General features: G+C 42.1%; 2 protein-coding genes across 2 annotated transcripts; both read right to left on the bottom strand.

Moving 5' to 3' along the window:
* Positions 1 to 63,688: 63,688 nt before the first annotated feature.
* On the bottom strand, positions 63,689 to 72,464 carry MCIDAS (multiciliate differentiation and DNA synthesis associated cell cycle protein). Its single transcript, XM_063456897.1, has 7 exons — positions 72,324 to 72,464; positions 72,033 to 72,114; positions 71,837 to 71,922; positions 67,791 to 67,863; positions 67,140 to 67,333; positions 66,646 to 66,756; positions 63,689 to 65,602 (listed from the first exon to the last, which is right to left on the bottom strand). Exons 1-7 carry the CDS (start codon positions 72,420 to 72,422, stop codon positions 65,138 to 65,140), a joined length of 1,110 nt encoding a protein of 369 aa, XP_063312967.1. The 5' UTR covers positions 72,423 to 72,464; the 3' UTR covers positions 63,689 to 65,137.
* A 37,792-nt stretch (positions 72,465 to 110,256) lies between these two features.
* CCNO (cyclin O) lies at positions 110,257 to 112,896 on the bottom strand. Its single transcript, XM_063456898.1, has 3 exons — positions 112,449 to 112,896; positions 111,770 to 111,955; positions 110,257 to 110,896 (listed from the first exon to the last, which is right to left on the bottom strand). Exons 1-3 carry the CDS (start codon positions 112,851 to 112,853, stop codon positions 110,414 to 110,416), a joined length of 1,074 nt encoding a protein of 357 aa, XP_063312968.1. The 5' UTR covers positions 112,854 to 112,896; the 3' UTR covers positions 110,257 to 110,413.
* Between the last annotated feature and the right edge of the window lie 9,000 nt (positions 112,897 to 121,896).

Below are 121,896 nucleotides of genomic sequence, written 5' to 3' on the forward strand. Positions count from 1 at the left end.
CGATAGAGAAGGTAGGGACTTCGTAGGATTGGCTGACACGGTCATGGAGGACTATTGATACCGACCGGGCTCCATCCCCCTTGGTCGAGCGGAGCCTATGGTCGATGTATCAATAGGGGGGAAAAGGAGTGCGTTCATGATCGACACTGGTGCTGAACATTCAGTGGTGACTAATCTGGTTGCTCCTCCATCCGGAAGGACTATTACTGTGATAGGAGCAACTGGAAGAAGTGCTGAAAAACCGGTTCTTAAAAGTCGACTCTGTACATTGGGAGGCCACGTAGTAAAACACCAATTCCTCTATATGCCTGAATGTCCAGTCCAATTGCTGGGACGTGATATGCTATCCAAATTACAAGCGCAGATTACGTTCCTACCAGATGGAACAACATCTTTAAAGTTTAATGGACCTTCAGGTATTATGACTTTATCCATACCAAAGGAAGAAGAGTGGCGACTTTATACAGTGTTGACTAGCCAAAACCCTAGGAGTGATGAGACATTATTTAACATACCAGGAGTTTGGGCAGAGAACAACCCACCAGGACTGGCCCGCAATATTCCACCTATAAAAATTGAACTTAAACATGGGGTTTATCCAGTGAGCCTGAGACAATACCACATTCCGCAGAAGGCTAAGAAGAACATCCAATCCTATCTGGATAAGTTCATACGGTATGGTATCCTAAAATTCTGTACTTCCCCCTGGAACACCCCATTGCTGCCTGTTCAAAAGCCCGGCACAGATGAGTATCGACCTGTGCAGGACTTAAGAGCAGTCAATGATGCGGTTGTTAGTATACATCCAGTTGTACCCAATCCATATAACCTGCTTGCTTTAATTCCGGGCGGGGCTACTTACTTCACAGTTTTAGACCTCAAAGATGCCTTCTTTTGCCTCCGAATTGCCGCAGAAAGTCAATGTATTTTCGCTTTCCAATGGGAGAACGCTGTAACGGGCTCAAAACGCCAAATGACTTGGACAAGACTACCTCAAGGGTTTAAAAATTCACCTACCCTATTTGGTTCAGCCCTAAGTCAAGATCTATTGGATTTCGAGTCCATCCCAGGAGAGTGTGTATTGTTACAATATGTAGATGACTTGTTGATAGCAGCAGTTACAAAAGAAATCTGTCAGCAAGCAACGCACGATCTACTACACATTCTCTGGAAGGCAGGATACAAGGTGTCTAGAAAGAAGGCTCAGTTGTGTTTGCCAACTGTCAAGTATCTGGGATTCCATATCTCTGAAGGTCAAAGAATTATGGGGCCAGAGAGAAAAGAGGCTGTCTGCCAAATACCAGTACCCAAGAATAGAAGACAAGTGCGAGAATTCTTGGGGGCAGCAGGCTTCTGTAGGATATGGATTCCCAGCTATGCGATACTGGCAAAACCTCTGTACGTAGCTATCAAAGGTACAGAGCACGACCCCTTCCTATGGACCCAAGAACAGCAAACGGCATTTGAAGATGTGAAGAAGGCTTTGATGAGTGCCCCAGCATTAGGTCTACCTGATCACACACGACCATTCTACCTGTATGTACACGAGCAAAGAAGAATGGCTGTGGGAGTATTGACACAGTACTTGGGATCATGGCAAAGACCTGTTGCCTATATGTCTAAGCAACTGGATGCAGTGGCCAGCGGACTTCCACCTTGTCTAAGAGCCGTAGCTGCAGCCGCCCTGCTAGTAGCTGAGGCCGATAAACTCACCCTGGGTCAAGAACTTTATGTACGAGTCCCACATGCAGTACAGACGTTGTTGGATTACAAAGGAAATCATTGGTTTAGTAATAGCCGTATGACCAAGTATCAAGCAATGTTGTGTGAAAACCCAAGAGTGCATTTAGAGACTGTAAACACCTTAAATCCAGCTACCCTTTTGCCACAACCTACTGAAAGTCAACATGATTGTTTGGAAGTAATGGATGAAGTATTCTCAAGTAGACCAGATCTTCGTGATTTTCCCATCCAGAACCCCGATGTTCAATATTATACCGACGGCAGTAGTTATGTGAAAGAAGGGATCCGCTATGCAGGATATGCAGTAACAACAATAGACAAGGTGATAGAAGCTCGGCCACTGGCAAAAGGAACATCAGCACAAAAGGCAGAACTGATAGCACTGACACGAGCGTTACAATTGGCTGAAGGTTTAAGAGTGAATATCTATACGGACTCTAAGTATGCGTTTTTAACCACTCATGCCCACGGAGCTTTGTATAAAGAAAGAGGACTACTGAATTCAGAAGGCAAAGAAATCAAGTACGCAGCTGAAATCCTACAACTATTGGAAGCAGTGTGGGAGCCGAAAGAAGTCGGTATCATACATTGTCGAGCGCATCTAAGAGGAGATGGTGATGTAACCAAGGGAAATCGGATGGCAGATAGTGCAGCTAAGCGTGCTGCTGAATCAGGAAGACAGGAGTATGTAGGGCATATAGCTGCTCTTATACCAACTCCACTGTCCCAATGGACTCCAGTTTATACAGCTCAAGAAGAGGAGTGGTTAAAGACTGAACCGGGAAAGTATCTGGAGAACAAGTGGTATCAGCTAGAAGATGGAAGAATAGTTATACCAGCATCACTAGCAGTAGAAATTGTCCAAAACTATCATAACGGGACACATTCTGGGAGAGACAGTACTGAAGAATCTCTCAGAAAACATTTCTACATACCAAGATTGTCCAACTTGACTCAGGCCATTGTACGTAGATGTGTAACGTGTGCTAAAAATAATGCAAGGCAAGGACCAGTAAAGCCACCAGGAGTCCAGTTTATGGGGGGACTCCCCATGTCCGATCTACAAATAGACTTTACAGTGATGCCTAAATCGGGTGGACATCGTTACCTGTTGGTAATTGTGTGCACCTATTCAGGCTGGGTAGAAGCATGTCCTACTCGTACAGAGAAAGCAGGAGAAGTTGTGAGATTCCTGCTACGAGAAATAATACCCCGATATGGACTACCCTGTTCTATAGGATCGGACAATGGTCCAGCTTTTGTTCACCAGTGCCTACAACAACTGACTCATATGCTTGGTATAAAGTGGAGGCTTCATACTGCATATAGACCCCAGAGTTCTGGTAAGGTAGAGAGAATGAACAGAACGATAAAGAACCAGTTGGCTAAAATGTGTCAGGAAACCCAACTTAAGTGGAACGTTCTCTTACCTATAGCTCTATTGCGAATCCGCAGTACCCCTACCAGAAGGATGGGCCTCTCTCCTTTTGAAATTATGTATGGGCGACCACCTCCCGTACTTGGTAACTTAAGGGGGGACTTGAGTCAGTTGGGAGAAGGAATTACTCGGCAGCAGGTTGTAGAGTTGGGTAAGACTATGGAGGAGGTACAGAAATGGGTACAAGATAGATTACCTGTGAATATTTATCCCCCTGTTCATAGTTATCATCCAGGAGATCAAGTGTGGATTAAAGAGTGGAATAATGTACCGTTAGGGCCCAAGTGGAGAGGTCCTTATGTTGTTCTTTTGTCTACCCCTACAGCGATAAAAGTAGCAGAAGTGACTCCGTGGATACATCACTCCAGGGTTAAGCCAGCAGCAGTCGATTCTTGGCAAGTTACAGCAGATCCAGAGAATCCCTGCAAGATCCGGTTGAAACGCACTACTCAGTCGGAGTAACGAGGAATCGTGTGGATTACAAATCTTATTGTTACAGGTAGTGAGTGTTTAGACGGCCATAATAAAGCTGTCCGCTCACCAACATATAGTGTATAAGCCAGGAAAGTCTCGAAGGGACACCTGTGAAGATGAGCAGAACTCCATTCCCTGCAGCCCCTCACATCCTGGAAGCTGAGGCGCCATCGCACGGACGAAGACTGAGGATGACGGCGAAAGATGTGCTATTGATAGTGTTTATTTATATGTGTTTTTATATTCAGGAAGGTAGAGGTACCGACACTCCTAGCTGTGAGGTATGCATTAAGACTACGAGAACAGGTAACCATATTTCCCAAACCCTAATCTGGCATTCACAATACGAGTGTAAAGGAGATGTATCGAGATGTAGATACTTAAATATAGACTATAGTGTGTGCCATTTAGGAATAGGAGAACCTAAGTGCTTCAGTCCGGAGTATCAACCTCGTACAATTTGGTTGACTCTCAGGAATGGAGATCCTCAGGGAACCCTAATTAATAAGACGGTGTTAGAATCCGTACATTCTTCGGGTGTTCTGCTATTTGATGCGTGTAAAGCGATATCGAGTGGTAGAAAGCCGTGGAATGTATGTGGGGATCTTAGATGGGAGAGGACGTATGGGTCTAATGATAAATATATTTGTCCCAGTAGTAAAAATAAATATGTAAGTCCTAGATGCCCAAATAAAGACTATAACTTTTGTCCATATTGGTCTTGTGTGGGGTGGGCGACTTGGGGACAGACAGTAGACAAAGACATGATAGTGACTAAGTTGCCGACTAGCCCATATTGTAAGTCTATGGAATGTAATCCCATCCATATACTTATTAATAACCCCGACAAGTTCTTAGACAAATATGGCAATTTATTTGGGTTTCAAATATACGGGACGGGTTTAGATCCTGGGACATTATTGTTTATAGGGATAGAGACTGATACGGTATCCTCCCAGACTCATCAAGTATACCATTCCTTTTATGAAGAGATGAGTATAGATAACAAGATCCCCCATAACGCTAAGAACCTGTTCATCGATTTAGCTGAAAGTATTGCCGGTAGTCTTAATGTTACCAACTGCTATGTGTGTGGAGGTACTAACATGGGAGACCAATGGCCTTGGGAAGCAAAGGAGGTAATGTCCGGTTCTGAGGCAGTTGACCAACTAATATCTACACAAGCCGATTACCATATGAGTGTTAGAGGTAAATCTGAGTGGAGATTAAAGACCTCCATCATAGGTTATGTATGCATAGCAAGGAAAGGAATAATGTATAACACTTCTGTAGGAGAGTTAACTTGTCTAGGGCAAAAAGCTTATGATGATGATACAAAGAATACAACTTGGTGGTCGGCTTCAAATGTCTCAGAACCATCTAACCCGTTTGCTAGATATGCCAATTTAAAGGACGTATGGTTTGATCTATCCATCACATCTACCTGGAGAGCCCCAGCAAATTTGTACTGGATCTGTGGTAAGAAAGCCTATTCGGAGTTGCCACAGGACTGGGAAGGGGCATGTGTGTTGGGTATGCTCAAACCATCCTTCTTCTTGTTACCAATTGAAACAGGTGAGACTTTAGGTGTTAAAGTGTATGATGTGAATCATAGGAAGAAAAGGGGACCCATAGAGATAGGCACCTGGGAAGATAATGAATGGCCTCCCCAGCGTATCATAGATTATTATGGGCCAGCCACGTGGGCTGAGGATGGTACCTTTGGTTACAGAACCCCTATTTATATGCTCAACCGCATTATAAGGTTACAGGCGGTGGTTGAGATTATCACTAATGAAACATCCCAGGCGCTCAATCTTCTAGCGAAGCATAACACCAGGATGAGGACCGCAGTCTACCAAAATAGATTAGCCTTGGATTACCTTTTGGCAGTAGAGGGAGGTGTATGTGGGAAGTTTAACCTAAGCAATTGCTGTCTTCAAATAGATGACGAAGGGCAAGCAATAGCTGAGCTTACTAGCCATATGGTTAAACTAGCGCATGTGCCTACTCAGGTATGGAAAGGGTACAATCCAAGTAGTTGGTTTGGTAGCTGGTATGAGTGGTTCGGAGGGCTTAAGGCAGTGGTAGGTGGAGTCCTACTGATTTTAATGTTGTGTCTACTCCTGCCGTGTCTTATACCCTTAGTAGTTAGGTCTGTGCAAAGCCTGATAGGAACTATAGCAGAGAGGAAGGCTGCTGCACAGATAATGGCCATATATAAGTATAAGGCTCTAGATCAGGGAGAAACTGTGCAGGAAGATGAGTGTTGAAAAGATTCACATCATAAGATAAGTCTGGTCTGGTTCAAGGTAACTTGTGGTGTAAGCAAACCAAGGTTATGTGATGCCTCAAGTAATTGTAAAATATCAAGAGGCATCAAAGGGGGGAATGTGGTGGAATCTCGGTAAAAATAAATTTAGTAGGCCGAGATTACCACGTGGCATGTGTACGTGCATATGCTGACGTATCGATCAGTTGGTTGCACGAGGCAAGATACGATCAGTAGTGTACGGAGCATGTGCAAGAATACAGGATATAGTATCCCCCCTCCTCCATTGTGCTGGACAAGCCATGCGGTCAAACAGGAAGTTAATTCTTATTTGTGTTGATTGGTCAAGGGAATGTGCGGGTGGAGCTTAATATGGGAGGAGTTATATGCCTATATAAGGAGCCTGCACTATTGTCCGGGGCTCAGAACTTGCTGTATTTTGGTGACATTAGTCCCTCTGAGTCCCGATCGGTGATCCAATAAAGAATCTCTTCCTTCCTGAAGAAACCTGTGTCCATCTCTCTGTGCTTGGCTTCCGTCAGTTTCTCCGGTATCATAACCATTTAGGAAACAATCCAAGCACCATAACTACTACAGAACGCTGCAGTAGTTATAGTACCACAAATACCCTTATGTCCCCCAATGTAACTAGTCAATCTGTTTTATAACATACCTAAAGGCACAACTCCTCACCTCCAATAAATCCAAAAGAGAGCAGTAAGCTGCTACTAAGCCCTTCAGTGCAGCTCTAGTATAAAAACTATGAATGTTAGCTGATCACTCTCACCAATGAGCTAAGTCCTGTATTGCTGGCAATCTAGGGAGCAGTGGAATCTCTCTGATAGTCTACAAGTATGTGTAAAACATGTCAAATAATTTTATGGGATATAAAGATGCACAACAAATATATAAGTGGACGCCCTGCATGTAGGGAATTTAATTAATGATTGTAGAAAGCTCTCTCTGACAAGGTTATTCACTAAGGTGTGAATTGTGGATTATTGAATAACCCTGTCAATGGTACTTGCACCAACAGATGAAAAAAATGCACCTAATTGTATTCTCCTCAAGATGAAAAATAAATAAATACAAAACAAAATGACAATGGTGTAATGCAGCTCTGGTGTAATTTTTCATAAAAATAAAATCTTTGTGAAACTCTCAAAAATGTATTGTCTTTGGGGGGTGGGGCCTGACTGCTCCTCAGAGAAATCGTAATTTCGCCACTTTTTAATGACAAAGTGAGCACTTTAAGCCTTTAACTTGCTAAATATGCTGGGGAAGACGTAGTCCATCGCTTGCTTGAATTGAGCTCTAATTTATATACCAGCGTTCAGGTTGCCTGTGTATCTGCGGCCTGCTGGCGCACTCAGGAGAGCAGAGACCGCCAATCCTTTGTCCCTTACTACTGCTAAGCCTAAACCACTTCACTGGCCCACACCCAACTGGTCCGCATTAATCAAATGTTTCTGCCTTAAGCCTTAACCCCTGTGGGCATCCTGTTCTGAGCTCCTTTGGAATTTAGTTGACCACACACAGGCTAGCTTATAATGTTTTCAGTGCCATGATACTGCATGAAGCACTTATTTTTTGTTTACTCATGTTTACCTATGTTTTATTCACTGAAATTCCAACACATTTAAAATATATCATAAGACAATATATTTCCTCTGCTTGATAAAATGTGACAAAAGGGAGAGACAAAACTCATTGTGAGACAACATTTTTGGAGACTATGTTTGCACATCTGCGATAGTACATCAGTGACCTCGTCTCCTGGCGGATGAAGTGATAGGTACAGAAGAAATAAGATGGTGAAACCCATGAGGGCAGCACCAGGTAAATATATCTAACCTTCGCTGCACTCCTGGGCCACCATTCACCAAGATAGATTACCATCTGAACATGCACATGCAAGAAAATGGAATCGCATAACCCTTTGTAACTTCCTCTAATAATGAGCACACATTTGACAGTTACAGTCCTTGTGTCTCTTATTATCAGTTCAGTAATTGGTAAGTAAATCTATTGGTGTGTTTGAGTTTGTGTGTATTTGTAACATAAACTCCATGCATCTTGTCATTGGTATGAAAAGAGATCCTGTATAAGTCTGTGTTGTAAAATTAAACTTTGGGGGGTTGTTTGTTTCTTTGTTTCCTGTAGTCTTGTCGCTGTCTGAATGGTGTAAACAACTGTGCAAGTTTGCAAAAACTTTGTTTTACACTTACTACTCCCCACTTCCATCTAACAGCTGACCAAAGTGAAGGATGGTGTTGACAGCATATTGTTGTCAAGTTTTGTTTTTTAATCTTTCAGATGCTTTGTATATAATATAATTATGCCATCCTCTGTTTATATATGATTCTGTGTTACATATCTCCTTATAATAAAACATTATTTAAAATGTAAAAAGATGACAAGGTATTTAAAAACCTTAATCTCAAACCAATCACTATTTCTCCACTGTGAAATGAGGACTCAAGTGAGGACTTTTCCATTTCACCTTGTTACATAGGAAGGTGTTTTGAAACAAATTAAAATGACAGGCTTGAGGAAACCCTAGTTAGTAACCACTTATGGAAACACTTAGTATTAGATATATGAGGCTCCTTTGGTCCAAAATGTGGACCAGGGGGCGGAGCCTAGCATCCAGGCAGAGTGGTTGTGCTGAACCTCAGCTCCAGCTTCACTCTGCACTTTTCGGGGGTAATCCCCCAACAAATCGGCGCAATCGCACACTGGAGAGGAGCTACCATGAAGGGGACACCCGGGGGTATCACCTGATACCAAAATCAAGCCTGTAACCCCCTGGGAACCCGACAATCTGCACTGAGGCCTACCGGAGATCGGGCAGCGGGGAGACGGCCGCTCCCCATGCTGACTGACCTGGACATGGACCCCTCGAGATTGTCACCTCCTACCCCCACCCCTCCCTCTGAACCGATGGGGGTCATCTCGGTCCACATCAAGCTACTGGAGTGGCAGTAATGAGCCAACCATACAACTCGACGAACCGCAACGCCAGAGCAGCCGCTCTTTCTCCGCTCCCCGTGGGCACGGTCTAGCTTGCACTTATCTGGCAGGGAGTGCAGGTTCGCTTGAGTTGCTTGCAGCCGTTTTCCTAGCCTGTGCCAGAATCGGGCAAAAGCAGCATCTATTCGCCGCTGGATGTTGCTGTGATCCTCCGTCTCAGGTAGGCATTTTGGCTCGCTTGGTGTGCGTGTCGCCACCATTTTGGGTGCGCCATGTGCTCACTGTGTGCCAGACATGCCATTACTTCCTTTTGCACAATTGAGTACAGGTTTGGGATTGCCTTTTGTGCAAAGAAATTTTTGGCCGGGTACCTTCCACTGCGGTATCCCAATAGCCACAAATTTTTTGAACGCCTCAGACTCCACCAGCTTGTATGGTAAAAGCTGGCGGGCTAATAGTTCAGACAAGCCAGCTGTCAGACGCTGGGCAAGGGGGTGACTTTCTGACATTAGCTTCTTACGCTCAAAAATGTCCTTGACAGACACCTGACTGTGGGCAGATGAGCGGGAACTGCTCAAGGCGAGAGACGGAGTGGCGGATGGTTGAGAGGGGGCAAGGAGGACAGCAGTGGTTGACGTGGCTGAAGATGCTGGACCAGGAGGAGGATGGCGGCTTTGAGTTTGTGTGCTGCTTGTACTCATGTGTTGATCCCATAGGTGTTTGTGATGTGCGATCATGTGCCTACGCAAAGCAGTTGTACCTAGGTGGGTGTTGGACTTCCCACGACTCAGTTTCTTTTGGCACAGGTTGCAAATGGCATCACTGTTGTCAGAGGCAGACACACAAAAAAAAATGCCACACTGCTGAGCTCTGCAATGACGGCATTCTGGTGGTGGACACAGCATGCGTTGATTGGCGTGCTGTCGGGCTGACCCCGGGTGCCGATGCATGATGTCTGACTGTGCCACTAGCTCCTTGCGACGACCTCCCCCTGCTTCCAACTCGTCTCCTCCTCCTCCTCTCTGTCTCTCCATCTGAACTTTCGCCCTGTTCTTCTTCTTGCCGAGCGGGCACCCACGTTACATCCATGAACGCATCGTCATCATCAACCGCTTCACTTGTATCTGACAACTCAGCAAAGGAAGCAGCAGCGGGTACAACATCATCATCATCACACCGTACGTCCATGTGTGTAATGCTGCCTGCCTGAGACATATCCCTGTTATCTACATCCTCTGGCAATAATGGTTGCGCATCACTCATTTCGGATGTGTAAATAACTCCTCTGACATACCAAGTGAAGCGGCTGTGGTGCTAGTGTTGGTGGTGGCGGCAGGCGGGTGAGTGGTATCTTGAGAGGTGCCCGAAGCTAAGCGGAAGGAGGATGGTGCGTCAAGGTTCCGAGCGGAAGCTGTAGAAGATTGGGTGTCCTGTGTTAGCCAGTCAACTATGTCCTCAGAACTTTTCAAGTTCAGGGTACGTGGCCTCTGAAAACTGGGCATTATTCTAGGGCAAAAGGGAATCACAGCACCACGACCACGATGGCCCCTGGGGGGTGGCCTGCCTCTTCCTGTCATTTTTTTTTGGATTAGTGGTACTATGCGTGCAAGCTACTGTGAGACCAGATATGAGTGGCAATGTGCACTGGCAGAGGTTGGCAGAGTACACGCTGTAGGCCTGACACCCGCTTGAAGACAACTAACTGCTATTCAATCTATAACAGTGGAAAAAGTTGTTTCTTTTTAAAGGCACACTATTGTGACACCAGATATGAGTGGCAAAGTGCACTTGCAGAGGTTGGCATGGTACAAGCTGAAGGCCTGACACCCAGACGCTTGCAGACAACTAACTGCTATTCAATCTATTACAGTGAAAAAAAACGTTTTGTTTTTAAATGCAAGCTTAAGCTATTGTGACACCAGATATGAGTGGTGGCACTGGGCAAGTGGGCACAGTATCCACTGTGAGCCTGACACAGAAGCTGGCAGGCAGGCAACTGCAATTACATTACACAGAAAGAAAAAAAAGCAGACTGATGTTCTAGCCCTAAAAAGGGCTTTTTGGGGTGCTGTCCTTACAGCAGAGATCAGATAAGTCCTTCAGGACTGTAGTGGACACTGAATACCCTAGCCTAGCTATCAATTTCCCTATCAAATGAGCAGCAGCTACACTTTCCCTCCTCTATCTTAGAATGCAGATTCAGAATGAATCTAAAATGGATGCTGTACAGGAGGTGGGAGGGTCTGGAAGGGAGGGTCTGCTGCTAATTTGCTGGAATGTGTCTGCTGACCGTGAGGCACAGGGTCAAAGTTTACTCAATGATGACGAATAGGGGGCGGATCGAACCGTGCATGTGTTCGCCCGCCATGGCGAATGCGAACACGCTATGTTCGCCAGGAACTATTCGCTAGCGAACAGTTCGGTACATCACTATTCAGGAAATGTAATTTCTCCAAGTTAACGAAGTACTGACCCTATACTGTAAAATGTTCTTGCATTTCCCTCTTTTATTTTGTATCCCATCTCGTATGTCTCAATAAAAGAAAGATTGACAAAAAAAAAAAACATGGACCAGTGATTGGGCAAGTGACCTGCACACATTATCTTTTTCCCTCCATCCCACTAAATCAAAGGATGCCAAGAATGGATATATAGTATAATTTTCCACAAATTCTCTTTAAAACAACTGGGTGTCTGGTCCTAAACTTGACTACCTTTTAATACAGGGGACATATATACTATGGCTAACTGCTAGAAGGAGATTTGAAATACACAACAAGGGGGCGGACAAGCAGAGCAGACGTGTATGTCCTGAGCTCCTGCAAATTGGGCTGAATTTAAGTCTTTAACCCCGGTAAACAAGTGACTTTAACACAATAACGAGAACCACAATACTGAGGGGGATCCAGCAAAGCGACCTAAAGCCTAAGCAAAGCCTAATACCCACCGGGAACCGGCGATCCACTACTGCAACCTGCTATAACGGAGCAGAGGAGAGGCGGACGATCTCCCTGCTCACAAGCAACACAAACGTTTGGAACTGCTTCTACCCTCCCCCCCCCCTTGGACCAGCGGGGGTTATCCCGGTCCCCACTGGACTATTTAAGGGGCCACCACTGCACTTACCTTATAATCCACACTGAGGCCCAGATCTACAGGCCTCACCGCTAACACACTCGGAGCAAAGCAACCTGAATTAAGATGGAGGTGGCGACTTACCCTCAAAACGATACCAGCGTGCAATCAGAACTGTTCCCTTGTTGCCACATAGAGCGACTCCTACAACGAATTGATGAGCACTTTAGGCACTTCTGGAGAGCTCTGGGGCACCAGGTAGAACAGCTGCAGCCCCAACCACGTGCGAAGGCGCGGAGGGGTGCAAACCAGGGAGCGCAGGAGACCCCCTTGGGCCTAGTTGCTCCGGCCACTGGCCTACCTGGGCTGAGGGCCACCAAGGGCTCGACCCTAAGACATCGCCCACATAGACGGAGGGTTCACCGCCATTGGCGTCGACGCACCATCGGAACCCACCTGGGAGGGACCCGGCCCATCCGGACTGCCGGGTCCATGGCAAGAAGATGTCGGCCTCATCACCGGCCCGGGGCTGGAGGGCATGGTTGCCTCGCTCCCAACGGGCCGCTACCTCTGCGCACTACCTCACTGCAGCTATCACCGACTCGGAAAGGGGCTGGAGGTGGAGATATGCAGCACACTCGAATTGCAGCAGAGCTTCCCCAGTTAGATCCCGCAACCAGTCCCGAGCAGAGCCCAGACAGGGTATTGGGTGAAGAGCCGCTACACAAGGGACAGCCTGATTCATAGGTGCCGACCGCTAACTACTTCAGCCGATGACCAGTACCCGCACTTGAGCCCAAATCTGCAAAATAATGACCTAGGAGCTCCTGGGCACGCACACTGGACTTCCACAATAGTGAGAGCCTCGTATGAACTAACTAATTACCTGCAGCCTCATGCCTAAATGCTAGAATGTACAAGGGCCTTGATAACTGGGTCCCAGTGGTTACAGCGCCCGCTGGCTTTAATCTGCGCAATATCTACGCGTAAACAGTTCCAGCCTTAAGATTACATGCATGTTTATTGTATTCCATTGCAGTACCGCATCCCTTAAACACTTGTTTTTGACCCATTCATATTGCGGGTATGATATTTTGCCTAATACATAATCCCAATGGAAATGCACGGTATATAAGATTTCGTGTTTAACATGTATGTTTATATCCAGCATGTTGACCTAGCCTATTATTTAGCACCTACTATATTCGATCAGCATGTCTAGATTTATATGTTGCATGTTAACCTGGCAAGAACAGGAACAATTCTAATTGACTGCACTGCTTTGGTTCAACTAACATCACTCAATCCTGAACCTCTTTCCTGATATGCATCTAACTTATTGTACCTACCAGCTATGCATGCCTGCATAGCCTGTTGTCATTTTTTTTTTTTGTTATTATTATCATTATCTACATGAAAACTGTGCAGACTCACTAAATGCCATGCTAGTGTAAAAAAGGGGAAGGAGAAAGAGAAAAGAAAATGCAAAACGATTGGTAGGTTGTGGCTATAAAAAATTGTGACTAGTAAATCTCAACACTCTATATCACGGTTCTTCTGATTTAGCAAAGCTGCTGATTTAGCGCAGATTAAGATAGTCACTTTAACTGGAAAAGGCAACCGATGTTAACTCCTGTTATGTTTCTACATTTATATACAAAAAATGTGCATTGCTCAAACGCCATTATTGTAAGATCAATGTGCTATGTTGATGCTTGCGAATGCTATTGTGGCAGAGTGAGCTGTTTTGTCTACTTATGCACTCAAAAATAAAGAATTAAAAAAAAAAAAGAAATACACAACAACCCTTGAAATATACAGTTTGAGTTCAATTAATATTCACTGACTTACATGTTGGGATTTTTGTTTGGAATCAATTGTATTTCTAGGTAAACATATAGAACAGTTATGCTTTATTTTGTATCTAGTGTAGGTGAAAAAAGATTTGTAGCCCTTACACTGAGAGACCAGGATAAGCAACACAATATTAAAATCCTGATAACTGACCTGTTTGTTTTTAGGTCACTTTGTTAATTGCACTTTTTATGTGATGTGATGACTATACGTCATGTGAATAAAACCTATTTTTTGCATAAACTGGTGTGCTATGGGTCTCTTGTCTTAGGTAAATAGTCCCTATTACGAAGATGGAAGCTCCAATCACATACAGGTGATACTCGAAAAATTAGAATAACTTGCAAAAGTTAATTTATTTCAGTAATGCAACGTAAAAGGGGAAACTAATATATGAGATAGACGCATTACATGCAAGATAGTTCAAGCCGTGATTTATCATAAGTGCAATGATTATGGCTTACAGCTCATGAAAACCCCAAATCCACAATCTAAGTAAATTAGAATATTACATGCAATCAGTAAAACAAGGAGTGTACATAGAACAATATCGGACCTCTGAAAAGTATAAGCATGCATATGGACTCAGTACTTGGTTTGGGCCCCTTTTGCAGCAATTACTGCCTCAATGCGGCGTGGCATGGAAGTTATCAGCCTGTGTTATGGAAGACCAGGATGCTTCAATAGCGGCCTTCAGCTCTTCTGTATTGTTCGTTCTCATGTCTCTCATCTTTCTCTTGGCAACGCCCCATAGATTCTCTATGGGGTTCAGGTCAGGCGAGTTTGCTGGCCAATCATGCACAGTAATCCCACGGTCATTGAACCAAGCTTTGGTGCTTTTGGCAGTGTTGGCAGGTGCCAAGTCCTGCTGGAAAATGAAGTCAGCATCCCCATAAAGCTCGTCTGTGGAAGGAAGCATGAAGTGCTCCAAAATCTCCTGGTAGACGGCTGCGTTGACCCTGGACTTAATGAAGCACAGTGGACCAACACCAGCAGATGACATGGCTCCCCAAATCAACACAGACTGTGGAAACTTCACACTGGACTTCAAGCATCTTGCAGTGTGTGCCTCTCCATTCTTTCTCTAGACTCTGGGTCCTTGGTTTCCAAATGAGATGCAAAAGTTGCTCTCATCCGAAAATAGGACTTTGGACCACTGAGCAACAGACCTGGTCTGTTTTTATTTAGCCCAAGACGCTTCTGACGTTGTTTGTTGTTCAGGAGCGGCTAGACAAGAGGAATACGACATCTGCAGCCCATGTCCTGGATCCGTCTCTGTGTGGTGGCTCTTGATGCACTGACTCCAGCCTCAGTCCACTCCTTGTGAAAGTCCCCAACACTTTTGAATGGCAATTGGGTGCATCCCTCTTGGGTCAGCTGTCAGTCATTGTTCTAAACTCTTTCCTTTGCACCAAGTAGTCAGCATATTGAAAGTGTACAGAGAAGGTAAATGAGAAAGTAAATATTGTTTCTATTTATTCTCTTCATTTGCAATGTTTGCATTGACTTGGCCTGTGTGAACTGGTTTATGGTGACACATGCTAAATATTTAAAACACATTTAAAAAACATGGAGAATGGGGTTTGCCTCACTTTTAGTACTATAAACCACTTTTATTAGTTTTATAAATTTCCCCCACAATTTCAATAATCTTCTTCTGTGTATGATTTCTCTCTTTTAAACTACCAGTTACAAAACACAGAGCTTATAACAATGATTGACATAGAACCAAAATGGAGACAATAGGATAAAAAACTGTGAAATTCTAATTTTATTTTAAGCAAATTTCATTTATATCACTTTTTCCAGGTGCATTTGTCTATATAGAGGTTTAGCGAGCTTCCCCTTTGCATAGATTTGGACACAATATGTTGGACCTGGTGTCCATAATTTTGATACCGATTATTACCTTTTTCCTTCCTATGTGCTTCCATAGGAGGCTTGCGTATAAGCTCCCAGCAGTGAGCTATTGCTGTGTCTATATCTATGCAGGACAGCATACTTACCTTGGTGAGTCTTGAAAAAGTGCTAAGAGAGCAAATAACGTTTAGCCTGTGTAACTGTGTTGTAGCAACTCACCTGGAGTGTTTTTACACTGCATTTGGATGGAAAACATTTTTTAGTATTGATTAATAAAACTTAAAAAAGAAATTCTTTTATGAGACATCAGCAGTGTAGTAATTTGTCTGCAGTAACCAAAGCCAGTACCTGTATTGTTGTTGTATTGTGACTAAGTTATCCTTTTCACCAGAATTGGCTGATATTTTTGCAAGGATGTCTGTCACTTACATGGTATACCTATGGAAATAATATCTGACAGGGATTCCCAATTTGTTTGCTGATTCTGGAGGGCTATTTGAACACAGATTGGTATTAAACTTCATTTCTCGTCAGCTAATCATCATCACTCTCATAGAGCAGCAGAATGTTCTAATCAGAAAGTGGACACTATTGAAGATGTTTCATATATGCGCATCAGGACAATTGGGTTGGCTTGATTCCCTGGGTTGAGTTTGCATATAAACAACATGGTTTGTAATGCCACGCGACATAGTCCTTTTTTTTAAATTACGTTTTTTACTGTTTTTGCATCCACATTTCCTTTATGGGGAATGCCAATGGTTGATGAACACACTGATAGTCTGAAAATACTTGGGAACATGCTCAACACATCCTGACACACAAGTCCAGTCTATACAAGGAATATGATGATAAACATAGGCGTGCTGCTCCTGTTTACCAACCAGGTGATAAGGTCTGGCTAAGCACCAAATATATTTGTTTACAAGATCCTTCCATTAAATTTGATTTGTGGGTCCTTACCTAATTAAACACGGTAATCCTGTAGCGTATCGTTTTCCTCTACCTTCTGCCTTAAGTATTTCCAATATGTTCTATATCCTTGTTAAAACCTCCAACATGTAATAGGTTCACCAGTCATATCTTGCCTCCATCATCTGTTGAGGTTGAGAGCAAAAAAGAATATGAAATACAGTCTTTTCTTGATTGTCGTGTTTTATGAAGTTGGCTGCAATACCTAGTTGATTAAAGGGGTATGGTTCTAAGAAAAGGTACTGGGTTGATTATTCATATGTCGATGCTCCTTGTCTTCCTTCTCGCCCTGTCCCATCAGCCAATTCCGCTGTTCCTTAAGGAATGGTCCTGTCAGGGTACCTGTTGTTTTTATCCCAAGCTAGGACAGAGCTTAGAGACATCCTGCGAGTGGAGGGGGCCTTCTCCATGGTCCCTCTCCTCAGTGATTCCGACACCGGTCGCTGTACCTCCACCCCCTATTATAATGCACGCCTCATTGATGACACTGATTGCGTCTCGGCCTGCCAAAATGTTAGAATATGACAGTAATATGAGCCACACTTTAAAAAGCCGCACTATGAAGTATTACTCTACTGAGAAGGTAGTGGATGCATGGAGTGGTAGAGGTTAACACAGTGAAGGAGTTTAAGCATGCGTAGGATAAGCATAAGGCTACCCTAACTATAAGATAAGGCTAGGGACTAATGAAAGTATTTCGAAAATTGGGCAGACTAGATGGACAGAATGGTTCTTATCTGCCGTCACATTCTATGTTTCTATGTTGCCAGAGCATAGGTAATTGTCCTGTTGTGGTTCTAATTTTGAACCCAATAGCACCTTATATATTTCTTGTGTATTATATCTTGGCATTAACCCACAATTCTACTTTTTATAATCCTTTGACTTGGCTATTGTTAATTTGTTATTCCTGATATCTTGCTTTCCTGACTATGGCTTGCCCTGACTATTCTCTATCCTGGTATACGTTAAGCCCAGCACTCAAAGGTCCATTTGTCCTTGCTATATTACTAAACTTTGCGTGTTGGGTCTCTCGGAATTCCTGACAGAGAGGACCACCCGCTCAGCTACGTGGACTGAGATTGAAATATCTCAGCAGCAGTGTGAATCTGTCAGTGAGTATCATTTTTTTGCAAATTATTTTAGTTACTGATTTGGACTTTATTATAAGAAGTATTGATATTAAATAGCCTTACAGCTTCTGTTGTTTTTTTTATGGGGCTCTCTTCCAGTGGCTGTAGTTTCCTTTTCATTGCAAAGTCTCTACTTGATGCTATATAAAATAATTTTGTACTAAACAAGCAGTGCCACTACCCTAAACAAACAGGTATTTTTACAATATCAAATGTTGTTTGCATGGAATTGGATTTGCTTTGGAAGTGACATTTTAACTTTTGATATTTTCCATTTGAACAGTAGAATTCCATATGACTCTTATCAATATCCATGAAACAATTGTAACACATAATTATAATTATAAGCAGCAACATGCCACTGAAATAGTTATTAAGCGATTATTCACCTGCACTGACCCTGTTAATCACACAAGTACATTCACTAAATGGGTTAATCTAATGGGGACCTAAAAAATAACCTGAAATAATCTTGCAAGTAGTTTGAATAACAATTGGTATAATACTGAATGTGTGCAGTGTACATGTGACCTTAAACTTGCAGTTATCGCAAGGAGGTCTCAATATTTACATTCTCTGTGTCGATAACTGGGTATTGTGCTATCCCTTCACTTATCTGCAGAGTGTGACAAGGATAGATTGCTTTACTATTGCCTTGTTTTATATGGTTTATTGTAACCAATGTTTCAGCTATAAAAAAAAAAATCTTAATATCAGTTTTGCATCTTCCATGTATAATAAGACAAATATGTCTTTAAATAATTTGACAAGTAAGCCACCAATTGTTACACAGATATAATTGTGGATTACTCTAGAATTAGTGATGAAATAATCGTAATTTTAATAATGACTAGAGGCAAATATACTATTCAATGCACCTCCAATAGCAGCAACAATGAACCAATCAAAAAACAGATGCATTTCATAAATAATAAAAAACACTAGTAAGCATAAGCACCTCTTCTTTCTTTGTGCCAAGACAAACAGATTATATTAAAAATAATAAACATCTCAAGAAAAGATGATATAGGAACAAGAGACGCAGGATTTCGGTCAGGAAACAAATAGCAAATAGCATTCATAGAAAAAAAAATCAGTAGATGAATTTCACACTGGAAGAAAAAGAAAAGATATGATAGGACCATGAAAAATCAGAGATGAATCAATCATAAACAAATAGCACGGGAAAAGCAACTCACACCAGTTTCTTTGGAATAAAACAATATAGAAATGCCAATCATGAAAATAGTATGTAAGCTGGTACATCAGATATATTACAATTTATTAAGTCAAATCAAAAGGGTTACATAGTTACATAGTTACATAGCTGAAAAGAGACTTGCGTCCATCAAGTTCAGCCTTCCTCACATTTGTTTTTTGCTGTTGATCCAAAAGAAGACAAAAAAACCCAGTCTGAAGCGCTTCCAATTTTGCAACAAAAATTCTTCTTGACCCCAAAATAGCAGTCAGATGTCAACTTGGATCAAGCAGCTATTACTGCACTAATTAGAAATTATATCCCTGTTAGTGATGTTGCGAACATAACATTTTCGCAAATGTTCACGAACGGGCGAACCGCCATAGACTTCAATGGGCAGGCAAATTTTAAAACCCACAGGGACTCTTTCTGGCCACAATAGTGATGGAAAAGTTGTTTCAAGGGGACTAACACCTGGACGGTGGCATGCCGGAGGAGGATCCATGGCAAAACTCCAATGGAAAATTACATAGTTGATGCAGAGTCTGGTTTTAATCCATAAAGGGCATAAATCACCTAATATTCCTAAATTGTTTGGAATAACGTGCTTTAAAACATCAGGTATGATGTTGTATCGATCAGGTAGTGTAAGGGTTACTCCAGATAGGAATAGTACTACTTAACACACCACTCCTATCAGTTTAATCCCTGTTACGTCCCCTATAAGGGGACGTGTATATAAGGCATCGATTTTAGGAAGCGGGAGATGGAAAAAGATGCTTGGTCGGTCCTCCTACTTCAAATTTGGGGCACTGCGCGTGCAATCTAATGTGCCACCAGATAGGAGTAGTGTGTTAAGTAGTACTATTCCTATTAGTTTAATCCCTGTTACGTCCCCTATCAGGGGACGTGTATATAAGGCATCGATTTTAGGAAGCGGGAGATGGAAAAAGATGCTTGGTCGGTCCTCCCACTTCAAATTTAGGGCACTGCGCATGCAATCTAATGTGCCAGCAGATAAAAGTAGTGTGTTAAGTAGTACTATTCCTATTAGTTTAATCCCTGTTACGTCCCCTATCAGGGGACGTGTATATAAGGCATCGATTTTAGGAAGCGGGAGATGGAAAAAGATGCTTGGTCGGTCCTCCTACTTCAAATTTGGGGCACTGCGCATGCAATCTAATGTGCCACCAGATAGGAGTGGTGTGTTAAGTAGTCCCCCTCATCAGGCCTTTTTTAGTTGAATGTATCACCAACTGTCAGTCCCTTCGGGATCCATCCCTCATTCATCTTAATAAAGGTGAGGTAATCTAGACTTTTTTGACCTAGGCGAGTTCTCTTCTCAGAGACAATACCTCCTGCTGCACTGCAGGTCCTTTCTGACAGGACACTTGAAGCGGGGCAGGCCAGAAGTTCTATCGCAAATTGGGATAGCTCAGGCCACAGGTCAAGCCTGCACACCCAGTAGTCAAGGGGTTCATCGCTCCTCAGAGTGTCGATATCTGCAGTTAAGGCGAGGTAGTCTGCTACCTGTCGGTCGAGTCGTTCTCTGAGGGTGGACCCCGAAGGGCTGTGGCGATGCGTAGGACTTAAAAAGCTCCGCATGTCCTCCATCAACAACACGTCTGTAAAGCGTCCTGTCTTTGCCGGCGTGGTCGTGGGAGTAGGAGGATTACTTTCACCTCTTCCCCTGTTAGATTCCCGTTGTGCTGTGACATCACCCTTATACGCTGTGTAAAGCATACTTTTTAATTGATTTTGGAACTGCTGCATCCTTTCCGACTTGCTGTAATTCGGTAACATTTCAGGCACTTTCTGCTTATACCGGGGGTTTAGTAGCGTGGACACCCTGTACAGGTTGTTCTCCTTCAGCCTTTTTATACGAGGATCCCTCAACAGGCACAACAGCATGAAAGACCCCATTTGCACAAGGTTGGATGCCGAGCTACTCATGTCCTGTTCTTCGTCCTCAGTGATCTCTCTGAAGGTATGTTCTTCCCCCCAGCCACGTACAACACCACGGGTACCAGATAGGTGACAACGAGCACCCTGGGATGCCTGTTGTGGTTGGTCTTCCTCCTCCTCCTCAAAGCCACATTCCTCCTCTGACTCCTCTTCCTCACAATCCTCTTCCAGCGTTGCCGCAGGTCCAGCAAGCGATGCTGATAAGGCTGTTTCTGGTGGTGATGGTGACCACAACTCTTCCTCTTCACGCTCATCTACGGCCTGATCCAGCACTCTTCGCAGGCTCCAGGAAGAAAACAAATGGTATGATGTCGCTGATGGTGCCTTCGGTGCGACTGAGTAGGTTTGTCACCTCCTCAAAAGGACGCATGAGCCTACAGGCATTGCGCATGAGCGTCCAGTAACGTGGCAAAAAAATTCCCAGCTCCGCAGAGGCTGTCCTAGCACCCCGGTCATACAAATACTCGTTAACTGCTTTTTCTTGTTGGAGCAGGCGGTCGAACATTAGGAGTGTTGAATTCCAACGTGTCGGGCTGTCGCAAATCAAGCGCCTCACTGGCATGTTGTTTCGCCGCTGGATATCGGAAAAGTGTGCCATGGCCGTGTAGGAACGCCTGAAATGGCCACACACCTTCCTGGCCTGCTTAAGGACGTCCTGTAAGCCTGGGTACTTATGCACAAAGCGTTGTACGATCAGATTACACACATGTGCCATGCACGGCACATGTGTCAACTTGCCCAAATGCAATGCCGCCAACAAATTTCTTCCGTTGTCACAAACCACTTTGCCGATCTCCAGTTGGTGCGGAGTTAGCCACTGATCCACCTGTGCGTTCAGGGCGGACAGGAGTGCTTGTCCGGTGTGACTCTCTGCTTTCAGGCAAGTCAACCCCAAGACGACGTGACACTGCCATATCCGGGATGTGGAACAGTAACTGGGGAGCTGGGGGGTGCCGTTGATGTGGAGAAAGACGCAGCAGCAGAAGAGGACTCAGCCGAGGAGGTTATGGAAGAGGATGGAGTAGGAGGAGTAGAGGAGGTGGCAGCAGACCTGCCTGCAAGTCGTGGCGGTGTCACCAACTCCTCTGCAGAGCCACGCATTCCATGCTTGGCAGCCGTCAGCAGGTTTACCAAATGCGCAGTTTAGGTGATATACCCCCAGGTTGGGGATTGCCTTTTGTGCAAAGAAATTTCATCCGGGTAACTTCCACTGCGGTGTCCCAATAGCTACAAATTTTTTGAACGCCTCAGACTCCACCAGCTTGTATGGTAAAAGCTGGCAGGCTAAGAGTTTTGTCGAGCCAGCTGTCAGACGCCGGGCAAGGGGGTGACTTTGTGACATTGGCTTCTTACGCTGAAATATGTCCTTGACAGACACCTGACTGTGGGCAGATGAGCAGGAACTGCTCAAGGCGAGAGACGGAGGGGCGGATGGTTGATAGGGGGCAAGGAGGACAGCAGTGGTTAACGTGGCTGAAGATGCTGGACCAGGAGGAGGATGGTGGCTTTGAATTTGTGTGCTGCTTGTACTCATGTGTTGATCCCATAGGCGTTTGTGATGTGCGATCATGTGCCTACGCAAAGCAGTTGTACCTAGGTGGGTGTTGGACTTCCGACGACTCAGTTTCTTTTGGCACAGGTTGCAAATGGCATCACTGTTGTCAGAGGCAGACACACAAAAAAAAATGCCACACTGCTCAGCTCTGCAATGACGGCATTCTGGTGGTGGCAACAGCATGCGTTGATTGGCGTGCTGTCTGGCTGACCCCGGGTGCCGATGCATGCTGTCTGACTGTGCCCCTAGCTCCTTGTGACGACCTCCCCCTGCTTCCAACTCGTCTCCTCCTCCTCCTCTCTGTCTCCCCATCTGAACTTTCCCCCTGTTCTTCTTCTCTTCTAGCGGGCACCCACGTGACATCCACGGACGCATCGTTATCATCAACCGCTTCACTTGTATCTGACAACTCCGTAAAGGAAGCAGCAGCGGGTACAACATCATCATCATCACACCGTACGTGTGTAATGCTGCCTGACTGAGACATATCCCTGTTATCTACATCCTCTGGCAATAATGGTTGCGCATCACTCATTTCTTCCAACTGATGTGTAAATCACTCCTCTGACTGATCAAGTGAAGCGGCTGTGGTGCTAGTGTTGGTGGTGGCGGCAGGCGGGTGAGTGGTATCTTGAGAGGTGCCTGAAGCTAAGCGGAAGGAGGATGGTGCGTCAAGGTTCCGAGCGGAAGCTGTAGAAGATTGGGTGTCCTGTGTTAGCCAGTCAACTATGTCCTAAGAACTTTTCAAGTTCAGGGTACGTGGCCTCTGAACACTGGGCATTATTCTAGGGCCAAAGGGAATCACAGCACCACGACCACGATGGCCCCTGCGGGGTGGCCTGCCTCTGCCTGTCATTTTTTTTTCGATTAGTGGTACTATGCGTGCAAGCTACTGTGACAACAGATATGAGTGGCACTGGTGTGACACTGTGCCCTGGCAGGCCCTGAAACGCACACTTGTGAAGGAAACTGACTGCTATTATATTACAGTCCAAAAAGTTTAGTTTTTTTTTAAATGCAAGCTATTGGGACATGAGATATGAGTGAGTGGTAGCACTGGGCAGGCCCTGAAATGCACACTAGTGAAGGAAACTGACTGCTATTATATTACAGTCCAAAAAGTTTAGTTTTTTTTAAATGCAAGCTATTGGGACACCAGTGAGTGAGTGGTGGCACTGGGCAAGTGGGTACAGTATACACTGTGAGCAGGGCCGGATTAAGAGCACACTGGGCCTGGTGCTGACAATTATGATGGGCCTAATTACGGAATCTTATCGACCAAAAACATTAAAATAATCATACCTCCCAAGCGTCATGTATCTGATGGACATGGTGCTGGAGGGAAACTCATCGGATGCAGCTATAAGAAAACACATACTCTATGCCAATCTCTCTCTAATTTATATCTTTCATCTTTCAATTAAATCCATAACCCTTAACAGCAGTGTCCAGTGAAGCAGGCAGTCAATGGGCGGGGTAAAAGGGTGGCCACTGGTGCGAATCACGTGACCAGACCTGCCAAAAGGGGAGAACATGCCCAAAAAGGGGGCATGTCTGTCCAAAGAATTTGAAGGACAGCCTGGCATGAATGCATGTCAGGCTGCCTGCCAATAATGCAGGCTGTCCAACCAAGGGCATACTATGCAGGCAGCACCCTGAGCTTAACATAAATGCGTCTAATGATGCGCTCACTCAGTGCTTTCTAAGGACTGTCCCCTAGCACTCGCTGGTCCACTTGTCTCCTTACCTTCTTACTAGCAGGCAGAAGTTCCTGGTATATAGTCTGAGACAGATGAAAGGTGTATGTAGTGAGTGTAGATGAATTGGGACATGCCACAGTGTTAGAGAGACCAACGTCTGCATTACCTAAACTAATTTTATTGTCAGCCAGTCCACACAAGTTGTGTTCCCATACATCCCTCTTAAGCTTCCAAACTTAAAGGGACACTATAGTCACCAGAACAACTACAGCTTATTGTATTTGTTCTGGTTAGTAGAATCATTCCATTCAGGCCTTTTGCAGTAAACACTGTCTTTTCAGAGAAAATAACTCCACTGGCCACTCCTTAGATGGCTGCTAGAGGTGCTTCCTGGGGCAGTACTGCCTAGTGTGCAGCACTGCCATTCAGTGTCTCCACCCTCGGCAGGCAGACACTGAACTTTCCTCATAGAGATGCATTGATTCAATGTATCTTTATGTGGAGATGCTGATTGGCCAGGGCTATGATTGTGCTGGCTCTGCCCCTGATCTGCCTAGTTGACAGTCTCAGACAATCCTATGGGGAAGTATTGTAATTTGCTCAGACCACCACTTCTGATGATGTCAGTAGACAGTCAGTTCAGAGGCAGAGCCAGCAGCTGCAGACTTGAATACACGTTTTTACTTTATTTTACTACACTTAGGGAGGCAAGAAGGGGGCAGGGTGGTGGTTTTAACATAATATGGTCAGAAATACATGATATGTGTTCCTGACCCTATAGTGCTACTTTAAGCAAGAGTATGTGAAGAGTAGTTAAGGTTGCCACCTTTCTTGGAACAAAATACCAGCTTTAATCCTTTGTATAATCACAAGGAGTGACATCAGAGAAAATTCTGTAAAATCACCAACAAACTACTCACAGTTTGATTCTGCTGTATAGATGGATTGCTCCCAGTGTCTCAGTCTCGCAAGTCACCCAGTGTCTCAGTGTCCCTATGTATCACAGTGTCAGTGTCCCAATGTGGCCCAGTCCCCTAGTCTCCCAGTGTCTCAGTGTCCCCATTTCTCTCAGTGTCTCAGTGTGTCCCCATGTCACTAGGACACTGAGAGACCTGGGGACACTGAGACCTGGGGACACTGAGAGACACGGGGACACAGACATTTAGGGAAACTGGGAGAAATGGGGACACAGACACTAGGGACACAGACACTGGGAGACATGGGGACATTGAAACATTTGGGGACACTAAGACACGAGGGACACAGAGACATGGGAACACAGACACTGGGAGACTAGGGGACACTGGCTGGGAGACAGACACTTGGGGACACTGGGAGACATGGGGACAGTTGTGGACATAGACATGGTGACACTAGGCACACAGAGACATGGGACACAGACACTGGGAGACTTGGGGACACTGAGACACTAGATGGGGGACACTGGGAGAAACAGCGTCCCCATGTGTCTCAGCATGTGTCCTAGTGTCTGTGTCCCCATGTGTCTCCTAGTGTCTGTGTTCCCATGTGTCCCCTAGTGTCTCAGTGTCCCCATATGTCCCCTATTGTCTCAGTGTCCCCTAGTGTCTCAGTGTCCCTATGTTGCTTTTCCCCCATCCCTCACTTACCTGAGCTGTAGAGCTGCTGTCTTCACTCTGTGCTGTGTTGCTGCTCCCCACGGATCAGTGAGTAGTAGAGAGAGGCAGGGATATGCATAGACATATAATACCTAGACGCCGCATTGACCGCTACTTCCTATTGGCGCTGAGGAGCCGCGGGGCCACCATCTTGGATCGGTCACAGTGTGATCTGCAGCATAGACATATATAGAATATATATGTCTATGATCTGCAGAGCAAGGTCCTCAAAGAAAACATGGTTAGTCTTAAAATCCACTCGGAGGATGTATAGATCCAGTAGCATGATGTTTAATCCTGGGATATTAAATAAAATTAACTGACATTTGCTGCGTTAAGACCTCTGTGGTTATTTACGTTATCGACTAAGTTTACTCAATAGATTGAAATTATTTGAATTTCCAGATTGAAACCATGCGTTGCGTTTGGATTTAGGTTTGCTAAAATTCTAAGTTTAGTGAACTAACCCCACAATCTATCATCTTAATATACATGTTTTAAAGTGGGACTGGATCTTTGCCTGATTTGTAATGTATTTACTTTTCCCCTTTTTTTAACTAATATGGATTTTGGAACTGTGCAAAATAAAATGTAGATATCTACAACTCTTTATTATTGTGAGCTCTGTCTTTTGCACTTTGAAGTCCGCATGGAGATAGCATAGAGAATAGGAGAAATCAAGCAATCACATCACTATTTACTAAAGTGAGATTTGTCACTAAGGCAAAGTAAATAAAAAAAAAATTAGGGACAGAAGTCCTAATATATAGACATATAATACCACACCGGGTGACAGGCCCAAAATGGCGCCCGCATTTCATGGCCCCCCCGAGGTCAATGCGGCGTCTAGGTATTATATGTCTATGGGGATATGCTGTAACTTCCTATCCCTGCCTCTCTCCACACACAGGGACCCCTACTGGACGGTGCTGGTATTGCAGAGTAATCTCCACTTATTCTGAGAAAAATACCTGCATTTGTATTGCCAGTATTACTGCAATACCGGCACAGCCAGGCAGTCTCAAATACCGGCTGTGCCAGTAAAATACCAGTCAGGTGGCAAACCTAAGAGTAGTGTGTGTGTAAAAAAAAAAAAATGTAAAAAAAAAAAAAAAAATTCATTTTTTTTTTCAATGGGCCTATTCCATGGGCCTGGGCCTATTCCATGGGCCTGGGCCTGGAGCTGCAGCTCCATCAGCCCCTATGTTAATCCGGCCCTGGCTGTGAGCCTGACACACACCCTGGCAGACAACTAACTGCTATTCAATCTATTACAGTCAAAATTGTATTTGTTTAAAAAAAATGTACACTACTGTTACACCAGATATGAGTTGCACTGGTGTGACACTGTGCCCTGGCAGGCCCTGAAACGCACACTAGTGAAGGAAACTGACTGCTATTATATTACAGTCCAAAAAGTTTTTTTTTTGTTAAAAGCAAGCTATTGTGACACCAGATATGAGTGGTGGCACTGGGCAAGTGGGCACAGTATATGCTGTGAGCCTGACACACAGGCTGGCAGGCAGGCAACTGCAATTATATTACACAGAAAATAAAAATAAATTAAAAAAAAGCAGACTGATGTTCTAGCCCTAAAAAGGGCTTTTTGGGGTGCTGTCCTTACAGCAGAGATCAGATGAGTCCTTTAGGACTGTAGTGGACACTGAATACACTAGCCTAGCTATCAATTTCCCTATCAAATCAGCAGCAGCTACACTGTCCCTACTCTCACTAAGAATGCAGCTTCACAATGAATGTAAAATGGATGCTGTCCAGGAGGTGGGAGGGTCTGGGAGGGAGGGTCTGCTGCTGATTGGCTGGAATGTGTCTGCTGACTGTGAGGTACAGGCAGGGTCAAAGTTTACTCAATGATGACGAATAGGGGGCGGACCGAACAGCGCATGTATCCGCCATCCGTGGCGAACGCGAACAAGCGATGTTCGCCAGGAACTATTCGCCAGCGAACAGTTCGGGACATCACTAATCCCTGTATGTTATGTTTTTGCAAGTATTTATCCAATTGCAGTTTAAACATCTGTATAGACTCTGACAAAACCACCTCTTCAGGCAAAGAACTCTTACTGTAAAAAAAACTTTTCTTTGCCTTAGATGAAATCTCCTTTCTTCAAGCCTAAATGTGTGACCTTGTGTCCTATGTATAGCCCTGTTTATGAATAGATTTCCAGATAATGGTTTGTACTGGCCCCGAATATATTTGTATAATGTTATCATATCCCCTCTCAGGAGCCGTGTTTCCAAACTAAAGAGATTTAAATTTTTTAACCTTTCTTCATAACTAAAATGCTCCATTCCTTTTATCAATTTTGTAGCTTATCTCTGCACTTTTTCTAGTGCCATGATATCTTTCTTTAGAACAGGTGCCCACAAACACCCAACAAGCGGCAACACACCTAGTATTGAGCCCACCTGGGCCGAGAGCCGCCGGGGTTAATCCCCCTACGCATCACCCTCGGAGGCAGAAGACTCGCCGCAAGCAGCGGCCCACCAAGCGTCATGGCCTCAACTGTGAGTACCCAGGCCCGTGGGACACTGATGCAGGCCCTCCCCACAGCCCGGGGCTGGAGGGTTGTCACATTTAACCCCCTCCAGGATCTGTCCTCCGGATATGCCAGCGAGCCCCACTTTTATCCTGCACCTGCCTCCAGCTACTCACCGGCTGGTCCCAGCAGCCTCCCTTTGCGGGGCATCGGATGAGGAGGACTATTGTGGACTCATGCCAGCCACCCAGGGAGACGTGTCCTTGGTGCACAGCGCTGGATACTCCACCAGGGTGCTTTTTGCGTATGCTGGGCTATCTTGCACCCCTCTTTTTGGCCATACTACTTAAAGCGTGTTTGGCTCCCTAGATGATACTCGGTACTAGTGGTTGCACTGTTTTTGTCCTACCTGTTACAGTCAGCTAGCCTAACAAAGCTATTTAAATTTGTATATCTTGTATTCTATGAAACACTTGTTTAATTTTAATATTGTTTAATAAGAGAGTCCAGCATGTTTTCACTACCAATTAGCCTCAGGCTTTACTTACTTTCATAGCTTTAACAACATGTCTACGACCATGCAAAGCTTAGCCACTAATGATTCCAGACATATGCTGTTTAACCTATACCCTATGCGTACTATAAAACTTTTAAAAAATGTGCCACTTATGCGAATGCCACAACACTGTTTTGAATGTCTTGTTCGCTTTCTGTTTGCGGAAGCTGTTGTGGCTTACCAAACCTTGTGTTATCTCCTTGCACTCTATAAATAAAGAATTAAAAAAAAAAAAAAAAAAGAACAGGTGCCCAAAATTGCACAGCATATTCAAGGTGTGGTCTTACCAGCGATTTATAAAGAGGCAAAATTATATTTCCATCTCGAGAATTTATGCCCCTATTTATACATGACAAAACCTTACTGGCCTTAGCAACGGCAGATTGACATTGCATATTACTACCTAATTTGTTGTCTATAACAATTCCCAAATCCTTCTCTTGTTGAGAGAGGGTATATCTTCCCACTGTCATTATTGCAATTAAGGCCCTGGGGAGATAGCGCAGCTAAGCGGACAAGGGCACATGTAGGAGTGTGGGGATAGATGCATGGGATTGGTTGGGAAGAATCTGTGGGTGTGATTATGTTCTGTGTAAGACAGTGTGGGGGAGGTCTTACCTCAGTGCCACTTGGGATTCGGGCCAGCAAACAGCTTCCCTCCCGCCCACCCTATACTATATTTTGTCGCAGCTAGCCGGGGGTATGTCCTTGCCAATTGAGTTTGAGGTTACGTTTAAGTAGATGGAATGAGATGAACAAGTTTTTTAAGGTCTCAAACCTCCCCTGCTCTAAAGGTTTAACTTTAGGTTGCCTGAGGTCTCGTGCCCATCGAGCGTGGATAAGGTCGGCTGATGGCAGGCATTGGAAGGATTTTTATGACGAGGGGGGAGGTGAGAGGGAGTGGTGATTAGGAACCACTCCATGTTTTTATTGGCAAGGACGGTTGGGTCACTGTATAACACTATGGGTGGAGTTATATATGTATATATGTTAATTTATGCTTATTTATGTATAATGTTTTGGTTACAGAAAAGAAGAGATTTAATAAATAAAGTTATGGATGTGTTATGCAGTAATTTAGTAATAAATGCTGTGGCCTGTTTCATCCATACTAAGTGGTCTGTCGTTATTGGGGGGTTTAATGGGGTTAGATTTTGTTCTAGGCTGCATCGCGATTCCCCACTACGTACATACAGGATTATTTCTTCACTGTAGCTAGAATAATTTGCAATTTTACTACACCACAGGAGACTTCATATTTACATTTTTATCATTCAAGAAAAAAGAAAAAGACAGGGGACGAAAGGACGAGGAGCAGTAACTGTAGCATATCGAAGAACAGAAGCAACCGCACAAAGTTTTGGTTTGAAAAAAAGGATAGAAAATAGCAGAAGAATTCATCTTGGTTCGATGGCAAATAATAAAAGTAACCCCGTCATTGAGGGAGGTTTGGTAATCCATGTCGAAAAGGCAAATATCCGAGACCCAAGAAACTGTAGAACAGCTCTTTAGAAAAACACCTCTTGGTGAGATAATTTAAGAAACCTTTCTCAGTGATGTTTACACTTTATTTAAAGATGTGAATAGGTTTATGTTCTTTTGTACCTGTTTTATGAAAGAGTCCAAATAGTATACCCTAATACCATTTCAGACATCTTTATCCTGTGGTTTCCACAACCAAAAAATGCATAAACTTTGCTACATGCCCAAGCAGTGTCTACTCTGCAAAACATGGGTACCTAATGTTCCTGGGATTAAATAGATTGTTTCCAACATAACCGCATCATCTGTTGGAGCATCTAAACACTTGCCCTCCATGGAATTTATTTTGTGGAGTTTGGTCACATAAGATTTGCAAACAAACAGGCATACCTAAGATGATCTAAGTGCTGCAAAGACCTTACAAAATGGTGGTCACAGATTTCTTGAGATCCAAGATGGCTGCTGCAAGCATCCAGCAGGGCAAGAGCCTAAAAGAACACGCAGCCAAAAGGGTTCCAACTCCTTCCCGAGTCAACAGATAGGTGCTTAAGCCCCCAGTGCTGTGGAAGACCCACAAGAACAGGGACTGAGGGGAGTTGACTCAAATTTACTTTGAGCGATTAAACACACCGAAAACAGCCATGAGATAAAGCACAGAAAGAATTGGAAAAGCAGCTGAAGGGTCAGAAATGCAGAGTAATGCACCTACCAAAATAGAATTGGTAATAAATAATAAAAGGTGAGAAAGGGAAAAAACTATTAATTAATCCAATGTAGAGGTAAGCAATTACTCTGACCTTGCAATGAAGGCTTGGAGCAGCAAAGAAAGACGATTTGCTTGCTACCGTGTCTCATTAAATATAGAATGCATCTGTTTTTTTATTTGTTGATTGTTGTCATTGTTTTTGCTGCATTTGGAGGTGTAGTAAAGAGAGCAATGCAAACATAAAGCCTTCTGCTATGTAGTAAAATTTGAAATGATTTTTTAAGGTAAGTCACTAAAATGCGAACTGTTGTGAATTTCCAAGATGATTTTAAATTTTAGTCTAAAATAATCATACTGAAAATAAAGGTGACTTGTAAGATTTTTGTTTCAGCTATTGTGGCCATATTTATCAGCCATAGAAGAGAGCTGGCAATTAGCTCTTTCATTTTTGAGTTTTCAATACAATAGGAAGCAAGGGAGATACAGAGAAATATCAGCTCATGGTTCGCAAATATTGCAATGCTATCTTATATGTCGAGAGGAATAGCTTCAAATACAAGGAAAGAACATGTCAGCTGACATGCTCAGGCCTCTCAGTGTCATCTAAATATGGCATTAATGACACTTTATCTTTAGCAATGCAGCAAGGGTAATCAGGCCACACATGCCTTAGAGACACCTGGTTCATGGCAAATCCCCGAAAACACGTTTGACACAAAGCCGAGGCAAGAAGCCTACAGCTAACTAGCACCATAATACCATAATCGATATTACTGAAAGTAGTGCTTAATTTGCTTAGACTATCACAATTACTTAAAAATGTAGACCACTTGAATGAATGCATTCTCCACTTCCTTATGTATTCTATAAGCATGACAGATCCTGGAGGGTTTATTGTGGGTTTTTTTTTTGGGGGGGGGGGTTAGCTTCTTATCCTTGACCTTTTTTGGAATATTTATAAATACACTAAACAATATTATAAACACAACACTTTTGTTTTTGCCCCCATTTTTCATGAGCTGAACCCAAAGATCTAAGACTTTTTCTATGTACACAAAAGGCCAATTTCTCTCAAATATTGTTCACAAATCTGTCTAAATCTGTGTTAGTGAGCCCTTCTCCTTTGTCAAGATAATCCATCCAGCTCACAGGTGTGGCATATCAAGTTGCTGATTAGACAGCATAATTATTGCACAGGTGTGCCTTAGGCTGGCTACAATAAAAGGCAACTCTAAAATGTGCAGTTTTATCACACATAGCAATGTCACAGATGTCGCAAGTTTAGAGTTTTGAGGGAGCGTGCAATTGGCATGCTGACTTCTGGAATGTCCACCAGAGCTGTTGCCCGTGAATTGAATGTTCATTTCTCTACTATAAGCCCTTTCCAAAAGTGTTTCAGAGAATTTGGCAGTACATCCAACCGGCCTCACAAGCGCAGACCACGTGTAACCACACTAGCCCAGGACCTCCACATCCAGCATCTTCACCTCCAAGATCGTCTGAGACCAGCCACCAGCTGCTGCAACAATCGGTTTGCATAACCAAAGGATTTCTGCACAAACTGTCAGAAGCTGTCTCAGGGGAGCTCATCTGCATGAGATATCATGACGAGATCCTGAGGCCCATTGTTGTGCCATTTATCCATGACCCCCAAGTTGCAAGGTTCTGTACACAATTCCTGGAAGCTGAAACATCCCAGTTCTTGCATGGCCAGCATACTCACCGGACATGTTACTCATTGAGCATGTTTGGGATGCTCTGGATCGGCGTATATGACAGCGTGTTCCAGGTCCTGCCAATATCCATCTGCCAAGAAACTATTTCTTCTTTTCTTTTGTATTCAAGCACAGTTCTTATTCCATTTTATGTTTCTTGTATTTTCTAATTAGTTCAGTGGTTTTCAATAATGTGGGGGTAGGTTTAAGCTTTTAGCTTACCTTGTACGTCGCCTGTCACTAAGTGCATTAGTAAAGAGTACAGAGGGCAGCACCAATCATTAAGGTTAAATGTGGGGGTGGAAGGCTATGAGGTGAGTTATTCGGTGGTGAATTTGAGGAGTTCCCATACTTATTTGTAAATTTATTATAGTCGAAATGACAACATATACATTTCAGATTTCAAAGATCCATTTAATCATATTATTCTAAAGTAACTATAGATTTTCACTGATTTCAGTTGGATTTTCTACTTTTGTTTTGTGCACGTGCTGCAATATCAAAATTATCATTTAATGCAGCCTGCTGTTTTACAGATATGCAGCTGAATTCATTTACTGGGTTACACAGTTTTTCATGGATTCTAAAGAAACTATTTTAAAAAACTATTTGACAGCGGCTGTTTTGAAGATGTTATAAAGTATAAACTTTTAAAGGTTTGTCTGAGTTATAGCACTAGCACTGACATTTACAAGTCTTAAAAATATAACAACATTCTTGCGTCTCTCTGCAAGTCTTTATGAGTCCTCACAAAGAATCCCTAATATTGTAACTGATGTCTGTAGAACATCAGATAGCCACTTACTTTGAAATTGTTTTATTGTATTTTGATCATGTATTGTTTTACATCTATTGTATCAATTTTGTTGGTCCTCTATGGTTAGTGAGTTATAAATAATATCATCTTCCTTTAACAACCTGCTGGGGGCTTGTTTGGTCCTGGAACTCAAGTGCAGTAACAGCTCTCTCCCTTACAAGCACGATCCACAGAGATCTTTTTATTATTTATTTTTTTATTTGCAGGTATCAGACAACTCTTACAGAAATCTCTCAGATATTCATTTAATTAAAATGAATTAAAAGAAATCAGAACCAAATTAAAAGAAATCAGAACCAAAAACACCTATAAGCCTCAATACCTATTATAGACAAACAACCTTCCCTACTTTGATGCAGCCCCCGTCTATATCCATCAGTCCGTCAGTTGGTCCCCCGGCAAGGGAGCCAGAAATCTAATTCCAATCCCCGTCTCAGCTGAGAATTCTTCTGGGAACCTAGTGTACCAAGGTTGCCAAATCTTAAAGAATCCCTCTAAATTTAACTGAAGGATGGAGAAATCTTTTCCCATCGTAGCAACATGGTCGATCTGTTTTTTAACCTCACCCCAACTTATATACATAGTTACATAGCTGAAAAGAGACTTGCGTCCATCAAGTTCAGCCTTCCTCACATTTGTTTTTTGCTGTCGATCCAAAAGAAGAAAAAACCCAGTTTGAAGCACAATTTTGCAGCAAGCTAGGAAAAAAATTCCTTCTTGACCCCAGAATGGCAGTCAGATTTATCCTTGGATCAAACAGTTATTACCCTACATTGAAAGATTATATCCTTGAATATTCTGTTTTTGCAAGTATGCATCCAGTAGCTGTTTGAACATCTGTATGGACTCTGATAAAACCACCTCTTCAGGCAGAGAATTCCACATCCTGATTGTTCTTACAGTAAAAAAAACCTTTCCTTTGCCTTAGACGAAATCTTCTTTCTTCCAGTCTAAACGCATGGCCTCGTGTCCTATGTAAAGTTCGGTTTGTGAATAGAAGTCCGGTTTGTGAATAGAAATAGATATAGCTTTGGCTTTTCCAATTACGGGCATTTATAAGCTACATGGCCATAAAGACATGAGCAACCAGATTCCTCATTGCTAATGGTAAAATATTTAAGCCGTAATGCAGTATTGCTATTTCTGGATGGGGAGTAAGTACCGTGAAGGAACTAACAAGCAATAACCCCAAAAATCCCATCCCAGGTTGGTTTTCACAAGTTTACACTCCCACCACATATGAAGATTACTTCCGATGCTTTCTTCCCATCACCAACAAGCCTCAGACATTAACGAGTTAAACTTATGTATTGTCTGAGGGACGATATGCCATCTGAACATTATCTTAAATTGAAGTTCCTGTATATTTATACAATGTGTAGTTCTTTTTGTAAAACTCTAAATTTCAGACCATATTTTCCACTCGCATTCAATGCCAACCTCTCGAGACCATTTGCTCCAAGCTTTAGGGAACCACTTGGTCACCATTTGTCCTAACATAAGGTACCAACTTTTTAAACTGCCTGTTAGATGCGCTTTACTAAGTACTCTGCCGGTCTGCCTGTATATTCTCCTATTACTGCGTTCGAATTTTTCATGTGAACGCTGCATTCACCTGTTTGATGTGAACCGGTCTGCCTGCCTATTCTCCTATTGCTGCATTCGAATTTTTTATTCGAACGCTGGATTCACCTGTTCTATGTGTTCCCCTGTGACTCTATATGCATTCGCCTTTTTCTGGCGAACGTTCAGCTCTTTCACCCTTTTCTCTTGGTATTCCGCCGCGAATCTCGCGAGATTGCCGGCGGCCATTTTCTATCAGTCACTTTGGCGCTCTTTTTCCCTCCGTTCTCCTTATCTGCCGGTCTGGACCCTGGTGAGCTCCCTCCTTTTTCCTCTGTTTACACTGCCTAGCCTGGGGTGATTAACTCTGGCTGACCCTATCTTTGCCAGCTCTGCCCCCCCCCCCCTTCTTCTGCGGGCGACCCTATGTCGGTGCCGGATGATGCCCAGGCCTTAGCACTGCAACGTTCAGTTACAGACGCCATTATGGTCGCCATGGGCTCAATGTCCGCAACCCTGTCTCAGACTATTTCTCAGGCTTTATTGGCACAACCTGTACCCGCAGAAGCATCTGCCATACCTACACGCTTAGCGCATTCCTCTGTAAACTGCCCAGGGGGCGACTCTAGAAAGGCTAAGGCCAAATCTAAACACCTGATCCCTCCCGCCTCCAGAACCACCAAGACTGGTGTGAAAATAGCCACCCAAGATAGCTTGCCTGTGTCACGCAAAAGAGCCTTTCCGCGCCAGGCAGAACGGGCGCGGCACTGGAAATGTGCCAGAGCACTTACAGAGAGCGACTCCGACTCAGAAATCGGGTCTTGTGAGGAGGCTATTGATGAGTCCGGGGATGACTCTAAGAACGAGTCGGACGGGCAGGACACTGACCCATTTGCCCCTACCCTACCAGGTTTGGTAATTAGTGACTCTCGCAGTGACTCTCCCGCTACCGCGGGTTAGACTCTCATGGACCCGGCTGGAGAACCTATGTTTGACCCGGATGCTCTCCATCACCCAAGGTCGGCAGAATGGCTCCCAGCCGACCATGTAGCAAAATATCTTGAGAACTGGGTTAGGCGCCCTCTTAGCAAGACGCAACAAGCTCAGAGCAGAATGCCCTAGACCCCTTATCCCTAATAAAGTCTGCGAGACACCTATTGTAGACCCTAAAATGACGCAGTTTCTTGCAAAGATGGGTTGGAATCCCCGTAAGGGTCTGGAATCTGCATTAAAGTCATGCCAGGACAAACACCTGGACATTTTTGGTCCCTTAGCAAAATTATTTGACCTGGCCGAGATGGCCAGAACTGAGAATAGACAGGTTGACCCGGAAGAACTCCGTGGTTGGGTGCAGAGGGCAATCTGCATAGCCGGTAGTGTGAACACTTCCCTGTCTATAGAACGGCATAAAGCCATCCTCTTTAAAATCAAGCCCAAACTGGCCAACCTCGCCCTCACTGAGGCGGGCAAAGACGCTCAGGGCCAGCTGTTTGGAGACTCCTTTATCAAGGATCTGGGGCGCTTTGTAGGTGCTTTCACAGCCTTAGACAAGGCCCAGTCCTCCATGAGGAGAGTGTTTCAGGGACGGGTCTCTTCCAGGGCCGGCAGATTTAGGAGCCGTCTGTCCGGCCGATCTAATTTTAACTCCCGAGGATCGGGACGAGGCTCTTATAACCAGAGGCCACCTTATCAGGACACGAGACACCAGTCTCCCTTCTTCCCATCTCGTGGAAGACCATGGCGCTCCAGAAGCTTCAGAGAGAACCCCGGTTCCAGACGCCCTTACGGTAAGACCACACCTAATTCATGCTTTTTCCAATATCTGTGTAGGGGGCAGACTCTGTAATTTTTTACATGCCTGGTTAGAGATCACCTCAGATGCCTGGGTTGTGAACACGGTAAAGGGGTTCCACATAGAATTAGTAGACTCCCCGGGTCGCATTCCTCCCCCTCACCCTATGGTAATGTCAAAGGCAAACCGCGCCTTAATAGACAAGGAACTATTGTAACTCCACATGAAAGGAGCGATAGAACGGGCACCACTGAACTATGCTGGGGTTATCAGCAACATTTTCCTGGTGGAAAAGAAAGGCAGCCAGATGCGCCCAGTTATAAACCTTCGGGCCCTAAACTCCATAGTGTGCTACCGACACTTCAAAATGGAGGGAATCCACCTCCTTCGGGACTTACTCCTACGTGGAGACTGGATGGCAAAGTTAGACCTCAAAGATGCCTACCTAACGGTCCCGGTGACCGAGTCATCCAGGAACCTACTGAGGTTCCTCTGGAAAGGCGGAACATGGCGATTTACATGCCTCCCGTTCGGACTCTTGTCTGCTCCGTGGTGCTTCACCAAATTGATGCGACTGGCCATGGCTTGGCTGCGCAGTCGCGGGGTAAGGCTGATAGTCTATCTGGACGATATCCTCTTCATGGCACAAGATCGGGGAGTCCTCTTAGAACACCTTCAATGGACAATGGATCTCCTACGTCGCCTGGGTTTCTTGCTCAACGGGGAGAAGTCCTGCCTATCCCCGACCCGACACATGGAGTTCCTGGGGTTCACGGTCGACTCGGAAGCGGAGTCTCTCAGTCTCCCTCCAACCAAAATACGCTTAATCCGCAAGGAACTACGACGTGCCCTCACGAGACACCAGCTGTCGTTGCGACACCTGGCACAACTCATTGGACTACTGACCTCGTCCATCCAGGCGGTGTTCCCGGCTCCACTCCACTACCGAGCTCTTCAACGCCTGAAGATAGCACACCTTCGCAAAGGGGCCTCGTATGCAGATTTGGTCCCCCTGGACTCGGAATCCCGAGACGAGATGACCTGGTGGATCCACAGCCTATCCGCCTGGAATGGCAAGGCCATCTTCGGCTCTCAGCCAGAGTTCACGGTGGACTCAGATGCGAGTCTCAACGGCTGGGGCGCACACTGCAACGGGGTGACCACTGGGGGTCGATGGACAGACGCAGAGTCCCGACTCCACATCAATGCCCTAGAACTATTGGCTGGTTCCTTCACGATCAAGAACTTTGCGAACGGCACGGCCAGTGCATGCATCAGACTGCGTATGGACAACATCTCAGTGGTCCGGTATGTCAACCACCTGGGCGGCACACGCTCAGCGATGTTGGCCCGCTTAGCAAAAGATTTCTGGACCTATTGTCTAGCCAGGAACCTGACGGTCCAGGCGGAATACCTTCCTGGCCTTCACAATACCCATGCGGATTGGAGCTCACGCTATCTCGCAGACACCAGCGATTGGAAATTGGATACAGAGGTGTTCTCCACTATCTCGTCCCTTTGGGGGCCTTTCTCTATAGACCTCTTCGCTTCCAGACTCAACGCCCAACTACCCAGGTTCTACAGCTGGCGCCCGGCCGCGGAGGCAGTGGACGCGTTCCTACAGGAATGGCCCGACTCACACCTTTACGCTTTCCCGCCATTTGCCATGCTCCCCCGAGTGCTACTCCAGGTACGGCACCAGATGGCGGATATGGTCCTGCTAACCCCATTCTGGGGTACCCAGTCGTGGTTCCCTCAACTCCTGGAACTGGCAATAGATGTTCCCGCTCTTCTGCCGCCCAACCGGGACCTTCTGCTGAACCCAATGGGCCAACAACACCCCCTCCTACTGGACGGATCATTACGGTTACTGGCATGGAGAATTTCGGGGGACCCTGTGAAGTCCCAGGAGTTTCGGACACAACTCGACGCCTCTTGGCTGACGCTTGGGCTGGTTGGTGCCTGGCTAGGGACCTGGATCCCGTGGCGGCTCCTGTGACGGCGATACTCCAGTTCCTCCTTATTTGAAGCGGGTCGTGCATATCGCACGATCAACCTATACAGATCGGCCATCTCCTCAGCTCATCATGGTTTCAACGGCTGCCCAGCGGGCCAGCACCCACTGGTATGCCGCTTACTCAAAGGTTCTCGCCTCTCGCGTCCCCCCAGACCTCGATACTCAGCCACATGGGACGTCACCTGCGTCCTATCACTGTTTTCCTCCTGGCCAGCCAACTCGGACCTCACCTTGCAACAACTCTCTGCCAAATTGGTATGCCTGTTCTGCCTCATTTCATGTAAATGATTCTCGGAGGTACGTGCCCTGGACCATGATGCGAGATCCTTCACCCCGGATGGGGTGACATTCAATATCTCCAGAAGGACGAAGACGGCCATACGCTCAGTCTCGTACCCGAGTTTTCCGTCTAACCCACTGTTGTGCCCAGTGACCTGTTTGAAGGAATACGAACTTCGGACGAAGGCCCATAGGTCGGACCCAACGCCTCAACTTTTCCTCGCGACCCGTCGACCATTTATCCCTGTATCCAGCATGACTCTGGCTCGTTGGGTGAAGTTGATTATGTCGCAAGCGGGGGTGGATACATCCATCTTTAGTGCCCACTCCACACGTGGGGCATCAGCCACGTCCATGGCCTCTTCGGGGGCACGCCTGGAAGACCTTATGAGGATGGCGGACTGGTCCAGAGAATCCACCTTGAGGGAATTCTACTTCCGACCTCAACCACACGTTTTCTCGTCGGTCATTGCTCAGCTTTAAACTAGCAATATGAGCCTCCGTGTCTTGACATAAAATTACATGATTTTGCTATTTCATGACGAAAAGTCATGATTTTATAAAAGACACGGAGGCGAGTATTGCCCCTCCCTATTACTTATTTATATAATTTCCCCCCCCCTGTCATTTCTCGCTTCGGGCGGTAAGTATAACATTGCCTTCCATGAATGTATGACTTATATATACATCTGACTCATGACACTTCACATACATGGGGACTCTTGACTCAGGTACGAATGGGGGTACACTAGCGGGTGGCTTGGTTTCCAATGTATCGTATCTTGACATGGGCAAATAGTGTTAGTACCGATTTAACCTTTGGGCTCCTGTCATTATGTCTTCACAGGTTGATCCACTTCTAAACGCATCGCATGAAGGACGTCTCTATGCTCAGGACTTCCACAAGTTAGCTGAAGTTCAAGAGTTTAAAAAGAGATGGACTCCCTATGGTTAAAACGTCACCATTTGTTCCCGGTTTTGCCTATGTTCGAGGGCATCCGCTGTTCCTGCATCAACAAGGACTCAGGGCCGTGGCCCTTCTAGTGCTGGACTGTTTCCTGACTTCCGGTTAGCTGTTGGCGGGTAGCATCTCCAAAGAAAGAGGAATTGGAGGAGGAGGTGCTGCCTATTATACTGGGACTGGATATGGGAGTGTCCTATCTCTATGGTTACTGTTTTTTCTTACTGTTAATATACTTTGCTGCTATTGGTGGACAGTAAAGAAAGGGTTAAGCAATACTCGCCTCCGTGTCTTTTATAAAATCATGACTTTTCGTCATGAAATAGCAAAATCATGTAATTATCTGCATTCCTAAATGTTTGTCCTGGTCCATCCATAAAAAACTTGTCAGGTTGTTCACCCCAATTAAGTATTGTTCGATCCAATACCAGTCCTCCAATTTGGAGGAGGGGGTTTGGATCTTACCTACATGAGTGAGCATACATGCCTGAGTGTGGGCAATCGAGCGCCTCCTCGATCTTTGTGTCTATATAGTGCCTCGACTTCAATTCAAGGTTTTTTATTTCCCCAAATAAATGTACTCACTGCTTTTTGAAAATTTTTACTCCATACCAAGGATATTGGGATGGGTATCATTTTTAGGCAGTAAAGCCATCTCGGAATTATGTAGGCTTTACCAAATTCTATTTACTCAACAGAGACAGATTTCAATTATTCCATTCACTAGTCTGCTTTATAAGGTCCCTGGGGTGTAATTTAAATCAAGTATTTGCCCCAAGTCTTTGGGTATGTTTATGCCCAAATATCTCAAGGAGTCACTAGTCCACGAAAATGAGTATTTATTCGTTAACCCCTTAACGACTGGTGACGGTTCGGGACCGTCATCGGAAAAATCCTCTTGAGGACCGATGACGGTCCTGAACCGTCATAATGGTAATTTGTACTTACCCGATCGCTGTCGTTCCCCCGGCAGCGATCGGCGTTGCTCCCGGTGTGGCGAGAATGTCTGACAGCCCAGTCAGTCTCCCCGCGGCAAATTAGGACCCCGTGGCCATGTGATCGCTCAACAGAGCAGTCACATGGTCACAATAGGTGTCCAAGTGTCTGCCTGCAGGGGGCAGTCTCCCTGGATGTGTAAAATAAAAATAAAAAAATGTTAATGTTAATAAAAATATAATTATATATATATATATACACACACACATACATACAAACAGTGTTTCTTGGCACTCACCTTTTCATGTGTATAGTTCAATTGCACCCAGGCTATCCCACGTTGAAAATATATAAACAGAAATAAAGAGATGCACTCCAAGGACTTGGTAGATGAAAAAAGGGGTAGTTTATTCCAATAGGTATAGCATTTAAAAAATAGCCGACGTTTCGACCCGTTCGGGTCTTTCTCAAGGTCCTATTTTTTAAATGCTATACCTATTGGAATAAACTACCCCTTTTTTCATCTACCAAGTCCTTGGAGTCCATCTCTTTATTTCTGTATATATATATATATATATATATATATATATATATATATATATATATATATATATATATATATATATAGACATATATTATATCTTTATACTATATGTCTATATATCTTATATATAATGTCATGCTAAGTGTATTTTTTATATTCATTTATACATATATTAATATAAAAATACACTTTTAATTAAATTACACACATATATATAATATATATAATAACTATATATATTGTATATATATATATATATATATATATATATATATATTATTATAAAATACAAATAAGTACATTAAAATAAATAAAAAAAACATAAAAATAATAAAAAAATTAAAAAAAAATTATATATATATATATGAAATTTTATTCTAACTGTATTTTGATATTAATATATATATGTATATATATATTTATATCAAAATACACTTAGAATGAAATTATATATACATCTATGTATATATAAATAAATCAAAATAATATAAAATATATATATATATCTATATACAAAATTACACGAATAATTTCATAAATATACACTAGACTTCAAATAAATATGCATATATATTTAAATTCTACATGCATATTTATGTAATATTTTTACATAATTAAGTCATTTTATTGATTGCAATTTGAGGGACCTGCCTGACAACCCAGGCCAAAAGTCCAGAGAATTTTATTTGCTAGCACTAATTTTTTAACCCTATAACTTTCTATGACACCCTAAAACTTGTACATGAGGGGTACTGTTTTACTCGGGAGACGTCGCTGAACACAAATATTAGTATTTCAAAACAGTCAAACAAATCACAGTGATGATATTGTCAGTGAAAGTGATTTTTTTTTATTTTTCACACACAAACGGCACTTTCACCGATGATATAATTGTTGTGATATGTTTTACTGTTTTGAAACACTAATATTTGTGTTCAGCAAAGTCTCCCGAGTATAACAGTACCCCTCATGTACATGCTTTATAGCATTTTTGAAAGTTACAGGGTCAAATATAAGGGTCAAATATTTTTACATTGAAAATTTCCGGGTTGATTACGTATGTTGCCTTTGAGAGCATATGGTAGCCCAGGAATGAAAATTACCCCCATAATGGCATACCAATTGCAAAAGAAGACAACCCAAGGTATTGCAAATGGGGTATGTACAGACTTTTTTAGTAGCCACTTAGTCACAAACACTGGCCAAAATTAGCGTTCAATTTAGTTTTTTTACTTTTTTCACACACAAACAAATATGAACGCTAACTTTGGCCAGTGTTTGTGACTAAGTGGCTACTAAAAAAGATTGTACATACCCCTGTCAGGGTGGCGGTCCGGTGTCCAGGCGGCGGAGCAGGACCGGGACCCAGTATGCCTGATGTTCAGAGTAGGAGTCACAGTGTGGAGGTGGATTAGCAGGGTCTGGTGCAGGGTAACCGCGCGTCCCCTGGTGTTGAGCACCAGCGTTTGTGCAGCCACATACCAAGACCCTGAATCAGCTTCAGCGGATACCAGGAACTAGGAGCTTGGAAATTAAGCAGACCTCCCAGGAGCTGAATAGGGAGGCTCTGCAGCAAGATTGTATCCAGTACTAGAAATAAAGCAAGACTAGAGATAGACATCAAACATGAAAACAAGACAGAACTAATAGAACCCAGAACCAGAGAAGGATAGAAAGCTAAACCTAGAACATATACACAAGACATGAGGAAAACATGAACATAACATGGGCATGACTGGACAGGACTATACATGGACTGGGTATACAAACTAAAACAAAGCAAGATAAGATAGGCAAAACAAGAGGAGAAATAACTAAGTACTACATATGGAAATTATGGGGATTTAGTCACACTATATGATCATACATTGCATAAGCCTGCCAACAACGCCAATGTACCCCATATCTGGCAGGTCCTACAATGCCTAATGTATGCTAACTTCTGTTAGTTCTCGTCATAGCTGATAATTCTTGAAAAAAATTTAAGTTACAGAATTTAACGAAATAAGATGAAATCCTAACAATTATATCTCCAGGGAGATCATCTTTTATATTGCTTGGCTTAAAGGTTCTATGCGCCCGCTCTATGATTGCTTCCTCTTGGGCTTCGGGGATCCCCATCGCTTTAAATAATTCAAGGAGACAGCTTTGCAGATCTGTTTGTTTGATTTTTTCAGATACGCTGAATATTTTTCCTACGTGCTCTATCCTCACTGTCAGTTATTTTTGACTCGAGAGTTACGACTTTCCCCTTTAAATCTTGAATCTGAGTATTAGCCACTTTAAGTTCGAATTCTAGGTGATCTAAGCGTTCCTTGTTTGGTTTTGTCCTACCCTCAAGTGACTCTAGCCTTGCATTAAATTAATCGAAATGGTGATTCAATATCTTTTTAAATTGAGTCAACTGGGCTTCCATACAAAGCTGGAGATATTCCTGTGTTAATTGAGTACCACTGACCAGTTCCCCCTCTACTTGAGTGGGTATACCCTCAGATTCCAGACTCAGTTCCTGTGAAGGGGATTTGCATAAATTCTCCTGTTTTTAAATTGTTTGAGGCTATTTTCTTTTCTTTATCTTTGCCATAATCAGAGTCTCTCTTTTTATCTTTTTTTTTAGGCAGTTTTAACATCTTTTGCCTCTTTGGCTTCCTTTACCTCTTGGCTCCTTTTAGATGCCACTGTTACAACTAGAACTTGCTGCAGAGAATAGTGACCTTTAAGACCTTTTAAACTTGTCTCCAATATACTTAGCTGTGCTTAATAGACAGTTAAATTTGATTACTATATACTAGCTAGGGCCTAACCAGCACCTTTGTTAGATGTTTTTCAACAGGCAAAAAGAACAAATACTGGCTAGAGCCTAAAACAGCACCTTTGAAGATGCTTTCAGCAGACAGAAAGAACAACTACAAGCTAGGGTCTAAACAGTACCTATAAAGAGATATCAGCAGGCAAAAAGAACAAAGGAACTTTAAAATTATATAACAGACGTTTTCCTCCTGTGATTCCAATTAGAGGGGAGGCCGGGAATATTTTAAGGAAAGCTTGTGGACTTCCCAATTCTGACCAGAATTGTCAGTCCCTCTTTCAGGGGAAATATCGCAAGGTAATGTTTTGCTTAGTGTTTTCTGCTGTTTTCAGCTCTTTTCAGCTTTTCCTTGCAGACACCACAAATTTTCTTCCCCCAATACAGCCTCACACTTCGGGGTCAGTCTGCTTACTCTGGCCTACTAAGGCTGCATTACACACGGTGTGCAGAAGACGCCGACATTGCTTGTTACACCCGGGTTTCTCCGGCGCTCTGCTCAGTCAGCGTCGTTACGTAATCACGTCCCAATCCACAGAGATTTTGAGGGCGAGAACAGGATTTTGTCGGATTGATTATGGCACGGGTGCACTAATCAAGTAAAAGAAAATCCAAGGTAAAGGTATCTGAAAAAATGTAAGGAGAAATCAGAATGAGACAATCCAGTCGTCAGGGCAGGCAGCAATCAGCAAGAATCGGAGAACAGGCAAAGACAGGAAACATAGGGTAGCAAATGCTAGGAGTTCTGAGGCAGACAACAAAACAACCAAGCACTGACTGAAAGATGTGCTCTGCTTATAAAGGAGTGACTCAAATGGAGGAGGGGTTACCTGAGGTCAGTATGACTGACTGTGGAACTCAGCACCGTCTTGAATACATCATCATCCTGGCTCTGACCCCAGCCATGCCACCTCCAACATTTGACCTGCAGACCAGTCTCCTCATGCAGAGGCCATCAGTTCCCCAGCTGTGTTTTGAGAATCAGAAGATGCCGACAAGGGTGCAGCAGCCACAGGCACTATTACCACTCTCCAGAGCATCGCAGCCGCCCCTCAACGGGTGAGTACCATCAGCGAATGTGACACCTCCTTTCAGTTCCATAGAGAAAGTGCATTTCCAGGATTAAAGATTGAACAGGAAACACATTGTGCTGTAATGTAATACTTCTCTGGAAAAATGTATTTGGAACTCAACCACAGGTGAATAAATAAATTTAAAGCTGACACTTTAAGAAAATATAATTTATTTATTTAACTTTGGCAGTCTTCTGCAGCAATACGGATTTGAAATAAAAGTGCATGAATGTTTGTAAACCTTTTTCAGAATTGCATCACAGGAATATAGCATTTATAAAAATAAAGAAATGCTTAATTAACAATACAGTCCACAGACTTCAATATAACAATGGACAGAGCAGGCGAGTTGATTCCTGTTGTATGAAATAATACCGTTTTTTGGAAAAGGACAACAACATTTGGAAATTAGGTAGATCCTGGTTACACAGTGGTTATAGTCCTTTACACTCCAAATAATAATGAATAAGACAATTGAAGAGTGAGTTATTGGCTTACGAGACCTTCAATTAGAATCTGTAAATGGAATGCCAGAAACAGATTTAGTAATTCCTAGTTTATAAAAACCTATTGTTAATCCCAATAACTGGAGAATTTATCTCACGTTAGGTGATGAGCGTGTGAGTCCTTCCAGGATAGAGTGGATTATGGTTCCTTGTGGTATATGGAGAAAGGCAGGAATCAGAAGTGAAGTCTTGTTCCAAGTCAGGGAGTTGAGAGTAAAGCGTAGTCCGGATCAAGCCAAGAGGTTCGGTACACAGGAAATCAATTTAAAAACTCAGTTGGTAAATCGGCAACTAGTAGCAAGTATGCGAGAGTATCAAACACAAATAAACATTGATTGAGCAATTTGGATGCAGTCGCGGCTTCCTTTTGAAGGGAAGCGCGTGACGTCAGACGCATGGGCAGAGAGACATCGGCGAAGCCCGGAAGTCATACTGGTAGTATCGATCTGGCTGAAATCCAACATGGAGGAATTCCAAGACAACATGGAGGAATCCTAACATGTAATGCTTGCATAGCGGGTAGCATGTCCGATGTGCTAACTCGTAGGAATTGTGGAAATTGCTGGCTGAGGGACTCATGTCCGATTGTTCAACTCGAGGACAGATTAAGGCTCATTGGAAACTGCTCTCTACAAAATGCAATTTCTATATGCCCTATACACAATGCAATCCACTTTTCACTTGCCCTCTGTTAACCATCTCCCTGCTGTGCAAATAGAGAACAAGATCGAAGCTCACATTGAAAGTCATTTCTTTACATAATGCATTCTCTGCATGCCTGTTACTCACAGAGTAAAGCGTAGAACATGCTTAGATTTACTGTACCCCCTCCAACGTTTTGCACAGGTCAAACTGCAATTATCGTGAATTAAATAATGTTTCCATCTATGAAGTAGAACACACATGAACATACAATTGTAATCGAAATTATCAAAATTGCTTTTGTTTGATTAGTTCATTGCAAACAGCTGGAAGTCTGTAAATCTTGACAATAAATTTGATTTTCAAGGGGGGTTGAATCATTTTGATTACAACTGTATGAGTCAAATTCAGTGGTGACATTTACAGATAGCTGCACATTTTTATAAGGGCACGTGCACTCTTTGATTATTTGTAAATGTTACACACAATGGAAACCACCTGTCTGCTTTCTACAAATTAAAATTGCTTGTATGACTTCTTACATTTCAATACCATGTTAATAATAATATCAAAGTATTTTACCTGGAATAAAAAAGATTGTATTTCATTTTTAAGTACATCCAGTGAACAGATGTTATTAATGCCCAACGTATCTTGATTCTCTCTATCCAAGTGAATAGAAGTAATCCATGCCCATCTTATCTTGATTCTAATGTTTTCTGATACTCAAATCTCTTATGATGAAATTAACATTGAGCAAACAGTATTATAATTAATGTAATTCCAGAATGTCATTGATGTCATCACTATCCATACTAGGAGAGCTTTGGAGAAAAAGAAACAATATATTTATCAGGACAATGGGTTATTAAACCCTGTCATGAGTCATTTTCCAGTTGAATTTTATGAAAAAGAAAGATGTATATTTATTTTCTGTCTTTTCTGTTGTGCTTTGCTTGTTTTTAATAAAGAGCCAGATATTTATCAAATTGTTATTTCAATTACAAAAGACAAGCCTCAATCCCACACAGAGGCTTTTACCTGCAATACTGATACAAACCATGAGCGTGTGTGTCCTGAAGGTGACATATGGGAAATATATGAGATACCTGCTCCATGTGGGTGATTAGTGTTGTTTGGAATTGTCTCTAATGCAACTGTACATGGTTTCTACATTTATAGACTATACACTCTGCTAACAACTGGAGTATTTACTAAAGTGAGAACTCAAAGTCAATTTCAAACTTAAAGGGACACTGTAGGCACCCAGACCAGTTAATCTCATAATAAACTTTTTTATTCCTAACACTATAGTGTTCCTTTAAGGCTAAAATGTTGCATTTGTAAAACACACTTCTTTGGATTAAACTTGAAGTTCACTTTGAATTGTCGCTTTAGTAAGTAACCATGTGTGTTTAAAAAAAAAAATGTTTGTGTTGCTACTCAGTATGGCGTTGTATTAACCTAAAGGATGGGAGGTACAGGACATAAATGGGATTGGGAAAACATCTGAACTGAGACAATAGACGTCACCCCTGGTATTAACTACTGGGATTGGGAAAACATCTGAACTGAGACAATAGACGTCACCCCTGGTATTAACTACTGGGATTGGGAAAACTTCTGCACAGAGAGAATAGACGTCAGCCCTGGTATTAACTACTGGGATTGGTAAAACTTCTGAACAGAGAGAATAGACGTCACCCCTGGTATTAACTACTGGGATTGGGGAAACTTCTGCACAGAGAGAATAGACGTCACCCCTGGTATTAACTACTGGGATTGGGAAAACTTCTGAACAGAGAGAATAGACGTCATCCCTGGTATTAACTACTGGGATTGGGAAAACGTCTGAACAGAGAGAATAGACGTCACCCCTGGTATTAACTACTGGGATTGGGAAAACTTCGGAACAGAGAGAATAGACGTCACCCCTGGTATTAACTACTGGGATTGGGAAAACATCTGAACAGAGAGAATAGACGTCCCCCCTGGTATTAACTACTGGGATTGGGGAAACATCTGAACAGAGAGAATAGACGTCACCCCTGGTATTAACTACTGGGATTGGGAAAACATCTGACCAGAGAGAATAGACGTCACCCCTGGTATTAACTACTGGGATTGGGAAAACGTCTGCACAGAGAGAATAGACGTCACCCCTGGTATTAACTACTGGGATTGGGAAAACATCTGAACAGAGAGAATAGACGTCACCCCTGGTATAAACTACTAAGATTGGGAAAACGTCTGCACAGAGAGAATAGACGTCACCCCTGGTATTAACTACTGGGATTGAAAGAACTTCTGAACAGAAAGAATAGACGTCACCCTTGGTATTAATTTCTGGGATTGGGAAAACTTCTGAACAGAGAGAATAGACGTCACCCCTGGTATTAACTACTGGGATTGGTAAAACTTCTGAACAGAGAGAATAGACGTCATCCCTGGTATTAACTACTGGGATTGGGAAAACTTCTGCACAGAGAGAATAGACGTCACCCCTGGTATTAACTACTGGGATTGGGAAAACTTCTGCACAGAGAGAATAGACGTCACCCCTGGTATTAACTACTGGGATTGGTAAAACTTCTGAACAGAGAGAATAGACGTCATCCCTGGTATTAACTACTGGGATTGGGAAAACTTCTGAACAGAGAGAATAGACGTCACCCCTGGTATTAACTACTGGGATTGGGAAAACATCTGCACAGAGAGAATAGACGTCACCCCTGGTATTAACTACTGGGATTGGGAAAACTTCTGAACAGAGAGAATAGACGTCACCCCTGGTACTAACTACTGGGATTGGTAAAACTTCTGAACAGAGAGAATAGACGTCATCCCTGGTATTAACTACTGGGATTGGCAAAACCTCTGCACAGAGAGAATAGACGTCATCCCTGGTATTGACTACTGGGATTGGGAAAACATCTGAACAGAGAGAATAGACGTCACCCCTGGTATTAACTACTGGGATTGGTAAAACTTCTGAACAGAAAGAATAGACGTCACCCTTGGTATTAATTTCTGGGATTGGGAAAACTTCTGAACAGAGAGAATAGACGTCACCCCTGGTATTAACTACTGGGATTGGTAAAACTTCTGAACAGAGAGAATAGACGTCATCCCTGGTATTAACTACTGGGATTGGCAAAACCTCTGCACAGAGAGAATAGACGTCATCCCTGGTATTGACTACTGGGATTGGGAAAACATCTGAACAGAGAGAATAGACGTCACCCCTGGTATTAACTACTGGGATTGGTAAAACTTCTGAACAGAGAGAATAGACGTCATCCCTGGTATTAACTACTGGGATTGGGAAAACGTCTGAACAGAGAGAATAGACGTCATCTCTGGTATTGACTACTGGGATTGGGAAAACATCTGAACAGAGAGAATAGACGTCACCCCTGGTATTAACTACTGGGATTGGTAAAACTTCTGAACAGAGAGAATAGACGTCATCCCTGGTATTAACTACTGGGATTGGGAAAACGTCTGAACAGAGAGAATAGACGTCACCCCTGGTATTAACTACAGGGATTGGGAAAACATCTGAACAGAGAGAATAGACGTCACCCCTGGTATTAACTACTGGGATTGGGAAAACGTCTGCACAGAGAGAATAGACGTCACCCCTGGTATTAACTACTGGGATTGGTAAAACTTCTGAACAGAGAGAATAGACGTCATCCCTGGTATTAACTACTGGGATTGGGAAAACGTCTGAACAGAGAGAATAGACGTCATCCCTGGTATTGACTACTGGGATTGGGAAAACTTCTGAACAGAGAGAATAGATGTCACCCCTGGTATTAACTACTGGGATTGGGAAAACGTCTGCACAGAGAGAATAGATGTCACCCCTGGTATTAACTACTGGGATTGGGAAAACGTCTGCACAGAGAGAATAGACGTCACCCCTGGTATTAACTACTGGGATTGGGGAAACTTCTGAACAGAGATATAAGACGTCACCCCTGGTATTAACTACTGGGATTGGGAAAACGTCTGAACTGAGAGAATAGACATCACCCCTGGTAAACTTATTTTTGTTACATAAATTGATATTAGTTATTATGAATTCCTGGGGTCCATTTGCGTAAAGGGTTGCTCCAACCACCATAACCACTTTAATGATTTGAAGTAGTCATGGTGGTAAGAGTATGTGTGTGCGGTGTTTTGGCTTGAAACACTGCACACACTGAGTTATTTTTAATTGTGTGCCTTGACACATGACTTAGGCAGCCTAGACCTCCATTCCGACTGCCTAATGTCAATTCTGTGCATATTCTACATCTGTCATCAGCACGCACAGCACACTTGCAACAAATGTAAAAAATTTCCCCTTAAGCTCCCAACTCTCCCCTCCCACCCTCCCTCCTTCCCTATGGGCACTTCCTTCCGCCTGCTTTGGTTCTAAAACTGAGAGAAATCCTCCCTGCCTCCTCCTCCTCCCTCTCTACCCCCACTGGCATGTACCGCACATATTGGTCCAATTGCTCCCTGTCATGCCTGCCTCCCCGAGGTCATAGCGTCAATGGCATTATGGCAGACCCTGGCCTGGCTATAGAAAACAAAATGTAAAAATGTAAGCTCAAAATAGCCAAAATGTGACAATAGTAGAGTTTGATAACTTTTGTAAAACCTCATATATCGGCCAAATCTTCCAGTTTCTTTGTCAAATTACTACAATTCACTGTTTAGTTGGTAAACCCATGTATGTTGAAATCTAACCCAAATTACTGTTGGAATCTAAGCCCTCCAGCACATACATGTTATGTAATGGATAATGCTGAAGCACTGGCAATTTTTTATTTCACCCAGTGCTTGGTTGAACAGTATAAAGCAAATATTGAAAATAAACAATCATTAGCTATTGAAGTTTGAACAGGTGCTTAATACAGGGATGGTCCTGCAGCTCCTTCTGGTACAACTATGAAATAGTTAAGCCAAAGTAAACTTCTGCCTTCTTCAAACTTACTTTTGCTTTTTTTGTTAAGATTATAAATTGCATAATGTATGTAACAGCCACTGACCAGGAGTATGTCAATGTTTGGAGGACATGAAAGGCACTTTTGAGAGCTTTCACATTAAATCACGCTTGATGCATATATTTTTATTTGTTTTTCAAAGGCAGTGGTTCTCGGAAACATACAAATCCTTTCCATACTGGAAAGGGCTACAGCATGTTACCAAATAAGGTACTACAAGCCCTTATTTTGGATTTCACTGTTTATTGTTATTTTTTATTTTTTTTTCTGTTCCACAGAATAAACACAGTGTGTCCTTTAACTTGTGTGTAAACAGGATGAGAAATTTACTGCATTCTTATATAACGCTCCATCTGGTGCTCAAACGGTTAAATTAGCTATCGTTTTTTATTATCGAAGTTACTGGTCTTGAATATATTTAGACTAAAAAAGTAAATATGGTTCTCTATTTGCTGGCATAATGCTCAGCTTGTATACTAACTTATTGTGTCTAATGTTCTGTCATTAGTAATTTAACAACAATATGTATTAAAACTCACTTCATATTCAATACAGGGCGCCACAATCACAAGTGTAATAGTATATTTACCACTTTGTAGAGATATATTATCACATGTAAAGGAGAAAGGGAGAAAGATAATATTTATATAAAATTCAAAAAAAGTATAACAAACAAACAGTGCAGTGCCTTATGCCCAACAACCCCCCCCCCACACCCCTCTCTCCTTCCCCCTCCAGCCCCCACCCCAGACCAATGGGGAATATCTCAGTCCCCACTGGGGAAAGCCACCTACTCCTCTTGTGGCTGGCTCTTGTGGCTTAGCATGCTTTTTGGTATTCTTTGCACAACATAAATAAAGATTGCCAAAAAAAAATAGCTTGAATTTTTTATCATCGAAGTTACTGGTCTTGAATGTATGTATACTAAAAAAGTATATATGTTTCTCCCATTTGCTGCCATAATGCTTGGCTTGTATAACGATAGAGTTAATTTCTGTTTGGCTAAATCATAAGACTAACACGCTTGTACATTGCAAGAACATCACATACATAGTTTTGCACATGGCCATGCCAGAACGTCACATATTTAGCCTTGACACACGACCATCTTTGTTCTCTATTCTAAGAAGACACTACCCATACACCCTCCTATTCTAAGAAGTCTTCTCCACTTAGTAATGCCCCCTAGATAGGTTTTATATCAATGATTTGTTACATACCACAATGTATGCATGAGCTGTCCATTCTGTTACTTAATAGTTGTCAATATTTGATTGGTAATTAATGATACTCCTGTAGACTTCCCTTTATTGCGTGTTATTATAAAAGCGTTGTTCTGTTTGATAAGGAGCAGACATTTTCCTGAACTGACTCCCATGTATGTCTTTCAATGGAGTGTCTCCCAGTACTGTAAGGGTGTGGCTAAGTCTGGATAGAACCAGTGTTCATTTTAATTTAGTTTTAGTTTAGTTTAGTCTTTTGACTAAATAGCCATTTTAGTTTTAGTTGTATTTTAGTCATCTGAATTGTTTTAGTTTTAGTCTATTTTTAGTGTACTAAAATCTGACTAAAATTGTTAGTCAGCAAAATTAACACTGGATACAACTGTAAGACCATGGCAGGTAATTCTGGGTATGTTCTAACATATACTAACTTCTTGTGTCTATTGTTCTGTCATAATTATTTGTCTGTACAATGAGAATGAGAATGAGAATAAAAAAGTATTTAAAAAAAGACGGTAGGTCTGCCAACTACAGTTTTATGTCTATTTTTCAAGTTTCTTGTACTTCTTTACATTTCATTAAGTGTTACTGTTTATGAGATAGTTTAAAAGTACTTTCTGTCCATATAATTATTTTAAAGGAACACTGAAGGCATGCACTATAACTGCTTCATCTCATTGAAGTGTTCGTTGTGTTTGGAGTCCCTCTGGGAAAGCATTTCTGACAGCCTGAGTAGCAAAGAGCGCCAGTGAGTGGCGTCAGCTGACCACTTTAATTCTATCATACCACCATTGCAGGTATGAATTGGTATGGCTAGAAGGAGTTGTGTAATCTCTGTCTTAACAATACATACCCCCTTTAGGTGGCCACATACCCTTATTTAGTGTTAAACTACTCAAAAATGGTTTACCACTGAACGGAATGACAGGGACAGAGCCTGAGGCACCCAGGCACTGAATGGATTGAATAACAGCACTATCCAGCCACTCTTAGTATGAGACCTAAACCCCTCAATCTCTACTGTAGATAAAATATCAGTTATTGTGCAAAATATGACAGACCCACTTGACCCACCCAAATGGGCTGTAATGTTACCAGGTCACCTCTTTCAGGCCGTGGGTTTAATCTTTTTGGGAAATCAAGTAACAAGTGTGAACTTATCAGTTCTGTATCAGTTCATTCTTTTATTTCTAGCATTCGCATTGAACACTTATCTGATTGTGATTTAAGTTTCTCCTGACACTGCAGTGTTCCGTTCAGTCTGCTGTTTCTGTTTAACTATCGTACGTTCGTAAATCTTGCCTTTGTGTTAAATGCTTAAAAAAGATTGTTGTCACATGTGCGTGCCTTACAGTTCCTCCACCCTGATGTATAGTAAGTACAGTTTCTACAAAAGAAACAAATTGGAAGAGACAAGAAAATAACTTCCTGCAAGCAGGGATGGAATGGTCTCAGTGCATTACACGTCATCAGGGCCCATAAGTCAACCTTAACCCTCTGTTTTACCTGCACAGGGGTATCATTAACAGTGTTTAAATGTCAACAATTTTGGAAAGTCATTAAAATGTTATGTCTAAAGAGATACACACAATTAAGAAACCTGTCTGTCAGTTAAATGAACACTCTAAGCACCAACACAATAATTATGCATTTTATACCCTTTCTCCTAAATACGAATATGTTTGTTTGCATTGGGTGATTTTGTATAGTTTTTGTAAAAAAAATGAATATGCAGCTTTCAGTATCTGAACCATACCTTCTCTGACCCCTTCCTCCATTTGAAAATTCTTCCATCTTGATGGTTATTACACATGTTTACAATGCAGAGCCAATAGTTACAAATAGTCCTTTTTTATCTCTCCTTCCTAACATACACAGGGTCATTTACTAAAGTGAGAATACAAAGGAAAGTACTAATTTAAAGGAACACTATAGGGTCACGAACACAAACGTGTATTCCTGACCCTATAGTGTTAAAAGCACTATTAGGTTGCTGGCCACCCTTAAAAAGCTAGAAAACTTACCCTTTTCCAGTGCCAAATAGGTCTGTCGGCACCCCCAATCTGCTTTCTTGGCTAACGTAATCAGAATTGGATAAAAAGAAAGGAGGTTTTGCGCACACAATGGACGTATAGTAAATTCTGAAAGATAAACAACTTTCATAGGGCAATATATAAAATCCCAATAATAATAAATAGAGTAATATGAAGCACTCACACTTTAGAGAGCCATATAAGTCGGCTCTCTACTTTGAAGACACATAAAGTATTTCCAGTAAAGTGCTCTTGTGCAGATTGGTCCCACCATCAGATTTCGTCTGGATATAATCAGGAACCAGGATAAGTTGAAAGTAAAATACTTTATTCACAATAAAAGATAAAAAAACAACTAGCACAACGCGTTTCGACCACTCTCTTGGTCTTCCTCAGGTGCAATGATAATACATCAGACAATTTCTGTTTATATACTGCATATTTAGTTAGAAAATTAATTAATTAGAAAACACATACATATAATCACAAAAACCCCACCCTCTATGTCCATATATGGTAATTCCGGTGCACTTGCCCTCCCAAAATGGTGTCTTTTCATCCTCCACGCTGTGAGGAATGACCTCCTCATCATGGCCGTGCGTTCCAAATACTAACGTGCGCACACTATCGTGCGCACACGCAATCAGAATTGATTATCTCAGCCAATAGCTATGCTTTTCCATAGGAAAACATTGAATTGGCTGAGATCATTGTGACAGAGCTCCAGTACTCCGACCAAGTACCTCCACCCAGTCTACTAAGAGCCACCTGATGGCAATGTATGATGTCACAATGCTGGGAGGAGGTCACTGCCTCACAGCATTCACTGAGCGCTGCACAGGAGAAGAAGGAGGGAGGAGGGAGTCAGAGCTCACACTCATCAGCCTGAGGCAGCCACTGCACCCCAGCGGAGTCACCCTGCTGCACTTAAAAGGTAGAACGCAGGAGGGTGACTAAAAAATTTACATTTTGCATGTTTGTATATGTCTGTGTATCTATTTGTATGTGTGTCTGTATGTGTATCTGTGTATCTGTTTGTATGTGTGTCTGTTTCTGTGTGTCTGTGTATCTGTTTGTATGTGTGTATGTATATGTATCTGCATGTGCGTCTGTATCTGTGTTTCTCTGTTTGTGTGTCCATTTGTGTATCTGTATGTCTTTCTGTGTGTCCGTATATGTATCTGTGTGCCTATCTGTGTGTCTGTATGTCTGTATGTGTATCTGTGTCTGTATGTGTATCTGTGTGTCTGTATGTGTATCTGTGTCTGTATGTGTATCTATGTGTCCGTATGCCTATCTGTGTCTCTGTATCTGTTTGTACATGTGTAACTGTGTGTCTGTATGCGTATCTGTTTGTCTGTATGTTTATCTGTGTTTGTGTGTATTTGTATGTGTATCTGTGTGTTTGTATGTGTATCTGTGCATGTAAATGTTTGCCGGTATGTGTGTCAGTGTGTGTATCTAAATGTGTATCATTCTGTGTGTCTGTGTATCTGCATGTGTGTCAGTGTGTGTGTCTGTGTGTCTGTGTATCTGTATCTGTATATGTATGTGTGTTATTGTGTGTCGGTGTATCTGCATGTGGGTCTGTGTATGTATCTGTATGTTATTGTGTGTATCTGCATGTTTGTCAGTGTATTTGTCTGTTTATCTGTATGTGTGCTACTGTGTCTGTTTATCTGCATGTTTGTCAGTGAGTGTATCTGGATGTGAGTAAATGTGTATCTGCAAGTGTGTTTGTGTATGCACTTGTGTGTATGTGTATCTGTCTTTGTATGTCTGTACCTGTGTATGTGTGTATCTCTATGTATGTCAGTGTCTGCATCTGTATGTGTGTCAGTGTGTGTATTTTGTCTCAGTAAAAATGAGTGCAGCTAAGTGTGTGTTTATTTGATTGTTTTTTTGTGGGGGGGGGGGGGGTTGTGTGGGGGTGGAGTGCGTGATTGCATGCTAGGCACAAGCAAATGCCTGCCCAGGGTCCAATCAGTATTAAAGACAGCCTTGAATGGTGCATAGAGTACTATAATATAAGGAAGGGTGGGATCAGACAATAGCAAGGGCGGATGGGAGATTGAGGATGGACAAAGTAGCTAGTTTAAACTGGTCTGGTAGTGTCCCTGGGACAACACCCTACTGGGGAAACAATAGGACAGGAAAAAAGGGGAGGGGGAGAGGCACAGACAAGCAATACATTTAACATACCATGCACCAATAATGGGCGCAGGGTGACCAAAATACAAAAGGAATCTGGGTACCCACACATAGTTGGTTTGGTAAACGAACGGGGGGTGTCCGGACAGCCGAACAAAGAGGAATAAAAGTGTAGCTAGAGCATCCATTCTGCTACAATGATCAATTCTGATTATGTCAGCCAAGTGCAACAAACTGTAAGTGCAACAAATATTACTGTAAGTTGAAGTTTAGCTATCAGGGTCCACAAACATAAAGCTAAGAATTTAACTTGAAAAATAACTTGAAACCCGTGCCCTGAACCAAAATTCATAGTGAGCTTTCAAATCTACTAAACAGTGTGGCTGACCTTGTTTGATCTTCTATACTTACATGAAAGTGAATCTATTGAGTTTATCATCCTTGTTAATGCAGGAACTATAAACCTGAGCCTTTAAACCACAAGAGGAAACGTGACAATATACTTTTATAGTCTCTTTTCAGAAAGCATTGGTTCATCTCTTTCAGTTGAGACTCACGGTTCCTGGTGTCAAATACATTATTTTTCACCCTGAGAAATTGTGATACAGGCAGTGATTTCTTTAGAACTGTAGGGTAGAAACGTTTTGAAATATATTTCCGTCAGTAGGCTTTTATTTGGTTTATACAGAATATAGCCTAATAAGCTTTATTTGACAAACATCAGCAGATCATGGAATTTGGTTTGTTGGTATCTGTATTTCAACATGAAGCATACAATGATGATCATGTTTTTCAGGGCCTCAACAAGCTTGTCCAATTGTTGTACATAGACAGTGCCTGATTACACAGCGAAGATATAATTGATGAAACATAAGAAGAGAATGATTTTATCTCAGGCAGTGGTGCCCGGCAGGAAGGAAATCAGGATACAATGGTCCTAGACTCTTGAGGACCAACTCCTATCCCTATTACAACTTTAGTTTATTGGGATGGGGACATTTCGCGCATTATACAAGTTATAAAGATTATTTGCAAGGAGTACCATTCCTGTTTCTCTAATCTGCCACATAGAACTGTTATAAGCCCATCTCCGCTGTATGAAACCACACTGGAGATAAAGTACTGCATGGGCTCTCTAGAAGGCTTCTGTGCAAAAGCTGCAGATGTTGAAGCAATAAGAGAAAATTCCGATATATTCACTGGTATGGTATCAAGGAATTTCATTTAAAACTTGCTGTGTTTGAAATATAGGATAAAACAGCAATTTTGAGTAAAGATCACTGTTTTCCAGACCAGTCCTCAGGACACACCAACAATCTCGGTTTTGTCATCTCTTTAGAATAAAATTTGTAAATGCTTAACGTTTAGGCTGTTCATGTGCCTTGTGGACTGGGTTCATCATGTAAGAATGCAAATCATGTCAATATGAATTTATATAAATATATGAAAATCATACTTTTATTTTATTTATTTATCCTTTACAACAGGCTTCCCCAAACTCCGGCCCTCTAGATGCTGCTGAACTACGACTCCCATGATTCTATGAATGAAATAGATGGGCTGAGAATCATGGGAGTTGTAGTTCAGCAACATCTGGAGGGCCGGAGTTTGGGGAAGCCTGCTTTACAACAGCATTGGCAATTTGGTAAAGATATTGAGGACTATATGGTCTCCCTTACATTGCAATATTTCAGCAAGGTTTGTGTTTAACACCATTTTTAGCAAAAGGCACAACAAGGTACAGGGTTGCTCACAAATGTTCATAAATTAAATCCAAAAGGAAACGCTGAGGCAAAAATAGCTTGTCTGGGCAAATGCTCTAATTCAACTGAAGTCAAAGCTTGGCAATCTTTACCCCAGCTTTATTTTTTTTTTATTCTTTATTTTTGATATCCAAAAGTTACAAAGAGGCCCGCAATGCTACAACAGCCAAAGCAGACATAGGTCAAACATATTTAGACAGTCTAATGGCATTTGAAAAGCAGCACCATTTTTGTACTAAGGTTATTATAAAAACAAGCTGAGAAAACATGTCTACGTTTAACCAGGAGCATTACTCACATGCACATTCAAGTACACTAGGGCATTCCAGCCAGGCTGCATACTGTAGATTCACTATACTAGACCACAGGAAGCATATATACAGTCTAATGCTATAATTACACGAGTCAGTAATCAATGCTACACATCCTATAGTGCATACACAGTGATACATGCACTAGACACTGTGTTTATGCGAAAGTTAGAAATGTGAACTGCAAGCTAAGGAATTATGTCGAGGGTATAACCTCCACGACTCAAAACAGTAGTACACCACAACAAAAAGGGGAAAAAGAATAATTAGAACGAAAAATAAAACAAATTGCATGACTGTTATAGGTATATTTAAATGGCATTCCTGAGTGTTATATGGTGATATGACTCGGGCAGTGTTCTTAAGGCTATCTCAGCCGAAACCCATATGTGGCAGTGCCTCTCTATCATGAGAGTTATGACTCCAGGACAGAATCCCTCTCCAGCCCAAGGTCTCTGTGATGGCCAGCATTTGTATACCACAGACTTTGCGACTTATAGAGTCCAAGTCAGTCCCCTTCGCGGGGAGGTTGGAGGATGTAGGTGTCAGTCTCCGCTGTCTGCGGACGATCTTCCACCTGTGTGGGCGATGCTATGAGGACAAGCATCGGGCAGCTCTCGGCCCAGGTAGGTAAGTAAGGGGTTTTACAAGCTGTGTCTTGGTTTTGTTGTCCTGGGCAGGATTCTCTGTTTCTGGGCGTGCTTTTCTCTGATCTCCCTGTTGAAGCTTATCTTGTAGCCTCAGCCAGAATCTGCGGAAGGTCTCTTCGAGCCACATCATGAAGAGCGTCATGGAGTGGTGGCAGATCTTCTGCATCGAGCTCATACTGTGCGGGTCAGAGTGTAAAGTCGTCACCATCTTGGGGTGCCAGAGAGTAGGCTTGTTCGGGCAATCAGGAACAGAAAGTCTCAGGAAAGGTAGAAATCAGCTTACCCAGGGGACCCTGACCTGAATAATACTTCTTGGGCAGTGTAAAGGTAGTAGCCAGGGTTTATGCCCTAAATTCTGCCAAAATCTGGAGAGCTCAGTCACCGCACGTCTGTTTGACTTGAAGTTCAGGCTCTGCCCCCTTTACCTCAGTTTTATCAAACAAATTTTAAAGGACACTTCTCTGTTCAAATACGAAAATAAACTGTTTACTAGATATAGCCCCTTGAAAATATGAATGAATTTAATTATGCATTTCTTCATTGCGGTATAACTGAAAATAACTTGCAAAAGCAGCAGATCTCTTGTATGAAGCCTTTGAAAATCCTTGTCTTCTAACCCCGCCCAGACTTTATGTGCCTGTCCAATCACAGTCTTCTCAATACAGCTCAATGATAAGTCTTTGCAAGGCAGGTGTTCTGAGCAATTACTGCCTCTTGTGTTTAGCTCCACTGAGCTAACCAAACCAGGAGATAACCAAGACAGTTTTCTGTTTGTCAGCCAGGGGGTGTAACAAGGATAATTCATAAAACTGCCCATTTCAATTGAAATCGATACATTTTTTTTGTAAAGATAAAATACTTATGGTTCTGTAGTGCCCCTTTAATTTGTGAAAATGAAAAATATTTTTTTTAAACATGAGTTTCCCTGTTCAAGTGGTAAATTATTTTTATGGGTGAGTGCAAAGAATCTGATGGATGTTAAAGGATTTCAGCTTTCCAAAATATTACCCTGTTTTATTTGTGTTATGTGGACTTCACAACTAATGCTTGTAAGATAGATGTGAATATGCAAGGAAATAGAAAAAGAGACACAATCATTACTAATTTCTATTTTCTATTTATTTCATTCAAAAACGATTACATCCTTATGTAAACTCAACAAATCTCGCTCTTAATACATAAAGAGGATTGATGTCTATTGTATAAGTAGTTATTGTTATCAGTTGTAATAGGGTTTTCTATGAGGCTGTTGATTTTGAGTAGGTGAGTTTCGTACACCTGCAGCTTAGCATGGCAGGTGCTGTACAAACAGAGAGGCTGCAAAGCATTCCTTTATCGTAAGCATTGAACCTCCGCTTCATGAGACCTGCTTATGTGATCTTCGCTTACAGTTATCCATCCTGACATTTCATATCTACTCTATTTCGTCAGGTGTATTAGTATCAGTAGAAAACATGTTTGATGTAAGCCCTGGTGATTACAGAACTGTTTGACTATGTGAGATTGCCTGGTATTCGGGGTTATTCAATAAACTTTGAACTGTCGCAAATTACAATCCATGTAGCAAAATTTGCTATAGTCAGAGCTTGGAAATTTGAATTTAAGATTTGCCATTCAGATATCCACGTGCTTTAATTTAACTTTTAGTGAATACAAAATGTAACGTAACATGTAGTGTTAACCCCTTAAGGACCAAACTTCTGGAATAAAAGGGAATCATGACATGTCACACATGTCATGTGTCCTTAAGGGGTTAATAATTAAAAAGTCAAAATAAACCCAAAATTTATTTCAGATTTTAAACACCAATAGGCAAAGTGGAAAAATACTTCCAGTTCAGTTTTTTACTGTCGCTAATTAGTACTAAAATGTAAAATTCAAAAGTGTCGACAATCCACACTTAACTGAATAACCCAGCCATTGTTTCAGAGACTATTGGAACATCCATGGGGGTTATTCACTAAACGGGTGAGTGGGGAGGGAATTGACAACAGAATTTGACATTTTAGCCCAACATTTACCTGAATTGGTAAAAAAAAAAAAAAAATAGCTGTTTTCCCAGCTCAGTGTTATTCACTTAAAAGGGTATTGTGTGGAATTAAAAGGAGGATTTTGAATTTTAGGCCAAAGTAATTCAATTTGAAAAGTTTCAAACTCAGTTATTTTCCACTTTGACTACGTTGGTCTAAAATGTTAAATTTCTTGGTAAATTCCCAACAAGCCTCATTACAAAAAAAAAATATTTTAAGATTAATCTTTAAATTATACATTTAATTATATATTTTTCATATATATATATATCATAATTAGAAACAAATTAGTTTTGTTTTATCATTGTTCATTGTATGATACGAATGTTATATTATACTTTCATTATCATTGAAAAAATATTATCAATTAAAAATATTTGAACAGAAAAAAATAGCAGCATTCTTGATAAAGATCTTGATAAAGGCCTGAAAAGGGCAGAAACATTGATCGTCTGTAAAGACTACTTTATGATGTGATTCACCGAATAAAACCACGACAAACAGACTTGTGCGTGCTACTAATTGTTTTCTGATATACATCTTATGCAGTACTGCACCCAGACATCAGATTTTTGTATATTTTTTGATTGGGATAAGTTTTTAAATTATTTATATATTTCATAATTATATATTTTGTTCAATTCCAAGTTAAAGCAAAGCAAATGGCATACAAATTACCTTCACTTTATCAACAAGCCCTTAAAAACTGAAAAAAAGGAAATTATATTTTGTTACAAATAGAAAAAAGACTAAAAATGACTATAAATATCTATATATCAGATGTCTGTTTCTGTTTGTACTAGAATAGATTTTTGTTCTGTTTTTAATGGCTTGTTGATCAGGTAAAGACATTTTGTTTGCTATTTGCTTTGCTTTAACGTGGAATTGAACACAACTTGCAGAAGGATATTTGATTATAGAAGTATCCTTTACAACCAGTACAGTGATTCCCTGATCTGAATTATGTGAGTGAATGGAAATTGATTTTTTTTTTTTATATTTGGGAATATTAGTGTAACACTCAGGACAACAGTTTTTATTGTTTTATATTTTCCATATTGGAGTGCATGTGCTGGTGAAAAAAGTAAGTAAATATAGGTTTTGTTTTTTCTTTATTTAACTTTTGAAGTTTGCTCATTGATTGGGCATTAAAAGAGCTAATGTTATTGTTCACTTTTTTGTGTAGTTAAAGTTACATTTGCTGGTATTATTTCTTGTCAGATTCAATAGTGGATGTTTCCTTTTCTAGGGCTAACTAAAATCATTTGACTTATCTGTCTTCTATTCGTCTATTTGGCTCCAATAGGGAATGTTTCTATTTACTGAGCTAACTTAAATTACTTGGTTTATATTGTAATTGCCTACCTATCGTTCAACATAACCCATCTGGGATAAAAAGGTGCAATTATTAATTTTAGAAGAAACATGTTGGATCTTAATTCACCACAATTTGCTCTTTAGTGAATAGGTCCCAATGTGTTAAATAATCCTAAAACTATTGCAAAAGATCAATAATGTCTGTGTTTTTAAAGTTTATTTTGCACATGGAGATTTAAAAAAAAAAAAAACCTTCTTGAGTCACTCTAACCAGAATAAACCATACATTTAGTTAAAAAAAACTTTTGAACATTTATTTACAAACTTCATACAAGCATTATTTGTAATACAAACAAGTAAAAATAAATTTCCTTTAAATTATATTAACATTTATATTAAAAGTCCATAGTAAAAAATGAATGATTTTAACAAAATATTTACAATTTATATTTACAAATGAACCTGTAATCTGCAAATGGAAATATGAAAGCAGCACACGTATGCTATATAAGGTACAAATAAAATGAATTTTATTTGTTTTAGAGCAGGGGTTTAAAATGGCAAGTTAACTGTTTCAGTGCAGTGAATAACTCTCTAAAGAGTGTAAGCTTGGTCATTGGCAGAGGAGATGTATCAGGGCAGGGTGAAATAATGTATAAGGGCCATCAATAGCATTGTTTTAAAAAGTAATATTATTTTACCTTAATATTCTGAAGCTCTGTACAATGGAGCCCAGTGACCCTCATTTATACTTATCTATCCATGTGCAGTTAGAGAATTCCAACTCCATTGATGTTTTACTTTTTTTCTAAGCATTATGGGACTTGTTGATCTGCGTGGCAGAAGGCACGCCTATGGGCTCCTATAAATATGTTATATAAGAGTTCTTAAACCCTGGGTCTGATTACAAGATATATGAGAACTGGCGAGGACTGTCTCACACACAGACTACTGTAAACTTGAATATGTCTCCTTAATGAGTTTTTTTTTTAAATAGCATGAATGCTATTTGGCAGTACCAATGCTAGTTGGCAGTACCATCCCTAGAATACATTTCCAAAGTTATTCACAATAGTGAGAATAGAAAGTGAATTGCAAATTTAAGAACAAAATAGCCAACCCAGAAGCACAGCTGACTTGGAGAATCTTTCTGGTTCATCTACTTTCTGGTCTTAAGGTTTAAATACACTTTGAATTCCGGACAATTCTAATTTTATGAATAACAATATTAGGTTATCTTAATAAAGACATTTAGCTAATACTGGTGCAGGCAGGTCCCGAGTATTTTCAGTGCAGCAAGAATCCTACTTTCAAAAAAACAATAGTAAAAATAATTTATATGGCTAATCGGTAAATGTGCAACTTTGCAAGTAAATGTACTGTGTATCTCCTTAAATTAAAACAGGTCGAATGGAATGCACAATATATTCTAAGATAGTTTACCCAATGGTGCACTGATAGAATAACTTCAAAATACAAAAAAAAGGAATAATGTATAGTTGTAGCAAAATGTTTTCTTCATGTAACTGGCGAAATGCTTGGATAAGGAAATGGGTTACAATATAAATACCCCAAATGTTACGTACACTAATAAGCTGGCAGTCCATTCATAGGCACTACAGACGGCAGTTTTAGTATAATGTAGTGAGCACTTGAGTTACACCGATCTTGGACCCAAAGAATAATGTTTTATGTCACAGTACCATTAAACAATTAATATCTTACATGGTCCCATGATGACTAGTCAATTTCTTATTATTGGTGTGGAGCACTTGATGTAATATACTATATTGTATAATGATATTACCAGAGTAAGGCTTTAGCACGGCACGCCCTCTAGTGGTATACGAGTTACTATCACCACGTCCACTCTCCACTGGCAAAACTCCATTGAAGGTAGTCAGTATATCTATCTTCTCAGTTGGGGACCCATCTAAATTTGTACCCCCCTCCAAATGTCCGTATGGTGAAAGCGTTTCCCTGGGGATAGGCTAAAGTCCGAATCGTGCTGTGTTCCTTTATGGAGGTCTTGAAGGAGGTGTCTTCTTCCAGCTCAGTATCAACCAAATTCACTGAGTTCTGCCCAGTGACTGTCTTGAGTCCATTGAAAGCCCCGCACATTTTGATGTTTGGGATGCCTTCTTCCTGGAAATCCATGTGGTCGTCTGTTTGTAGTTTAGGGCGTTTAGCCTCTGTGGGTTGACTCTGGAGAACAGCATTACATTTCTTAGAGATCTCCCTCAATATCTCATCCACCTTTTTACAATCCTGCTCGTTGTCCTGAGGGTAATATTCCTGTAGATTCCTCTTCACGGGTGGCCTAGGTGACACTGTACCTGATGAAATCCTCCCACTGTCTCCTGACCTATGGTACATCAGTTTCTGGGAAGGAAACAAAATATCACAATTTAGAACTCTATTCATACGCTATGATCCTATTCCAGACATTACATGTTCTCTCATATGTCTATATCAGCAGGCTCTGGCTAAATAATCTCTAATGACTGCAATTTAGCTGTTAAACTTCAGGATAATGTGCTGCTTGGAAGTATGTATCTTACAACAAGGTCATTTAATAGTGAATAACACAAACAATTATTTTGCCTATTGTATAGATCATTTATTTTGCAGATTATCATGTTTAGTTTTTTGTTACAAGATGCATTGAAATTTTGTGATATGCATTTTATTCTTTAGATTTTAGGTTTAAAAATGTCCAAATGTTTTAAATATATTTAAGTATTAGGTGTCTGTATCATAATAAGACATTTTGATCTATCCTATAATATAATAATAAAATAATAATAATAATAATAATACCCTTTCCAAGTGTTTTGTAAGGATCTATTCAAATACTGTTGCTGATGTGAGAACAGATTTGATAAATAAATCAAAATAACCAATTTGTATTAATTTATTGCAATTCAGCATTTTATTACATTTCAACAATTGTTAATTACATTTTCAAAGTCAATTCTCACATCAAAGCAACTCACTCAATAGTCTACAAGGAAATGATACAGATTTTGTAAGCTGTACAATTACATGCTCAATTCAAATGTTAATTTCCCTTAACAGGTATTGGTTTTTCCTAGGTAAGTGGATAACCAGTTAATAATAACTCATGGGAAAAGCTGTATGTGAATGAATTTTTTTCTATTTAATTGAAAATAAAGATTTATATATAAAAAAGTAAAAAAAAATAACTTATGGGACTTGCAATCACATCATGCTTAGCCAGCTTATAAATCTCTGGCTGAGCTGACAGGCAGATGATGTATCTGTTACAACCCTGGTAACTAGTAGATCCAAGTCACCCCTGCCTTAGAACATTGATATGGAAGCCATTATGGTATCCGAGCGCCCTCTACAGGCTGCTAATGGTAAGTGGAATAAATTTGATTTAACATGATTTTAACACTTACATCGAGAACTGATGCCAGATGCTTAGCCTGGGCAGCAAGCTCATTGAGATGGACGTTTTTTTCTTTCAGAGAGGCAATCTCTTCTTGTTTTTCAGTCAATGTCACATGCAGCTATATGGAGGAGGAACGGGACATTGTAATATACAGCAAACCGTTGCAAGTACCTTCATATTTAAACAAACAGTTTAGCATTATATTGAGAAATAATGAAAATAAATTATAAGAAACCCAGGCATTGATTCAAAAATGTTTAACTGATTCATGTTAGATGTAAAGCATGCATTGCGATATTACAATTGTGCAGAAAGAAATTCATTGACATCAGCCTTAGTTCATACATGGTTAACTGTAAAAAAGGGGGATTTTTTTTAAAAAACACATTTCCAAATGGTCTACATGTTTCTCATGGAAATACATTTGTCTCACAATTTGCAGGCAGTGATCCAAGTGTCTACTACTCGTTTATTAGTAAATAGGTCGTTCATAAACCTTACCTGTGTATTCTCCACTAGAGCATTGCCCAGGGCCTGCTGGTTCTGGCCAGCGATGTCTTTCCAGTATTGCTCGGTAGTGGCTGCAGGCTGCACATTGAGGGGCATGAGATGCACTGGCTGGGGTGCGGGAATGCAAGGGTTAAACACATGGTAATCTGCAGAGCCAATCGCAGTTTGCATGAGAGAGGATTGGTCTGGGGAGAGAAATGGAATCATAAATTATAATTAGCCACAATGTTTATGTTTTTTTTATAAAAACAAACAAAAAAAACACCCTGAATATACAGCAAGGCTTACTCGTGCACGAATTAGCCACATTATAACGATTTCATTTAAAAAAAAAAAAAAAAACAATTGTGGGGATTTAGAACTATTACTCTTTAATGTATGAGATGTATCCACTGGTTTAAATTGAAGATATCTGCAAAGAGCTAATAATGTTACTCTCTAGTGGATCATCAACAGCGTGTGTTTAAATTAAACGAAATAGTAAGTACAAAGTTCCCCTTACAAGATATATTTTAAGTATCACAGTTTCTAATAAATATTACACAGAATTAATGTAACTTAAATGTATAGTTTGGCTGCTTTGGACTTTACAATCACCTTATAAGGAAATGGCATCTTCATATACACCTGCTCATAGCTCACCTGCAATGAAGTTATCCACAGCATCTCTGAACTCCTGCAGGTCAAACTGAGATCCATCTTGCAAACAGTGTCCCTAAAACAAAGACAGCCCTTAATGCATCCAATGGTAAAAAGACTCAAACATGATAATTTAATGCAATGAGACCTCTCCATTGAATCGATTCCATAATTAGTCATCTGCTACAGTGAGATATATATCCTAGAAATCTATTCAGTGAGACAGCCCTAGTAATCTCCTTCAGTGAGATCTATATACTGTATCCCTAATAATCTGTTACAGTGAGATCTATATACTGTATCTCTAATAATATGTTGCAGTGAGATCGATATATCTCTACAAAATTCCTGTTCACATACCTGGAAATCATCATATCCATAGGTTGGGTAATGGAGGTGGCATGCTTGCACTGCCATGTCCCGGACTGCAGTAATGGGAGTTACAGTATGAGGTATAGTGTTTCCAGGAGTGAGCAGAGCTATCGGCACAGTGACAGGGCTCCTGCAGTGCAGTGGGTTTATAATGATACAGGCTCTGTACAACCTGTTAGCCAGGGCAGTCCCCTGTGCATCCCGTGCCTGATCCTGATTGGTCTACTCTGGCCAATCAGGTGGCTGTGTGAGCTCTCAGTGACAAATTAACCTGGGCTGCCTGCCCCTATGAACAGAGCCTCACCTCAGGGCACCAGACAAATAACTTTATATGAAGGCTTAGCATTCACACAATGCAAGATAAGGAGCCTCCCTCTAATTGCCAGGTTCACCTACAATGAAAGTGCTGGAGCCCAGTACAAGGCCAATCAGCCCTCCAGCCACTACTGGTCAAACTGTTTGTTTTTGTATTGTGTTTGTTTATTCTGGGATACATGTGTTGCTATTGCCCCCCTTGCTAATTCTCACTGTGAAATCTTTACAGCATTAATAGCAGCAATAAAATGATAATATATTACTATAGCTAGATAAATATGCCATTTTAGTTAACGTACTTAATACTGGGTGATGGGCCAGATTTATAACATTATATCATAAGTACTATATGTTTCCTCATATTAATATTTTCCAGATTTCCATTCAGTAGCTTCAAAAAAATCAGCAGGTTACAGGCAAAACCTTACCAACCGTATCCCAAAATCCTACAGTATAAAATCTATTCTCCTCTTGTGTCTGACAACATGATTTTTGTTTTTCATTTACTTGTTAACCAACTGTATAATTGTAAAGCGCTGGGGAAAATGTTTGTGCTTTATAAAAACTAATGATAATAATAGCAATACGTACCACACTCTAGTGTATATACCACGAGAAAAGGTGGACGGTGGAATTTGTAAGAGGACATTACTTGGAATTTGGATTTTGCAACCAGTGTCATTATTTGATGTTCACTCCCCATTACTTTATTCGTTCGTTTAACCACCTAGCACACATCCATGCTATATATAGAGAATTTGGCACATGTTCCACTGGTTGCATAATGGTTGGCAATAGATTGTTTGGAAAAGGCTTATGGGCAGATTTTTAGTTTTTATATTTTATTTGTTACTGCCAGGAACACCTGCAGAAGATCTACCTTCTACCCCCATTACTCTCAGCCAAATCTGAATAATGTAAACGGTTGGTCCTACCAAGTTGGGCAATGGTTACTAACCTTACTATTTCAGTTACATTTAAATGAAGCAAGCTAGCATTCTGGTGCTGTTTATATTTATTTAATTCAAAGCTAATGGTTGATAATCATCTAAATTCTAAACGAAATATGTCTGCAATCAGTAATCCAGCGTCAAATTTTATAACTGCCAAAATATTTGGGCCGAATATTAAAATTTAACATAACCATGAACAGGTTAATATATCTGAAAAGTTGTCTCACAGCAGTTTTGAGCGACAGGTGCAGCACGTGTAAGCAGTAAGCCACGATTTCACATATATCGCTGGAATTCCTCTGTACAGACACAGTAACACTGGGATTATCTCAAATGTGGCCAACTTGCTTTCTGTTAACCATTTAAATGCCAGAGTGTTTGGCAACACACCACTGATAAACCTAGCTAAAAGTGTACGACAACGGTGTGATTAACAGCAAAACTGCACATTGTTACACTTTATAATACGGGGAAGTCTACTGTGTGTATTCACTAAGAGCTGCGATCGCTTGACACGCAACTGGTAAAATGAAGATCAGCATATTACTAATACAATACAAAGATGGAAAATGTATCCCTTATTTCAGCAAACCTGGAGATTTTGTTTCCAATCCTGCTATGTTGTCCTAATTTGGTAAGTCTATCGAATAGCCACCACAACTCGCTGCTTAGTGAATAAGCCCCATAAATACATTTTGTGCACTACATTACGCACTATTCTCAACAAGCGAAGAGGCAGAACTATTATAGAAAATGTTGATCTGTGACATCCCATTGTTCAGCGCTACGGAATTTGCTGGCGCTATATAAATAATAAAATAATAAGAATAAAAACAATAATATGTGATTCCAAACTCAGCCATTCTCTGCATGTAAATGTACCATGGTATTAATATGTAATGCAGATAGACCCCTTTGGCTTTAGTAATGCAGGTATTATTACTGCACTGGATGTTCCTGTGGGGCACAGGGTGTGTAACCTGATCTTCATTCCAAACAGTAATAACTAAGCCAGATGAGACAGTTGGTGTAGTAACCACAGACCGTAACCAAAACACACATTGACCATACACCGATAACTGTATAGGGCTTTATTCACTAAGCAGCGAATTGTAGCGTATTGACAACTGAAATGTAGAATTTAGTCAGAGGCATAGCCAATCTAGCCGAGTTTTACCGTTTTTCCAGTTCTACTATTTCTGCCTATATTTTCTAATTAGTTTTCCAGTTCACTATTGATAATGGATTTTGGAACGCATCTTTTATTACAGGATCCAACATAGGTACACTGATAGACATATCCCAACCAAAACAAGCAAAGCACATGATGGTAAGCCTGTACAGACACCAAAATATATCCACATATATGTACAGACACCAAAATATATCCACATATATGTACAGACACCAAAATATATCCACATATATGTACAGACACCAAAATATATCCACATATATGTACAGACACCAAAATATATCCACATATATGTACACACCAAAATATATCCACATATATGTACAGATACCAAAATATATCCACATATATGTACAGACACCAAAATATATCCACATATATGTACAGATACCAAAATATATCCACATATGTACAGACACCAAAATATATCCACATATATGTACACACCAAAATATATCCACATATATGTACAGACACCAAAATATATCCACATATATGTACAGATACCAAAATATATCCACATATATGTACAGACACCAAAATATATCCACATATATGTACACACCAAAATATATCCACATATATGTACAGACACCAAAATATATCCACATATATGTACACACCAAAATATTTATACATACTTGTACAGATACCAAAATATATACACGTATACAATAACAGGGAAATATTTCTGTGACATCGATATGCAATACTAGTATGCTGTATTACTGTGTATGTATTAGGGTCTGTCAGATTACAGCTAATCACTAATCACATTGTATCGTGGAAGCATTGCACCCAAAGTGTAATAACCTAAATCAGATCATTTTATTTATTTATTTCCAGGGATAACCTTTTAAACACCATGGGGCTTGTAATATTTTGCTTACTTCAATGCAGCACACATCACTGTAATAATAAAAGTGTGCTTGATTTATTTATTTTTATTGTGTGTTTTAATGGGTTTAACAGGTACGTTTGGCTCCTTCTTTACAACAATAGAGATTGTTAAATCGTGCACTTAAACTGTCTAGAATGTGTAAATCGCTCAGCCCTACTGTATTTGCTGTATTTGTGTAGTTGTTGAGTGTTTACTGACATTTAATGAACACATTTCTGGCTCTTTACAATGAAAATGACTGTGGGGAGATCATGTCAGATATAACTGATCAAAGGACTGCTGGCTTTGAAGTATCTGTGGGGTTGTCATTTACCTGCTGTGAAATGTTACCCCTAGCGGCGTCTTGTTGTATAACAGAGTCACAGTCTGCCAAGTCTTGCCAGTCGATTGTAGAAAGTGCTGTGGGCAGATAACAGTAGTTTTTAATATAATAAGATATACGTACACACATACATACACTCTCTCGATCGGTTGCTCTGAGAAAATATATTGCAGTCTGCAGATCTTACCTGCGTCCACTGCGTTTGGAGATGGATCCACATAAATGGACACAGGTCTGTTGGTAGCTGGGAAAAGTCTCCTTGTCGGCGCCTGCTTTAGAAATAGTCAGCTCAGAAATGCACTCAATCAAAATCCTAATGTGGATATTAATATAATTGTTGAAGTGGAACAATCAGACAGGAATAGTCCCGTTTTTCTCCAAGGTGATTGTTCCACTTGAAAAACTTGGTCCCACAAACGTTTTGATAACAATACCCATTGTGTTTTTTTACCAAAATAAATCGCACGTTGATAAATACCTTTTTATCAGCCTTAACGGGCTTTTTTATCGGTCTGCTTGGGACACTGCCAATGGTGTTTGGACAGATCTTGCCGAAAGCTTTCCGTCTGTTCTCCATGGTGTCAGAATGAGTGGATTGCAGAGAATACAATGTGTCAGATATGAGATTCTGTCCCCCTTCTCCCCAACTGTCACAAGTCATTTATAATACAGGGGAAGCTGCCGGAATGTTCAGCTTCCTCCAATCACAGGCTCGGAGCTTGACAGCATCTCCAAGGTAAAGCGTCCCTGGCAGCGAGAGCCGCGCATGCGCACTTTGCAGAGTTTCTTCCAGCGCTGTAGCCCGCCATTACCCGGGCAGATTAAGGGTCTGATTCAGCCCTAGGTGTGAAAGGAGAGTGTAATGCCTGTGTAATAGGAGGATTACTGGTGTAAGTGCTGATAAGGCAGGATAAGGTGTTACTTTGTATGTGATATGTCATGCTGAGTGTCATGGTTATATTCCAATCTACCCTCTGTTTAACTGGGAGAAAATTAATAACGGGATAAACTAGTGTTATACATGCAAAGGGACCATCTGGATATGTTCTGACTGTTTTAATAACTAAAACGAATTGAATGCATATAATACTCTCCTGGCTGTTACTGCAGAGCAGTGTATTGCGGCCAGTAATCCAGACTCTCTCTGTGGTTTATTCACCAAACTGGGAATTGTAGAAAATGGAAAACAGAATTAGGAATTTTAGGGCAAACTGGAAATAATCTCCAACTCCGCCATGTTTCCAGCTCAGCTAGTTCAGCTTAACTAGGACTCACATAAGCGACTTGTCGTTGGCAGGTGAGCTCACACTTTAATGGCCATTGTAGTGATTAAAAAAAATGTCTGGGGGGGCGGAGCCTAACCTTCCATGGAGTAAGACGTGTGCTCTCCTAGCTCTCTTACCCCGGGCATACAATCCGCATCCATCAGCCTCCACAAAGGTGCATCTCACCCTCAAAACTTAACGCAGACCTACAGCAACCCCATCACCACACATTCAGATGGGGGGAACGAAAAAAAGAAAAGAATCCACACCGTCAGTGGCCACGATGTTCCGCGCCAAAGAAGACAAGCAGCCATCTTGGGCCCAGAGCCAGGCAGACACAGGCTCGGACTCTGAAGAGAGTGACAGGGAATCTACAGACACATCCCCTCTTACTAAAGATGATCTCCGAAGAATGCTCAGAGAAACATCGGCTGACATCAAGGCCTACACAACGGCAGCACTCGAAAAACAAATATCAGGCCTCAAAGAAGACATAGAGGCGCTGACCTCTCGCACAGGCACCACTGAACGCCTCATAAAAGAAACCCAAATACAAACAACCACCCACGGCAGAGAACTGGAGAACCTGTCGGACAGGGTACGTTTTCTGGAGGATGGCCTAGAGGACTTAAATAATAGATCCCGCAGGCAAAACATACGCATACGGGGCCTACCGGAAACCGTCTTACCGGACGCCATACTGCCAACCATTACAGCAGTATTCCACTCCCTCCTGCCTGACACCCCAGAACACGACATATACATAGAAAGAGCACACCGAGCGCTGAGGCCGCCGACATTCAACCCCAATATCCCCAGGGATATCATCGTGAAACTCCTTCACTTCCCAATTAAAGAAAAGCTAATGAACGCAGCCAGAAACCGCCCGCCTCTATATCAAGGGCAACAGCTTCATTTCTATCAAGATCTGGCGCCCACGACACTGAGGAAACGCCGAGAACTAAAACCCCTCACCACCGCGCTAATTGAATCCGGGTGGCGCTATATGTGGGGGCACCCTTTCAAGCTGACAGCGAAAAAGGGAGACCAAACCTTCACCCTCCATCAAGTCACCGACATGCAGGATTTTGCAGCGCATCTGGGAATCCCCTTGCGGTATCCACCGGCCGACTCCAACCGTGCCTCTCCAGGAGACAACAGCCGTAAAGAAGGACCCCGCTCCAACACAAGCCGCATGCAGACCAAGAGGAAAACACCATCGGTCCCCCAGGAGCAAACCCAGACAGACACTTGAACGGTACCGTGAACAGCTGCCAGAACCACATCGGCGGACCCACAAAGAGCGGAAAGTTCCACTCCGCGAACGTGGTCCAAGGACACTGTTCCTCCGGTAGTATGCACTACGAACTGTTACACCCTAGTTAAGATTAATGTTTCTGTTTGATATGCAAGTTTATTACAATGTTATATTTATTTGCCATGCCATCACACCCCAGAGCACTATAACTGCCCCTCATTAGGCCCAGACCTGGCAGGCCTCAGTCCCAAGCCTATAATAATGTCGCACGAGTGCGAGGGACAACACACATACCCCACATACCCCGGACCCCAACCGGGTCGGGGAGCTACATAATCGCCTCCCAACCACACAAAACGACCACACCGGGGCACGACAGGCCACAAGGCAAAGTAGAAGGCCTCCCTGGCCTCCCCAAGACCCATCACCTTAGCTCAATATCTGCCCAACCCACTTAAGTGTATCTAGAGACGCGACACACCAGCGCGCAGTCTCTCTCCCCTCACCACATCACCAGCGAGATGCTGCCCTTTTTATGCCCCACTTGTGGATGTCCCCACTCCTCATCCTCCGACCCTACTCGGCAGGGGGGGGGGTGGGGGGAGAGATGGGGAGAGGGAAGGGTTGGGAAACACCACAAAGACCCAGAGGCCTCACAGTGCTTCATTCTCAGACCAGGCCGGACCGAATTAGCTAAAGAGCACCCAGGGGGGATGGCAAGGTTCGATACCCGGAACCCACACTGAAAGGCAGACACGCAGGGGGCATATTTAATATGTACAACTTCGAAACTGGGCTAAAAGTAAGGCAGAACAACAACTAAGGCCTTACCGGTGACACCCTTACAGAAGGAAAGGGCGTAGCGCCCACAGATTTAACCGGGGGGGAAAGCAAGAAAAACTAGCGGTAACATTTTAGTAACAAACCCCAGGGGAGGAACACTATTTCACAAAAAGAGGTTTGATTAATGCAGAATGTGTCCCACCCCAAGGTACTACTTATATGCTTATTTCTATTTTTTACCAGAACCGCACACCTTACCCCTCTTCTTTGTATCATATCGTTAGGGGTGTTTTGAACCGTCATTTACTTTGAAGTGCAGTTGTGTGACAAACTATAGCGCCTCACTGATATCCAAGTTATACATAGTCACCAATGTTACATAGCGCCTCTCTGCATGTGTATATGTATTTATCAGAATGTATCCCAATGCCTGACAGAAGAGACTCCCTAACCTCACTAGAAACACCCCCGCACGACGACATCACGACAACGACCCCCCCTATGCCCCACAACCATACGACTTACCTTAGAGCAATATAAGGCGAAGATGGAAGGGCGACAACCACCACCCCCTAGGGCTATGTGAGCCAATCACAACCCGACACTCTAAAATTAACTCCCTCGAGAGACCCTGAGCACACGAGACCACCCCATCAAGCTTACAAGCTTCACAGAGAGCAGAAACCCCCCCTGAGGTATACATGCAGCTCCTGCAACCCAAAAGGTACCATAACCTATTAAAAGGCCCACCAGACCCCAGACACAACTCCCCTGACACTACACCTTACCCAATCAAGTACACGACCAGAGACAAACAACTAACACCGACTGCAGCGCCCTCGCACGCGCCTTTGTCTTTCAGCAAAAACTATCCTCGATACCCGGAACATGAAGGACAGACAGAACGCCTAACCTGGACAGACACAAGCGACTGCCCACCAACGAGAAACCAGACACCAACCTTGAACCCACCGATTTCAAAACGCGAACAGGTTAGCAGAAAAACACACTTACCACAGGCACAACAATGACACATGACCGACACCGACACCTGCATTACCCACCAAAGAAATCACGACAAGCACATACGACCTAGGAACCACTCACACACATAACCAAGACAAGAACCAAGCAGACCATGGCGATTAACAACGCCCTCATGACCTCACATCACGAAACTGGCTCTCATACGTCACCACCCTCCAACACAATAACCTGAAAACAGACCCTCTAACACACCCACACTCGCACGACACGAGTCAAACCAACCAGCACAATTGAAACTCTTACTCAAACCACCCTACCCGAGATGCACCCTCGGAACTAGAACAGAAAACCCGGGGACAGAGAGGGAGAGGCGAAGCACCGACCCACCTCCACCCTCAAAACCCCAACCAAACGTATAACTCCTAGCTCACCTGACCACAAAGCATAAACAAGAACACCAAAACCTCACATTGCTTACAAACTATAAACATCCAAATAAGCAAACCCAGCCGCCCAAAAGACGCCTGGCAACCAACCAGTAAGACCAGGACCCAACCCACTCCCCTATACCCAGATCCACCTGGGACATCCCACAAACCCCCCCCCCTGCACCGCCACCCGTCACCCGACCCATTACCCCGAATCCCCACCCCTCCCCGCTAACCAATAACCCCGCTCTCCCCCCCTAACACGCACTACATAAACGAAACACCACACACAAGACACAACACAGCCACACCCAGCATGCCGGCCACTCTGACCTGCCTATCGATAAATTGTAAAGGACTAAACAATCCGACCAAACGACACCAACTAATGAGATGGGCAAACAGATCTAAGGCGGACATACTCCTCCTTCAGGAGACACACTACACTGAAGCTAAGCAATTCCCTCTCCTGAGCCGACACTACCGAATCAACCATTTCGCCAGCTCCCCTCACGGCAAGCATAACGGAGTAGCCATCATTATCCGAAAATCGTGCCCACTCGTCATCCAGCGCACAATAGCAGACCCACAAGGCCGATACCTCACAGTCACGGGCAAAATAGGCACACACTCATACGCCTTCACTTCCTTGTATGCCCCAAACACACCCTCCAGCACTTTCTGGCACACGTTACAAGCACACCTAGCTCTGTTTCCCTCCCACCACTCCATACTTGGCGGAGATTTCAATGCATCCCCTTCACCCTCAGTCGACAGACTCCGCACTCGCACGCACACTCAACATGGACCGCCGACGGCCAAAACAGACAAACTGCTCTCCTCATTCATCTCGCGTACCCACCTCCTAGACGCATGGAGATCTCAACACCCAACATCTTTAGATTACACCTTCTTCTCGCACCCACACCACTCATACTCCCGCATCGACCTTTTTCTCATCTCCCCAGCACTGGCACCAATGGTTCACTCCACATCCATAGGCCCCATTACGTGGTCCGACCACGCAGAAATAACACTCACAATTAACCTACCTTGCACAGTCCGACCATGGTCTTGGAGACTGAACCCCCACTTGCTTCATAACCCACAAATCAGACAAGAAGTAGACAGGGCCCTCACAGAATACTTCCAACTGAACAAATCCGCGGACACCTCAGAAGGGACCCTATGGGCTGCCCACAAGGCAGTGATCAGGGGAGTCCTAATAAACCAAGCAACAATACATAAAAAACAAAAGGTAGCACACCTAGAACAAACACTCAAAACCCTCCGAACCCTTGAAGCAAAGCACAAAGCAGACCCAACACAAGAGCTAACCGAACAGATAAAAAAATGCCAAACTGACATAAAAACATATATGGCAAAAGACTCAACAAAAGCCTTACTATGGACAAAGCAACTCTTTTATGACAAAGCCAACAAAGCCGATACATTACTCGCACGAAAACTCAAACAAAGAACCGAAAACAAACAGATACACAAAATACGCACCCCTGATGGAGCAATCACAGAAGCCCCAGAAGAAATTGCTAGCGTCTTCCTAAAATACTATGAGGCTTTGTACGATCACACACCAGGAGCACGCCATAACCCAACACCTATTAAAACACTAACAGAAACATATCTCAACCAAGTAGCGTTACCCTCCCTCAATGGAGAAGCAGCACAAACACTGGCCAACCCCATAACAACAATAGAACTCGCAGGGGCGATAAAAGCCCTGAAACCCAACAAAAGCCCAGGCCCGGACGGGTTCACAGGGCTCTATTACAAAACATATGCCCCCACCCTGATCCCACACCTTTGCAACCTATACAACACCATCTTACAAGGCGACCCACTACCAAAAGACATGCTACAAGCCAACGTATGCCTCCTTCCAAAACCCAACAAATCACACTTAGAACCAGGACACTACCGACCGATCTCCCTCCTCAACGTAGACTTAAAACTATTCACCAAAATCCTTGCCGACCGCCTAAACCCCCTCATACCCAAATTGATTCACCCAGACCAAGTAGGCTTTATACCGACGCGACAGGCCAGCGACAACACAAGACGGACATACGACCTCATATGGACGGCACAAACCAGACACACACCGACCCTTTTCCTATCTCTAGACGCAGAAAAGGCCTTTGACAGACTATTATGGCCCTTCTTATTCGCCACTCTAACCAAATTTGGATTCCCCCCAACATTCATTACCGCCCTACAGGTACTATACGCCACCCCACAAGCCCACCTCCTATTACCCCTAACAAATCCCCCCTCCTTCACGATACACAATGGCACACGCCAGGGATGTCCGCTGTCCCCTCTCCTCTTTGCGCTCTCCTTGGAGCCGCTCCTGCAAACACTCAGAACAAACGAAAACATACAAGGCCTAAAAATCCGCGGAGAAGAATACAAAACTGCAGCATATGCAGATGATCTACTCATCACAATAACAGAACCAACAACTTCCCTCCCACCACTCCTCCAAGCCCTGGAAACCTACGCCAACATATCCGGATATAAACTGAACATCGACAAGACTGAAGTCCTAGCCATACACATAGACGCCCCCACAAAAACAGCTATACACCAAATCTACCCCTTTGACCTCGCACCCACACATATCAAGTACTTAGGTATAGCCATCCCAGCAGACCTCTCTCGCAGCTATGACCTAAACTACACACCCACGATCCAAAAAATCAGACAAGATGTAGAGAAATGGCAAAACATGCCAATATCATGGCTGGGAAGACTGACATCGGTTAAGATGAATGTCTTACCCAGGCTCTTATACTTATTCCAATCTCTACCAATCCCAATTAAAAACACTGACATCAAGCAACTACAATCTACAATCGACAAATTCATATGGGCCAACAGACGCACCAGGATCAAAAGACAAACCCTATACGTTCCCAACAAAGCAGGGGGTTTAGGCCTCCCACACCTCACCCACTACTACCAGGCAGCTCAGCTAACACAAGCACAAAACTGGCACGCCCCTTGCGGAACCAAAAGATGGGTAGACCTAGAGCACGATATCTTTGGCAGGGACTTCCCATCATTATACATATGGCTCCCCAGAACAGCAAGACCTCCCCTACCCCGAACATCCCCCGCAATCATCAACACTATCAACATCTGGGACAAAGTAACCCAAAAAAGTGGCTTGACAACACAACCCTCACCCCTGACACCAATTCTTCGCAACACACACTTCCCACCCGGCATGACACCAAAAGACTTCGCCCGATTCGAAGAAAACGACCTCACACGACTACACCACTTCTATAGAAACCAACAACCAATACCATTCGCGGACCTCCCACAAACTACACCATACCGCACCTTCGACATGTTCCGCCACCTACAGCTTAGAAGCTTCCTCGAAACTCCGACAATAAAACAGGCCGGCACAAAAACTCTTACGCCCTTCGAAAAACAATGCATACAAACCCCTACACACAAAGGACAGATCTCAAAGCTATACACCCATTTAATTCAAAACGTTAAACACGGAGCACTTACATATGTGTCGGCTTGGGAGAGGGACATAGGTCCAGCCGAGGATCCAACAGACTGGACCGACATATGGGAAGCCACGGCATCCATATCCATATGTGTGAACCACAAGGAACAAGCATACAAGACACTACTGAGATGGTACGTCACCCCACTAAAACTCAAACAGATGGGCAGGTCGGACAATGACCTATGCTGGAAAGGCTGTGGACACAGAGGCACTTACATACACATGTGGTGGGAATGCACACACACAACACAACTATGGAACCAAATAGAAACCATGGTATCACAGATCCTCCACACTAACATACCACACGACCCATGGATATGGCTACTATCCAAACCCATGGCCAATACACCAAGATCCCAAAACAAATTGATTGCCAAAATTGCACTAGCAACCAGGAGAGCCATCGCTGAGAAATGGGGAAGCCCAGACACACCCACGCTAGACACAGTAAAAAGGAAAATTAAGGACACAATCAAAATGGACGAATTGTCCGCACTGGTTCACGACACGACCACACATTTCAATAAAATTTGGGACCCATGGTTCTATGAATACCCACCAACAGCCTAGACCGCCAGCGAGCACCCACACGGGATCACATCCCAAGTACGCGACAACCACACATATCCCACACCCATAACCCCCTCAGCCCCCCTCCCCCCGAGTCAGTAGACCGCTAGAACACCCCTACACAAACCACACTCTCCTACCAACCAAGCTACGATACACGCCGGCACCAATGGCGAACAAAAACAAAGGACACACATGACCAAACAATAGCATTACGCAGAAAACACACACTCACACTAACGATTAACAAAGCAACACAGCACCCACAACGCACACCACACCGCACCACAAATGACGCCGAAACGACCCACAAACCACACCCATACCGATGACATATAACGGACAATAACTCACTTAGAACGGAAGAGCGCAAGACACAGAGACAGACACTACAAGCTGACAATTCAGGATATCTCCCACCCCGACCTCTCTCATCCCAGAGGAGCCCGAAACCCAGCGGGACGACTTGACCACTGAAGTACGCAAACACAAAGGGTACAACAGAAAGATCACGAAAGCACAGTGTGCAAACAAAGGTACCCCACAACTGCACACCTATGATAGGACAGGGCATCCTACCCCCAACCCTTTAATCTTCTGTACCCTACCCAAACCACTAGACCAGGATGTATCACGCAAGAATAGAATAATGATATGTATCACAACGCTGAGATCCATAATCACAAGAATATTGCAACTGTCGAAATATTCGAAATACTGAAATAACTTTATGTGTAAGCAATATATGTTCCTTTTTCATGTTTACCAAATGTTTACCCCCCGCTTATTTTCTGTACCCCTTACCCCTAAACAAAACAAAAAAAATCTTTCAAAATAAAGAATTTATAAAAAAAAAAAAAAAAAAATGTCTGATATTTAATTTTATATATGGATTTGGGAGAGTGCACAAGGAACCTCTTTTTTCCCTTTTGTTCATATATTTGATCAGATATATACTTTAATCATTGCTGAGGCCCAACACCAGGAGTTTAAACGTAAGGTAATCTGTGTTATTTTATTTCTCTTGTTAATTTTGCACAAATGGGAAGGCTAATAACCCTGCAGTTTTGGGAGAGGTTTATCCTGCCGATACATATTCGTACCTGTCAGGGGGTATGATGTCCTCTAATGAGAATGGTGATCCCTCCCTCCTCTCCCTTAAAAAAACATTTACATAATTATTTACATACAATAGACTTTTTCCTAGGTGAACCCTCTTATTTACAGACTCACCAGCACATCAGTTCCCACACAGTACCGCCAGTTTTCCTCAGATCTAGGTATGGCATTCTTGGCTATTGTCCCCAAACACAATTTATGTTTGTTCAATAAAGTGTATTGTATATAATCTATTCAGGCCCTGACTGGCCATTGGACAAACTGGGCAAATGCCCATTGGGCCACGATGGCCATGGGCATAGGCCAACAGCGAGGCCAACTACCCTGCAGGCCCATGCAAAGCAGACGCTTTCCAAGTGCCCGTCTTGCTGTGTGCCATCATAGCCAGTGGGGAGATCAAAGATTGGTCCACAGGCACTTCAATGTACAGGTTTCTGCACATGGGCTGCCCTTTAACAGCATTGAACCAACGTAATGACTTTGAGAGGTGGTGTGCTTTCCATTGGTAATGACAAAACACCCATCTTTCTTCAGAGAAAAGGCAGTATTTACATTGCTGTATGGGGACTCCTCCAGTGACAGTCACTCAGACAGCCACTGGAGGTGTTTCCTGGGTCAGTGCTGTAATGTGCACGCTCTGCATGCAGACACTGAACTTTCCTCATAAAGATGCATCGATTCAATGCTTCTCCATCAGGAGCTGCTGATTGGCCAGCTTGGTGTTTGGCTCTGCACCCCCCACCCCTGCCTCCTTGGCTGAAATCATCACAATTGACAATCTCAGCCATTCCAATGCTTTCCCATAGGATCGTCAATAGTGACGCTCTCAGCAAAGGAGGTGGGGTGGGGGCAGATCAAATAGTGGCGCTGTAATAATGGAAGATGTAACACTATTTAAAGAGGTCAATGGGGGTCCGGAAACCTAAATTCTGTTTTTAAAGCTATCGGGTCTGGAATACACATTTGTATTTCGGGGCCTACAGTGTTACTTTAAATTTAAAATTCACTTTGCGTTTCTAATAATTCTCACTTTAGTAATGATCCTAGAAAATATCATCTAATTGCTAAAGTGAGATTTGCTGTGAATTCATAGCCCAACTGGAAGCATGGCTGACTTTGAGAATTTTCCAGTTTGGTTATTTTGACCTTCAATTTGAAATTCACTTCGGATTCCCAACCATTCTCTTTAGTAAATAACCATGGAGGACAATCTGAATTATTCACTAAGCACACAAATTTAATCTGGATCAGTTAAAAAACTGAACTGCAACAAAACTGAATAACTGAACCACATTTGCAATTTTAAGTGAGAATTGTAGGGAATTCCAAAGTAGATGAACTGGAAGCATAGCTCACTTGGAGATTTTTTTGCAGTTTGGTTTTTCACTTTGATTCTTAATTTAGTGAATAGCCCTGTTCTATTTATTAAAGGCGAATCCGATTGGTATTCGGTAATTTAACCAAATTAGCACATCTCATTTAGTTCTAACCTGTATCTGCTTTAAAATCAATATTTGTAACGTGCAAACATTATATAAAGTATAGGATTTCTATATTTATCAGACATCGAATTTCGAATACAAATAAACAAAACAAATTCACTTACTTTTTAAAGTAGAACCTACACAAATGTGCTCACTAATAGCTTAATGTATAAACAAATATCTGATAGGAAGGTGGAGCGTAGCTGTTGCCAGTAAGCAGAGCTCCCTCTCTCAATCAACTTTTTGGCCGCTTATACAGCTTTTCAGAGAGGCAATCCGTCAGCAACATCTGTAGCACAGCTCCAGAATATTCTTTGTTTTTTTTTATTCTTTATTTAAGATAAGCAGTCATATAAGATTATAGTGTACATGATAATTGTCAATTTGAAAAAAAGACAATATAATAAATAAATAGTACATCATGGACAATTTTTGTAAAAAACATCTTGTAATCTTGGGGGATCCATTTTGAGCCAACCTGCTGCAATGACTCTACGAGCTGCTAATGTGATTAAATTGAAAAGTGTTGGATTATGTTTGGGAAGTCCTTCAATCGTGCAAGATAAAAGGAAGGTCCAATGAGACAAATCATTTGGTCTCTGTAAAACCCTACTTAATTAATATGTCCCTTATGCTTATCCAAAAGTTATATAGTTTTGGGCAATCCCACCACATGTGTAGGTATGTCCCTTTATGACCACATAGTCGCCATACCTACACATGTGGTGGGATTGCCCAAATCTACATAGCTCAAGAATACTCTATGATGGGAAAAAAAAAAAACACGTTATGGCCGCAGTGTGGGGTAAGACCCCATTTGACTTCAAGTCCTCCCAGATTACCTGGTTTAACATCCAAGCCCTTTTTTTTTCTTTTTTAAATATCTATAGAATCTGATAAGACAACCTCTTTAGGTATTGAATTCAACATCTTTTTATTGTCCTTACTGCATCAATAGTCTGCTGTAAGCGAAAATGCCTTTCTTCCAGACTCAATGAGTGACCTCTTGACTGTTGTATAATAATATATACATATATACAGGGTCAGTACATAGCGGTTTGTACTAACCCTATATATATTTCTATAGTGCTATTATATCCCCTGTTAGGATCATTTTTTCTTATTTTAATTTTTGTTGTGCACCGACAGCAAAATAAATAGTAGTATAACATCAGGTAGCGACCAGTCGCCACCCGAGCAATATATACATATATAGGTAAACAATCTACACAAGACGAGGTAACCACATTTTCAAGTAAGTGAAGAAAAACATTGTGTAAAGTAAACTGGTAGCAGAAATGCACTAGTTGCAAAATTAGACTATTGTATGTAAAATAATTTAAAATAAAAATGCAAGCTTCAGGATGTGACACTTTTGGGACTAGTTGCATCAAATTGAGATGCTCATATAGGAAAGACTAGCTGCTGAAATGGAAGCATTAAGTTGGGGCCTAGGAAGTAGGCTAGTGGGTATTTGAGGAAAGACGGTGAACCGATTCCCAGGCTGGACAATATTTTTGTGATGTTGCATTGTCCTCTTAAGAAGTCATCACAACAGAGCGAAGGAGAGGCACCACTACAGTCCCAGGCCCAATAACTCGCAGAGCCAAAGTTCTTCCCTCCAAGGGGACTGTGCAAATACCATAACTGTTGTCTTTTAGGTGGCTGTCGATTTTGCCTGATAGCCCTTTGCATACGTGAATCGTGTTCTGTGGTTGAACCCAGAGGGGCTCTCTCCGGGTAGGCGCGGTAATAAAGGTAGCCCTTGAGAAGCAGATTTGCCCTGATTGGGCCTCAAAATCTCTCTTCACAAAGCCGCAGATCTCCCTCCACAAGCAGAAAATGTACTCAACGTACAAAACTTTGCTCAGAATTGCTCACATAGGATATCAACAAGCTTAAACAGAAAGGCTCCCATCTGGGAGAAAGGAATTGACTCGCAGACCCCACTGCCATCTTGTCACTTGCAAGCTTCACATATCTTTTCTGTTTTATAGTAGCAGGACATTTACTCAGTGGGGACCAGAATAACCCCCCACCAGTCCAAAGAGGGGGGGTGGCAATGGCCCAAATATACAGCTTGTAGGTGACTGCTGTAATCAGCAACACTACAACAAACAACTAGTAAGTCACAGTATACGGAAATGTCCACCTCCCTTGCTGGATCTCAAGCTAGGCTGCAGTCAGCTTGACGAACCAAGACTCAAGCTTACAGGATCACTGTAATGTTAGTAATAAAGAGCTGGACTCCTAACACTATAGTGTCCCTCTGCCTCCGTGTCCTCCCCCCCCCCCCCCCTCCTCACGTGGCAATCAAATGGTTAAAACTCTTTTACGCACCATTCTGATTTCAGCGCTGAGGTCCCTTGACACAGGCTCTGTCTCCTCCAACTTCACTATGGTGGGTATCCTAATGCGCAAACGCAGCGAGTGAGGCACATTCATTATGCCTTCCCTATAGGAAAGCATTCAATCAATGATTTCCTATGGTGATTTGCAAGATGCTGTAGTCCACCATCGTTTCATTGATTTAAACTCTGTGAAAAGTCAGAAAGCGCCTCTAGTTGCTGTCTGATAGACAGCCACTCAAAGTAGTCTTAACCCTGCAATGGAAACATTTCAGTTTCTCGTAAAACAGCAATATTTTCAGCTGCGGGTGTTAAGGGAACAGGAGTACTGTACCCAGACCACTTCCATGAGATGACGTGATCTGGATGCCTATATTGTCCTTTAAATATAATGCCTCACTCTCTGCCAAACGCATGAATTGGTGCTAGATAGGAGTAGTCAAGCACATTTAAAAATGCCTTTAAATCAGCTCGGTATTCAAGGAGTGTTGATGTAGTGCATCTATCTGCTATGATGATCAGGCACCGCCCCTGAGGTGCCTTTTTTCTAAAGAAAATAAATGCAGTTTTTCTAGCCTTTCTTCATAACTAATGTTTTCTATCCTCCTAACTAATTTTGTAGCTCGCCTCAACACTGTTTCCTTCTTTAAAACTGGTGCCCACAATTGCACCACATATTGAAGGTGGAATTTTACTATTGATTTTAAAAAAATGCTTAATTATAATTAGATCAGGTAAATCAATACTCCTTATTATTCATGAAAGCACCGTACTAGCTTTTGCAATTTATCCAAATCCCTCTGTAGAGAAGTTATTTTATGTTTAGATGTATTATCTTACCTAGTTTGTCTGTTAACCTCCATTTACTCTTACTCCCTTGAGTGTCTTACTTTCTTTTTTCTGTGTTTTCCACCCCCATCTTTTAGCGTATCATACTCACTTTTGCCACGTTTGGGTCTTTTATCCTTTTTGTATTATTAACACCCCCTTTTGTGTCTCTTACCACTTTTTGTGTTCTTATGCCCACTTAAGCATTTTACCCACCCTTTTGTCTCTTACCCTATCAAGGCTTACATCAGCCTTGTGTCTTTAACTTTTTCTTGTGTCTCTAACTCCCCCTCCCTCATGTCTCAGATTCCCTCCTTTGTCTTTTATCCCCCTTGTGTCTTCAACCCTTCTCTTTGTCTCCTACTGCCTCTTTTTTGTCTCTCACTCCTACCCATGTCTCCTTCCCCCACTTGTTGTGTCTCCTAACCCCCTCCACCCAGGTTGTTTCTTACTTTTCTAGCCCCGTGAACATTGGTAGTGGATCTTCACTGTCCTCTACCAGGCCTGGAAAAGCTGCCCTCGGTGTGCAGTTCCATCGAACCAACAGCAGATGATTTTTTAGACTGGGTAGAGGATAATACAGTCCACTCTGAGTGGCCAGTGGATGGAGGAGCTCTGGTCACCCCTCTTTTGCTTTTTGTCCTGGATGGAACCCGCAAACAAAAAATTGGTTGGTACACCTTATAGTATCATGTAGAGAATAGACAGGTGAAGTCTATTAAACAATAATTTAAATAAAAGTAAATTTAAAAAGCTTAGATCAGATTGACTCAAGATAGATGATTGAAGCTAATCTTTACTTACCATAAACCAAAGTCCAGAGCATATGGAGGGGAATCTGACTTTAAAAGGCTGCATGGAACCCATTTGAACAAAGTTTTAAATTCATCTAGTACTGTTATGGGGATAAAAAACCTCACATAGAACGTGCTGTAATTTCGGTGGTTTCAAACCAATCAAAAGGTGTAATAAGATTACTTTGGACAAGTGTGAGAAAGCAGAGTTTCAGATATTCCTCCTGCTGCATTTCCACACTGGATTGTGGGAACAAGAGTATTCTTGACTGATTCAAAATAGATTACTATGGCAAAACATATTGAAAAGATCTATGGAGGGTCCCACAACTTTACAAAATCTTGTACAGATTTTTGTTCTCTCAATCATTAGTGAGTGGCAAAGCTACTGGCACATGAAGCCTACATGAGCTGAAAATAAAAGGTAGAAAGATTGTGGCATGTAGTAGGGAAAGATTCAGTAAAATATATCTTCCTTATACCACTGTCCCAAATACTGCCATACAATAGGACCTTTAACCTTTAAAACAGGCAGCAGAGTGGACTGGGCAACATGTAACACACATATATTTCTATTCACTAAAGCGGCAATTGCTAGGAATTCAAAGTGAATTGAAGTCTAAAGGAATTTCACCTACTCACTACCCTTAAATCCACCTATCTCCTACCTCCACATCCTACACTCCCAGTGCACTACACTAAAGCACACTTTCTGAACTCTACACCCTATGTGGACACTTTCGGAACGGTACACCCTATATGGATTAACTCCACAAGACTCCACTTACCTTCTAAGAGTCCCACATTTACTTTTTAAGAGTGACACCTAGTACAGAAGGTAGTAAAGCATATCCCTATGCATACAAAAAAAATCAGAATGCAATTAAAACATACAACAAAATAAATGTACAAAGCAAAAAAAAAGGCAAGGCACTTTGCACAAGTGTTCTGTCCTGTTAGGCTTGTGGAAATTGTCCATTTATTTTGTATATTGTATGTTTTATTTGAATTTGTTTGAATAAAGGATTTAAAGGTATAATATACTTTGTAGCTATTGGAGTGCGCATTCTGACTTTTTGTACACATAGGTTTATTTGGAGCATTTATGGGAGTGCCTAATGAGGTTTGCACCTGATTGTGTTATATTATAGTATTGTTTATCCTCCACGCGTTTCTGTTGGTGTAGTAAAGCATATCTCCCCACAACACATTCCTACTCAAGAACGGTTATGCAGACCCACACGTATTTCCCCAGTCCTCCTTTTTCTCCAGAATTGACACATTCATTAAAAAATCTACAAAGAAACCTTTGCTATCATAATCCACATTCAATCTGATCAAGACTGGTATATAGTATAATGTGGATGTTGTGCAAACCATTGCATTTTGTGTATTGTGTTCTGCATACTCTCCGTATACACTCCGTATAGTATTGTAGTGTACATCTTTTCTCTACAACTGAAATTAAGAAATAAAGCATTTTGGGGGGATAGGGAATTTCACATTTAAAACCAAAATAGCTGACCTGAAAAAGTCTTTTATGCTTCCAGTTTAGCTCATGGGCCTTAAATTTGAAATTCGCATTAATGAATAGCCCTTATAGAGTCTTTTTCACGTAATTAGTAATTACCAAGTCTTGACAATCTTACGTGTCAAAATATTGCCAAATCCATTGTTTTGGATAAATAACACTCACACAAGAAACAGTGCTGCTGGTATTTAGATTCTACTGCATATCTGTAAACCTAAGGGTAGCAGCACCTGCATTGTTTCTGGTTTCTTTACACATAGTTGCCTACACCTGGGGGCAGTGACAGTGAGTCCTTAACAATAATGAATGGGGGAGTACTCCTTGACCCAGTAATGTGTGGGTTATGGGGGATAATATTTAATGTGTAGGACCAATGGAACTCCTATTACCAAGGGCGTCTCCCATTTGCCTTAATTAAACTATTGCCAGGGAAATACTAATTTACATCAGACTTTAGACAATTTGGTTGAAGGTTGCATTTTGGGTAGAAGATGATGGTGCCTAATGAATAAATGTAAAAAATGAAATAATCTTATAAATAATGGCCAAGACGCCTCTCATGCTCACATGTTTTTAGGGGCATGGGGACGGAAAGGATATTGGGTTACAGAACATCCCTGCGGCAGTGTAATAACAGAGGCGATAAATATTGGCACTGTAATTGCAATGGCAGGGTTAAGGCCACCTCGCATCAGAGAAATGTAGCCCACAACATCTCCCATAATACTCTTGAATCCATAATGCTCATAAAGCAGAAGGGACAATACAGTGCACATCTGGAATGCCAAAGGTTGCCTATGCACGTGCTAGGCTTTGGAACTGGTCAATATGCACTTTCCATTCATATCACTATACCTTCCAACCCATAACCCACAGTCGTTAGGTTATTAGGATTACACTTGGATAGGTAATGTTTAACCCCTTAAGGACCAAACTTCTGGAATAAAAGGGAATCATGACATGTCACACATGTCATGTGTCCTTAAGGGGTTAATATGTCAACACATGTTGACAGGTCTTCGGGATGGTGCTGTCAGACAGCTAACAGCTAGCTTAAATGTCAGAATGCCAATAAACAAGTTGTTAGCATGTCACTCTCATTTAAATAGCTATGGGCTAGTAACTTGGAAAACTGTTAGGTTGTTAAAATTGCATTATTGGCTATTTAAGGGTTAATAAGTGGAAATGCTAGTTTAAAGGTTAATGAAACATTGCTCTAGTAAACAAGTAGAGGAATCAGATTGTGAATTACATTGGATAAGTAAAAGTTAATGTCACCATTTAGGTGGCTAAAATGGGAGCTGTCCTGTTGTACAGATAAAGGTTAATACGCCAGCATGTTAGGAGGAAGCGGGTCAGTTAGGTTGAAAAGTTCACTCAGTTTGCTGGGTAAGGGTTAATCAGACAGTTGGCTGGTTAAGGGTTAATCAGACAGTTGGCTGGTTAAGGGTTAATCAGACAGTTGGTTTGGTAAGGGTTAATCAGACAGTTGGCTGGGCAAGGGTTAATCAGTCAATGGTTAGTTTGGTAAGGGTCAATAAGATAGTTGGTTTGGTAAGGGTTAATCAGTCAGTTGGTTTGGTAAGGGTTAATCAGACGGTTGGTTTAGTAAGAGTTAATCAGTCAGTGGGTTTAGTAAGAGTTAATCAGACAGTTGGTTTAGTAAGAGTCAATCAGACAGTTGGTTGGTTTAGTAAGAGTTAATCAGACAGTTGGTTTAGTAAGCGTTAATCAGACGGTTGGTTTAGTAAGAGTTAATCAGACAGTTGGTTTAGTAAGAGTTAATCAGACAGTTGGTTTAGTAAGAGTTAATCAGACGGTTGGTTTAGTAAGAGTTAATCAGACAGTTGGTTGGTTTAGTAAGGGTTAATCAGACAGTTGGTTTAGTAAGGGTTAAGCAGACCGTTGGTGGGTTTAGTAAGAGTTAATCAGACAGTTGGTTGGTTTGGTAAGAGTTAATCAGACAGTTGGTGGGTTTAGTAAGAGTTAATCAGACAGTTGGTGGGTTTAGTAAGGGTTAATCAGACAGTTGGTTTAGTAAGAGTTAATCAGACAGCTGGTGGGTTTAGTAAGGGTTAATCAGACAGTTGGTGGGTTTAGTAAGAGTTAATCAGACAGTTGGTGGGTTTAGTAAGAGTTAATCAGACAGTTGGTTGGTTTAGTAAGGGTTAATCAGACAGTTGGTGGGTTTAGTAAGAGTTAATCAGACAGCTGGTGGGTTTAGTAAGGGTTAATCAGACAGTTGATTTAGTAAGAGTTAATCAGACAGTTGGTGGGTTTAGTAAGAGTTAATCAGACAGTTGATGGTTTAGTAAGGGTTAATCAGACAGTTGGTTGGTTTAGTAAGGGTTAATCAGACAGTTGGTGGGTTTAGTAAGGGTTAATCAGACAGTTGGTTGGTTTAGTAAGAGTTAATCAGACAGTTGGTTTAGTAAGAGTTAATCAGACAGCTGGTGGGTTTAGTAAGGGTTAATCAGACAGTTGGTGGGTTTAGTAAGAGTTAATCAGACAGTTGGTGGGTTTAGTAAGAGTTAATCAGACAGTTGGTTGGTTTAGTAAGGGTTAATCAGACAGTTGGTGGGTTTAGTAAGAGTTAATCAGACAGCTGGTGGGTTTAGTAAGGGTTAATCAGACGGTTGGTTTAGTAAGGGTTAATCAGACAGTTGGTGGGTTTAGTAAGAGTTAATCAGACAGTTGGTTTAGTAAGAGTTAATCAGACAGTTGGTTTAGTAAGAGTTAATCAGACAGTTGGTTTAGTAAGAGTTAATCAGACAGTTGGTGGGTTTAGTAAGGGTTAATCATACAGTCGGTGGGTTTAGTAAGAGTTAATCAGACAGTTGGTGGGTTTAGTAAGGGTTAATCATACAGTTGGTGGGTTTAGTAAGAGTTAATCAGACAGCTGGTGGGTTTAGTAAGGGTTAATCAGACAGTTGGTGGGTTTAGTAAGAGTTAATCAGACAGTTGGTGGGTTTAGTAAGAGTTAATCAGACAGCTGGTGGGTTTAGTAAGGGTTAATCAGACAGTTGCTTTAGTAAGAGTTAATCAGACAGTTGGTTTGGTAAGAGTTAATCAGACAGTTGGTGGGTTTAGTAAGCGTTAATCAGACAGTTGATGGTTTAGTAAGGGTTAATCAGACAGTTGGTGGGTTTAGTAAGAGTTAATCAGACAGCTGGTGGGTTTAGTAAGGGTTAATCAGACAGTTGCTTTAGTAAGAGTTAATCAGACAGTTGGTTTGGTAAGAGTTAATCAGACAGTTGGTGGGTTTAGTAAGAGTTAATCAGACAGTTGATGGTTTAGTAAGGGTTAATCAGACAGTTGGTGGTTTAGTAAGGGTTAATCAGACAGCTGGTGGGTTTAGTAAGGGTTAATCAGACAGTTGGTGGGTTTAGTAAGAGTTAATCAGACAGTTGGTGGGTTTAGTAAGAGTTAATCAGACAGTTTGTTGGTTTAGTAAGGGTTAATCAGACAGTTGGTGGGTTTAGTAAGAGTTAATCAGACAGCTGGTGGGTTTAGTAAGGGTTAATCAGACAGTTGATTTAGTAAGAGTTAATCAGACAGTTGGTGGGTTTAGTAAGAGTTAATCAGACAGTTGATGGTTTAGTAAGGGTTAATCAGACAGTTGGTTGGTTTAGTAAGGGTTAATCAGACAGTTGGTGGGTTTAGTAAGGGTTAATCAGACAGTTGGTTGGTTTAGTAAGAGTTAATCAGACAGTTGGTTTAGTAAGAGTTAATCAGACAGCTGGTGGGTTTAGTAAGGGTTAATCAGACAGTTGGTGGGTTTAGTAAGAGTTAATCAGACAGTTGGTGGGTTTAGTAAGAGTTAATCAGACAGTTGGTTGGTTTAGTAAGGGTTAATCAGACAGTTGGTGGGTTTAGTAAGAGTTAATCAGACAGCTGGTGGGTTTAGTAAGGGTTAATCAGACGGTTGGTTTAGTAAGGGTTAATCAGACAGTTGGTGGGTTTAGTAAGAGTTAATCAGACAGTTGGTTTAGTAAGAGTTAATCAGACAGTTGGTTTAGTAAGAGTTAATCAGACAGTTGGTTTAGTAAGAGTTAATCAGACAGTTGGTGGGTTTAGTAAGGGTTAATCATACAGTCGGTGGGTTTAGTAAGAGTTAATCAGACAGTTGGTGGGTTTAGTAAGGGTTAATCATACAGTTGGTGGGTTTAGTAAGAGTTAATCAGACAGCTGGTGGGTTTAGTAAGGGTTAATCAGACAGTTGGTGGGTTTAGTAAGAGTTAATCAGACAGTTGGTGGGTTTAGTAAGAGTTAATCAGACAGCTGGTGGGTTTAGTAAGGGTTAATCAGACAGTTGCTTTAGTAAGAGTTAATCAGACAGTTGGTTTGGTAAGAGTTAATCAGACAGTTGGTGGGTTTAGTAAGCGTTAATCAGACAGTTGATGGTTTAGTAAGGGTTAATCAGACAGTTGGTGGGTTTAGTAAGAGTTAATCAGACAGCTGGTGGGTTTAGTAAGGGTTAATCAGACAGTTGCTTTAGTAAGAGTTAATCAGACAGTTGGTTTGGTAAGAGTTAATCAGACAGTTGGTGGGTTTAGTAAGAGTTAATCAGACAGTTGATGGTTTAGTAAGGGTTAATCAGACAGTTGGTTGGTTTAGTAAGGGTTAATCAGACAGTTGGTGGGTTTAGTAAGAGTTAATCAGACAGTTGGTGGGTTTAGTAAGAGTTAATCAGACAGTTGGTTGGTTTAGTAAGAGTTAATCAGACAGTTTGTGGGTTTAGTAAGAGTTAATCAGACAGTTGGTGGGTTTAGTAAGAGTTAATCAGACAGTTGATGGTTTAGTAAGGGTTAATCATACAGTTGGTGGGTTTAGTAAGAGTTAATCAGACAGTTGGTGGGTTTAGTAAGGGCTAATCAGACAGTTGGTGGGTTTAGTAAGAGTTAATCAGACAGTTTGTGGGTTTAGTAAGAGTTAATCAGACAGTTGGTGGGTTTAGTAAGAGTTAATCAGACAGTTGATGGTTTAGTAAGGGTTAATCATACAGTTGGTGGGTTTAGTAAGAGTTAATCAGACAGTTGGTGGGTTTAGTAAGGGCTAATCAGACAGTTGGTGGGTTTAGTAAGAGTTAATCAGACAGTTGGTGGGTTTAGTAAGAGTTAATCAGACAGTTGGCGGGTTTAGTAAGGGTTAATCAGACAGTTGGTGGGTTTAGTAAGGGTTAATCATACAGTTGGTGGGTTTAGTAAGGGCTAATCAGACAGTTGGTGGGTTTAGTAAGAGTTAATCATACAGTTGGTGGGTTTAGTAAGGGCTAATCAGACAGTTGGTGGGTTTAGTAAGAGTTAATCATACAGTTGGTGGGTTTAGTAAGAGTTAATCAGACAGTTGGTGGGTTTAGTAAGAGTTAATCAGACAGTTGATGGTTTAGTAAGGGTTAATCATACAGTTGGTGGGTTTAGTAAGAGTTAATCAGACAGTTGGTGGGTTTAGTAAGGGTTTATCATACAGATGGTGGGTTTAGTAAGAGTTAATCAGACAGTTGGTGGGTTTAGTAAGGGTTAATCATACAGTTGGTGGGTTTAGTAAGGGTTAATCATACAGTTGGTGGGTTTAGTAAGGGCTAATCAGACAGTTGGTGGGTTTAGTAAGAGTTAATCAGACAGTTGGTGGGTTTAGTAAGAGTTAATCAGACAGTTGGTGGGTTTAGTAAGAGTTAATCATACAGTTGGTGGGTTTAGTAAGAGTTAATCAGACAGTTGGTGGGTTTAGTAAGGGTTAATCAGACAGTTGGTGGGTTTAGTAAGAGTTAATCAGACAGTTGGTGGGTTTAGTAAGGGCTAATCAGACAGTTGCTATGATGGCTGTGACTGGAGCCGGTCTGGATGAGGGTGCAGTCGGTTGGTCACTGAGCGCCAGAGGTGGCGCGTTTCTCTGGCCAGTGTTTTAGTTTCCCCCTCCCCTGGGACAGCGCGGCTCCCCCTCCCCCCGTGCGCCCTTTACTGGCGAGTTGGCGCCTACATAGCCCTGCGAGCCCCTATCGGTTACCATCTACCTAAAGCTGTAACCACAGCCAGACAGGGTCAGGTGCGTCACTAGGAGGGGGAGGGGAAGGGAGAGGGGGGGTCAGAGCGGGCCATGGCCCCCCAATATCATGCAGTGCCAGTGCCCCCTGTCCCCCCCCAATTGAAATCGAAGTCGGGAGCTCTGTGTCTCCTTCACAAGCTGTAGTAGCTTGTCATTTCCTTCTTGCCTGATGGACCAGCGGCAGCACAGAGGTGGAAGTCCCCACGTGCGGCCAGAGGGGGCTCTGTGCTGGGGGGAACCTCTTCCTGGGACACAGAAAGCAGCGCAGGGGAGAGACAAGGAGAGTTAGTTCAGCTATGCACAAAGGCATCCAGGCAGGTGCTGGTAATTGTGAGTCAGTGAGTGTGTGGGGGGGGGGGGTCAATCTGTGTTTATGTGCATGGGTCAGTCTGTGTGTGTATGGGTTAGTCTCAGTGTGTGTGTGTGTATGGGTCAGTCTCTCTGTGTGTGTGTATGGGTCAGTCTATGTGTGGAGAGGCAGTCCGTGTGTATGGGTTACTCTGTGTGTGTGTGGGGGGTGGGAGGGAAGGGCAGTGTGTGTGTATGGATCAGTCTGTGTATGGGTCGCCAGTCTATGTGTGTGTATGGGTCGGTCTGTGTGGGGAGGTCAATCTGTGTGTGTGTAGGTGTCAGTCTGTGTATGTGTTGAGGGGTCAGTCTGTTTATGTGTGGGGGAGTCAGTTGGTGTGTGTGTATGGGTCAGTCTGTGTGTGTGTATGGGTCAGTCTGTCTGTGGGGAGGTCAGTCTGTGTGTTTATGGGCAGCACTGTATTTAGCACAAGGCTGACAAGGCATTTGCCTTGGGTGGCACTTTCTGTGTGTGTGTGTGGGGGGGGGGGGGGGGGAGTTTTCATTTTGGCAACAAATAAATAAAGCCTTACTGAATAAGTAGCAAAGTGAATTACTCTGTTACCAAATTGTATCTACTTCCCTTCATTCTATCACAGCTACATTCACTCTTAGGACTGGAAAGTGTTCCTTATAAATACCAATTATAGGGATCTCCTTCTGGGATCTCTTGAAATCTTGGAAAGGTGCGGCTCGGGGAACTGAGGGATGAGATGATCCCGGGAGACCATAAAAGGCATGTCACCTTTGCTACTTTGACCGAGATTGTTGGACATGGGGATACAATCCCTCAGTCCCACTCTCGTTTTGGACTTAGGTTGGACCAAGACGGCTTGGACGTGCAGACCGTAAATCTAATTTTCTCTTGTTACCTCTGGGTTATCATTTAATACACTATGTATCTAACATTGCTGCACACGAAAGCTGACTTGTCTGCTTGTACTACAGTCTGTAACCGCACTGGAGTTTGCTCCATGCTACTTTATAATGATTCCTAAGCAGATGTCATTGACCAGTTGTCATTGTTTGAGAAACTCAATTTCTAAAAAAATGTGCTATGCTAAATTGAAATGTTTCCTAAGCAGATGTCCTTGACCAATTGTTTGAAAAACTTAAAATAAAGATTTAAAAAAAAAAAAAGAAAAGAAATTAACTTAATGCCTCAAGCACACCTGGAGATGCCGTTGATTTTAAATCAAGTGTTATATCTATTGCAAAACACCTGGTATAGAAAGAGTCTATGGAATGTATACAGAAAGTGCACCATCAAAGAGATTCACTTGGAACTTCATTAAATGTAATGGAGAATTTGCTGTTCGCTTATTTGAGTGCCAAGCATTCATGTGTTTTTGTTAACAAAGGTTAAAGTGCTAAAGCAGTTAAATAAAGTTAATGTAAATAAAATAACAGTGCCAGATGGTTTTCACCCATAAGTACTTAGGGAGCTTAGTGTAGAAATATCCATATTTCTGTTTTTAATGTTTCAGGATTTTTTTCTTTTGGGAATTATACCAAAGGATTGGAGAAAAGCAGATCTGGTGTCTATATGTAAAAAGTGTTCAAAAACTCAAACCAGAAACTACATAACTGTGAGTTTGGCATCAGCAACAATATCATTAGCAGGAACCAACATGGTTTTATGAAAGACAGGTAATGCCAAACTAACATAATTGCGTTCTATGATGAAGTTAGTAGAAATATAGTTCAGGGTATTCCAGCCAATGTGATCTACTTGGATTATGCTATGACATCTGATACACACGAGGTTACTATTACAACCGAAATCAATTGCTCAGAAATTCTTGGATAGAACATTGGCTTGAAAACAGTAATCTGTTTTTAAATAATGTTGAAGTGGGCGTTTTCACTTAGTGGAAAGAGTTTTTTACAGAACAATTTAAGAATAATAAAGATGTGGAATACTCACAGAGGTTGTCTTATTAGAGTCTAGATTTATAAAATAAAAAAAGACCTGAGTGTATTGTTGTTATTTCTGTTTGTTTTTTAAAAACAGAATATTCAATAATATAATGAATGTATCTGTGAACATGTTGTTGATCTAAGGAAATAATTTCCAATATGGAGTCAATGAGGGTTTCTCCCCTTTTTGTGGCATAATCTCTTCAATAGATGTGTTTTAAAGGTTCAACGTAGATACTATGTTACAGTCTAGATCAGGAGTAGTTAACCTGGTCCCAACCTCCTTGTGATTTCAGGTGGGGGGTGGAGGGTACTGCAGAAAATGCCCAGTGGTCTCGATGGCCATGGACCAATGACTGCAGACGATATCCTTTCATCTTCCCTACCGGCCCATGCAGAGCCAGCTTTGCTGTAATCCCTCTCGGGCTGGTGAGTAGATCAAAGATGTCCCTCACCGGGCCACTGTCACTTAGTTCCAGCAGAGGGAGGGAAGGGCCTGGAGGCTCTTTGTTCCTCTAACAAGCCGGCTGGTCGGAGTGTTGCCGCGTATTACCATGGCAACGCTCCGATACAGTGCTGTGCTTGCAGGAGGACAGTAGAGTCAGCCTGCAGCTCCTCCGGAACATGCTACCACTGGACCACCAGTGCTTGCAGCATTATGCCTCCCCTCCCTGGTAAAAGGTAAGTAGAAGGGAGGGGGAGGCATTATGAAGGGAAGGGGAGACAAGATAGATTTCACATCTTACTCACCTACACACAACATACTACATCCCTCACCCACACTACATACCTCACACACACACAATGCCCCCCTTACACTGTGAGGGGGGAGACATTAAGATAGATTTTTACATCTCATCAACCTACACACAGCATAGACCCTATGCACCCTTCACACACTACACCCCTCACACACACAGCCCCTCCACACACACACACACCTACCCCTCACACACACCACCCGCCTCACACATTCCCCCTCACACAAGCATTGCCAACCCTCACACTGCCCCCTCACGCACTTTCCCCTTCACACACACACTGCAACCCTCACCCATATACAGCACCCCCCACACATTAAACCCTTCACACACATACACACTGCCCCCCTCACACACACTGCAACTCTTACACACACACACTACACCTTTCACACACAGAGCACCCTTCACACACAGAACCTCACAGACACACATAGAAAAACAAAGTAGAATAGAAAAGGGGAAAAATACATATTAAAGTAGATATTCAAAAAGAAATTGTACTTGCGCTATAAATTAGTCACTGCGGCACTGGTGGTGGCGGTAAGGAAATTTTACCATCAACAAATATACAAAAGTGGGTGGTAGGTATTAAAAGGTTGACTACCCCTGGTCTAAATGGACAACTTTTTAGTGAAAATGAATATTCCCCTTGACTTGCCAATTCAATATTTAATAAGAATTCAGGGGTGAAATGTAACTCCACCTCTGGCAGAACCATTAGCTAACCCAAAATTAGAGTAAGAGGCAAACCAGAGCACCAGAGTACTGCTGGCATCATAACCACTACAAAAGGCTGTAGTGTTGGTGATGGTCTAAGTAAACCTTTAATTATTACGCTACTGACTTTCTATAAGTACAGCTAGAATATGGGGTTTACTCACCAAACTACAAATGATAGCAGATTGAAGTCAAAATGGCAAAAGTTAGGCTAAAACAGCCAAGCTGTGACTACGGGTGAATTGGAAAAAAAAATTTCACATCAGCTACATTTGCCTACATTTTGCAGTTTGGTTTTCAATTTGCTACCATTTGTAACTTGGTTAAAAAATAAAATAAAAAAAAATCATTGGCTCATTTCCTGGAGGAAAACCAGAGTAAAAAGTCAGCACTCAAACTATGTGCCACACAGATTTAAAGTGATGAAAATCACTTTCTGTTATTGTGGCATTTGACAAACCCGCCTCAATGGCAAATAAATCCCTTTGTAATAAACTGGCAGCGCAAGGAAGGATAGCTTATAATACTGGGCACCCCTTTCTTTTACGTTAACTCTTTGCATCAGAACATCTTAAAATAAGCAGCAGTTCAAGTTAATCTAGATTGGCCAGACACACATAGCAAAGTGACTGTTAACCGATATGTTAATGTTTTTGTTGCCAAGGCAGCTTATTTATACCATTGTGTTGACATTTTTATTTAGCAAGGGATTACAAGAAATAAGAGCATAACTGTTAAAAACGTTGAAAAAGGTCTTATTCCAGCTGCAATTAAAGCCTATTGTATATGACTTATTAAAAAATTCCAAATACTTTCACATGTGCTCCTTGGTTAAACGTATGTAATGAATAGTGAAATGCAGTAATATGCCACCACGTGCCTTTAGTGAAAACTGAAGCCAAAATAACTCTGTTTAACTCTTTACTGACTAGTGAGCTGCATTGATCCTTAAAGGGGGTATTTTTTGTTTGTTTGTTTGTTTGTTTGACAAATGGGTGAATGATGAATTGCTATGTCAATCATTCCTCATAGGGCATCTTACGTAAGCAGTAAAGGTTAAAACATGATATACATTAACACAATATATTTCATTCTCCTATATATTATTTTGAGGTTGGAATAAATCTATTGAGAGAAATGTATATATATGCTGTGCATGTTTGTAACTATGCATAAATATGTCTACATATAAGCAAGAAAAAAAAAAGCTTGACAGAACTCACTCTCAGACCTGAATGTTTGCATTGGTGAAAATTTTTCTAGGCATTGTAAATAATTCTGAAGTAAAAATGGGAGCCTTCACAAAAAATAAAATAAAAATCTTTATATGTATTTAACCCCTTAAAGGGACACTCCAGGCACCCAGACCACTTCGGCTCATTGGAGTGGTCTGGGTGCCAACTCCCACTACCCTTAACCCTGCAAGTGTAATTATTGCAGTTTTTTATAAACTGCAATAATTACCTTGCAGGGTTAAGTCCTCCCCTAGTGGCTGTCTATTAGACAGCCACTAGAGGGACTTCCTGCTTCATAGCACAGGTTTTCTGTGCTAGAGCGTCGCTGGACGTCCTCACGCTGTGTGAGGACCTCCAGCGTCGCTCTATTCCCCATAGGGAAGCATTGAAATTCATTTTCAATGCTTTCCTATGGGGTGCGCTAATGCGCATGCGCGGCAGTCTCGCCCACCGGCCGACGTAAGTAGAAGGAGGAGCGGCGGGGGAGGAGGAAGCAGCGACGTGGGACCTGTCGCTGCCCCTGGTAAGTCACTGAAGGGGTTTTCACCCCTTCAGCAACTGGGGATTGGGGGGTGGGAGGGAGAGGGACCCTCCAGTGACAGGATAACGGATCGTTTTCCTGGCACTGGAGTTTCCCTTTAAAGACACATGACATGTGTGACATGTCATGATTCCCTTTTATTCCAGAAGTTTGGTCCTTAAAGGATTAAGCAAAGAACATCAACATTATTTAAGGGAGATACATCAATGTTTTGTACTACAATGGGTTATTTATTATTATTCGCATTTATATAGAACCAACATATTCAAAAAAAAATATTAGAGGAGAAATCCCTTGTATTGGAGCTCCTATATCCTGGCTGGATATCTCTGCTGGAATTCCCTCTTAGCTGGAAGAAGTGCTGGTTAGTGATTATAGCCCCTTTTTTCCCAGTAATCAGACCACACATGATTCTGAAAGCACAACTGGTTTTATTCAAAACAAATGCGGTCTTTTATACAAGCACCCCCAGCATGGCATCTCCATTCAACACATAGGTGATTCCGGCCTGGTGTCTCTGTGTCTGGGAAAAGATTGAGTTATCCATTGCTAAACTAATTTTCTCCCAAGAGAGCACAACACAATACCCTCAAAATCACAGTTATAGAGCTATGAACCCCCACACATGATATATCCCCAGATAGGCCTGATTCAAACGCCAATCCTAGCAAAATAGCACTCGGACCCATAGAGAATTGGCAAATCACCACCTGGACAAAGATTTGACCGTCCACAATCAATGTCCAAGCTGAAAAGAGTTCCATAATGGTTGTGTCATTTGCCGGTCAAACAACGGGAGCTCCTGTAGGTCAAAAAGGGGCTGCTCCAACTGGCACTCAAGGAGCGATTGGTCCACATTGTCTCTTGTGCCCCCCCTCCAATTAGTGATCTTCTAGCTCTCTGGGAAGTGGATGAAAACCGGGGGTGAAGTTGATTGGGGCAAGGATGGTGACCGCAGCCGAGTCAGAGTTCTAGGGTACTTAGGGCCAGGTTTCGCTAAGGTATTTGTGGTTCCCTCTGGCTTTCCTGAATCAACAGAGGGCAAGATGGAGAGGTGCTCTTTGAGGTTGTACATGGAGGGGCAGACAGAGAGAGCAAAGGGTAGTAATACAGTTGTATGGGGGGTAACTTTTGGGATAAAATGAGCTTAGTCTATAAGGATTTGAGGTAAGCAGTAGACTTGGGCACTGGATAAATTTTAGTTTTGTCTGAATGCATTGGGAGGGGGAAAAATCAATTTTGTCAGAACAGAATTTTGGCCATTGACTTATTTGTTTTTAGACATTATTTTCATTTTGCAGAACCCATTCGTTCATTCGGCTCTCCCATCCCATGTCCCTATGCTATTGAAAAATGCAGAACGCTTCATCGGGTCATTCGTTCTGTGCATGAATGGTCATTCGGCTCACTCCTATCATACATTTAATAATCAATATATGAGAGTGAGCAGAACTAACAAATGAACATTAGAGCCATTTGTGCATCTAAGTGACTTGTTCTGCAGTTTGTAATACATACAGTAACAGACAGTACACTGTCTGTCTGTAATTACAAAAGGTCGAACGAGTAATCCAATTGAATGGCTCATTCATTCGGTGCACGTTCGGTGGTTTGGCTCACTCCATCAGATGTGACAGGAGTGAGCAGAAAGAATGAAGGCACACCTAAAGAATGAGCCATTCTTGCATTCGGATGAAGTGTTTTGCCTTTTGATTTACAGACAAGGAAAAGAAGCATAATACATTAAATAATGTGCCTTGATATAATCCTCATGTTCTTTTTAAGAAACTGGTGCTGCGTAATTATATCAGCAGACAACAAGCACTGTAGCAGAGTAGGATCCTGTGAGACCGCAGGAGCCTCCACTGATTTTGACTTGCAATGGCTACTGGGACCCAAACGTCGGTGGAGCACTGCTTGATTTTGTGGCAGATGCACAGATTTAAAAATAGGCATACAGTGGCAAATACCTACAGATATTTAGGGCATGTCAGTGGCATACTATCCCACTGGCACTGATGTCCTGAAAATCAATGGAATGCTTCCTTTCACCTTTTATTAATAAGTGGTGTTCCTGGCAATATTTTAGTAACTTGGATCCAGGCATCTTGAAATAGATTGAGGGTGACTCCTCAGTTAGATCCTATTTCCACCCAAACAAAGTCCCCTGTCTTTTCATGGTGTGCATTTGCCCTGGTGCTTCCCTGTGGATCTATCACGGCTGGGATTGGACAAGCTCACAGCAGAGTTCCGGATATGTAATCCTTTGTCAATCTCAGGCTTTTCCTGAAACAAAGTAGTCCCTACTTTGTCTTATGGGATGTTTGAATTACATTTTTATTAAATATTTAGCAGTAACAGAGCTGCCTTATACGTGGATATATACAAATGGAAGTTTACATAGAGAATTTGTTATGAGGTGGAGAGGGGAGAATGAGATATTTATATTACGGAAACAAGCTTTTTATGTAGGGGACAACAATCAGATATGAAAGAGTTGACTATAATACAGAAAGAGATGGAAGGAAAGCACAAAATGGGAAAACATAAATGTGGACATCAGAATGTTATTATAAAATAGGTAGAAGGAAGTTAAATGAAGAAATCATTCATGAAAATGAGGCCTGGACACTTTCAGATTGGTTACTTGATTTCAGCAAAAAATCAGGCACTAGGACAAATTTTGAGTTTTGTCCATGGCAATTGGTTGATCCCCTCTTTGGGGAGATTCATTTAATGGTTACGACATCAATAGCTTTCAATATTACTGTTCTATTAGTTCGTATGCATCCAGACCATAACTACCTCATTCCTATTTGAAGACTCCGTAATATGCTGCAACTATACATTTGTGTTGGAAATTCTAATTGTTCTGTCTTTTGTATAAAATTGTACACTTGAAGCTTTTCCTTCTGTCCAGTTTATTTTGCCTTTTATTTTACTACTCCTGTCTCACAGTTCTCTAGAAATTTACAAAAAATATCTTTCAATAAAGATTTACAAAATGTAACCATGTATGTAGAATTTGATCTCATAAAGAGGAGAATACTGGGATCATATAATTTTACAAAAAACAGAATTTAAGATCCTTATAATTCTACAAGGAATGTATTATAATCTTGTAGTTGCACCAAAAAATGAGTATTCTACCTCTACGGATAATCAGATTCCCAGTGTACCGCATTGTGGAATTATTAGGATACTTTTGGAAATTTACATTTCCAGTTTACTCAACATTGTGAAATACTCCCTTATTGTTGAATTGTGAGGTACCCTTCAGTAAGGGGCAGGGAGGGCAGTCCATTCTGGGTGACAGGTGGCAAAGAGGTGCACAGAGCACCCTCCTCTGACCAGTGCAGGCACCTGCATAGCAGAGGCTCTCTGGCTTTCATTTTATGTGGCATTACAATTTTGTCATATTGAATGTAAAGGTTCTAGTTCTTTCCTCTATTGTGAAACTATAAAATTGTGTATTCTTCTTTGTTGTTTTTGGTTTGTGCAAACTTGATAAAATTCCAGTACTCTGCTGATGGGAAATGGTGCTCTCCTTTATTGCGAAATCACAAGATTCCAGTGCACTCCTTTATTGTGGAACCATAAAGCTCAAATTCACTCCTCTATTGTGGAATAATAAGGCCCGAGCGCACTCCATTATTGTTGGACAATAAGGTTCATGTTCACTCCATTATTGTTGAATCATAAAGCTTGAATTCACTCCTCTATTGTGGAATAATAAGGCCAGAGTGCACTCCATTATTGTGGGACAATAAGGATCATGTGCACTCCATTATTGTTGAATAATAAGGCCCGAGTGCACTCCATTATTGTGGAATAATAAGGCCCGAGTGCACTCCATTATTGTGGAATAATAAGGCTCGCATTCACTCCTCTATTTTGGAAACATAAGTTCCTAGCTCTCCATCATTGTGGAATCATACACTTGTGTTCTCTTCTTTATTGTGGAATAATAAGCTTCTCTCTTTTGTTCTGGATTGGCATTCCTTTACTGTTCACGTACTCTCCTTGTTATTATTTTTACCAGCACCTTTTTGTCTAGGATGCCCATTGTATCTAGGGACACATATGGCTTATAAAAAGCACAATTGCTTACTGAAGAATTTAGGCCTATGACATTTCACAGATTACCATGTCATCTAAAAAGAGATGGATATAAGGAAGGATTTTAGCTAGATTTTTTTTATACCTTTGCATGACTTATGGTCAAAACTGATCAATCTGTAGCTAGTTCCATTCTGTAGATAAAATGTTCCGAATTGTTAACAAACTGCCAAATAATTTAGTCAGTTGGCTGAACTTTCCTCACAGACTGAACAGTGACAGTTTAAATTTACCGAAAAATGCATTCTGCAGATCTCTTCCCATCTTAACAGGTCATGCAATGTGTTCCTATACTCTAAGGTCCTCAACCTTATGGAAGCCAAAGGCCACTTTGAAAATGCAGTACATGCTGCAGGCCACAAAATACACACGTACAGTAGCAATGAAAGGAATGAAAGATTCAGTTAATGAGAACAATGACATTTTTCACTAGTAATTCAATGTTAGGAACTACGTCTGATAGCTCAATGGAGTCAGTGCTCCAGGTGACAATCAGTAATTGTGTCTTGGACTTCTTTATTCTGGAAAACATCTGTTCACATCAGTATATGTTTCTGAAGAGGGAGAAGATTCTTGCTGCACGCATTCTTAAACGGACACATTTTCCCTTTGCTACATACTTTTGTTAAAATTCTAAGAGAGGCATTTCATTCTAATTTTCAGGTCTGAGTTACATTGAAGGTAATTATTTCAATGTGCAAGTCCCCTGGAGCCTCCATTAGATCAATAAAGGATTTACCAGGTTCAAGATTTTTTATTGTGCATGGAAATCTTGTAATCTATCATAGAGTATACAGATCAGCCACAACATGAAAACCACTGACAGGTGAAGTAAATAACATTGACTATTTATTTACAGTGGCACCTGTCAAGCGGTGGGATATATTAGACAGCGAAGAACAGTCAGTTCTTGAATTTCACGTGTTGGAAGCACGACAAAAAAGGCAAGAGAAAAAATCTGTGACTTTGACAAGGGCTAAATAGTAATGGCTAAATGACTGGTGCAGAGTGTCTCCAAAACGGCAGGTCTTGTGGGGTGTTCCTAGTATGCAGTGGTTAGCAACTACCATAAGTGGTTCAAGGAAGGAGAACTGGTGAACCAGCATGAAGGTCATGGAGGCCCAAGGCTCATTGATGCATTTTGGGAGTGAAGGGTAGTCCCTCTGATACAATCACACAGAAGAGCTATTGAAGCTCAAATTGCTGAAAAACATAATGGCGGCCATGATAGAAAGGTGTCAGAGCACACAGTGCGTCGCAGTTTGTGGCATATGGGGCTTGCTGCGTAACTACAGGCCAGTTAAAGTGTCCATGATGAGCCCTGTTGACGAACAAAAGTGCCTTCAATGGTGATGTAAGTGTTAGAAGACTGAACTTGATGGACGCATGTCTCTTTTAAGCCTTTGTAACTATGTAGAGCTGGAAGATGGAGCAATGGAAGAAGGTTGCCTGGTGTGATGAATCACATTTTCTTTTAGATCAGGAGGATGGCTGGGTGCGTGTGTCGTTCACCTGGGGGACAGATGGCAGCAGGATGCACTATGCAAAGAAGGCAGGCCGGCAGAGGCAGTGTTTTGGTCTTGGCAATATTCTGCTTGGAAACTTTGGTTCCTGGCATTTATGTGGATGTTACTTTTACACTTACCACCTAGAGATTGTTGCAGACTGCATGCACCCCTTCACGGCAATGGAGTTCCCTGGTGGTAGTGGCCTCTTTCAGCAGGATAATGCACATTGCCATACTGCAAAAATTGTTCAGAAATGGTTTGAGGAACATGACAAAGAATTTAACGCGTTGCCTTGGCCTCCATATTACCCAGATCTCAATCCAATTGAGTTTGTGGGATGTACTGGAACAACAAATCCATCCCATGGAGGCCCCACTTCACAAATTGCAGGACTTAAAGGATTTGCTGGCATGGTGTTGGTGCCAGATACCAAGTACACGTTCAGCAGGTGCTTTTAATGTTGTAGATGATCAGTGTATGAGATATTGCAGCCTGAGCCTCATACTGAGGACTTTATTCTGCAAACTGCAATTTCAGCATGCATTGGAAATGAGTTCAATTCTGGTCTTGAAGTTCACCCTTAAAGATTTATAACTTCATCTGAAAAGAATCAATTAATTTAAATAGAACATGCACCAGTTGATCTTTGGACTGAAGCTTTCTGGGCCACATTAAAAAGTCAAGCGGGCCACAGTGATGTGCAGGACACATGTTTAAAGGATCACTATAGTGTCAGGAAAACAAACTAGTTTTCCTGACACTATAGCATCCTTAGAACCCCCCCCACCCCACCCTCAGGGTCCCCCTCCCGCTGGGCTGAAGGGGTTAAAACCCCTTCAGCAACTTACCTTAATCCAGCGCCGGTGACCTCTCCTCCCCAGCCGACGTCAGTTCTCAATGCTTTCCTATGGACGTTCTGCACGTTGGATGCAAATTTCGCATCCAACGTTGCAGAAGCGCCTCTAGCGGCTGTCAGGAAGACAGCCACTAGAGGTTGGATAAAACCCTGCTATGTAAACATAGCAGTTTCTCTGAGCTGAAGTGGTCTGAGTGACTATAGTGTCCCTTTAACACCCCATGCTATACTCCATTTCAGAGTTCCATGTCGTTTGGCTACTGTCTGACTGACTGAAGAATGGTCTCCATGCACCCAGAGTATTCAAAAACCAAGGGCAGATTTATTAGATTTAAAAAATGTGACAGAGCATTGAGAACATTTTGCCCTGCTACGAGTTCTTTGAACACCCTGAGTGCCTGGAGACCATTCTTCTGTTTGCTTGAGCGTTGTGGGACTTCTGTTCCTGCTCCAGTGCACCCGGTGTCGATTGGAATTGAGTGTGGCTCCTCTCTTCATTTTGGTAACACGTTTGGCTACTGTTAGGCACAATGAACTATTCCTTTAGTTACTGATTTTTTTTTTTTATTTATCTTGCAATATTAAATAGACATACTTAAATAAGTTGTTTAGTGAAATTGTCCAAATTTTAAAGCCTGATTCATGTTTCCAACACACACAAAAAAAGTTATTAGCGTTTTAACTATAAAACAGCAGAGCCCAGCTATTCTCAACACACTTAAAGGAACACTGTTAGGTCAGGAACACAAACATGTATTCCTGATCCTATAGTGTTAAAATTACTATCTAGCACCCCTGCCCCTCCCTTGCTTTCCTAGATATAGTAAAATCTTACCTTTATTCCAGTCTGCTGATGCTGGCTCTGCCCCAGAGCTTCCTCCTTGGCTTACATCATCAGAAGTGATGATCTCAACCAATCACAATGTTTCCCCATGGGAAAACGTTGCATTGGCTGAGTGTCAATTCTGAAGATTTCAGCTAAGGAGGCGGGCCAGGGGGCAGAGCCAAAATGCCACCCTGGCCAAACAGCATCTCCTCATAGAGATGCATTGAATCAATATTATCATACTGACATACATTAATATACATGCACTAGGTGGTGAACCTCTACTGATAACTGAGTGTTTTAGCCTCACCCATTGCTAACAGGTGCATAAAATCCAGAATAAAGACATAAAATCTCCAACGGCTATCACTGGCAGTACAAATGGTAGCACTGAAAAGCTCAGTGGCTTTAAATGTGGCACTGTCATAAGATGCCACCTTTATCACAAATCAATTTGTGGAATGTATGCCCTACTAGACCTTCCCCAGCCAATTGTAGGTGCTATTATGTGAAGTAAAAATATCTAGGAGCAATAGCCCAGCCACAAAATAGTAGGCCATACATACTCACAGAGCGGGGTGCCGAAGCTAACAGCACATAAAAATCATCTGCTGGATCATTCACTACAGAGTTCCAAACTGCCTCTGGAATCAGCAGCAGAGGAACTTTGCATCACAAGCTTCTTGAAATGGATTTGCAGCAGCTCTGAATAGGTCTCACATTAGTATATGCAATGCCATGTGTCACTGGACTGGAGCAGTGGAAATGTGTTCTCTGTGGACTGTGGTGATGAATCACAGTTCACTATCTGACAGTCTGATGGAAGAATCTGGATGTGGCAGATGCCAGGAATAATCTACCTACCAGAATGCACAATGTCAACTGTAAAGTGTGGTGAAGGAAGGATAATAGTCTGGGGGCTATTTTTTTAGGGTTGGCACTAGGCTACAGGACACAAATATATTTCAGACCACAAGCTGCTTCCAGCAATGTGGCAATAGTTTGGGGAAGGCCCTTTCCTGTCCCAGCATGACTATGCCCCTGACAGAACAGGAAAGATCCATGAAGACATGGTTTGACGAGGAGGAACCCGAATGGCCCTGACCAAGTACATTGAACACCTTTCTGCTTGGATGAAATGGAACACTGAGAGCGAGACCTTTTCACTGCCTCATACCACAATGCTCTTTTGGCTGAATTTGCACAAATTCCCACAGATGGTACAGTGTACATATACTTTTGGTCATGTGGTGTGTGTGTGTAATCTATATACATAGTACATTTTGGCACATGCACATGATATTGCCTATATTATCCTCATATTGCACATTACACGTACTCAGAGCACTTTTATCCCTTTATACCCTCCTCTCTCCACCCCCCTTGTATCTATGCACATCACATTTGTGTCCCATATAAGTCATATGTTCAGTCTCCCCAATCCCTTACAGTTTACTCCACCAACACATTCCCCACCTGTATCTCTGCCCTTAACCCATACTAATAGTGTCATTACCGCGGAACCGACTGCATTGGCATGTCTGCATCCAACCATTCCTGAGAAAGATTTAGATAGAGAGTGGGCTGATTTCTGAATCACATGAATGTAAAACATCCTGGGAAAACCTTAAATCAAGCTGCCAAATATGACAGAAACCACTATGTGATACAAGTAGAGTGTAATCACAAATTCATTGAAAATTCAATACTATGTCGTATTCGGCAACTCTCAGCACAAAACTGATATACCCCATTACAAAAATAGATAACTGAAGCAGATGCTGTATACATGGAGTAATTTCACTGTATATAGTGCTCAGATGCTCATTTTGTCAGAGTTCCAGGTGACACAGCTCTGCGAGATTTGTAGCTGTGCTTAGGGCACAATGCACAAACCAAATTTGTTTGCAACAAACAAGTCAAATGTGCAAATTATGAATACATATTTTTGTTTCTGAGAGTGGTCCTGCATGGCTCTGCTTAGCTCAGGGAAGCTAATGGGATATGGGATTTACCTTGCAGGGAAATCCACAAGCAAGGATTTAGCCACAGGAGCCTAGTGGGACCCAGGGAAGTTGTCAAACTGTTCTCACATGGTTTAATTATTTACCCTGAGAGTGCATCATACCCAGTGGGCAGTTGGATATAGTGTTCCGAGTGTTCCTTAAAAAAAATTGTATCCCATTAATGAATATCCCTGTTTATGTGAATTCTTTCACAAATCTGAATTCCACAAAAAAAATACAAAATGTATATTGTTACTGAATTAAGAATTTTATTTAAATATTAATGTCAAATAATTATTACGCTCAACAAATGTTCATTCATATAAACAGTGCATCTATATTTATATTATTTACAAATACCAGAATTAAGAAAACAAATGTTATCAGTGCAAAAAAGAACATATAATGCCTCAGTAATACAACTCTTCAATAAACAGTACATCTTGGGTTTCTATATTAGTACAATATAGAAATATATTGCATTGTAAATAAATTAAATGTAGTATAACTATTCAAGTCAGTAGCTAAACGGCAATACTGCTAAGTTAAAAGAATGTCAATATCCTTCAAGAAATACAAATATAAAATTCTATAAGAACTGATTAAACTGCTAAATCTTTTTTTTTTGTATATTCAGCAGTGTCTTAAATAAAAGATTTTGTTTAATATAATATCTATAATTTATTTCTAAAAACTGCCTACTAATTGGAAGCCATACTTATATGGAGACTGTCAATTATCCACATCCATAGTCTTGTCTGGGAGGTCACATGGTAAAAGGCATTGTAAGGAGTTTAGGTTCAAAGAAACCAGTAAGTCAATGTTGCCCATGCATTCCTGCAGCAGACTGAGAGGATAACTCCCAGTCTGTACACATACTTCATTGCACAGAAGGCGGTCTGCCACGATCAAGCAACAAACAGCCATTAGTGAAGGAGGGTAAGAATTAAAAGCATAATCAGCCAAGCTCAGCTCTGCTATGCTTCTGGCGACAGTCAGGGTCTTGGATCCATTGGCAAGGTCCTTGTCAGAGGGTTCCCAATTGGGTAATCTCGTAAGGGTGAAGTGTTGTAGAAAGAAGTTGATAGTGGGGGCACAAAGACGAAAGTGCAACTTGAGTAAAATAATGCATTCCAGATTACAAAGTTGCTCCCGCGAGAAGGCATCACAGCACAAAGAAAGCAGTTGTTTCACACGCGGAGGTCGTGTCTCTACCTGTAAAATAAATAAATATATATGTATATCTGAAGAATTTGTAATTGATAGAAACACATCTAAAGTTCAAATTGTAAGGCTTGGGATTTTAACAAAGCAGATGTTTTCTCTTAATGAAAAGTCCACAAATATGTAATATACTCCCCTAAATAGTTTTTAAGGATAATTCACCTCAAAAACGACAAGAGAAGTAAGCATATAATCTATGAAGTGACTGGGCTTGCCAAAAGATATTAAGATAGATTACTGGAAACTCTGCTTTAGCAAACTGAATTACTATATTAAAGATAGAGTAGTGGATGCATGGATCTGGGTACCAGAAAATGGCACACAATCTAAGGCAATAACAAAACTCAAACCATAATGTAAAAAGTAGCAAGGTTCTTGCAAAATAATCTTGGGGGCATATTCACTGAATAGTGAATTAAGGTTAACCAAACAATACATTTTAAAATGTTTAAGCCAAACCAGCCAAGCTATTAAAGTACGGTAACCAAATTGGGTGTTTTTTCATACAGATCTGTCATACAGATTTTCTGACCATAATTTTGTAGTAACTAAAAATTAAATAATTGGTTACGTTCACCACAATTTAGTGGATAAATCCTCAATTTATGATTTCTACAGTAATGAGAAATGCAACTACAAAGGAGGCCAAATGTGGTATTGCTCTACTACCAATAAATAAATTATAGCCCTGGGGTAAAAGAACCAGTTATACTAATCCTTAGGTACTACTCATGCATTCAAATATTTTTGAAACAATACTTAAAATAATTTATAATTTTGTGAATAAAATAGGGGAGGGTGATCTGGAGATGTAAAAAAAAATCTTCTTAATTTAACATGAACAAGATGATAGGACATGCTTACCTGTTTGCAAGCGATGAGCAGTGAAGTGACACCTACTAACTGAAAACAATCAGCTGCCACTGGTGTGCAGGAAAGGAATCTGTCCAGAATGTTGACTGCAAGACACAACGATTCGAAGCCCAATTGCAAATGTCTGTGCACTGGAATCAGCCAGCTGATGAGTTTACAGCGAGACTCTGCCTTCAACTATTAATAAAAACATCAATCCCAAAATTAGCAAAAAGTTCAAAACAACATCCAAAACACATCAAATTATTTAAAAACACTTGAACAGCAGATTAATGGATGCTTATTTCATTGAATGATAGTAGATACCCAGCATAGCCTTTCAGAGGTAAAAATTAACATTGTAAAGAATGTTAATTTTTGGGGATGTACATTATGCTGTCTTGGAGGACAAATAAACAGAATCTTGCATAGTGGGCAGAATGCATGGATGATCAGGTCCATGCCAGCAGTGACAGATTATTTGTAATGAACTATTCTGGACACATTGATAATACACAGCTGTATCACAGCTTTCTTTTTCCATCTTTCCCCCAAATTACAAGTGAAGTATACATCCCATACAGTCTATAGGTGTGCCCTTTTATTTTACAGTATTATTACTAAATGCACTTTCAATAAAAAAATGTATTTGCCCAATATGTGTGTGAATCCCTGTCTCCAGGTATCTCACCTGTGGCTGGTTGGCCAGACAGTCTGCTGTGAGGAACTTGTCTTCCAGGCTCTTGTTGAACAGGTAGCAGTCCTCCCCATAGTCCCTGAAGTTCTGCAGGCCCAGCCTGTCTGAGGGGCAGGTGTCACCGTAATCTAGGACCCGCCTGGGTGCCTGTGTGGATGGGCTGGTGCTGGGGGTCTCATACAGGTCACACACCCCGGAGTCACAGCTCCTCAGCTCCAGGACCTGCTTCCTGTGTCTCAGGTACCTGGCTCTCTTCACCCTCCTGCCCCTGCACGGGCTGCCCTCTCCCCTGTCAGCCGGCGTCACCTCTTCATGAGCTGCCCCTTCCCTCTTCCTCTTGGTTGGGCTGACTGGGGCGGGCAGGGCCTGCTCGGGTAACCTCTCAGTGCAGGTCACCATGTCTGCACTCTGAGTTCCTAACTGCTCGAACTCCGAGCGCTCATCTGGCTGCGGGCTGCAGCCGCACAGCATTTTATATGCAGCTGCGCCGGCCGCTGATTGGCTGGGAGAGAGACAGTGGAAAAACCTCTGGATGATGACGTCAGCGTGAGAACTTTTTCCCGGCGAAAGAACCGCTTGCGAAGGGACACAGCTCCTATCACCTCCCGCTGCTGCGCCAGGCACGCGCCTGCCTGTTGCCGGGGTAACGCCCGGCCTGTGGCTCTCATCGGAGCCCGCGGCGGGAGACAGTGTGAGGCGGCCAGACTGCCTGTCTCACTGCCCCCTGGGGCTTGGCAGCCAGTGCCGCACCTGCTGGCATGGACGGGGAGAGTCCTCCTCAATGAGCTGTGTGTCCCCCTCAGGGAGAGCTCAGTCACTGCTCTCTCTGACAGAGGAGTAACATCTCTGAGTGACAGGGAATCTGGCCGGTTATTACTGGAAGTCTGAATTGCAAATAGAAATCGAAATAAACATAACTAGAATAATTTTTTTGAGTTGATCTATTTTCACTTAACATTTTAAATTCACTTTGATTTTTCCCACAATTACCCTGATATTTACAAGATTTGCTTGTTGACTGCTTTGTGGTTACCTTTGATTATTCCTTTTTCTAATTACTTTTTTGTGTGTTTTTTTATAGCATGTATATATTAACATTTTGTTTTCATAAATAAACATCTATAGTTATTCATATTTACCAAAAAAATAAAATAAGAAAGACATTTAAAAATGATAGCAATATTATTGTAGTAAGGACAGGTTCATGTTAAAGGAACACTATAGTCACCTAAATTACTTAAGCTAAATAAAGCAGTTTTAGTGTATAGATCATTCCCCTGCAATTTCACTGCTCAATTCACTGTCATTTAGGAGTTAAATCACTTTGTTTCTGTTTATGCAGCCCTAGCCACACCTCCCCTGGCTATGATTGACAGAGCCTGCATGAAAAAAAAACCTGGTTTCACTTTCAAACAGATGTAATTTACCTTAAATAATTGTATCTCAATCTCTAAATTGAACTTTAATCACATACAGGAGGCTCTTGCAGGGTCTAGAAAGCTATTAACATAGCAGGGAATAAGAAAATCTTAATTAAACAGAACTTGCAATACAGAAAGCCTAAATAGGGCTCTCTTTACAGGAAGTGTTTATGGAAGGCTGTGCAAGTCACATGCAGGGAGGTGTGACTAGGGTTCATAAACAAAGGGATTTAACTCCTAAATGGCAGAGGATTGAGCAGTGTGGCTGCAGGGGCATGTTCTATACACCAAAACTGATTCATTAAGCTAAAGCTGTTCAGGTGACTATAGTGTCCCTTTAAATTGCACTATATGGACAAATGTATTAGGACACCTGACCAGCACACCAACAGGGGATTTTATGACATTACATTCTAAATACATAAATAATATTAATATGTAGTTGGTCACCCCATTGCAGCTATAGAAGCTTCCACTCTTCTGGGAAGACTTTCCAAAGGATTTTGGAGTGTTTCTGTGGGAATTCTTGCCCATTCATCTAATTGAGCATTTGTGACATTTATGAGATCAGCATTGTCACTTTTCCATAGTTATTTTTTTTGTTTTTTGTTTTAGCTATGCATACCCATTGTACAGCACTGTGGAATTTGTTGGCATTTTATAAATAATAATAATAAGAAAGAAAAGTAGGGACTACTGGTTCTCATGGGGAGTATGATCATTGGTAATGGTAACTTTTTCACCTTTTTTTTTTTTTTTTTTTATTCTGTATTTTTCTTGTGCTTGCACTGACAACAGGCATGTGGAGCCACAACAGCATCCACCAGCATTTTCAAGACATTTTACAGTGTGGCAGGTTGATCAGCACATTTTTTTTTATAATCGTGAAAAATAACAGAATAGTGGGCAACGCTTATATACCATAACATGCTAGGACACTTAAGCATATCTAGATGCGCTTTGGGTTCATATAACAAGTTTCATCGCTATGTGTGCAAGGCAGGACAGATTTTGTCGCTTGCTGGATCCTTTGGTACAATGTTCGCTTTTAACACAAATATACGGGTTGTTGCGCAAAAATACATGTCTTTACAGGCTTAAATAGTACGAGTCTAAGTTGGTAATGTCACAAATAATGCAATAGTTAAACTTCAATAAACAGGTTACGCAGGTATGTTTAAACCAGTGGGTGCCCTGAGTGTAAGACCTGAGGTGTCTAGGTTTGGTGTATATCCCTAGTGGCGTTTAGGAGAAGGTCTGATTATAGGTTAGGATATACATACTTCAACTCGCTAGCTTAATATGTTACACTGGGAACTGAGTAGGCACAATGGGTTAAATGCTTGAATAAGAAAAAAAAATTAACACAGTGCTAGGAGACATGTCAGGCCACCAAGAGATTAGATTGCTTAGTTAAGGTAGTCCTTGTTAACTGTTGTTGGAGCAGATAGGCTATCAATACCCCTGAGTCCTGAAAGGTGATGCAGGGACTAAGAGTGATGAGAGTCATTACGTTACTGGAGATGGTCTTGCCCTATGTTAGCAGGAGTTTATTAGTCAGGCTGTCGCTCAATTCCACAGGTGGGCCACAGCAGGGAGATTAGCAAGTGAGTCCCAAAATTTCAGACCGTGGATCAGTATTCTTCCCAGCTGCTCTCCATCTCGGCTTCTTGGGTGGTCCCCGCTGTCAGGGTAGGGTCTGCGTTGTTGTGCTACTGCGGGCATTTCCACAAGGGTGCAACATGATTTCATTTGCCGCCTCCATAAACCCTGCTTCGCTGTAGGAAGCTGGTTGATTGATAGAGGGCCCTTTTCCCATGTGCTCTGTTAATTTCCTCACTTCTGGGTAAGCGTCAGGTAGGCTCCACTGGCGGCCCGTGCACATGGCTGCCTTGCGGCGGCCATCTTGATTGTCCTCGCCAGGGCGGTTGTTTAGGCTCGGGTTGGTGCGCCGGTTTATGCTCCTGCAGAACGGGATGACCGCCCGGTCCAGAGGGGCGGGGGGGGGAAGCACACCGCCGGCTGTGGACCCAGGAGAGTGGCCGTCTCTTCCCGGCTCAAGCCCCACCAGGCTCCGTGCCCCTGTCGGGTTACTGCCGGCTCCGAACCTGGTCTTGGGCGGTATCTCCGCTCACCGCAGCGGGCAGGGGTCTGTTTGTTCTTCTGTGTAGTTTGCCCGGCTCGGTGAGCCTGCAATTTGCGCCATTTTCGGGTCTCGGAGTCTCAGACGGAGCACGTCTGATACAGTCAGCGGCTAGGCCCCGCCCACCTCTCAGTTTTTTAATGTATTACATTTAATTAAACTTATTGAATTTTTAAAACAATGTATATTGATTTTTTTTTTAAAATGTAACTTTTTTATGTCTTACATTTTTTTTTATGTAGAGCAGCCATGTTGGGTCAGATTTTACCGTTGACAAACTGCTGCTCATCCTAACTTGTCTGCTTCTCCAGATTCACAAAGAGCAATCGCAACATTGCCCTGTGTGCATTTCTTAGCAGCAGCAGGCAATCCTGTCAGCATACATCACAACTCCGACATCTTACTCGCTCGTGCTGTGATTGTTGGGAACAGTTTCCTAGCGTCCCCAAAAGCAGGACGGCAGGGAACTAAGGCGGAACAGGACCCGAATATTGGCACCATAATAATGACCCAGCCGAATTCAGGATAGTTGGGAGGCATGTGTCCCTTCAGCATTTCACAGCTACATTCTTTCTATGTCCATGCTGTTTTTGATGTTTGCAACCTGCAAACCTGAACAGACGAGGACAAAATGGCAGCACCATGGATTTTAAGATCCAGGGCCAGGAAGAAATGATAACATAGTCAAGGCAAGGCGGGTGGAAGATGGGGGGGGGGGACATGACAATGTCGCTTTAACTGCTTTAGGAGCTACTATGAACTTTCCTCCTCTCCAGCGTGCCAGTGTTGCCATGTTCTTCGGCCCATGGGTGTTACACTAATGTAACATTCATCCTCCAGGGCTACCTTACTTCTACACCTTGTAAAGTGATTGGGATTGTTTGGGAAGCAATCCTCTTCCATGATGCTAACACGCTGACTTCCTTGCCAGCCCATTATCTGAGTGGCATCAGTCAATCCATTCATATGAGATTGGACTTTGATGGAGAGAAGAATAACCACCTGGACTGTTCTCCTACTCTCCACAATGACCCAGTTGTTGGCGGAGTAATAATTGATAATATACGCAGAGAAATAACTGACGGGCGTGAAAAGGACCATGCTTTTACTAAAATTTATTTAAAAGTCTATAGATTATCCCATTATTTTGAGAGCTGAATGTATAGATGATTTTTTTTCTACTTCAACTTGAAACGGTTCTGTCACCATCTGGAGTTTGCAAAGACCCCTGACATTGTCTATATGGCTGGGTGTCCAGTTGCAGTTGGATGCAGGAAAAGCTGATGCAGGTCACAGTAAAAATGTCTATTAGGATATGGTAAAGATCAGGGTCGGACTGGGGAAAAAAATTCAGCCCAGGCATTTTAAGACAGAGCAGCCCAGTTGGAGGGGGCAGTGGAAAAGAAGGGGCATACTATTTTTTTTTTTTTTTTTTTTTAATTCTTTATTTTTGTTGTGCATGTAGTTACAAACATATTTGCAGAGCCACAATAGCTATAGCAAACAATTCAAAAGGCATAGTAGTACAATTTTGTGCCATTGCGTTAATAATGCACATTTTTAACAATTATAGCAAGAAAAGAGACACAGTGCTTGGCGTTTAAAACAAAAATAGGGCCACGAAGTGCAGCATATGCACTGAGTGGCTTAGCAACAACAGTATGTCGTTCCACCCTATAGGATGGTTAGTAAATGCTAAAGTAAATGCGGGCAAGTGCACGGAGAGAAGAGTAAATATAAGAATAAAAACAGAGTAGGAATTGAACTTCTCGCTGGATGCTAATTTGGAGGCGAGTGTAGTAAGATCAAGTATATAACAAAAACAATTAGAAAATAAAATATCAATTGCCTGGTAGCCCACCCCACCCCAACATATATATCAAGATATATAAGAGTTTGACAGTGGCACTCGTCACACATTCTTTTTGTTTGTTTCTATATGTATGCAGGGTTCAACAGTTATTGCACACAGGTCATTTAGCATCTAGCAGTAATTGTTTAGCTAAACCTGACACAAAACACAGCTTACACGGTAAGGTCCTGTAGGTGCATGAAAAATATCGCCACGTGGCAGGAGCCAGTTATGGCAGATCAGGCAACCATTCTGAGCTACTTCCTATCTTATGCGTTGTAGTATGAGTTCCACAAGTGTCATCTCATTACCATACAAAGACGCCTGCCATGCCTCAACAGCAGTAGCACACTCTGTCATATCGACATGGTAACCAGTAGTAAGGTATTCGATAATTAGCACCTTTTGGTCAGTGTAGGACTAGACAGTGTTTTTCAGGCTTGCTAAATGTGTCTCAGCACACAACTGAGAGAGGGTATTCAGGCATAGAAAACCTAGTAGACTTGGTGATTGCTAGGGCAGATCAAATCATGCTGGCAACTAAGGTGTGTGTCATAGTAAAAGATGCAGCACAGAGGCATGCTAGGGGTGTCCATTAGGCAAAACCATAAACATTAATACACTGGCAAAATTAACTGTACTAAACTGTCTAACCATAAGTAAATTGGCAAGTATAAGACAGTTAGCTTAAGTATCACGAGAGTCACTTAGCCCACGCCAGCTGCTGGTATAATATTGTCCCCCAAAGTGGTGTTGTGCAGACCTGCCTGCCAGAGTGAGAGTCGACCAGTCGGTGGGTGGTTGAGGCCTGTGGGTAGTCCGTTTAGGCCTGCAGAGCGTCGCAACTGAGTACTCCGATCGGTGAGGTGCCGAGTGGCCTCTGCAGCTATTCTGTAAATTCCATGAGAGGGCCTTCTCCTGAGTCGTGATTGCTTAATGGTGGTAGACGTTCGATTGGGCGCAGGCCTCAGCCCCGAAGGGTAGGAGCGAGCGGTGGACGACACTGGGCAGGATGTGGCTTTCAAGCTGTCTCTCTTCTTCACGGGTTTCTGTGGTTTGGGGGCTGGTCGGGTGCTCCGAGGCCCACCTGCCACGTGTTTCATGCCACCGGGAGGTGGGTGCCGCCACTTGTCGGTTGTCTTCTGCTTCCCCTTAGTTTGTGCCCCTCTGTGCCACAGTTTCTGCCAGAAGTCTTTGAAGAGTGCATCCAGCCGCTGTTCGTAATTTTCCAGCAGGCCGTATGTCGTCAGCATGACAGTCGCCATCTTGGCTCTGGCTGTGTTGCAGTGCGTTGTGTCTGGATCAGGTGAGTTGCCTGGTTCCGCTTGTCGTCTTAAGGCAAAGCCTGTTAGCTTATCCGTTGAATGTGCCGGGATATCCCTCACCGGCAAGGGGGGGGAAACGGGGTCCTAAGCGCTGCAGCTTTTTCCCGCAGGACAGCTCGCGGGGAGGTCGGCTGCCTCTCCCACGCTTGCATCTGCTGGTAGGCCGCAACTCCGAGTCTGCTCCAGAGGGCCTCTCCGAGCACAGCGATCCATCCAGCTGAGTCCCGGGGCAATACAGATGCTCTGCTGCACTAAATTAGTAAGTTCGGCGTGATATGTTAGTAATAAGTCGCTTATTTGCAGGTTCCTACACGGAGCTCTGGTTTAGTGCGACCAGTCTGCTCAGTGGCCAGGCCCCGCCCCCCGGGGCATACTATTTAATCAACAATGACATGCACGCCACCTCAAAGTGAGCAAGTTAGTCTACTGTCCCTCCAGGGCATTTCATACGAAGAGCCCTGCTGAAGAGCTCTCGCACAAGAACAACACCCTGTGTTTACTTTACACGGCACAGCTATGAGTTTGCTGGTAACTTGTCTATGGTGTCCCTATAAGAGGGATACCAAAGGTCAAAAGTGGGACATGGCTAGTAAAGGGTGCATGTGTGGGGAGGCTGTCTGTGATTCTGTATGTGGTTGGGGGTCGATTGTGGGATTGGGTGTGCATACAGGCGACTGTTTGTGGTGTAGTGTGTGTACAGGAGTCTGTGGTGAAGTGTGTGTGTAAAGGAGTTTGTGGTGTACTATGTGTGGCTAGAAACTGTTATGTGTATGTGTTTTCACTGGCTGTAAAGTGTATACATCTAAGGGCTATAGTGTGAGAGAGAGAGTGTGTGTGTGTTTGTGTGTTTGTGTCTGTCTGTCTCTCTCTTTCGCTGCAGTTGTAGAAAGAGAAAAAACATGTGTGTGTATTGGTCTATGGCATGTAGTGTTTCCAGAGCGTGTGGTTTGCATATATGTGCATAGGGGCTGTTGTATGCGTGTGGGTCTATCTAGGGCTGCAAGACTGGGACGCCGCATGCAGCAATGACCGGTGGACCACCAGAGCCAGCCAGCATATTTCTCACAGGTTAGCAAATAGGTAGGAGCAATTTAAAAAATCTAAGACAATACACAAGGCGTTACATCAGGAAAGGCATTGGCAAACCTGAGAATACATCATTTGTCAAGAAAATGCTAAGTACACAAAAAGTTTACAAATTTATTATTGAGATGCAACACAGCACTGTGAGTCTCTGGAGTCATGGAGTATAGCCTTATGATATGTTTATTGTAGTGAGGGGTGTAGAGTAACGCACCCCTTTAGATGGAATAAAGGGAGTTTTTAGGGGTTAGGGGGATCCCCTACATGGGGGGGGAGGGGGGGGAATAAGAAACATCAATAGAGGTATCCTTAAATTCCATGTGTATATGTGTATAGGTAACTTGGTATAGTAATGTGTTACACAACTCAGTGAAACACAGGGGCCACAGATATTGTCACATATAGTGTCTATCGTAGGTACTTCTAACTCCTGTAGTAGTAGCCTGTCCCTCTACAATTTTGTCTCTCTGGGGTCACTCTGGTCAATTATCTCTCGTGGTCATGTAAGAGATCCAGGGTATCGGGGATGATTTTCAAGGGATTTCCTGTCCACCCACTACAGCCCCTAGCCCCCTACTACACCCCCTACTACATCCCCAAACTTTTAAATTACATTCCCGAGATTAGGCTCTGGATCTGCCCCTGCTCTGTATGCCTGTATCTGTATGACTATAAGCCTGTATCTGTATGTCTTTGTATGCCTGTGTCTCTATGAAAGTGTCCGAATGTCTCTGTGTGTGTCTGTATGACATTGAACATGTATGTGTAGATTGTATGGCTGTGTGCCTGTATCTGTTTGATTGTGTGCCTGGATATCTGTGTGACTGAGTGCCTGTATGGTTGTGTGTTGCTATATATCTATGTCTATTTCACATGGAAAAAGACTCAAAATGCACTGAGGGGAGAGAGCGACAGAAAGGGGGGCGGCAAAATGCATCTTTGCCTGTGTAGCCAAAAATCCTTGCACCGGCCCTGCTCATACTTTTCTGACTCCAAGCTCATTAACCCCTTAAGGACCAAACTTCTGGAATAAAAGGCATGACATGTCACACATGTCATGTGTCCTTAAGGGGTTAATAATAACTATTACAAAACCCCTCATTGCTAGTGCTTCCATATTTAGAATCTTGCTCATCTTGCTGTGATACTGTATGCACCTACAGCATCCTGTTTGTGTAGATTGAGAATACAAATTGATTATAAGGTAAAAAACAACACTTTAGCGAAATGGATATTTAATACTGTGATTTAAAGTTCCAATGTTTGTTTAAGGCTCCTTTTGAGAAACTACATTAGTTTTCGATCTATAAATTAAAATAATATATTTAAACTACACAAAAGCGGAGTATCTATCAATTGGAACCAAAGTTGGCTGGTTGACCAGGCTCTGAGCCAAAGGTACTGAGCCGAATCCTGATGGCCTGGTTAGCTTGTGTGGCTGTTTTAAATCATGTCAAATAAAGGAACAATCTTTCATTCATCATGATATAATCTTAATCCAGCATGCAGAACAATGCATTCACCCAATTAGGCAATCTACTTTCAAAAAACATTTCCTGGCTAATCCATGTCAGCATCATCTATGGGTTAAGCTCCTCAGCTGATTAGGACAGGCATA

The sequence above is a fragment of the Pelobates fuscus genome, chromosome 5 (genome assembly GCF_036172605.1).
Source record: "Pelobates fuscus isolate aPelFus1 chromosome 5, aPelFus1.pri, whole genome shotgun sequence".
Taxonomy (NCBI): Eukaryota; Metazoa; Chordata; class Amphibia; order Anura; family Pelobatidae; genus Pelobates; species Pelobates fuscus.

Excerpts from the sequence above, each read along its gene's own strand:
- MCIDAS (XM_063456897.1), bottom strand. The coding sequence starts at position 72,422 with ATGGAGAACAGACGGAAAGCTTTCGGCAAGATCTGTCCAAACACCATT. Across the intron at positions 71,923-72,032 it reads TCCAAACGCAGTGGACGCAG|CACTTTCTACAATCGACTGG; the intron begins GTAAGATCTGCA and ends ATCTGCCCACAG. Across the intron at positions 67,864-71,836 it reads GGGGTAACATTTCACAGCAG|GGACACTGTTTGCAAGATGG; the intron begins GTAAATGACAAC and ends TCTTTGTTTTAG.
- CCNO (XM_063456898.1), bottom strand. The coding sequence starts at position 112,853 with ATGGTGACCTGCACTGAGAGGTTACCCGAGCAGGCCCTGCCCGCCCCA. Across the intron at positions 111,956-112,448 it reads GTCTGGCCAACCAGCCACAG|TTGAAGGCAGAGTCTCGCTG; the intron begins GTGAGATACCTG and ends TTTTATTAATAG. Across the intron at positions 110,897-111,769 it reads TGCTCATCGCTTGCAAACAG|GTAGAGACACGACCTCCGCG; the intron begins GTAAGCATGTCC and ends TTTATTTTACAG.